This window comes from Salmo salar, chromosome ssa10 (genome assembly GCF_905237065.1).
Source record: "Salmo salar chromosome ssa10, Ssal_v3.1, whole genome shotgun sequence".
Lineage (NCBI taxonomy): Eukaryota > Metazoa > Chordata > Actinopteri > Salmoniformes > Salmonidae > Salmo > Salmo salar.
This window is the reverse complement of record NC_059451.1, coordinates 124,845,639-124,989,817: the sequence shown is the minus strand read 5'-3', so window position 1 is coordinate 124,989,817 and position 144,179 is coordinate 124,845,639. Positions and strand designations below refer to the sequence as shown.

The following is a 144,179-nucleotide window of genomic DNA, read 5'->3' as shown; positions in this document are numbered from 1 at the left end:
TGTGTTTGTCTAAAGGTTAGTGTTGCCTAGGAAGTCAGTCCACACCATTTCCCTCCCCTCCAACACAGTAACAGCAACAGTCAGTTAGCCAAGGTAAATACTGTTCGTCCACACCATGTTCTCTACTGTGAGGCAGAGCCCCTCCCATGATTATAGCTCTCACAGTGCTTTTGAAAGTATTCCTACCCATTCACTTATTCCTTATTTAGTTGTGTTACATCCTGAATTCAAAATCGATGACATTATTTTTTTTCCCCTCAGCTATCTACACACAATACCCCATAATCAACAATGGAAAACATGTTCTAAGAAATGATTGCACATTTATTGAAAATTAAATACAGAAATATTTAATTTACATACGTTTTGACACACCTGAGTCAATACTTTGCAGAATCACCTTTGGCAATGATTACAGCTGTGAGTCTTGCTGGTTAAGTCTCTAAGAGTTTTCAGCACCTGGTATGTGCAACACTTGCCTATAATTCTTTTAAAAAATCTTCAAGCTCTGATAAATTGGTTGTTGGTCATTACCTTACATTTTCAGGTCTTGCAATAGATTTTCAACACGATTTAAGTCAAAAGTGTAACTAGGACACTCAGAAACAATCAATGTCATATTTGGTTTGATTTTCAATACATTTCAGTTAAAACTCAGAAACATGATGCAGCAACCACTATGGAGAGTGGTACTCAGTAATGTGTTGTACTGGAGAGTGGTACTCAGTAATGTGTTGTATTGGAGAGTGGTACTCAGTAATGTGTTGTATTGGAGAGTGGTACTCAGTAATGTGTTGGACTGGAGAGTGGTACTCAGTAATGTGTTGTATTGGAGAGTGGTACTCAGTAATGTGTTGTATTGGAGAGTGGTACTCAGTAATGTGTTGGATTGGAGAGTGGTACTCAGTAATGTGTTGTATTGGACTGGAGAGAGGTACTCAGTAATGTGTTGGATTGGAGAGTGGTACTCAGTAATGTGTTGTATTGGAGAGTGGTACTCAGTAATGTGTTGTATTGGTGAGTGGTACTCAGTGATGTGTTGTATTGGAGAGTGGTACTCAGTAATGGGTTGTATTGGAGAGTGGTACTCAGTAATGTGTTGTATTGGAGAGTGGTACTCAGTAATGTGTTGTATTGGAGAGTGGTACTCAGTAATGTGTTGGATTGGAGAGTGGTACTCAGTAATGTGTTGGATTGGATTGGAGAGTGGTACTCAGTAATGTGTTGTATTGGAGAGTGGTACTCAGTAATGTGTTGGATTGGAGAGTGGTACTCAGTAATGTGTTGGATTGGAGAGTGGTACTCAGTAATGTGTTGGATTGGATTGGAGAGTGGTACTCAGTAATGTGTTGTATTGGAGAGTGGTACTCAGTAATGTGTTGTATTGGAGAGTGGTACTCAGTAATGTGTTGGATTGGAGAGTGGTACTCAATAATGTGTTGTATTGGAGAGTGGTACTCAGTAATGTGTTGTATTGGAGAGTGGTACTCAGTAATGTGTTGGATTGGAGAGTGGTACTCAGTAATGTGTTGGATTGGAGAGTGGTACTCAGTAATGTGTTGTATTGGAGAGTGGTACTCAGTAATGTGTTGTATTGGAGAGTGGTACTCAGTAATGTGTTGGACTGGAGAGTGGTACTCTGTAATGTGCTGGATTGGAGAGTGGTACTCAGTAATGTGTTGTATTGGAGAGTGGTACTCAGTAATGTGTTGGATTGGAGAGTGGTACTCAGTAATGTGTTGTATTGGAGAGTGGTACTCAGTAATGTGTTGTATTGGAGAGTGGTACTCAGTAATGTGTTGTATTGGAGAGTGGTACTCAGTAATGTGTTGTATTGGAGAGTGGTACTCAGTAATGTGTTGTAGTGGAGAGTGGTACTCAGTAATGTGTTGGATTGGAGAGTGGTACTCAGTAATGTGTTGTATTGGAGAGTGGTACTCAGTAATGTGTTGTATTGAGAGTGGTACTCAGTAATGTGTTGTATTGGAGAGTGGTACTCAGTAATGTGTTGGACTGGAGAGTGGTACTCAGTAATGTGTTGTATTGGAGAGTGGTACTCAGTAATGTGTTGTATTGGAGAGTGGTACTCAGTAATGTGTTGTATTGGAGAGTGGTACTCAGTAATGTGTTGTATTGGAGAGTGGTACTCAGTAATGTGTTGTATTGGAGAGTGGTACTCAGTAATCTGTCGTATTGGAGAGTGGTACTCAGTAATGTGTTGGACTGGAGAGTGGTACTCAGTAATGTGTTGTATTGGAGAGTGGTACTCAGTAATGTGTTGTATTGGAGAGTGGTACTCAGTAATGTGTTGTAGTGGAGAGTGGTACTCAGTAATGTGTTGTATTGGATTGGAGAGTGGTACTCAGTAATGTGTTGGATTGGAGAGTGGTACTCAGTAATGTGTTGGATTGGAGAGTGGTACTCAGTAATGTGTTGTATTGGATTGGAGAGTGGTACTCAGTAATGTGTTGGATTGGAGAGTGGTACTCAGTAATGTGTTGTATTGGAGAGTGGTACTCAGTAATGTGTTGTATTGGAGAGTGGTACTCAGTAATGTGTTGTATTGGAGAGTGGTACTCAGTAATGTGTTGGACTGGAGAGTGGTACTCAGTAATGTGTTGTATTGGAGAGTGGTACTCAGTAATGTGTTGTATTGGAGAGTGGTACTCAGTAATGTGTTGTATTGGAGAGTGGTACTCAGTAATGTATTGGACTGGAGAGTGGTACTCAGTAATGTGTTGTATTGGAGAGTGGTACTCAGTAATGTGTTGTATTGGAGAGTGGTACTCAGTAATGTGTTGTATTGGAGAGTGGTACTCAGTAATGTATTGGACTGGAGAGTGGTACTCAGTAATGTGTTGTATTGGAGAGTGGTACTCAGTAATGTATTGGACTGGAGAGTGGTACTCAGTAATGTGTTGTATTGGAGAGTGGTACTCAGTAATGTGTTGTATTGGAGAGTGGTACTCAGTAATGTGTACATTAATGACCTGCCTCCTGTCTGTACTGGGGCCCCTCCTGTTCAGCCTGTACATTAATGACCTGCCTCCTGTCTGTACTGGGGCCCCTCCTGTTCAGCCTGTACATTAATGACCTGCCTCCTGTCTGTACTGGGGCCCCTCCTGTTCAGCCTGTACATTAATGACCTGCCTCCTGTCTGTACTGGGGCCCCTCCTGTTCAGCCTGTACATTAATGACCTGCCGTCTGTCTGTACTGGGGCCCCTCCTGTTCAGCCTGTACATTAATGACCTGCCTCCTGTCTGTACTGGGGCCCCTCCTGTTCAGCCTGTACATTAATGACCTGCCTCCTGTCTGTACTGGGTCTGAGGTTCAGATGTTTTCAGATGATACAGTGATCTATGTGCATGCAAAGAGCAAACAACAAGCTGCACAATAACTCACTACTGTAATGGTCCAGGTTATAAAGTGGCTCAGTGACTCACTACTGTAATGGTCCAGGTTACAAAGTGACTCAGTGACTCACTACTGTAATGGTCCAGGTTACAAAGTGGCTCAGTGACTCAGTACTGTAATGGTCCAGGTTACAAAGTGACTCAGTGACTCACTACTGTAATGGTCCAGGTTACAAAGTGACTCAGTGACTCACTACTGTAATGGTCCAGGTTACAAAGTGACTCAGTGACTCACTACTATAATGGTCCAGGTTACAAAGTGGCTCAGTGACTCACTACTGTAATGGTCCAGGTTACAAAGTGACTCAGTGACTCGTATTTGCATCTCAATGTGAAAAAAAACTGTCTGCATGTTCTTCACAAAGAGGACAACAGATGCTACTGAACCAGATGTCTGTGTATCAGGGGAGAAGCTCCAGGTGGTATCTGATGCTACTGAACCAGATGTCTGTGTATCAGGGGAGAAGCTCCAGGTGGTATCTGATGCTACTGAACCAGATGTCTGTGTATCAGGGGAGAAGCTCCAGGTGGTATCTGATGCTACTGAACCAGATGTCTGTGTATCAGGGGAGAAGCTCCAGGTGGTATCTGATGCTACTGAACCAGATGTCTGTGTATCAGGGGAGAAGCTCCAGGTGGTATCTGATGCTACTGAACCAGATGTCTGTGTATCAGGGGAGAAGCTCCAGGTGGTATCTGATGCTACTGAACCAGATGTCTGTGTATCAGGGGAGAAGCTCCAGGTGGTATCTGATGCTACTGAACCAGATGTCTGTGTATCAGGGGAGAAGCTCCAGGTGGTATCTGATGCTACTGAACCAGATGTCTGTGTATCAGGGGAGAAGCTCCAGGTGGTATCTGATGCTACTGAACCAGATGTCTGTGTATCAGGGGAGAAGCTCCAGGTGGTATCTGATGCTACTGAACCAGATGTCTGTGTATCAGGGGAGAAGCTCCAGGTGGTATCTGATGCTACTGAACCAGATGTCTGTGTATCAGGGGAGAAGCTCCAGGTGGTATCTGATTTTAAGTACCTTGGCATCATAATTTATTCCAATCTCTCTTTTAAAAAGCAGGTGAAAAAGGTAATTCTAATAACCCAATTCAACCTCGCTAATTTCCGATTTATACCAAATTGTTTGACTACAGAGGTTGCAAAACTGTACTTCAAATCTATGATAGTCCCTCACTTAACATACTGCTTGTCTAGTTGGGCCCAAGCTTGCTGTACAACATTAAAACCTATTCAGTCTGTCTACAAACAGGCTCTCAAAGTGCTTGATAGGAAGCCCAATATCCATCATCTCTGTTACATCCTCAGAAAGCATGAGCTCCTGAGTTGGGGAAATCTTGTGCAATACACCGACGCATGTCTTGTATTCCAGATCCTAAATGGCCTGGCTCCCCCTCCACTCAGTATTTTAGTTAAACAGAAAACCCAAACATATGGCAACAGATCCACAAGGTCTGCCATGAGAGGTGACTGTATAGTTCCCTTAAGGAAAAGCACCTTTAGTAAATCCACTTTCTCTGTGAGAGCTTCCCATGTCTGGAATACACTGCCATCAGACACACATACCTGCACCACCTATCACACTTTCACAAAAACCATGAAGACATGGCTAAAGGTCAATCAGATTTGTGAACATAATCCCTAGCTGTGTATTGCTGCTTTCCATGTTGTCTGTTGTCTGTAGCTTGTGAGGTGTGGAAACACTTGATTGCTTTTATGGATTTAAGCTTGTTGCTTTTTGTCCTATGTTGCTCTGTCTGTATGCTACATCTTGCTTGTCCTATGTTTCTCTGTCTGTATGCTACAGCTTGCTTATCCTATGTTACTCTGTCTGTATGCTACATCTTGCTTGTTCTATGTTGCTCTGTCTGTATGCTATGTCTTGCTTGTCCTATGTTGCTCTGCGTGTGCTCACTGCTCATTGATTGTCTGTATTGTAATTGTTTTTAATAACCTGCCCAGGGACTGCGGTTGAAAATTAGCCGGCTGGCTAAAACAGGCACTTTTACTGAAACGTTGATTAATGTGCACTGTCCCTGTAAAAATAAAATAAACTCAAACTCAATGTGTTGGATTGGAGAGTGGTACTCAGTAATGTATTGGACTGGAGAGTGGTACTCAGTAATGTGTTGTATTGGAGAGTGGTACTCAGTAATGTGTTGTATTGGAGAGTGGTACTCAGTAATGTGTTGTATTGGAGAGTGGTACTCAGTAATGTGTTGTATTGGAGAGTGGTACTCAGTAATGTGTTGTATTGGAGAGTGGTACTCAGTAATGTGTTGTATTGGAGAGTGGTACTCAGTAATGTGTTGTATTGGAGAGTGGTACTCAGTAATGTGTTGTATTGGAGAGTGGTACTCAGTAATGTGTTGTATTGGAGAGTGGTCTCAGTAATGTGTTGTATTGGAGAGTGGTACTCAGTAATGTGTTGGATTGGAGAGTGGTACTCAGTAATGTGTTGTATTGGAGAGTGGTACTCAGTAATGTGTTGTATTGGAGAGTGGTACTCAGTAATGTGTTGTATTGGAGAGTGGTACTCAGTAATGTGTTGTATTGGAGAGTGGTACTCAGTAATGTGTTGGATTGGAGAGTGGTACTCAGTAATGTGTTGTATTGGAGAGTGGTACTCAGTAATGTGTTGTATTGGAGAGTGGTACTCAGTAATGTGTTGTATTGGAGAGTGGTACTCAGTAATGTGTTGTATTGGAGAGTGGTACTCAGTAATGTGTTGTATTGGATTGGAGAGTGGTACTCAGTAATGTGTTGGATTGGAGAGTGGTACTCAGTAATGTGTTGTATTGGAGAGTGGTACTCAGTAATGTGTTGTATTGGAGAGTGGTACTCAGTAATGTGTTGTATTGGAGAGTGGTACTCAGTAATGTGTTGTATTGGAGAGTGGTACTCAGTAATGTGTTGTATTGGAGAGTGGTACTCAGTAATGTGTTGGACTGGAGAGTGGTATTCAGTAATGTGTTGTATTGGAGAGTGGTACTCAGTAATGTGTTGTATTGGAGAGTGGTACTCAGTAATGTGTTGGATTGGAGAGTGGTACTCAGTAATGTGTTGGATTGGAGAGTGGTACTCAGTAATGTGTTGTATTGGAGAGTGGTACTCAGTAATGTGTTGTATTGGAGAGTGGTACTCAGTAATGTGTTGTATTGGAGAGTGGTACTCAGTAATGTATTGGATTGGAGAGTGGTACTCAGTAACGTGTTGTATTGGAGAGTGGTACTCATTAATGTATTGTATTGGATTGGAGAGTGGTACTCAGTAACGTGTTGTACTGGATTTGCCCCAAACATAACACTTTGTATTCAGGACAAAAAGTGAATTGCTTTGCCACATTTTTTGTGCCTTGTTACAAACAAGATGCATGTTTTATTTTATTTATTTAAACTTTATTTAACTAGGCAAGTCAGTTAAGAACAAATTCTTATTTACAATGACAGCCTACCAAAAGGCAAAAGGAGTCCTGCGGGGACGGGGGCTGGGATAAAAAATTAAAATAAATTAAATAAAAATATAGGATTAAACACACATCACGACAAGAGAGACAACACAACACTATATAAAGAGAGACAACACTACATAAAGAGAAGCTCTCAACCTATCACTGGGCAACTCGCGGCTGGGCTTCCCTTTGTAGTCCGTAATAGTTTGCAAGCCCTACCACATCCGATGAGCGTCGGAGCCGGTGTAGTATGATTCAGTCTTAGTCCTGTATTGATGCTTTGCCTGTTTGATGGTTCGTCGCAGGTCATAGCGGGATTTCTTGTAAGCTTCTGGGTTAGAGTCCCGCACCTTGAAAGCGGCAGCTCTACCCTTTAGCTCAGTGTAGATCTTGCCTGTAATCCATGGCTTCTGGTTGGGGTATGTACGTATGGTCACTGTGGGGACGACGTCATCAAGGCACTTATTCTCATCGAAGGGACTGCAGTGGAGCAGGTTGAGAGCTTCAAGTTACTTGGTGTCCACATCACCAACAAACTAACATGGTCCAAGCACACCAAGACAGTCATGAAGAAGGCACGACAAAACCTATTCCCCCTCAGGAGACTGAAAAGATTTGCCATGGGTCTTCAGATCCTCAAAAGGTTCTACAGCTGCACCATCGAGAGCATCCTGACTGGTTGCATCACTGCCTGGTATGGCAACTGCTCGGCCTCCGACCGCAAGGCACTACAGAGGGTAGTGCGAATGGCCCAGTACATCACTGGGACCAAGCTTCCTGCCATCCAGGACCTCTATACCAGGCGGTGTCAGAGGAAGGCCCTAAAAATTGTCAAAGATTCCAGCTACCCTAGTCATAGACTGTTCTCTCTGCTATCGCACGGCAAGAGGTACCGGAGCACCAAGTCTAGGTCCAAGAGGCTTCTAAACAGCTTCTACCCCCAAGCCATAAGACTCCTGAACATCTAATCAAATGGTTACCCAGACTATTTGCATTCACGTCCGACTCGTTAAAGAAAAAATCTTCGTCCAGTACAAGGTGAGTAGTCACTGTTCTGATATCTAGAAGCTCTTTTCGGTTATAAGAGACGGTAGAATCAACATTATGTACAAAATAAGTTACAAACACGAAAAACACACAATAACATAATTGGTTAGGATCCCGTAATCCCGGCGCCATTGTGCGTAAGAAACAGAGCAGAGTCTCATGCCTTTCATGCGACCTTTTCAAATCATCAGAATCTCATCATGCAGCCTTAGAATGTATTAAACATCAAAACATATAGCCCAACGTTTGTAGAACAACTAAAGTTACATTAATAACTATAAATTAAGCATATAGGAATACTTATTTCTTTGTTAACCGCTTAGCACAGAATAGCCGCATGTGCTCACTCCCTCGGAAATCGTTTGGGAAAAATATTATTTATGTTTTATTCAGCTTTGTTCAATTCTATTCTTGTTACTATAAAATCATATAAAATAATGCCACAGGAATTCTAAGCAAATCTAGTCTGCTAAATGAACTAGTGTAACCCCACAGCCATATGGAATAGCCAGATCAGGACCGAACGAAAGGAAAACTCAGAATATGCAATTCTGTTCTTCTGAAATAGACTACATTTTCTTCATATCATAATGCTTCTTTAGACCTGTCTAAAATAAATAATGGATTTATTGTGAAGGTGTAGGCTATATTACATGGATTTATTCGACTTTTAATGTCCGCATCAGTGGCTACGCGTGGAAGCCGGGAGATGTTAAACGTGTTTATGTTCATTAACGGCAATTACCGGGAGACAGGCAGTTATTCGCATGACAATCACCGGCTGACGAAATGGCACGACCGCAACAGCTCTAGTTGTGTTCGTTTTAAGATAGTTACCTAGGCTGGATGTGGCTGGCTGACAGCATGGCATCACTCTGTCATGTCTGAGTTCTTTCTGACAAAGGACCAACTCACACTCCTTCTAATCAGGGTGGAATGGACTGTTTGAGGTTGAGTCCTAATCAGAGTGGAATGGACTGTTTGGGATTGATTCCTAATCAGGGTGGGATAGACTACATGGCATAGTGCAGAACACAGTGTGTGTGACAATAATGATTACACTGGCTCATCTACCCATCATCGGATGGGGCCACAGTGTCTTCTGATCCCTCCTGTCTCAGCCTCCAGTATTTATGCTGCAGTAGTTTATGTGTCGGGGGGCTAGGGTCAGTCTGTTACATCTGGAGTATTTCTCTTGTCTTATCCGGTGTCCTGTGTGAATTTAAATATGCTCTCTCTAATTCTCTCTTTCTCTCTTTCTGTCTTTCTCTCGGAGGACCTGAGCCCTAGGACCATGCCTCAGGACTACCTGGTATGATGACTCCTTGCTGTCCCCAGTCCACCTGGCCGTGCTGCTGCTCCAGTTTCAACTGTTCTGCCTGCGGCTATGGAACCCTGACCTGTTCACCGGACGTGCTTGTTGCACCCTCGACAACTACTATGATTATTATTATTTGACCATGCTGGTCATTTATGAACATTTTAACATTTTAACATCTTGACCATGTTCTGTTATAATATCCACCCTGCACAGCCAGAAGAGGACTGGCCACCCCTCATAGCCTGGTTCCTCTCTAGGTTTCTTCCTAGGTTTTTGGCCTTTCTAGGGAGTTTTTCCTAGGGAGTTTTTCCTAGCCACCGTGCTTCTTTCACATGCATTGCTTGCTGTTTGGGGTTTTAGGCTGGGTTTCTGTACAGCACTTTGAGATATCAGCTGATGTACGAAGGGCTTTTATAAATACATTTGATTTGATTTGATTTGATTTAGAAGACTAAAACCAACCAACCAGGGCTCAGGCCCAGGACTAAAACCAACCAACCAGGGCTCAGGCCCAGGACTAACACCAACCAACCAGGGCTCAGGCCCAGGACTAACACCAACCAACCAGGGCTCAGGCCCAGGACTAAAACCAACCAACCAGGGCTCAGGCCCAAGACTAAAACCAACCAACCAGGGCTCAGGCCCAGGACTAACACCAACCAACCAGGGCTCAGGCCCAGGACTAAAACCAACCAACCAGGGCTCAGGCCCAAGACTAACACCAACCAACCAGGGCTCAGGGCCAAGACTAATACCAACCAACCAGGGCTCAGGGCCAAGACTAATGCTCTGTCTTTATTTGTGTTTGGTATCTTGACGTCATGATAATTGCCTAGTAAAATAAAGGATAAATAAATACAATAAAAATACCAAACACACATCACAGATTTTATAGGGCCCCACTTAGATTTGTTCATTAACCATTATTTTACCAGGTATATTAACAGAAAACATGACTTTCTCTCGTACACTAAGGACCCGGGGAAGAGCAGAATAATACGCCAAAATAAACATTGTAGCTCGCTATGTTAATTCACTATTAAATATCTCATGCTAGAACAGGTTGGAGACCCTTGGCCTTGGGAGTGTCTAATATAGCATAACTTTAGCATAACTCAGTAGGCTGGGTTGCTAGGGAGTGTCTAATATAGCATAACTATAGCATAACTCAGTAGGTTGGGTTGCTAGGGAGTGTCTAGTATAGCATAACTCAGTAGGTTGGGTTGCTAGGGAGTGTCTAGTATAGCATAACTCAGTAGGTTGGGTTGCTAGGGAGTGTCTAATATAGCATAACTCAGTAGGTTGGGTTGCTAGGGAGTGTCTAATATAGCATAACTATAGCATAACTCAGTAGGTTGGGTTGCTAGGGAGTGTCTAGTATAGCATAACTCAGTAGGTTGGGTTGCTAGGGAGTGTCTAATATAGCATAACTATAGCATAACTCAGTAGGTTGGGTTGCTAGGGAGTGTCTAATATAGCATAACTCAGTAGGTTGGGTTGCTAGGGAGTGTCTAATATAGCATAACTCAGTAGGCTGGGTTGCTAGGGAGTGTCTAATATAGCATAACTCAGTAGGTTGGGTTGCTAGGGAGTGTCTAATATAGCATAACTATAGCATAACTCAGTAGGCTGGGTTGTTAGGGAGTGTCTAGTATAGCATAACTCAGTAGGTTGGGTTGCTAGGGAGTGTCTAGTATAGCATAACTCAGTAGGTTGGGTTGCTAGGGAGTGTCTAATATAGCATAACTCAGTAGGTTGGGTTGCTAGGGAGTGTCTAGTATAGCATAACTCAGTAGGTTGGGTTGCTAGGGAGTGTCTAGTAACTCAGTAGGTTGGGTTGCTAGGGAGTGTCTAGTAACTCAGTAGGTTGGGTTGCTAGGGAGTGTCTAGTATAGCATAACTCAGTAGGCTGGGTTGTTAGGGAGTGTCTAGTATAGCATAACTCAGTAGGTTGGGTTGCTAGGGAGTGTCTAGTAACTCAGTAGGTTGGGTTGCTAGGGAGTGTCTAGTATAGCATAACTCAGTAGGCTGGGTTGTTAGGGAGTGTCTAGTATAGCATAACTCAGTAGGTTGGGTTGCTAGGGAGTGTCTAGTATAGCATAACTCAGTAGGCTGGGTTGCTAGGGAGTGTCTAGTATAGCATAACTCAGTAGGCTGGGTTGCTAGGGGGTGTCTGTTTAATGTGTCTGTTTTATGGATATTTAAAGGAATGCAGTGAGTTTGGCATAGAGAATGGCTACTCAGGGATATTCAAGGTAACTATCAGACCTGTGTGTGTAACAGTACTATTAGGCTACATTGTAGCACAGTGTGTAACAGTACTATTAGGCTACATTGTAGCACAGTGTGTAACAGTACTATAAGGCTACATTGTAGCACAGTGTGTAACAGTACTATTAGGCTACATTGTAGCACAGTGTGTAACAGTACTATTAGGCTACATTGTAGCACAGTGTGTAACAGTACTATTAGGCTACATTGTAGCACAGTGTGTAACAGTACTATTAGGCTACATTGTACCACAGTGTGTAACAGTACTATTAGGCTACATTGTAGCACAGTGTGTAACAGTACTATTAGGCTACATTGTAGCACATTGTGTAGCAGTACTATTAGGCTACATTGTAGCACAGTGTGTAACAGTACTATTAGGCTACATTGTAGCACAGTGTGTAACAGTACTATTAGGCTACATTATAGCACATTGTGTAACAGTACTATTAGGCTACATTGTACCACATTGTGTAACAGTCTATTATTGACTATGACCTGTAAAACAGTGTCAGTGATAACACCAGGGTGGGTCCCTAACACATTCCCGAGCTACAGATAACATGAAACTCTCTCAGAGCTCTAGACATCAGATAACATCGAGCAGCACAGAAAAGTTCAACTCTGTGAGGCTGAAACATTAGTTGGCTGATCTCTCTCTCACTCCATCTGTGGCTCATTCTTTAGTTAGACCCATAAATGGCTGTAGTCGTGGCAACGGAGCAACGTAAACAACCAAACAGTCATGTGAGAGCAGTGAGTCACCACCAAGGTATTCCACTCGAGGAGGAGGAGGAGGAGGAGGAGGAGAATGATTAAAAACCTTTAGCTAAAACATTCAGTATTTTCTATTCATTCTGTGCCTCTGGCAGGTCTTGCTTAGTTTTGCGATTTGACTGGAGTCGACTGTTCACGGACATCTTACCTGTATAGGAGACAGTGCTGAAGTGTAGCAGTATAGTGGTGTGGTAGGATAGTAGTGTATTGTAGTAGTATAGCAGCTTAGTAATATAGTATTGTGGTAGTATAGTAGGGTAGTAGGGTAGTGGTAAAGTAGTATAGTATAGCAGTATATTAGTGTAGTAGTATAGAATTGTAGTAATATAGTAGTATGGTAGTGTACTGTTGTAGTATAGTAGTGTAGTGGTATAGTAGTGTAGTAATGGTAGTATAGTAGTGTAGTGGTATAGTAGTATAGTGTAGTAGTTTAGTGGTATAGCAGTGTAGTAATAGTAGTATAGTAGTGTAGTGTTATAGTGGTGTAGTAGTAGTAGTATAGTAGTATAGTGTAGTAGTGTAGTGGTATAGCAATGTAGTAATAGTAGTATAGTAGTGTTGTGGTATAGTGGTGTAGTAGTAGTAGTATAGTAGTATAGTGTAGTAGTGTAGTGTAGTGGTGTAGTAGTAGTAGTAGTATAGTAGTATAGTGTAGTAGTGTAGTGGTATAGCAATGTAGTAATAGTAGTATAGTAGTGTTGTGGTATAGTGGTGTAGTAGTAGTAGTATAGTGGTATAGTGTAGTAGTGTAGTGTAGTGGTGTAGTAGTAGTAGTAGTATAGTAGTATAGTGTAGTAGTGTAGTGGTATAGCAGTGTAATAATAGTAGTATAGTAGCGTTGTGATATAGTAGTGTAGTATAGTAGTATAGTAGTGTAGTTGTGTAGTAGTGTAGTGTAGTGGTATAGTAGTATAGTGTAGTAGTATTGTAGTATAGTGGTGTAGTGGTATACTAGTATGGTATATTAGTATTGTAGTATAGTGGTGTAGTGGTAAAATAGTATAGTATATTAGTATTGTAGTATAGTAGTGTAGTGGTATAATAGTATAGTATATTAGTATTGTAGTATAGTAGTGTAGTGGTATAATAGTATAGTATATTAGTATTGTAGTATAGTTGTGCAGTGGTATAGTAGTGTAGTAATAGTGGTATAGTAGTGTAGTGGTATAATAGTGTAGTATAGTGTAGTAGTGTAGTGGTATAGTAGTGTGGTAATAGTAGTATAGTAGTGTAGTGGTATAGTAGTGTAGTGGTATAGTAGTGTAGTGGTATAATAGTGTAGTATAGTAGCGTAGTGGTACAGTAGTGTAGTAATAGTAGTATAGTAGTGTAGTTGTATAATAGTGTAGTATAGTAGTGTAGTGGTATAATAGTATAGTAGTATTGTACTATAGTAGTGTAGTGGTATAGTAGTGTAGTAGTCTAGTGGTATAGTAGTATAGTGTAGTAGAGGCATAGCAGTGTAGTAATAGTAGTATAGTAGTGTAGTTTTATAGTAGTATAGTGTAGTAGTGAAGTGTAGTGTAGTGGTGTAGTAGTAGTAGTATAGTAGTATAGTGTAGTAGTGTAGTGGTATAGCAGTGTAATAATAGTAGTATAGTAGCGTTGTGATATAGTAGTGTAGTAATAGTATTATAGTAGTGTAGTTGTGTAGTAGTGTAGTGTAGTGGTATAGTAGTATAGTGTAGTAGTATAGTAGTATAGTGGTGTAGTGGTATACTAGTATGGTATATTAGTATTGTAGTATAGTGGTGTAGTGGTAAAATAGTATAGTATATTAGTATTGTAGTATAGTAGTGTAGTGTATAATAGTATAGTATATTAGTATTGTAGTATAGTAGTGTAGTGGTATAATAGTATAGTATATTAGTATTGTAGTATAGTTGTGCAGTGGTATAGTGGTATAGTAGTGTAGTGGTATAATAGTGTAGTATAGTGTAGTAGTGTAGTGGTATAGTAGTGTGGTAATAGTAGAGTAGTGGTATAGTAGTGTAGTAATAGTAGTATAGAAGTGTAGTGGTACAGTAGTGTAGTGGTATAATAGTGTAGTATAGTATCGTAGTGGTACAGTAGTGTAGTAATAGTAGTATAGTAGTGTAGTGGTATAATAGTGTAGTATAGTAGTGTAGTGGTATAATAGTATAGTAGTATTGTACTATAGTAGTGTAGTGGTATAGTAGTGTAGTAGTGTAGTGGTATAGTAGTATAGTGTAGTAGAGGTATAGCAGTGTAGTAATAGTAGTATAGTAGTGTAGTGGTATAGTGTAGTAGTGTAGTAATGGTAGTATAGTAGTGTAGTGGTATAGTAGTATAGTGTAGTAGTGTAGTAATGGTAGTGTAGTAGTGTAGTGGTATAGTAGTATAGTGTAGTAGTAGTGGTATAGTAGTATAGTGTAGTAGTAGTGGTATAGTAGTATAGTGGTGTAGTGGTATAGTAGTGTAGTAATGGTAGTATAGTAGTGTAGTGGTATAGTAGTATAGTGTAGTGATATAATAGTGTAGTATAGTAGTGTAGTGGTATAGTAGTATAGTGTAGTGATATAATAGTATAGTATGTTAGTGTAGTGGTATAGTAGTATAGTGTAGTGATATAATAGTGTAGTATAGTAGTGTAGTGGTATAGTAGTGTAGTGGTATAGTAGTATAGTATGTTAGTATTGTAGTATAGTGGTGTAGTGGTATAGTAGTGTAGTAACAGTAGTATAGTAGTGTAGTGGTATAGTAGTATAGTAGTGTAGTGGTATAATAGTGTAGTATATTAGTGTAGTGGTATAGTAGTGTAGTAACAGTAGTATAGTAGTGTAGTGGTATAGTAGTGTAGTGGTATAGTAGTATAGTAGTGTAGTGGTATAGTAGTATAGTATATTAGTATTGTAGTATAGTAGTGTAGTGGTATAGTAGTATAGTGTAGTATAGTAGTGTAGTGGTATAGTAGTGTAGTAATAGTAGTATAGTAGTGTAGTGGTATAGTAGTGTAGTAATAGTAGTATATTAGTGTAGTGGTATAGTAGTGTAGTAACAGTAGTATAGTAGTGTAGTGGTATAATAGTATAGTAGTATAGTGGTATAGTAATGTAGTGGTATAGTAGTATAGTAGTGTAGTGGTATAGTAGTATAGTGGTATAATAGTATAGTAGTGTAGTGGTATAATAGTATAGTGTAGTGATATAATAGTGTAGTATAGTAGTGTAGTGGTATAGTAGTGTAGTAGTGTAGTGGTATAGTAGTATAGTGGTATAACAGTATAGTAGTGTAGTGGTATAATAGTATAGTGTAGTGATATAATAGTGTAGTATAGTAGTGTAGTGGTATAGTAGTGTAGTGCTATAGTAGTATAGTATGTTAGTATTGTAGTATAGTGGTGTAGTGGTATAGTAGTGTAGTAACAGTAGTATAGTAGTGTAGTGGTATAGTAGTATAGTAGTGTAGTGGTATAATAGTGTAGTAACAGTAGTATAGTAGTGTAGTGGTATAGTAGTGTAGTAATAGTAGTATATTAGTGTAGTGGTATAGTAGTATAGTGTAGTATAGTAGTGTAGTGGTATATTAGTGTAGTAATAGTAGTATATTAGTGTAGTGGTAAAGTAGTGTAGTAATAGTAGTATATTAGTGTAGTAATAGTAGTATAGTAGTGTAGTGGTATAGTAGTGTAGTAATAGTAGTATATTAGTGTAGTGGTATAGTAGTGTAGTAATAGTAGTATATTAGTGTAGTGGTATAGTAGTGTAGTAACAGTAGTATAGTAGTGTAGTGGTATAGTAGTGTAGTAACAGTAGTGTAGTAGTGTAGTGGTATAGTAGTGTAGTAACAGTAGTGTAGTAGTGTAGTGGTATAGTAGTATAGTGGTATAAATGTATAGTATATTAGTATAGTAGTGTGGAGACAGTGCTGGAGTGTAGAGGTATAGTAGTGTAGTAATGGTAGTATAGTAGTGTAGTGGTATAGTAGTGTAGTAATAGTAGTATAGTGGTATAAATGTATAGTATATTAGTATAGTAATGTGGAGTGTACTAGTGTCTCGGCCCACAGCAGACAGTCTCAGTAAGACTCTCCACTCCATAACTCAGCTGGTACTCCATCTTGAACAGGACATGAACAGGAAACACCTGCCGGATACAAACACAGGAAGCTTTACTTACTTCACTGTTATATCGTCTCTTGGTTTACTAAAGGATTATTAAAATGTTTACTCAACATTTACTAATGTTTTCCTAAAGTCAGTTGCACGTATTTATGGTTGCCAAGGGAAGCCAGGCTTCCCCCCAAAAAATGTGACCCAGCGTCTCTCTACTGCTCCAAACGGGTATGACATTGTTGCCGTAGCATTGAATGGAATGCAAGGGAAGCCAGCAAAAAAAAAAAGGTATAAGAAATTAGCCAATCAGCATTGAGCTAAACTTGAGCAAGCTCAACTGTGAATGGTCCTGGCACACCAACAACAACAACAAAAAAAACGTTTCAAGGGAAGCCATTTTGGATTTTGGCGTCACTCCAATCAAATCGCATTGAGAGCATACGTCATTGAAAGAAACAACTTGAATTGTTGCATCTTGCTGTGTTGTTGTCCTCTGGTGGCTAGCTAGCCAGCTAGCTAAAGTTGTCCCTTTCCTAAATTAGCCATGGATGGAGATAGGGATTAGGACTCGTGTTTTTACTGAATTCTCCTTACTAGTCAATGATTATAACTGCGATTCTGAACCAACCGGTCAAATGTTTGGACACACCTACTCATTCAAGGGTTTTTCATTTATTCATTTTTTTTCTAGATTTCTAATCAATACAAAATGTAATTAAAATGACTGAATTAGGTTGGCTAAATGAGAAGGAGTAGGCTACAATGATCCAATCAACAGGTAAAATATCCTCAATTAGCCTTGCTACATCAGCTAGCTAGATGGCTAGGCTAACTTAGCTGGCTAATGTAGCTAGCTAGCTTCTTTACAAGGATGTGATGCAGTCAAGACAGGCACTACCAGGTGGTATGATAGATAACCTATGGCAGCGACAAGTTTGACTTTAACAGCGCAAGTCGGTCTGCAGACTTTCACACACACACACACACACACACACACACACACACACACACACACACACACACACACATACATATACTATTACACAAGCATTTCGCTACACTCCCAATCACATCTGCTAACCATGTGTATGTGACCAATCACATCTGCTAACCATGTGTTTGTGACCAATCACATCTGCTAACCATGTGTTTGTGACCAATCACATCTGCTAACCATGTGTATGTGACCAATCACATCTGCTAACCATGTGTATGTGACCAATCACATTTGATTTGACATACTCCGGCTTCTGCTCCTCTCTCGACCACCGACAGCACAAATTAAACTTGAGCGCTTTCAATTGTGACTTTGAGCGGGCATCATTGTCACAGATCACAGAGAAACAGTACATCTAGAAGTAAAAGATTCCTGCCGTTGGCCAGTCCGGTGTTGTGTTCGGCTATTATGAGCCGTCTGTTTGCGATGCACTGCAGAGCAGCGCCGAACGTTTTGGGAAACATTGCAAAAGATTGCAGTTTTGAAACTGCAGTAAAAGTGCATTAAATGCAGTCGACTGTTTTATTTTGGACGCAATAGTTTCAGCATCCTGCAGTTATACTGCACTCTAACTGCACTCTTTTTCCGTAAGGGCCAGCAGCTTGAAATAAATTCTAACAGGTATACTAGACCTTGTGTTGAGTGGAATCTACTTGCTAAATTTAGCTAGCTTGTTAGCCGGCATAATGGAAAGCAGAGTCAGCTCTAGCAAAGACCATCAAAGGAGCCACTAATTGCAGGCAGGACCCAATATTTAGGGGATAGAGCCCAAAGAAGAACACACAGAGCGCATGGGGGATTTTTGATTATATACTGAACATATAAAAACACAACATGCAACAATTGACTTTTTTTTTTTTTTTTTTACTAAGTTACAGTTCATATAAGAAAATCAGTCAATTGAAATAAATTCATTAGGCCCTATTCTATGGATTTCACATGACTGGGCAGGGACACAGCCATGCATAGGCCCACCCACTGGGGAGCCAGGCCCAGACAGCCATAATGAGTTTTTCCCCCACAAAAGGGCTTTATTACAGACAGAAATACTCCGTTTCATCGGCTGTCCGGGTGGCTGGTCTCAGACGATCCTGCAGGTGAAGAAGCCGGATGTGGAGGTTGTGGTCTGCGGTTGTGAGGCCGGTTGGACGTACTGCCAAATTCTCTAAAATGACGGAGGCGGCTTATGGTAGAAAAATGAACATTCAATTCTCTGCCAACAGCTCTGGTGGAGACAATGGTGTAAAGTACTTAAGTAGATTTTTTGGGGGTATCTGTACTTTACTATTTGTATTTAATGTACTTTTTACTCCATACATCTTTCCTTACACCCAAAAGTACTTGTTACATTTTGAATTCTTAGCAGGACAGGAAAATTGTCTAATTCACACACTTCACGAGAACATCCATGGTCATCCCTACTGCCTGATTTAGAGGACTCACTGAACACATGGTTTGTTTGTAAATGATGTCTGAGTGTTGGAGTGTGTCCCTGGCAATCTGTAAATGATGTCTGAGTGCTGGAGTGTTCCCCTGGCTATCTGTAAATGATGTCTGAGTGTTGGAGTGTTCCCCTGGCTATCTGTAAATGATGTCTGAGTGTTGTAGTGTTCCCCTGGCAATCTGTAAATGATGTCTGAGTGTTGGAGTGTTCCCCTGGCTATCTGTAAATGATGTCTGAGTGTTGGAGTGTGCCCCTGGCTATCTGTAAATGATGTCTGAGTGTTGGAGTGTTCCCCTGGCAATCTGTAAATGATGTCTGAGTGTTGGAGTGTTCCCCTGGCTATCTGTAAATGATGTCTGAGTGTTGGAGTGTGCCCCTGGCTATCTGTAATGATGTCTGAGTGTTGGAGTGTTCCCCTGGCTATCTGTTAATGATGTCTGAGTGTTGGAGTGTGCCCCTGGCTATCTGTAATGATGTCTGAGTGTTGGAGTGTTCCCCTGGCTATCTATAAATGATGTCTGAGTATTGGAGTGTTCCCCTGGCTATCTGTAAATGATGTCTGAGTGTTGGAGTGTGCCCCTGGCTATCTGTAAATGATGTCTGAGTGTTGTAGTGTGCCCCTGGCTATCTGTAAATTATGTCTGAGTGTTGGAGTGTGTCCCTGGCTATCTGTAAATGATGTCTGAATGTTGGAGAGAGCCCCTGGCTATCTGTAAATGATGTCTGAGTGTTGGAGTGAGCCCCTGGCTATCTGTAAATAAAAAGAAAATGGTGTCGTCTGGTTTTCTTTATAAAAAGGAATTTTAAAAGATGTATACTTTTACTTTTGATACTTCAGTATATTTAAAACCAAATACTTTTAGACAAGTAGTATTTTACTGGGTGACTTTCACTTGAGTCATTTTCTATTGAGGTATGTTTACTTTTACTCAAGTATGACAAATGGGTACTTTTTCCACCACTGGGTGGACATCCCTGCAGTCAGCATGCCAATTACACACTCTCTCAAATCTGTGGCATTGTGTTGTCACAGAAAACCTCACATTGTAGAGTGGCCATTTATTGTCCCCAGCATAAGGTGCACCTGTGTAATGATCACTGTTTTATCAGCTTCTTCATATGCCACACCTGTCAGGTGGATGGATTATTTTGGCAAAGGAGAAACGCTCACTTTGTGCACAAATTTTTGAGAAATAAGCTTTTTGTGCGAATGGAACATTTCTGAGAACTTTTATTTCAGCTCATGAAATCAACACTTTACATGTTGCGTTTATGTTTTTGTTCAGTGTATGAAGACACAAAGGAGAGAATCTTCTACCTGCTACCGTTCATCCAGTACATAACCATTCCCAAATAATTCAAATGTAAACTTATGAGAAACCAGCTCAACATGTCAGAATCAGATTCATTCATCAAATACATTTACAGGAATTTGACTGAAATGGTAAACAATAAACAGAATATATAGAAAATAAAATATATTGATGCAGAATTTCCACAGAGCCACATGCAGTGCATTTGGAAAGTATTCACACCCCTTTAACTTTTTCCACATTTTGTTGCATTACAGCCTTATTCTAATATGGATTAAATTTGATGAATTACACCAAGTCTGTTAGTGAGGGCCATGGCGCGGGTGAACAAACTGTTCAGGTGGTCGGAGGTTTTGGTTGCGATTCCCCTCTGGCAAACAGTTCAGGTCAATCTGCGGAAGAGAGAGGGTGTGGAAGGGGTCGAGTGATGATCTTTCCTGCACGTTTCCTCGTCGGACCTCGGTGGAGGGCAGGTGGCAGCCAATAATCCTTTTAGGGGGTTTTGCCATCTACTATAAGTGGTGTATATTCTCATTTTTTGGGGGCAAATTTAACTTGCAACAACATGGCCTAACAGTTTTTAATGAAGCCAGTAAGCCAGTAAAACAGTAAGCCAGTAACACAGTAAGCCAGTAACACAGTAAGCCAGAATACGCTTTGAACGGTCATCCAACTTGGAAATCCAAGTCGGGACTCGGGCCTCTTTCTGGAGCGCTGACCTGAAGATCACTGACGTCATGATTCATCCTTGTTTCTTTCAGAGTTCCCAGTTGTCCTGAAAGCCACATAAATCCAAAGAATGACAGACTGATGACTAAATTTGCCCTCAAGAAGGACCGCCGCTCCACCTTCCTGTTCAAATGAGCACAAGGTGAGTCCAAAAATGTATTGTATGCTGCTGTATAAATGATGTAATATTCCAGGGAGATATGTATACTGCAGCTAAGAAAGTAATACTAAGTGTGTGTTGTGTAGTAAGATGTTAGTAGCCCATGTGCCTCACCCTAATAATTTGGTCTATTTACCCCTCTTAATTCCACCTACTGGTGGTGCACATGCAACCTATAACCTGTTTTAGAGAAATGTAATCATCGAATATTGTAACAGCTTTCATTGTCTACTTATATGCCCCCTTTATTTATCCTACGGTTCTGACTTGGTGTACAGGGAGACCACTGTAAGAACGGCCCATGTTCTGAATTCTGTTGCTGTACATTTCAAAAGTGCTGAAAAATAGTTATATTGACTACGTCCGTTGTCGCTCGCTCATTAATGTCTAAATCGAAATTACGGATTGCCACTTATTCGCTCGCCGTCCCCTTATGCCAGTTTGTACATCTCAATTGTCAGTAGAAATCACATTTGTTTAAGCAAGTCAACCATATCAGCGTTTTTTTTTTTTTTTTAAAGGCATTAAATGAGGCTGAATGAACTGTTTTGCTGCCAGACAAGGCTCTGCTGGTAGCCAGGTGTAGCAGTGGTAAGGTGTTGGGACTGCTGTTGAGACAGCTTTATGTAGAGGCCCTAACAGCTTTATGTAGAGGCCCTAACAGCTTTATGTAGAGGCCCTAACAGCTTTATGTAGAGGCCCTAACAGCTTTATGTAGAGGCCCTAACAGCTTTATGTAGAGGCCCTAACAGCTTTATGTAGAGGCCCTAACAGCGTTATGTAGAGGCCCTAACAGCTTTATGTAGAGGCCCTAACAGCTTTATGTAGAGGCCCTAACAGCTTTATGTAGAGGCCCTAACAGCTTTATGTAGAGGCCCTAACAGCTTTATGTAGAGGCCCTAACAGCTTTATGTAGAGGCCCTAACAGCTTTATGTAGAGGCCCTAACAGCTTTATGTAGAGACCCTAACAGCTTTATGTAGAGGCCCTAACAGCTTTATGTAGAGGCCCTAACAGCTTTATGTAGAGGCCCTAACAGCTTTATGTAGAGGCCCTAACAGCTTTATGTAGAGGCCCTAACAGCTTTATGTAGAGGCCCTAACAGCTTTATGTAGAGGCCCTAACAGCTTTATGTAGAGGCCCTAACAGCTTTATGTAGAGGCCCTAACAGCTTTATGTAGAGGCCCTAACAGCTTTATGTAGAGGCCCTAACAGCTTTATGTAGAGGCCCTAACAGCTTTATGTAGAGGCCCTAACAGCTTTATGTAGAGGCCCTAACAGCTTTATGTAGAGGCCCTAACAGCTTTATGTAGAGGCCCTAACAGCGTTATGTAGAGGCCCTAACAGCTTTATGTAGAGGCCCTAACAGCTTTATGTAGAGGCCCTAACAGCTTTATGTAGAGGCCCTAACAGCTTTATGTAGAGGCCCTAACAGCTTTATGTAGAGGCCCTAACAGCTTTATGTAGAGGCCCTAACAGCTTTATGTAGAGGCCCTAACAGCTTTATGTAGAGGCCCTAACAGCTTTATGTAGAGGCCCTAACAGCTTTATGTAGAGGCCCTAACAGCTTTATGTAGAGGCCCTAACAGCTTTATGTAGAGGCCCTAACAGCTTTATGTAGAGGCCCTAACAGCGTTATGTAGAGGCCCTAACAGCTTTATGTAGAGGCCCTAACAGCTTTATGTAGAGGCCCTAACAGCTTTATGTAGAGGCCCTAACAGCTTTATGTAGAGGCCCTAACAGCTTTATGTAGAGGCCCTAACAGCTTTATGTAGAGGCCCTAACAGCTTTATGTAGAGGCCCTAACAGCTTTATGTAGAGGCCCTAACAGCTTTATGTAGAGGCCCTAACAGCTTTATGTAGAGGCCCTAACAGCTTTATGTAGAGGCCCTAACAGCTTTATGTAGAGGCCCTAACAGCTTTATGTAGAGGCCCTAACAGCTTTATGTAGAGGCCCTAACAGCTTTATGTAGAGGCCCTAACAGCTTGTGGGCACCATTTGTCACCGTTATAGTGCTATTAAAATGTATTGTTTAGTGTTGTGGCTTTGCTGGCATGCATCTAAAATCATTTGGGGGAGAAAGCCAACCAAAATGTACATGGTAAAATAGCCATTCAGGTCGTCATATATCAGAGCTATTATTACACTGGCAGAAGGGCACTCGAGAACTCACCTTGAGGCTGATGGCAGGTCTTCGGTGATGTCATGTCTTTGTAATAGGGTATAAAGTTCAACTCTTTACTGGCATACCTTGGTATGATCCATCAACATAACTGCATAGTTGGATAAGGGCTTGTCAGTCAGCATTTCACTGTAAGGTCTACTACACCTGTTGTAGTTGGCGCATGTGACAACATTTGAGTTGATAGACATGGCATCTTTGAATGTTAAGAAAAGAGCAACAAGAAAATAATAGTAACGAGGCTATATACACAGGGTATTACGGTACAGAGTCAATGTGGAGGCTATACACAGGGTATTACGGTACAGAGTCAATGTGGAGGCTATATACAGGGTATTACGGTACAGAGTCAATGTGGAGGCTATACACAGGGTATTACGGTACAGAGTCAATGTGGAGGCTATATACAGGGGGTACCGGTACAGAGTCAATGTGGAGGCTATATACAGGGTATTACGGTACAGAGTCAATGTGGAGGCTATACACAGGGTATTACGGTACAGAGTCAATGTGGAGGCTATATACAGGGTATTACGGTACAGAGTCAATGTGGAGGCTATACACAGGGTATTACGGTACAGAGTCAATGTGGAGGCTATACACAGGGTATTACGGTACAGAGTCAATGTGGAGGCTATACACAGGGTATTACGCTACAGAGTCAATGTGGAGGCTATACACAGGGTATTACGGTACAGAGTCAATGTGGAGGCTATACACAGGGTATTACGGTACAGAGTCAATGTGGAGGCTATACACAGGGTATTACGGTACAGAGTCAATGTGGAGACTATATACAGGGTATTACGGTACAGAGTCAATGTGGAGACTATATACAGGGTATTACGGTACAGAGTCAATGTGGAGGCTATATACAGGGGGTACCGGTACAGAGTCAATGTGGAGGCTATATACAGGGTATTACGGTACAGAGTCAATGTGGAGGCTATATACAGGGTATTACGGTACAGAGTCAATGTGGAGGCTATATACAGGGTGTTACGGTACAGAGTCAATGTGGAGGCTATATACAGGGGGTACCGGTACAGAGTTAACGTGGAGGCTATATACAGGGGTACCGGTACAGAGTCAATGTGGAGGCTATATACAGGGGGTACCGGTAAAGAGTCAATGTGGAGGCTATATACAGGGTATTACGGTACAGAGTCAATGTGGAGGCTATATACAGGGGGTACCGGTACAGAGTCAACGTGGAGGCTATATACAGGGGGTACCGGTACAGAGTTAACGTGGAGGCTATATACAGGGGTACCGGTACAGAGTCAATGTGGAGGCTATATACAGGGGCTACTGGTACAGAGTCAATGTGGAGGCTATATACAGGGGCTACTGGTACAGAGTCAATGTGGAGGCTATATACAGGGGGTACCGGTACAGAGTCAATGTAGAGGCTATATACAGGGGGGTACCGGTACAGAGTCAATGTGGAGGCTACATACAGGGGGTACCGGTACAGAGTCAATGTGGAGGCTATATACAGGGGGTTACAGTACCGAGTCAATGTGGAGGCTATATACAGGGGGTTACAGTACCGAGTCAGTGTGCGGGGTACAGGTTAGTCAAGGTAATATGTACATGTAGGTAGCTTTATTAAAGTGACTATGCATAGATAAAACAGAGTAGCAGCAGCGTAGAAAAAGGGGGTGGGGGCTAATGCTAATAGCCTGGGAAAACCATTTGATTAGATGTTCAGGAGTCTTATGGCTTGGGGGGTAGAAGCTTTTAAGAAGCCTTTTGGACCTAGACTTGGCGCTCCGGTACTGCTTGCCGTGCAGTAGCAGAGAGAACAGTCTAAGAATAGGGTGGCTGGAAACTTTGACAATTTTTAGGGCCTTCCTCTGACACCACCTGGTGTAGAGGTCCTGAATAGCAGGAAGCTTGGCCCCAGTGATGCACTGGGCTGTACCCTCTGTAGATGATATGAGCCATGACCAGCCTTTCAAAGCGCTTCATGGCTACAGACGTGAGTGCTACGGGTCGGTAGTCATTTAGACAGGTTACCTTGGGCACAGGGACTATGGTGGTCTTCTTGAAACATGTTGGTATTACAGACTCGGTCACAGGTTAAACATTTCAGTTTAGACACTTGCCATTTGGTCAGCGCATGCTGAGTACACATCCTGGTAATCCGTCTGGCTCTGTGGCCTTGTGAATGTTGCCCTGTTTAAGGGTCTTACATCACCTACAGAGAGCATGATTACAAAGTCAGGAACAGCTGATGCTCTAATGCATGCTTCAGTGTTGCTTGTCTCGAAGCGCACATATAAGTCATTTAGCTCGTCTGGTAGGCTCGTGTCACTGGGCAGCTCGCGGCTGGGCTTCCCTTTGTAGTCTGTAATAGTTTGCAAGCCCTGCCACATCCGACGAGCGTCAGAGCCGGTGTAGTACAATTCAATCTTAGTTCTGTATTGACACTTTGCCTGTTTGATGGTTCATCTGAGGGCATAGAGGGATTTCTTATAAGCGTCCGGGTTAGAGTCCCGCTCCTTGAAAGCGGCAGCTCTAGCCTTTAGCTCAGAGCGGATGTTGCCTGTAATCCATGGCTTCTGGTTGGGATATGTACGTACAGTCACTGTGGGGACGACGTCCTCAATGCATTTATTGATAAAGCCAGTAACTGATGTGGTATACTCCTCAATGCCATTGGATGAATCCCGGAACATATTCCAGTCTGTGCTAGCAAAACAGTCCTGTAGCTTAGCATCTGCTTCATCTGACCACTTCCGTATTGACTGAGTCACTGGTACTTCCTGCTTTAGTTTTTCCCTTGTAAGCAGGAATCAGGAGGATATAATTATGGTCAGATTTGCCAAATGGGGGGTGAGGGAGAGCTTTGTACGCTTCTCTGTGTGTGGAGTAAAGGTGGTCTAGCGTTTTTCCCCCTCTGGTTACACATGTGACATGCTGGTAGAAAATAGGTATAAAGGGATTTAAGTTTCCCGACATTAAAGTCCCTGGCCACTAGGAGCGCCGCCTCTGGATGTGCGTTTTCGTGTTTGCTTATGGTAAATAGAGCACTATGAAAAACAGATGGAAATTCTCTTGGTAAATTTTGGATGTTTACATACGGCTTTACTGGGTTCTATTCTACTGTATAATAGTCAATGCCACTCCAACATTGCTTGTCCAAATATTCATGTGTGTGTATTGTTAGGTATTACTGCACTGTTGGAGCTAGAAACACAAGCATTTCACTACACCCACAATAACATCTGCTAAACATGTTGTTATTTTACCTTTATTTAACCAGGCAAGTCAGTTAAGAACAAATTCTTATTTTCAATGACGGCCTAGGAACAGTGGGTTAACTGCCTTGTTCAGGGGGCAGAACGACAGATTTGTACCTTGTCAGCTCGGGGATTTGAACTTGCAACCTTTGGGTTAGTAGTCCAACGCTCTAACCACTAGGCTACCTGCCTCCTCTAACCACTAGGCTACCTGCCTCCTCTAACCACTAGGCTACCTGTCTCCTCTAACCACTAGGCTACCCGCCTCCTCTAACCACTAGGCTACCTGCCTCCTCTAACCACTAGGCTACCCGCCTCCTCTAACCACTAGGCTACCCGCCTCCTCTAACCACTAGGCTACCTGCCTCCTCTAACCACTAGGCTACCTGCCTCCTCTAACCACTAGGCTACCTGCCTCCTCTAACCACTAGGCTACCCTGCCACCCATGTGTATGTGATTGATCTGCAGATTTGATCTTCCTTAATAGATTTTGCGTAGCAGCTGTTACTGACAAATAGACACACCACCACCCCTCGTCTTACTGTAGGCAGCTGTATGTCCTCTCTCGCCGAGGACAGAAAACCCAGCCAGCAGCTGTATGTCCTCTCTCGCCGAGGACAGAAAACCCAGCCAGCAGCTGTATGTCCTCTCTCGCCGAGGACAGAAAACCCAGCCAGCAGCTGTATGTCCTCTCTCGCCGAGGACAGAAAACCCAGCCAGCAGCTGTATGTCCTCTCTCGCCGAGGACAGAAAACCCAGCCAGCAGCTGTATGTCCTCTCTCGCCGAGGACAGAAAACCCAGCCAGCAGCTGTATGTTATCCGTGTCGTTGTTCAGCCGCGACTCGGTGAAACATAAGATATTACAGTTATTAATGTCTCGTTGGTAGGATAGTGTTGATCGGAGCTCATCCAGTTCATTTTGAGTATGAGGAGAAAAATGGTAGATGTTCAGACTACATGTAGCTCGAGGCAGGGGCAGGAGAGAGGAGAGGATAGGAGGCAGGGTTTGTAAGGAGAGAAGGCTCTACAGCTAGCCTAAGCCAATGGTATTACAACTTTGTTATTTTAGAGAGCTGCAGGCTGGGAGGTTTCGCTTGTGGTGATGGGGAAGTTGTTGTTTTTAAACATCGCCCCAATCTCTTTTCCCTCCAGAGCATTCTTAGTTCAGGAAGAGAACAGCTGATCCTCTACAGTAAATTACAGTCAGTCCTTTAATAATATCCAGTCCAGCCATCTACTGTTCGGTCAATGTAATTTACACTTTTTACATTTTAGTCACTTAAGATGCTCTTATCCAGAAGGACTTTAGAATTGTGTACCATAAAACATCTGACAATCTAAATTAAACACTTCACATGCAAAACTCATTCCATATAAAAATAAAAAACACAAAAGTTGTTTTGAAAGGAATTTAATTCCTAAACTACTTTTACAATGAAAGCTGTGCAGATCAGTTTAGTTCAACCCAGAATAAAATATCTTTACAAAACGAGCAGAGAAATATGTCAAATATAATATACCAGCTGATTCCATACTAAAAGTGAACATGAAGGCTTGAACCTAGCTTCAAAACAGACAGAAAAACAGCAGAGGAAATATATTTCACTGAACAAAATGTATCCCAACATTAGCCTGGTCCCAGATCTGTGTGTGTGCTCTAGTCAACTCCTATGCTCATTGTCACACCACAATAACTATAGTATTTAACAACACAGCACAAACAGATCTGGAACCACGCTCCTCTTCACTGACTTGCCTCCATGTGCCACGTAACAAAATACAACTGTCCTAAAAAAAAAAAAAATCACAGAAAAAAAAACACAAGTAAATCTGAAAACATTGAACTCTTCTTATATTGTCAACAGGCCCAGTTAGTTATGAACCACAACAAGTCCATCTTTGGCTGAATCATGATGCATTCAGTTAATACTGGCTTTATATGTGATCACACCACACACCAAAATCTCTAAAATATTTTACAAAATACGGTTTGATGATGTATATATACACACTACCGTTCAAAAGTTAGGGGGTCACTTAAAAATGTCATTGTTTAAAAAAATAAAAATAAATCAGAAATACAGTGTAGACATTGTTAATGTTGTAAATGACTATTGTAGATGGAAACGGCTGATTTTTAATGGAATATCTACATAGGCGCACAGAGGCCCGTTATCAGCAACCATCACTCCTGTGTTCCAATAGCACGTTGTGTTAGCTAATCCAAGTTTATCATTTTAAAAGGCTAATTAATCATTAGAAAACCCTTTTGCAATTATGTTAGCACAGCTGAAAACTGTTGTTCTGATTAAAGAAGCAATAAAACTAGCCTTCTTTAGACTAGTTGAGTATCTGGAGCATCAGCATTTGTGGGTTTGATTACAGGCTCAAAATGGCCAGAAACAAAGAATTTTATTCTGAAACTCGTCAGTCTATTCTTGTTTTGAGAAATGAAGGCTATTCCATGCGAGAAAGATTTCGTACAATGCTGTGTACTACTCCCTTCACAGAACAGTGCAAACTGGTTCTAACCAGAATAGAAAGAGGAGTGGGAGGCCCCGGTGCACAACTGAGCAAGAGGACAAGAACATTAGTGTGTCTAGTGAGAGAAACAGACGCCTCACAAGTCCTCAACTGGCAGCTTCATTAAATAGTACCCACAAAACACCAGTCTCAACGTCAACAGTGAAGTGGCGACTCCGGGATGCCGGCCTTCTAGGCAGAGCTGCTCTGTCCAGTGTCTGTTCTTTTGCTCATCTTAATCTTTTATTTTTATTGGCCAGTCTGAGAAATTGCTTTTTCTTTGCAACTCTGCAGGTACTATTTAATGAAGCTGCCAGTTGAGAACTTGTGAGGCGTCTGTTTCTGGTTAGAACCAGTTTGCTCTGTTCTGTGAAGTTAGTAATACACATTTTAAAATGGACATCTTTTTGCTTTTCTTTAAAAAATAAGGACATTTCTAAGTGACCCCAAACTTTTAACGGTAGTGTTCATACACAGTTTTTCATATATATAAAAAAGCAAATGGGAAATGTTTAAATAGTTGTTACTAAGGCTAAAGATTAAAAAATAAAACGTTTCCAGAGTGTTAGCTATTGCACACCAGCCGCGTGGGGGTGAGGACAGAGAGGAGGGAGGGGGTAAGGAGGTTTGAGGACGGAGGGAGGGAGGGGCTAAGGAGGTTTGAGGACGGAGGGAGGGAGGGGGTAAGGAGGTTTGAGGACGGAGGGAGGGAGGGGCTAAGGAGGTTTGAGGACGGAGGGAGGGAGGGGGTAAGGAGGATTGAGGACGGAGGGAGGGAGGGGTAAGGAGGGTTGAGGAGGTGGGAGGGAGGGGGTAAGGAGGGTTGAGGACGGAGGGGAGGGGTGAGGAGGTGGGGTAAGGAGGTTTGAGGAGGGAGGGAGGGAGGGGGTAAGGAGGTTTGAGGAGGGAGGGAGGGGGGGTAAGGAGGTTTGAGGACGGAGGGAGGGAGGGGGTAAGGAGGTTTGAGGAGGGAGGGGGTAAGGAGGGTTGAGGAGGGAGGGAGGGGTAAGGAGGGTTGAGGAGGGAGGGAGGGGGTAAGGAGGTTTGAGGAGGGAGGGAGGGGGGGTAAGGAGGTTTGAGGAGGGAGGGAGGGGGGTAAGGAGGGTTGAGGAGGGAGGGAGGGGGGGGTAAGGAGGTTTGAGGAGGGAGGGAGGGTTGAGGAGGGAGGGAGGGAGGGGGTAAGGAGGGTTGAGGAGGGAGGGAGGGAGGGGGTAAGGAGGGTTGAGGAGGGAGGGAGGGGGTAAGGAGGTTTGAGGAGGGAGGGAGGGAGGGAGGGGGTAAGGAGGGTTGAGGACGGAGGGAGGGAGGGGGTAAGGAGGGTTGAGGACGGAGGGAGGGAGGGGGTAAGGAGGGTTGAGGACGGAGGGAGGGAGGGGGGTAAGGAGGGTTGAGGACGGAGGGAGGGAGGGGGTAAGGAGGGTTGAGGAGGGAGGGAGGGAGGGGGGTAAGGAGGTTTGAGGAGGGAGGGAGGGAGGGGGTAAGGAGGTTTGAGGAGGGAGGGAGGGGGGGTAAGGAGGGTTGAGGAGGTGGGGGAGGGGGTAAGGAGGTTTGAGGAGGGAGGGAGGGGGTAAGGAGGGTTGAGGAGGTGGGGAGGGGGTAAGGAGGGTTGAGGAGGTGGGGAGGGGGTAAGGAGGGTTGAGGAGGTGGGGTAAGGAGGTTTGAGGAGGAGGGAGGGAGGGGGTAAGGAGGTTTGAGGAGGGAGGGAGGGGGGGTAAGGAGGGTTGAGGAGGTGGGAGGGAGGGGGTAAGGAGGTTTGAGGACGGAGGGAGGGAGGGAGGGGGTAAGGAGGGTTGAGGACGGAGGGGAGGGGGTAAGGAGGTTTGAGGACGGAGGGAGGGAGGGGGTAAGGAGGGTTGAGGAGGTGGGGAGGGGGTAAGGAGGGTTGAGGAGGAGGGGGGGGTAAGGAGGTTTGAGGAGGGAGGGAGGGAGGGGGTAAGGAGGTTTGAGGAGGGAGGGAGGGGGTAAGGAGGGTTGAGGAGGTGGGGGGAGGGGGTAAGGAGGTTTGAGGACAGGAGGGAGGGGGTAAGGAGGGTTGAGGCGAGGTGGGGGAGGGGTAAGGAGGGTTGAGGAGGTGGGGGGGGGGGTAAGGAGGGTTGAGGAGAGGTGGGGGAGGGGGTGTATGGAGCAGCCCAGACAGGACCTTCAGGGCTTTCTGCGTCTAAAACACAAAAACAACACAACAGTTACTCACTTTAGAAACATCTACCTGATGCGCTGAACACACCAAACACGGGAACACACCAAACACGGGAACACACCAAACACGGGAACACACCAAACACGGGAACACACCAAACACGGGAACACACCAAACACGGGAACACACCAAACACGGGAACACACCAAACACGGGAACACACCAAACACGGGAACACACCAAACACGGGAACACACCAAACACGGGAACATCTGATATTGAGTTGCACCTCCCCTCCACTTTTCCCTTAGAACAGCCTCAATTTGTCGGAGCGTGGACTCTAAGGTTCCACTGGCCAATGTTGACTCCAATGCTTCCGGAGTGTACAAAACAGTTCCAACCCTTTTCCTCCTCAGAACAGCTTCATTTCGTCGTGTCATGGACTCTACAAGGCGTTGAAAGCGTTTCCACAGGGATGCTGGCCCATGTCGACCCCAATGCTTCCCACAGTTGTGTCAAGTTGGCTGGATGTCCTTTGTGTGGTGGACCAGTCTTGATACACACAGGAAACTGTTGAGCATGTAAAACCCAGCAGCGTTGCAGTTCTTTACACAAACCGGTGCACCTGGCACCTACTACCAAACCCTGTTCAAAGGCACTGAAATATCTTGTCTTGCCCATTCACCCTCTGAATGACACACACACACACAATCCATGTCTCCTCCCCTTCATCTACACTGATTGAAGAGGATTTAACAGGTGTCATCAATACGGGATCATAGTTTTCACCTGGTCAGTCGATGTCATGGAAAGAGCAGGTGTTCCTAATGTTTTGTACACTCCTGTGTATTAATTCAGAAACCGTGTACCCCGAAAGTTCACACATAGGCATTTGTCGAATAAAACCTATGGAAGACATCATACTTACTTCTGATGTCCATGGTGCTGGTAGGCTGGACCCAGGTTGGACCCAGCCCTCATCTCCACAGCCATAGAACACTGGAACACAGAACACACAATGTGGAAGCTTCTAGAATGGTTAACCACAGCTAACGGGTCAAAAATGTTTTAACATCAAGTGTCTTAAATAGGGGGCGTTGAGCCACCACGAGGCAGAACAGCTTCAATCCACCTTGGCATAGATTCCTACAAGTGTCTGAATCTCTGTTGGAGGGATGAGACAACATTCTTCCACATCATTTGGTGTTTTGTTGATGGTGGTATAAAAACTGGTCTCAGGAGCCGCTCCAGAATCTCCAATAAAGTCTTCTATTGAGTTGAGATCTGGTGACAGACTGCCATGGTATATATGGGTTTCAACACTCTTTTTATGCTCATTCAGCCATTCGGTGACCCCTCGTGCCCTGTGGATGGGGGAATAGTCATGCTATAGCCATGGGAGTCAAAATAATGGCCTCCCAGCATTTTATACACGACCCTAAGCATGATGGGATGTTAATTGCTTAACTCAGGAAACACACCTGTGTGGAAGCACCTGCTTTCGATATACTTTGTATCCCTATTTGACTCAAATTGTTTCGGCAGTTACCTGTACCTTACTGTGTTCCCTACAGTGATGGCAGCCTGGTACCAGATATGATTGTACGGTCTTGGTCATTGTCCTATGGTCATTCACAGGCCAAAGCGTGACAATGACTATAGTGGTATGTAGCAGGTAGTGGTGTTAGCACAGTTCCACACTCCATCCCCCAGGGGGCAGCAGAAACCTTGTCCAGTTGCTGAGCCTGGTTGATTTTATTTATTTATTTTTTATTTCACCTTTATTTAACCAGGTAGGCCAGTTGAGAACAAGTCCTTTATTTAACCAGGTCGGCTAGTTGAGAACAAGTCCTTTATTTAACCAGGTAGGCCAGTTGAGAACAAGTCCTTTATTTAACCAGGTAGGCAAGTTGAGAACAAGTCCTTTATTTAACCAGGTAGGCAAGTTGAGAACAAGTCCTTTATTTAACCAGGTCGGCTAGTTGAGAACAAGTCCTTTATTTAACCAGGTAGGCCAGTTGAGAACAAGTCCTTTATTTAACCAGGTAGGCAAGTTGAGAACAAGTCCTTTATTTAACCAGGTAGGCAAGTTGAGAACAAGTTCTCATTTACAACTGCGACCTGGCCAAGATAAAGCAAAGCAGTTCGACAACATACAAAAACACAGAGTTACACATGGAATAAAACAACATACAATCAATGATACAGTAGACAAAAATAAGTATATATACAATGTGAGCAAATGATGTGAGATAAGGGAGGTAAAGGCAAAAAAAGGCCATGGTGGCGAAGTAAATGAAGTATAGCAAGTAAAACACTAATGGTAGAATTATAATTTGAAGAAAGTTCAAAGTTAAAATATAAATATGGTGCAAAGGAGCAAAATAATAAATAAAATAAATAAATACAGTAGGGGAAGAGGTAATAGTTTGGGCTAAATTATAGATGGGCTATGTACAGGTGCAGTGATCTGGGAGCTGCTCTGACAGCTGGTGCTTAAAGCTAGTGAGGGAGATAAGTGTTTCCAGTTTCAGAGATTTTTGTAGTTCGTTCCAGTCATTGGCAGCAGAGAACTGGAAGGAGAGACGACCAAAGGAGGAGTTGGCTTTAGGGGTGACCAGAGATATACCTGCTGGAGCGCGTGCTACAGGTGGGTGCTGCTATGGTGACCAGCGAGCTGAGACAAGGGGAACTTTACCTAGCAGGGTCTTGTAGATGACCTGGAGCCAGTGGGTTTGGCGACGATTATGAAGCGAAGGCCAGCCAACGAGAGCGTACAGGTCGCAGTGGTGGGTAGTATATGGGGCTTTGGTGACAAAACGGATGGCACTGTGATAGACTGCATCCAGCTTGTTGAGTAGGGTATTGGAGGCTATTTTGTAGATGACATCGAAGAAGTTAAGGATTGGTAGGATAGTGAGTTTCACTAGGGTATGTTTGGCAGCATGAGTGAAGGATGCTTTGTTGCGAAATAGGAAGCCAATTCTAGATTAAACTTTGGATTGGAGATGATTGATGTGAGTCTGGAAGGAGAGTTTACAGTCTAACCAGACACCCAGGTATTTGTAGTTATCCACAAATTCTAAGTTAGAACCGTCCAGAGAAGTGATGCTGGATGGGCGGGCAGGTGCAGGCAGCGATCGGTTGAAGAGCATGCATTTAGTTTTACTTGTATTTAGGAGCAGTTGGAGACCACGGAAGGAGAGTTGAATGGCATTGAAGCTCGTCTGGAGGGTTGTTAACACAGTGTCCAAAGAAGGGCCAGAAGTATACAGAATGGTGTCGTCTGCGTAGAGGTGGATCAGAGATTCACCAGCAGCAAGAGCGACATCATTGATGTATACAGAGAAAAGAGTTGGCCCAAGAATTGAACCCTGTGGTACCCCCATAGAGACTGCAGGCCCTCCGATTTGACACACTGAACTCTATCAGAGAAGTAGTTGGTGAACCAGGCGACGCAATCGTTTGAGAAACCAAGGCTACTGAGTCTGCCGATGAGGATGTGGTGATTAACAGAGTCAAAAGCTTTGGCCAGGTCAATGAATACGGCAGCACAGTATTGTTTCTTGTCGATGGCGGTTACGATGTCGTTTAGGACCTTGAGCGTGGCTGAGGTGCACCCATGACCAGCTCTGAAACCAGATTGCATAGCGGAGAGGGTGCGGTGGGATTCGAAATGGTCGGTAATCTGTTTGTTGACTTGGCTTTCGAAAACCTTAGAAAGGCAGGGTAGGACGGATATAGGTCTGTAGCAATTTGGGTCAAGAGTGTCACCTCCTTTGAAGAGGGGGATGACAGCAGCTGCTTTCCAAACTATGGGAATCTCAGAAGACACGAAAGAGAGGTTGAACAGGCTAGTAATAGGGGTTGCAATAATTTCGGCAGATAATTTTAGGAAGAGAGGGCCCAGATTGTCAAGCCCGGCTGATTTGTAGGGGTCCAGATTTTGCAGCTCTTTCAGAACATCAGCTGTCTGGATTTGGGAGAAGGAGAAATGGGGGAGGCTTGGGCGAGTAGCTGTGGGGGGTGCAGTGCTGTTGAATGCAGTAGGGGTAGTTAGGTGGAAAGCATGGCCAGCCGTAGAAAAATGCTTATTGAAATTCTCAATTATAGTGGGCTTATCGGTGGTGACAGAGTTTCCTATCCTCAGTGCAGTGGGCAGTTGGGAGGAGGTGTTCTTATTCTCCATGGACTTTACAGTGTCCCAGAACTTTTTAGAGTTTGACTTGCAGGAAGCAAATTTCTGTTTGAAAAAGCTAGCCTTGGCGTTTCTAACTGCCTGTGTGTATTGGTTTCTAACTTCCCTAAAAAGTTGCATATCGCGGGGGCAGTTCAATGCTAATGCAGAACGCCACAGGAAATGTGTGTGTTGGTTAAGGGCAGTCAGGTCTGGGGAGAACCAAGGGCTATATCTGTTCCTGGTTCTAAACTTCTTGAAAGGGGCATGCTTATTTAAGATGGTGAGGAAGGCATTTTTGATAAGCACATCAGGTGCTGCCAATTAAGAGGATCAGAGGTCAGCGAGGCTGCTGGGTTGGTTTGGTGGCAGCGAGGCTGCTGGGTTGGGTTGGTGGCTGCTGGGTTGGGTTGGAGGCTGCTGGGTTGGGTTGGTGGCTGCTGGGTTGGGTTGGTGGCAGCTGGGTTGGGTTGGTGGCAGCTGGGTTGGGTTGGTGGCAGCTGGGTTGGGTTGGTGGCAGCGAGGCTGCTGGGTTGGGTTGGTGGCAGCGAGGCTGCTGGGTTGGGTTGGTGGCAGCGAGGCTGCTGGGTTGGTTTGGTGGCAGCTGGGTTGGGTTGGTGGCAGCTGGGTTGGGTTGGTGGCAGCTGGGTTGGGTTGGTGGCAGCTGGGTTGGGTTGGTGGCAGCGAGGCAGCTGGGTTGGGTTGGTGGCAGCGAGGCTGCTGGGTTGGGTTGGTGGCAGCGAGGCAGCTGGGTTGGGTTGGTGGCAGCGAGGCTGCTGGGTTGGGTTGGTGGCAGCGAGGCTGCTGGGTTGGGTTGGTGGCAGCGAGGCTGCTGGGTTGGGTTGGTGGCAGCTGGGTTGGTTTGGTGGCCGCGAGGCTGCTGGGTTGGGTTGGTGGCAGCGAGGCTGCTGGGTTGGGTTGGTGGCAGCGAGGCTGCTGGGTTGGGTTGGTGGCAGCGAGGCTGCTGGGTTGGTTTGGTGGCAGCGAGGCTGCTGGGTTGGTTTGGATGCCTTTGGAATTTTCCCTTTTCGTACGTGTGTCTCTTCGTCACCATATTTACAAATAATAATTTGCTTGGACGCCCAAGGCAATGTTGCCGTCGCCCTGGGCCAAGGCAATGTTGCCGTCGCCCTGGGCCAAGGCAATGTTGCCGTCGCCCTGGGCCAAGGCAATGTTGCCGTCGTAAATATATTCGACACCTAGGCGCATACACCGATTTCTCACAAATGCACACATTCATTCAGGTACCAGACCAGTCAACAAGGCCTAGGGCCCCCTAGCCATAATGATTCAGGTTCCAGACCAGTCAACAAGGCCTAGGGCCCCCTAGACATAATGATTCAGGTTCCAGACCAGTCAACAAGGCCTAGGGCCCCCTAGACATAATGATTCAGGTTCCAGACCAGTCAACAAGGCCTAGGGCCCCCTAGCCATAATGATTCAGGTTCCAGACCAGTCAACAAGGCCTAGGGCCCCCTAGACATAATGATTCAGGTTCCAGACCAGTCAACAAGGCCTAGGGCCCCCTAGACATAATGATTCAGGTTCCAGACCAGTCAACAAGGCCTAGGGCCCCCTAGACATAATGATTCAGGTTCCAGACCAGTCAACAAGGCCTAGGGCCCCCTAGACATAATGATTCAGGTTCCAGACCAGTCAACAAGGCCTAGGGCCCCCTAGACATAATGATTCAGGTTCCAGACCAGTCAACAAGGCCTAGGGCCCCCTAGCCATAATGATTCAGGTTCCAGACCAGTCAACAAGGCCTAGGGCCCCCTAGCCATAATGATTCAGGTTCCAGACCAGTCAACAAGGCCTAGGGCCCCCTAGCCATAATGATTCAGGTTCCAGACCAGTCAACAAGGCCTAGGGCCCCCTAGACATAATGATTCAGGTTCCAGACCAGTCAACAAGGCCTAGGGCCCCCTAGACATAATGATTCAGGTTCCAGACCAGTCAACAAGGCCTAGGGCCCCCTAGACATAATGATTCAGGTTCCAGACCAGTCAACAAGGCCTAGGGCCCCCTAGACATAATGATTCAGGTTCCAGACCAGTCAACAAGGCCTAGGGCCCCCTAGCCATAATGATTCAGGTTCCAGACCAGTCAACAAGGCCTAGGGCCCCCTAGCCATAATGATTCAGGTTCCAGACCAGTCAACAAGGCCTAGGGCCCCCTAGCCATAATGATTCAGGTTCCAGACCAGTCAACAAGGCCTAGGGCCCCCTAGCCATAATGATTCAGGTTCCAGACCAGTCAACAAGGCCTAGGGCCCCCTAGCCATAATGATTCAGGTTCCAGACCAGTCAACAAGGCCTAGGGCCCCCTAGCCATAATGATTCAGGTTCCAGACCAGTCAACAAGGCCTAGGGCCCCCTAGCCATAATGATTCAGGTTCCAGACCAGTCAACAAGGCCTAGGGCCCCTAGACATAATGATTCAGGTTCCAGACCAGTCAACAAGGCCTAGGGCCCCCTAGCCATAATGATTCAGGTTCCAGACCAGTCAACAAGGCCAAGGGCCCCCTAGACATAATGATTCAGGTTCCAGACCAGTCAACAAGGCCTAGGGCCCCCTAGACATAATGATTCAGGTTCCAGACCAGTCAACAAGGCCTAGGGCCCCCTAGACATAATGATTCAGGTTCCAGACCAGTCAACAAGGCCTAGGGCCCCCTAGCCATAATGATTCAGGTTCCAGACCAGTCAACAAGGCCTAGGGCCCCCTAGCCATAATGATTCAGGTTCCAGACCAGTCAACAAGGCCTAGGGCCCCCTAGACATAATGATTCAGGTTCCAGACCATTGAGTGCAGCAAAAATCAGTAGGCTTGTTATAGGTGTCGTAACACTAGGAGTTGTACGACACAAACTGACCTGGCACCACCAGACAAAAAAACAGTACAATAGCCAGTGTAGGGAGTGAATCCTGTCTCTTACCCTGGTCTCCACATCTGTCCAGTCTCCCTCCATGCGGTCGCCCCCCTGGGCAGTGTTGCCCTCTGATGACCTTCTCTTACGGCTGGAGGAACACAGTGAGTGTTTGACATCAACATCAGAATCACTGATCTTCACCCTTATCGTTCTGAGCTACGCGTCACAAAACTAGCATTATGTGACCCAAGATAAATTATATTTTTTTAGAAATGTTTTCACATTTATAAAAAATATATATATATAAAAAACTGAAATAAGACATTTACATAAGTATTCAGACCCTTTACTCAGTACTTTATTGAAGGACCTTTGGCAGCGATTACAGCCTCGTGTCTTCTTGGGTATGACGCTACAAGCTTGGCAACACCTGTATTTGGGGAGTTTCTCCCATTCTTCTCTGTAGATCCTCTCAAGCTCTGTCAGGTTGGATGGGGAGCGTCTGAATACTTATGTAAATGTAATTTCAGTTTATTTTTTATTTTGAATAAACCTGTTTTTCGCTTTGTCATGTGGTATTGTGTGTTAATTGATGAGGGGAAAACAAATTAATTCATTTCAGAATAAGGCTGCAACCTATCAAAAATGTGGAAAAAGTGAAGGGGTGTGAATACACTATGTATGCCTGAATGTACAATGAACAAAAATATAAAATGCAACAATTTAAAAGATTTGACTGAGTTAGTTCATGTAAAGAAAATCAGTTAATTCAATTCATTAGGCCCTAATCTATGGATTTCACATGAAACATGTGTTGATCACAGATAGCTTTAAAAGAAGAAAAGGTTGAGCATGAGAGAACCAGTCAGTATCTGGTGTGACCTCCGTTTGCCTCATGCAGCGCGACACGTCTCCTTCACATAGAGTGGATCAGGCTGTTGATTGTGTTAGTCTAATTGACATAATTTGTGTCAATTGGAGGTGTACCTGTAGATGTATTTCAAGGCCTACCATCAAACTCAGTGCCTCTTAGCTTGAAATCATGGGGAAATCAGCCAAGACCCCAGAAAACAAAATGGTAGACCTTCACAAGTCTGGTTCATCCTTGGGAGCAATTTCCAAATCATGAGAAAACCAGTCAGTATCTGGTGTGACCTCCATTTGTCTCATGCAGTCAACACATCTCCCTCACATAGAGTTTATCAGGCTGTTGATTGTGTCCTGTGGAATGTTGTCCCACTACTCTTCAATGGCTGTGCGAAGTATCTGGATATTGGCGGGAACTGGAACACCCTGTCGTACACGTCGATCCAGAGCATCCCAAACATGCTCAACGGGTGACATGCCTGGAGAGTATATGCAGGCCATGGAAGAACTTTAATGCATGGCCCCTGAGACATGAGGCCGTGCATTATCATGCTGAAACACGAGGCGGCGGCTGAATGGCACGACAATGGGCCTCAGGATCTCATCACGGTATCGCTGCGCATTCAAATCAATAAAATGCAATTGCATTCATTGTCCGTAGCTTACGCCTGCCCATAACATAACCCCACCATGGGGGACTCTGTTCACAATGTTGACATCAGCAAACCGCTTGCCCACATGACTGCCATACACCCTGTCTGCCATCTGCCCTGTACAGTTCAAACCGGGATTCATCCGTGAAGAGCAAGTCAAGACTCTGGTGAGGACGACGCACATACAGATGAGCTTCACTGAGACGGTTTCTGACAGTTTGTGCAGAAATTCTTTGGTTGTGCAAACCCACAGTTTCATCTGCTGTTCGAGTACCTGGTCTCAGACGATCCCGCAGGTGAAAAAGTCGGATGTGGAGGTCCTGGGTTGGCGTGGTTACACGTGGTCTGCGGTTGTGAGGCCGGTTGGACGTACTGACAAATTCTCTAAAATGACGTTGGAGGCGGCTTATGGTAGAGAAATTAACATAAAAGTATCTGGCAACAGCTCTGGTGGACATTCCTGCAGTCAGCATGCCAATTGCACTGCTCCCTCAAAGACACGTGGTATTGTGTTGTGTGACAACTGCACATTTTAGAGTGGCCTTCTATTGTCCCCAGCACAAGGTGCTGCTGTGTAATGATCATGCTGTTTAATCAGCTTCTTGATATGCCACACCTGTCAGGTGGATGGATTATTTTAGCAAAGGATAAATGCTCACTAACAGGGATGTAAACACATTTTTTGCACAAAATCTGAGAGAAATAAGCTTTTGTGCGTATGGAACATTTCTGGAGTATTTTAATTCAACTCATGAAACATGGGATGTATGAATGTATGGAGTAAGTTAGCAGTAAGTTAGCAGTAACAGTGGTACTAGTACTACTAGTAGCAGTCTAAGTTAGCAGTAGACAGGAAACCTACATTCTTCCAGTGGGGAGCTCCGGTCTCAGTCTCTATGTAGTCGTAAGTTAGCAGAAGCAGTAAGTTAGCAGCCATAAAATGGCAGTAGACAGGACACCTACCTTGGTCCAGTAGGCAGCTCCTGTCTCAGAGTTTCTATATCAGTGAACTGGACTGCCTGTCCTCCCCCTCGTGTCTTGAACACTTCACCCTAAAAAGTTCACAACACAGGCGTCAGAACACATTTACATTTTGTTAAATTTAGCAGACTCTCTTATCCAGAGCGACTTAAAGTAGTGAGTGCATACATTTTTCATACTGGTCCCCCGTGGGAATCGAACCCACAACCAGACGTTTCAAACGCAATGCTCTACCAACTGAGCCACACGGGAATACAGGCATGAGAACACAAGCATTAAAGATTGCGCTGTAGAGATGGATAGCTGGCACCTTTACGAGCTCCTGACCAATTCTGCATGTTAGTAGTAGCAGTATTAAGTTAGTAGTAAGTTAGTAGAAGCCATGGATTACAGGCAACATCCGCACCGAGCTAAAGGCTAGAGCTGCTGCTTTCAAGGAGCGGGACTCTAACCTGGAGACGAATCTGGAAATCCTGTTACGACATCCGACAAACCATCATGGATTACAAAGGGAAAGAGCCACGAGCTGCCCAGTGATGCGAGCCTACCAGATGATCTAAATTCCTTCTATGCTCGCTTCGAGGCAAGCAACACTGTACCATGCATGAGAGCAGCAGCTGTTCCGGACGACTGATCTCGCTCACCGTAGAGGATATAAGACCTTTAAAAACAGGTTAACATTCTGTAAAGGGATTTATATGTTTGAATGTAATGATTAAATAATTCTACCCTGAGACTTAACTATTAGGGAGATGGTCTATATAGCATGTAGAATGACTAACTAAAGGGTTTAAGCCTAAGTCTAACGAGGTTGGACTAGGATAAGAGAAGAATGTGTGTCTGTGTGTTTAAGTAAACATCAAGAACTGTTAAACTGTGGTTGACCTGCCCTAGCTTGAACTCTGAGGGTTTAAGATATGAGAGGGAGTTCCCCTCAAGGTTTCCCTAATCTCAGAGGAATGGAACTGTCGGCTGTGTAATGATCTATACTGTTAAGAGACCTGGGCCTTAATGTTTGTGTGTATGTGTGTGCGTAAATACGGAGCCTGGTATATAATGACGTCTCTGTACAATGGATTTCAGAGCGCCCTCGTGAATAAACATTTTTTTACTATTGTAAACTGGGACCCTGTCTGTTATTCAAACAGAATCTTACAAATTCAGGGTTGTAGACTGAGTATTTTAATTGAAACAAAATTCTCATAACGATTCACAAGGCCGCTGGGCCAGACAGATTACCAGGACTCATACTTAGAGCATGCACTGACCAGCTAACAAGGGTCTAAACTGACATCAACCTCCTCCTGACAGTCTAATACCTACATGTTTCAAGCAGACCACCATAGTCCCTGTGGCCAAGAACACCACGGTAACCTGTACATTATTACCACCCCGTAACACTTACATCTGTAGCCCTGAAATTCTTTCAAAGGATGACATGGCTCACATCAAATCCATCATCCCAGACACCCTCGGCCCACTCCAATTCATATACCGCCCCAACAGATCCACAGATGACACAATCTCTATTGCACTCCACACTGCTCTTTCCCACCTGGACAAAAGGAACACCTATGTGAGAATGTTATTCATTGACTACAGCTCAGCGTTCAACACCATAGTGCCCTCAAAGCTCATCACTAAGCTAAGGACCCTGGGACTAAACACCTCCCTCTGCAACTGGATTCTGGACTTCCTGACGGGCCGCCCCCCAGGTGGTAAGGGTAGGCAACAACACATCCTCCACACTGATCCTCAACACGGGGGCCCCTCAGGGGTGCGTGCTCAGTCCCCTTCTGTACTCCCTGTTCACCCACAACTACGTGGCCGTGCACGACACCATCATTAAGTTTACTGGCCTGATCGATGACGAGACAGCCTATAGGGAGGTCGTCAGACACCTGGCAGTGTGGTGCCAGGACAACAACTTTTTCCTCAACGTCAGCAAGACCAAGGAGCTGATCGTGGACTACAGGAAAAGGAGGGCCGAGCACGCCCCCATCCACATCGAACGGGGCTATAGTGGGTGCGGGTTGAGAGCTTCAAGTTCACTGCCCATATCACTTAGGAATTATCATGGTACACGCACCAAGAAAAGATTTGGCACGGGCCCTCAGATCCTCAAAAAGTTATACAGCTGCACCATTGAGAGCATCTTGACTGGCTGCATCACCGCTTGGTATGGCAACTGCTTGGCATCCAACTGCAAGGCGCCATATACCTCTATTCCGGGCGTTGTCAGAGGATGGCCCTAAAAAAATTGCCATAAACTCCAGCCACCCAAGTCATAGACAGTTCTCTCTGCTACCGCACGGCAAGCGGTACCGATGCACCAAGTCTGGAGCCAACAGGACCCTGAACAGCTTCTACCATCAAGTCTGGAGCCAACAGGACCCTGAACAGCTTCTACCACCAAGTCTGGAGCCAACAGGACCCTGAACAGCTTCTACCACCAAGCCATCAGACTGATGAATAGTTAGTCCGGGTTTCTGTTGTTGAACTAATTTGCATTGACCATGAAGGCCATCGTAATGTAACAGTGTAGGTTCCGTCCCTCTCTTCGCCCCAACCTGGGCTCGAACCAGGGACCCTCTGCACACATCAACAACTGACACCCCACGAAGCATCGTTACCCATCGCGCCACAAAAGCCGCGGCCCTTGCAACGCAAGGGGAAACCCTACTTCAAGTCTCAGAGCGAGTGACGTCACTGATTGAAACACTATTAGCGCGCACCACCGCTAACTAACTAGCCATTTCACACCGGTTACACCACCGCTAACTAGCTAGCCATTTCACACCGGTTACACCACCGCTAACTAGCTAGCCATTTCACACGGTTACACCGCTAACTAGCTAGCCATTTCACACCGGTTACACCACCGCTAACTAGCTAGCCATTTCACACCGGTTACACCACCGCTAACTAGCTAGCCATTTCACACCGGTTACACCACCGCTAACTAGCTAGCCATTTCACACCGGTTACACCACCGCTAACTAGCTAGCCATTTCACACCGGTTACACCACCGCTAATAGCTAGCCATTTCACACGGTTACACCACCGCTAACTAGCTAGCCATTTCACACCGGTTACACCACCGCTAACTAGCTAGCCATTTCACACCGGTTACACCACCGCTAACTAGCTAGCCATTTCACACCGGTTACACCACCGCTAACTAACTAGCCATTTCACACCGGTTACACCACCGCTAACTAGCTAGCCATTTCACATCGGTTACACCACCGCTAACTAACTAGCCATTTCACATCGGTTACATAAAGAACATTTTGACTCATCACATATGCTGCTGTTACGGTTTTATCTTGTTGCCTAGTCACTTTATCCCTACCTATATATGTACATATCTACCTCATTTACGTCATAGCCCAGCACATCCACTCAGTACTGGTACTCCCTGTATTAGCCTAGTAATCGTTACTTATTGTGTATTTATTCTACTATTTCTCTGTTAGTTTACACCTGTTGTTTACCAAGCATGTGACAAATAACATTTGATTTGAATTGATTAGGCCACAGGCGTTAATTATCCATTCCACAGAACCTCAAAAAGTCTTCCCTTGATTACCTGTGTCCTCTCTTTCTTATTATCAGATGTCGAAGGTCAATTCCACAGACCTTCTCTTCCAATAAATTTTAACAAGGAGGCGCAGAGAGGACATGAGGAATCATGGGCTAGGTGACCGTAAAACGTCAATTAAAACAGTCTCAAATAGTATTTTAAAACCTGTTATGGCTAGGGGGCAGTATTTTCACGGCCGGATTAAAAAACGTACCCGATTTAATCTGATTATTACTCCTGCCCAGAAACTAGAATATGCATATAATTATTAGCTTTGGATAGAAAACACTCCAAAGTTTCTAAAACTGTTTGAATGGTGTCTGTGAGTATAACAGAACTCATTTGGCAGGCCAAAACCTGAGAAGATTCCATGCAGGAAGTGCCCTGTCTGAATTTCTTGGCCTTCTTGATTATCTCTATCCAATACAGGGGATCTCTGCTGTTACGTGACACTTCCTACGGCTCCCATGGGCTCTCAGAAGGCGGCAAAAAGCTGAATCGTGGCTTTGCAAGCCCTGGTTGAAAAACATTAGCGCGTTTGGATAGTGGCCGGTCACAGTACTATGAGACTCAGGCTCGTGCACGAGTCGACTCTATTATTTCGTCTTTGAACGAAAACCACCACTCCCGGTCGGAATATTATCGCTTTTTTACGAGAAAAATGGCATAAAAATTGATTTTAAACAGCGGTTGACATGCTTCGAAGTACGGTAATGGAATATTTAGAATTTTTTTGTCACGAAATGCGTCGTGCGCGTGACCCTTATTTACACTTCGGATAGTGTCTTGAACGCACGAACAAAACGCCGCTATTTGGATACAACTATGGATTATTTTGAACCAAACCAACATTTGTTATTGAAGTAGCAGTCCTGGGAGTGCATTCTGACGAAGACAGCAAAGGTAATAAAACGTTTCTAATAGTAAATCCGAGTTTGGTCAGGGCTAAACTTGGTTTGTGTCAAAATAGCTAGCCGTGATGGCTGGGCTATCTACTCAGAATATTGCAAAATGTGCTTTCACCGAAAAGCTATTTTAAAATCGGACACCTCGATTGCACAAAGGAGTTCTGTATCTATAATTCTTAAAATAATTATGTTTTTTGTGAATGTTTATCGTGAGTAATTTAGTAAATTCACCGGAAGTGTTCGGTGGGAATGCTAGTTCTGAACGTCACATGCTAATGTAAAAAGCTGGTTTTTGACATAAATATTAACTTGATTGAACAAAACATGCATGTATTGTATAACATAATGTCCTAGGGTTGTCATCTGATGAAGATCAAAGGTTAGTGCTGCATTTAGCTGTGGTTTGGGTTTTTGTGTCATTATATGCTAGCTTGAAAAATGGATGTCTGATTATTTCTGGCTGGGTACTCTGCTGACATAATCTAATGTTTTGCTTTCGCTGTAAAGCCTTTTTGAAATCGGACAGTGTGGTTAGATAAAGGAGAGTCTTGTCTTTAAAATGCTGTAAAATAGTCATATGTTTGAAAAATTGAAGTTTTTGTATTTTTGAGGAATTTGTAATTCGCGCCACGCCCATCATTGGATATTGGAGCAGGTGTTCCGCTAGCGGAACGTCTAGATGTAAGAGGTTAATAGCAAGTGTCATAACTCTCCTGCTCTACAGCGTCCTCTCTCTCCAACAGAGGTGGATCGACCGCTTTATGGCTGTCGTAACATACTCTGTAGTATCAAGATTAGAATGTGGAACAGAGAGACACTTGGACATCAAAAGGTTGAATAATTGCACTGTATTTCTGTATTCGAAACAGCTGGATTGGTCCGTGGACACCTAAGGAACAGTCATGTCGAGTTTGTTTCATTTGGTGACCTCATGAAGGACAGGAAACACATTACTGTTTCTTTGTTTGTATACACTTCTCAATGATGGGGTTTGCATCGTAATGTGGGATAAAATAAATTATCTTTCCAAAAGTCTATGTAATGTTAGTCTTCTAAATGAGAATTGCTTTTCATAGTAACTTAGGATCAGTCAGTCAGTGGCCACGCCCCCGTGAGCCCCAGACATTCCACGGAACGCCCCCCCCCCGTGAGCCCCAGACATTCCACGGAACGCCCCCCCCGTGAGCCCCAGACATTCCACGGAACGCCCCCGTGAGCCCCAGACATTCCACGGAACGCCCCCGTGAGCCCCAGACATTCCACGGAACGCCCCCCGTGAGCCCCAGACATTCCACGGAACGCCCCCCGTGAGCCCCAGACATTCCACGGAACGCCCCCCACCCCCCGTGAGCCCCAGACATTCCACGGAACGCCCCCCCGTGAGCCCCAGACATTCCACGGAACGCCCCCCGTGAGCCCCAGACATTCCACGGAACGCCCCCCGTGAGCCCCAGACATTCCACGGAACGCCCCCCGTGAGCCCCAGACATTCCACGGAACGCCCCCCGTGAGCCCCAGACATTCCACGGAACGCCCCCCGTGAGCCCCAGACATTCCACGGAACGCCCCCCCGTGAGCCCCAGACATTCCACGGAACGCCCCCCGTGAGCCCCAGACATTACACGGTGTCATGGAACACCCCCCTTTTCTACTAAAAGTATAAAACACACTTCCGACAAAATGTACATTAGACCAGAAAACATGAAAGCTGTCACTACATGTTGAAATGGTTGGCAACTCTACCAGAGAACGTGGAGATCACTCCCACGTTAAAAATGGCTAAGAAATCTACAAACTAAATAATTATTCAGACTGCAGCTGTTTAAATACTTCAGTCTGCTAAACGCAACCAGTCGAACGACCGAATGGTACTCTGACGTATCCATTATAACAAGCTACAACTCCGAAAGACTGATCTCTGGTGGACAAAACAGAGACTTTCTGTCGACAATCTATCCAGCAGACGGACCGGTGAGCTTAGAGAGCAACAACAAAGGCATACACTCGTAAATATGTATATTGCCATTTCTTTTCGAATGAGCGGTTGTTCAAAGTACAAGCATTTCCATGAGTGTAGAGTATGTACGGGGGTCCACTGAGTTTCCCACTTTTGAGCTGGCCCCACCCCTTTCCTTTGTCTACCAACCCGTCATATCGGCTTAGCCCACTAAGGGACTTTTCAGTGTATCATGTCAGTAACCAATGATTAACTATTGTGTGTGTTTATGTAATTGATTAAGATAGTTAGTTAATAATTAACTAAGCCAATTTGTATATTGCTGATCTGTGTTAGGGTTCGTGCAGATATCCAAGGGTTTGCGACATTCAGAATATGACTGATGCGGTAATAATACATTGATAAGATATGAAAATAGAGTTAATTCGGGAAATATAGTCTATAAACATTTTCCCGTGGTGCCCTAACTTCCTAGTCAATTAAAGTTACATGATTAGTAAGGAATAATTACACAGAATTGATTTGATAATATAAAAGTCTTCACAATTAATGACAGCAAACACTACGACACCAGGCATCGGCACACATTTCAGCAAATAAACACTGTCAAATAAATGGCGGGTCTAAATGAACTGATTTCAAGGTTAAAATGGACAACTCTGATATTCCCACGGTCATTAAGAAATATTCTGTCATCGTTGCCAGCCACGGTGCCACCTAAAAGAAAATGACATCAAATTCAAGCTAGCAGTGATCAAATTGGCAGAATAGAATTTGTGTGAGGCAACAGCCAGGCAATCTGGGATCGATCCAAAACGAGTGAGAGAACGGCCAAGTCAAAAAGTGGAAAATCAGAAGAGGGCGATACTGGAAGGTGGGGTGGGGGGGAGGTTTAGTAAGGAAATGGACACCTGGCTCAAATAGAAGCCCGTCTCTAATAAGTGCTGGTTGTGTTCAGTGATTAAAGCAAATAAAACGGCCAGGCTATTAATTGAAATTTGACAGTAAATAAATTCAGAGAGCTTTCTGCAAGTCTGGCTGATACATACCTTAATGAGTTTGGTCTGTATCTCTCCATCAGAGGCCAGGTCTTGGTGAGTGAGCATGTACTTGTCACACTTGGCTAGGGCCTTCTCGCTGGGGGCCGAGACCTTAATGGCGTTGGATCCCAGGATGGGCTGCATCACCGTGTCCAGCTCTACATTAGACGACGGCTTGTGGTCCACCCACCTCTCTCCGCCCGCAGAGTTGGAGCGCCTGTGGACCACACGCACCGGGGGACCCGTCTGGTCGTCGACGGAAACGAAGCAGAGGGGGGAAAGTCAGAGCCTGAGAATCATGGGTTGCTAACAATAAAAATTAAAATTAAATATTCAATTGCTGGAGTTAGTGACAGTAATAGAACATCAACTCTACAGGAAGTACAATCTAGCCAACCAAACAAAACAACTCAATCTGATCCAATCAGGGATCAGTCACATGCTTCATAAAGTCATCATGGTGGTAGGAAACGACTGAAACACGGTTTGGTAGTGGACATGTTGTTCTTACATCGTCATTTGATGTTTTAGGAGGAACAACGGATCCTATTACATTAGAATATCATTTTATTTCGGTCTAAAAGTGTAAACAAGAACATAGTACCAGTTATATAGAAACATTACCACAACAAACCTAAAAAGGTCAGCTGATGAGCTGGTTAGAGTAATCTACTTTAACTGCAGCTCTGCTACCTACCAGATGACCTTACCACCTTAGTCTTGAGACTCACTGACCATGTAAGCTCCTTCCTGTTCCTCTAGGTCTAGATCACAGGTCTGGTCAGGAACCTCTCTCTCTTCCTCTCTTTCTCTGGCCCTCTCCCAACACCTGCCTCTCCTCCTGCTAAGGCTGCTGGGTAAACCCTGTGTCCGAGCTTGGGTTCTATTCTTAAGGGCCCGGTACTGGGCCGGGTTAGCAATAGCATGTCTGTCCTGAGGGACTCTCTGCTCCCACTCTGAGATGCAGGAGGTCACAGAGAGGGAACTGGTGCCGGTGCTAGCGGTCTGAGGAGGGGAGGTGGGATGTGAGCCTGACCCTGGCCACTGCCTGACCTGCTGGGGATGGGAAGGGGCGTACACTGGGTCTAGGGCCTGGCTGGACCTGGAGTGGACGGGCTGCAGGGCAGAGTACAGAGTATGGTGGTGGTGCAGATAGACAAGTCAACCCGCTAGTTGGGATACATCGCATCCATCCATCCCATACCATCCATCCATTACATACCATACCATCCCATCCATGGCTGGCTACACACACTAACAAACATACACAGGCTACATGCACACCAGATGGACAACATACAATTACATAAATGTTACATTCAATCAAAGTATGACAAAGTATGGGATAGAACAGTGGATTTCAGTTAAACCTTCCACAAAAAGTCAGGGTCAGTAACTTCAAGACATTAAGTCCACATTATAATGCGTAAAATAACAGTCAGATGTGTTTTCACTTCCTGATTAACAGGCCTGCCAGTCAGCAGAGACTGGTCAACCTGTTAGCAGTAAAGGGGAAACAGTTTGTTTTGGAAAGGGGATTCATTTTGCTTCCTTTGATTAGGAAAGGAAAACACATTAGTAAGGTATATTAGCTAGACGAGTCAGTGCTCTAGAAGGGCACGTTGTGGTAACGTACGGGAATGGGCGACGGCGAGGCAGATCTCTTGGCGGGGACGCGGTCCCTCTCCCGGGAGGGGCGCTGGGGCTTGTCGGGGGCGGGGCGCTGGTCTGAGGGGGTCTTGCTCTCCGTCACGATGGCCTTCAGCTGCTTCAGCTTCTCGTCTTTCACCCACAGCTTGTTCTGCATCTCCAGCTGCTTGGCGCACACACGCCGCTCCTGGAAACACAAACCAGAACCAGCCAGGGTTAACACAACTACTGCAGACGATTGGTGTATCAGTTAACACGTGCCCCGAGTTGTTGGTTTTTAAATGCGAGAGCTTAACGGGGTAAGTTAACGAGTAGGAAAACAGATGTATAGATGAAGCACCCTGATCATGTCTGCTCAACGTTACTTGTGCTCTTCAAAGTGCTTGCCACCAGTTGTGTTAGCCAGCTGCTCTGACCAACTAGAGTGAAGTCTAACACAGCATTTCAATTTTGTTTCTTTTGAATTAAATTGGAGCCACCCTGCTTCATGTTTTAGAAAACTCACGTCGCGGTTAGCCTTCGTGCTGGGACAGTATTTCCAGAGCCGAGTGCACAGCATCTGTGCATGTACACGCTAGCTGTGACTGAAGATGGTAGCCAGTTACTCTACAAAAGCCATGAAATGTGACAACTCTAAATTATGTTTGTTTTAGTGTAAAAGAAGGACTCTCGCCACCTTCCTTTGTGAAAAATGTAAAAGACATTTGTGACTTAAAAAGGGTGGGATGATTTGGCCTCACTTGGAGAACAAGGAGCTTCAGGAACGACCGGCCTTACTGAAGGATGCTACCCAATAGCAGGAGGCATTTGAGAGCGCCACCCTGAACGACCAGGCCAAGCACCAATCAGACGGGGTTCCTCAGCTACAGTGGCAGGGGAGGGAGTGCTCAGGATCCATTCTGACCAATTCTCCCCGCTAAAACAAAATCAATGGGGCCTTCACACGCCTCACAGGCTGCCTGCGCTACCCCTCATCCAGCGGAGCACCGTTGGAGGAAGGCGCCCACGGTTACTCGCAGCGGTAACTCCCAGCGGTAACTCCCAGCGGTAACTCGTGATTTCATCAGACCCGGCTCTGCGGCTGTTTAACCGCTTCCAGCCCCCCCACATCTCCATCTCCTTTGACAACTCCCACCATCATCGTGGGAAGCTCCATGGTGAGGGAATTACATATACCGTTGGAAGTATGTGGGCCCACTAAAGTCCACTGTCACCCCGGTGCCCGAGTCCGGAACATGTGATAGGGTTGAGAGAAGCTTTGGTCTCCCGGGGCCTGATTTGTACTCAGTTAGCACAGTATGTATTCATTAATCTGATCTCATTCTAGAACTAGTGAAGTCCTCTACCCTGACAGTATGTACAGCTGAAGTCAGAAGTTAACATACACCTTAGCCAAATGAGATATTTAGTCCAAAATTGTGCAACCCTACATCACATCTCAGCTACAGGCCCTAAACAATCTCAGACTTGGCCTATTGAATATTAGATCTCAGTCCTAAAGCTGCACTTCTAAACGAACGCATCACTGACAGTATATCTAACACACAGTGCAATCGGAAAGGAAATCAGACCCCTTCCCTTTTTCCACAATTAGTTACAGCTTTATTCTAAAATGTATTAAATAATTCCCCCCCTTCAATCTACACTCACTAACCCATAATGACTAAGGCAAAACAGGTTTAGAAATGTTTGCAAATGCATATTATAGATAGATAGATACACACACACAAAAGTAACTTATTTACATAAGTATTCAGACCCTTCAGTCACTGGCCGGCTATCCTCCGGTACTGCTGCCCTACGTAGATGGTCATGGAACACTGGTCACAACCGTCTACAGACTAAGCCCCGTCTACGCTGGGGGAGGGGTCTCCATATATAAGCCAATCCTGCGTTTTCTTGGCTGTGTGCTTAGGGTCCTGTTATCCTGTTGAAAGGTGAAACTTCGCCCCAGTCTAAGGACCTGAGCAAGTTTTCATTAAGGATCTCTGTACTTTGGTCCGTTCATCTTTCCCCCAAATCCTGACTAGTCTCGCAGCCGCTGCAAAACATTCCCACAGCACGATGCCGCCACCACCATGCTTCACCGTAGGGATGGTGCCAGGTTTCCTCCAGACGTGACGCTTGCCATTCAGGCCAAAGAGTTCAGTCTTGGTTTCATCAGACCAGAGAATCTTGTTTCTCATGGTCTGAGAGTCCTTTAGGTGCCTTTTGGCAAACTCCAAGCGGGCTGTCATGTACCTTTTACTGAGGAGTGGATTCAGTCTGGCCACTCTACCGTAAAGGCCTGATTGGTGGAGTGCTGCAGAGATGGTTGTCCTTATGGAAGGTTCTCCCATCTCCACAAAGGAACTTTGGATCTTGGTCACCTCCTTGAACAAGATCTTCTCCCCCGATTGCTCAGTCTGGATGGGCGGCCAGCTGTAGGAAGAGTCTTGGTGGTTCCAAACTTCTTCCATTTAAGAATGATTGAGGCCACTGTGTTCTTGGGGACCTTCAATGCTGCATAAATGTTTTGGTACCTTTCCCCAGATCTGTGCCTAGACACAATCCTGTCTCGGAGCTCTATGGACAATTCCTTCAACCTCATGGCGTTGGTTTTTGTTCTGACATGCTCTGTCAACTGTGGGACCAGTTGAGTGCCTTTCCAAATCATTACCACAGGTGGACTCCAATGAAGTTGTAGAAACATCAAGGATGATCAATGGAAACAGGATGCACCTGATCTCAATTTCAAATCTCATAGCAAAGGGTCTGAATACTTATGTAAGTAAGGTATTTGTTTTTTTTATATTTTAAATTCAGTTCTGCCCACACATTTTCTATACGATTGAGGTCAGGGCTTTGTGATGACCACTCCAGTACCTTGACTTTGTTGTCCTTGAGCCATTTTGCCACAACTTTGGAAGTGTGCTTGGGGTCATTGTCCATTTGGAAGACCCATTCGTGACCAATCTTTAACTTCCTGACTGATGTCTTTAGATGTTGCTTCAATAGATCCAAATAATTTTCCTCCCTCATGATGGCATCTATTTTGTGAAGTGGACCAGTCCCTCCTGCAGCAAAGCACCCCCACAACATGATGCTGCCACCCCCGTGCTTCACGGTTGGGATGGTGTTCTTCAGCTTGCAAGCCTCCCCCCTTTTCCTCCAAACATAATGATGGTCATTATGGCCAAACAGTTCTATTTCTGTTTCATCAGACCAGAGGACGTTTCTCCAAAAAGTACAATCTTTGTCCCCATGTGCAGTTGCAAACTGTAGTCTGGCTTTTTTATGGCGGTTTTGGAGCAGTGGCTTCTTCCTTGCTGAACGACCTTTCAGGTTATGTCGATATAGGACTCGTTTTACTGTGGATATAGGTACTTTTCTACCCGTTTCCTCCAGAATCTTCACACGGTCCTTTGCTGTTCTGGAATTGATTTGCACTTTTTGCACCAAAGAACGTTCATCTCTAGGAGACAGAACGCGTCTCCTTCCTGAGCGGTATGACGGCTGCCTGGTCCCATGGTGTTTATACTTGCGTACTATTGATTGATAAGGGAAATGTTTTATTTAATCCATTTTAGAATTATGGCGGTAACGTAACAAAATGTGGAAAAAGTCAAGGGGCCTGAATACTTCCCGAATGCACTATATGCAGGAATCCCTTTGCCGATTTAAAACTTGAGCTTAATTTGGGCAAAACTAAATACATTGTTTTTAAAGTCTGGTAAGAATGTTCCAGATTAACCGCATGTTGAGTCATTAGATGGTTCTCCAACGGAACGTGTTCCTGCAGATAAATACTGACGCATTTGGATTGATGTTTATAAAACATATAGATGAGCTGGTTAAGAAACTAAGATTTGAAGTTGTCTATTTCTACCGAAACAGATCATGTCTTTCTCTTAGCAGTAGGAAGCAGATTATTCAGTCAACCTTTTTTATCTGTTCTTGATTATGGTGATATTATTAATCAAAGTGCAGCTGCTACTGTACTACTCTTAAACCTTTGGATGCCATCTCCCATAGTGCCCTTCATTTTGTTACAGGCCACAGTTTCGATACTCATCACTGTATCCTGTCTGAAAAGTTTGGCTGGACTTCACTATAGACACGTAGATCTCTACATTACTCCCGTCTTGGAGGGCCAGTACGAGGCACTCTTTCCTCTAGTCTAAAAAAAAAAAAAATATCCCAAAGCCCCAGGGCAGAGATCCTCCCCTCCTGCTGCAGCACAGAGAGAGATCCTCCTCCTCTAGTCTACTCACACACTCCTTCTCCCACTTGTGCTTGGTGTCCTGGACCATGCCCTGCATGCGTAGCTCCATACGTCTCTTCTCCGTCTGCTCTCTCTGCAGACGCTGCTCTCTGCTCTCCAGCTCCTGCTCCAACGTACGCTTGTCATCCTCATAGATGTTGGTGGTCTTCTGCAGGATCTCAATCTGACGGAGAGAGAGAGACAGAGAAAGACAGAGAGAGAGCGCGAGAGAGCGCGAGCGAGAGAGAAAGAGAGAAAAAGACAGAGAGAGAAAGACAGAGAGAGAGACAGAGAGAGACAGGGAGAGAGAGAGAGAGAGAGAGGAGAGAGAGCGAGAGGTTAAGTGACAGTACATGGCCCTACAGACCAGGAAATACCTGACTGGTACACCAGGGCTGACCCCATTTAGTCGACTGGTCGATTGTTTGGTCGACAAAGATTTTAACTGCATTGTGTGAATTGTTTGAGTGTGTCTATCAATTCTCCATTACATATAATCACCAGCAGCACATTTTCTGTTAACTATCATTGACCATGTTTATTTGGTTATGGTCATTTCTGTTAATGCATTCAATATAATTATTATTATTATTATTATTATTCCAGCCTTACACGGAACCCAAACCGGCTGCACCATCGTGCATAAATGTATTTTGTCCCCCCCACACCAAACGGGATCACGACACGCAGGTTAAAATATCAAAACAAACTCTGAACCAATGACATTAATTTGGGGACAGGTCGAAAAGCATTAAACATTTATGGCAATTTAGCTAGTTAGCTTGCACTTGCTAGCTAATTTGTCCTATTTAGCTAGCTTGCTGTTGCTAGCTAATTTGTCCAGGGATATAAACATTGAGTTGTTATTTTACCTGAAATGCACAAGGTCCTCTATTCCGACAATTAATCCACACATAAAAACGGCCAACCGAATCATTTCTAGTCATCCCTCTTCCTTCCAGGCTTTTTCATCTTTGAACTTATATGGTGATCGGCATCTACACTTTCATAGTATTACCACGACGACCGACAAAACAGTTGGTCTTTCAATCACCCACGTGGGTATAACCAATGAGGAGATGGCACGTGGGTACCTGCTTCTATAAACCAATGAGGAGATGGGAGAGGCAGGACTTGCAGCGTGATCTGCATCAGAAATATAACTTCTATTTTAACCCTTGGCAACGCAGACGCTCGTTGGCGCGTGAGCAGTGTGGGTGCAATAATCGAATAACAGATTCCTAAATGTATTTTGCGATGCTAGCGCACGCGACGTGTCCAGTCAGCATGTTACTGTTCTCATTGTCAGAGTGGACATGTTGTTTGCAGAGCGCAAAACCTAAGCTACACTTGTGAGAAACAAGTTTGTTTATTTCATTCCATTTACAAGTTGTCAATTTAGTCATGGTCTTTGGAGAGCTCTTGTCAATGTTGAGTAAGGATGTGCACCCGATTAGGCACAGAAGCTAGCCTACAGGCTACCCGATTAGGCACAGAAGCTAGCCTACAGGCTACCCGATTAGGCACAGAAGCTAGCCTACAGGCTACCTGAACTGCGTGTAAATGTGGGCATATCAATGTGCCCATTTGGGGATCTGATAGTACTTCTGATTGGCTTAACGCACCACCACCATCTCAAAGTAATGTTTTCTTCACCTCAAAACAGCAAGTAAACAAAGTCTGTTTACATCTACTGAAAACGACAATAGTTCTTCAATGTATTAGACAAATTTTTCCATCCCTCTTCCTTTCAATAACCACTCAATGTGAAAGGGAAACCATGTCATGCTCTGATCCAGGGGAACTTCATGAAATGGGCCTTCCTACCTCATTCCACCTCGTGAAATGGGCCTGCCTACCTCATCCCATCTCATGAAATGGGCCTGCCTGCCACCTACCTCATTCCACCTCGTGAAATGGGCCTGCCTACCTCATCCCATCTCATGAAATGGGCCCGCCTACCTCGTGAAATGGACCCGCCTACCTCGTGAAATGGACCCGCCTACCTCGTGAAATGGACCCGCCTACCTCAATCCACCTCGTGAAATGGGCCTGCCTGCCACCTACCTCATTCCACCTCGTGAAATGGGCCCGCCTACCTCATTCCACCTCATGAAATGGGCCTGCCTACCTCATTACATCTTTGTCCTTGCACAAATAGCCTTTCAGCTGTGTGTCCCGAGCTGCAGTGGTGGGGGAAACTCAGTCTATCATGGCAAAAAGTGCCCCAGCCTCTGCCTGTCACCTACCTGACTGGTACACTCAATATGGCCGCCTGTCACCTACCTGACTGGTACACTCAATATGGCCGCCTGTCACCTACCTGACTGGTACACTCAATATGGCCGCCTGTCACCTACCTGACTGGTACACTCAATATGGCCGCCTGTCACCTACCTGACTGGTACACTCAATATGGCCGCCTGTCACCTACCTGACTGGTACACTCAATATGGCCGCCTGTCACCTACCTGACTGGTACACTCAATATGGCCGCCTGTCACCTACCTGACTGGTACACTCAATATGGCCGTCTGTCACCTACCTGACTTGAGCATGTTCTTTGTCATACCTTGTAGTGAATGGTGAAGTCTGCGGTATATTAGAAACTATTTCATTGTGTTTACCTTGTAGTGAATGGTGAAGTCTGCAGTATATTAGAAACTATTTCATTGTGTTTACCTTGTAGTGAATGGTGAAGTCTGCAGTATATTAGAAACTATTTCATTGTGTTTACCTTGTAGTGAATGGTGAAGTCTGCAGTATATTAGGTACTATTTCATTGTGTTTACCTTGTACTCCAGCATCTTGGACTTCTTCTCCAGACGGTCTATCTCAGTCTTCTGGCTATGGAGGGCCTTGTCCTTCTCCCCCAGTTGACCTCTCTGGTCCTGGATGAAGTTCTCCTTGGAGACCAGGCTACTGTCCAGCTCCTGGAGCATGGACTTCAACATGTCGGCTGGATGGGGAAAGAGAAGGGGAGGAAAGAGAAGGAATACAAATTAAGACGTGATCAAAAAGCCCTGTCGTACTCCTGGGTCACCATCCTACCAGCCCTGTTGTACTCCTGGGTCACCATCTTACCAGCCCTGTTGTACTCCTGGGTCACCATCTTACCAGCCCTGTCGTACTCCCGGGTCACCATCTTACCAGCCCTGTCGTACTCCCGGGTCACCATCCTACCAGCCCTGTCGTACTCCCGGGTCACCATCTTACCAGCCCTGTCGTACTCCTGGGTCACCATCTTACCAGCCCTGTTGTACTCCTGGGTCACCATCTTACCAGCCCTGTTGTACTCCTGGGTCATCATCTGCCTGATCTTGTGTCTCTTCTCCAGCACCTCTATGAGGCGGGGCAGAGTGACGTCATCATGGGGGTCAGTGATCTCGCTGGCAGGCAGAGAGGGAAGGTTCTGGAGCAGCTGGTGCATCACTGACTGGGTGGATTCTAGACCCAGAGGGGAAAACCGGCCACAAAACCAGAACACAGTTCATAACTAAAAAACCCATTGGATAAGACCGTGGCGCCAGCGCCCCATCAGTTACCCCACGATCAGATGACATACTCCTACTAGAAACAAAAATGTAGTGTCTTCAGAAAGTATTCACACCTGGACTTTGTTGGAGTCGACATTTTGAACATTGAGATATTAAAGACATGATAGATCAGATGCATAGTATTTGTGCTATGCATACATGCATAGCACAACAACACTCTTGGCATTCTCTCAACCAGTTTCATGAGGTAGTCACCTGGAATGTATTTCAATCAACAGGTGTGCGGAATTTATTTCCTTAACGGTTAGTAAAAGAGTCTGGGTCTCTGTAGAAAGACGGATAGCTGTGGAATGCGTTGGGTGGACAAGAGCAGAGCAATGTGTTGATACAGGGGAGACGGATGGACATCTGTGGATTAGGTGAAGGAGGGGTTGAGGTTAGGAGGTGAGGACAGATTCTCTTGAGAGTAATAAAGGTTTGGTATCCTGTTACCCTCTTTATTCTCTTCCTGTGAAACCATAAGATGTAGCCATTGGAGAGAAGGAGGAGGGTCTTAAGTGAGTATATATATATATATATATATCTATCTCCGAGTGGGACAAATGTTGGGTTGTCTGAATACAGCTGTACAGAACCTTTAGGAAGAATTAAACTTGGTTAAAGCTTCTCTAGTGTCCGTGAGTTATTTACTCTGGAAAAATAAGAACCTAACAACTTCTTACACATTGTTGTTACAGCCTGATTTTAAAACAGTCACTGGCCTACACACACACACAGAATACTCCATAATGTCAAAGAGGAATCATGTTTTCCCCCAATAATTATGTCTTGAGTCAATAAGTATTCAACCCCTTTTGTTATGGCGAGCCTAAAGTTCAGGAGTAAACATGTACTTAACAACTCACACAAGTGTCATGGACTCACTCTGTGTCCAATAATAGTGTTGAACATGATTTCTGAATGACTACCTCATCTCTGTACCCCACACATACAGATAATTGTACGGTCCCTCGAGAAGAAGGAACACTTGGGGATTTTACCATGAAACCAATGGTGACTTGAAAACAGTTACAGAGTTTAATGGCTGTGATAGAGAACTGAGGATGGATCAACAACATTGTAGATACTCCACAATACGAACATAAATAACAGAGTGAAAAGAAGGAAGCCTGAACGTAATACAAATATTCTAAAACATGCATCCTGTTTGCAACAAGGTACTAAACTAAAACTGCAAAACATGTGGCAAAGCAATTCACTTTATGTCCTGAATACATAGTGTTATGTTTGGGGCAAATCCAACACAACACATTACTGAGTACCACTCTCCATATTTTCAAGCATAGTGGTGGCTGCATCATGTTATGGGTATGCTTGTAATAATTAAGGACTGGGGAGTTTTTCAGGATAAAAAATAAACGGTATCAAGCTAAGCACAGGCAAAATCCTAGAGGAAAACCTGGTTCAGTCTGCTTTCCACCAGACACTGGGAGATGAATTCACCTTTCAGGAGGACAATAACCTAAAACACAAGGCCACATCTACACTGGAGATGCTTACCAAGAAGACATTGAATGTTCCTGAGTGGCCGAGTTGAGACTTGAAAATGGTTATCTAGCAATGATCAACAACCAATTTAACAGAGTTGCAATAATTTTGAAAAGAATAAAAATGGACAAATGTGGTACAATCCAGGTGTGCAAAGCTCTTTGAGCCTTACCCAGAAAGACACAAATCGCTGCCAAAGGTGATTCTAACATGTGTTGACTCGGAGGTGTGAATACTTATGTAAATTAGATATCTGTATTTTATTTTCAATACATTTGTAAACATTTCGAAAACATGTTGTTTTCACTTTGTCATTATGGGGTAGTGTGTGTGTAGACAGGTGAGAAAAACAATTAAATCCATGTTGAATTCAGGCTGTAACAAAACGTGGAATAAGGGGTATGAATACTTTCTGAAGACGCTGTATACCGTCACTGTACCGTGAGTGACTTTGAATAAAAGCATCAGGCAAGCGGCATGATCTATATTATTACTCAAAGTGCAGCAGCCACCCTCTCTACCTGCGTCGACAGGACCTCCTCGTTCCTCCAGACGTCGCGACAGCTCGTCTTTGAAGGCTTGGTTTTTCTGCCGGCGCCCAGCAGCGAAGCCACAGATGGGCCTGTCCACGGGCCTGGCTACCTCTACTTCCTGGGTCATCTCAGCAAAACGCATCACCAGCTGCAGAAACAAACGGGGTATCAGACAGATCACACATGGACCGGTGTGGCTCAGTAAGTAAAAGCATGGAGCTCACAAAGCCAAGATTGTGGGTTCAATCAAAAGCAGTCATTTTGTCGCCATAGAAGAATGTAAGGCACAAAGACGCATACATTCCTAAAAACAGAACCTAAACAGCGGGAGAATTATTCCATGTAGGGGATAATGGACTCACCATGGTTTCTTCATAGTCGTCGGCTTTAGGATTGACACATACAACCATCCGTACTTTACCCTCCCCGTCAAAGTAGTTCTTGAACAAGTGAGTCACCTTGGAGTCCCGGTATGGAACCATCTGTGTGTGGAGGAGAGAAACCTTTACATTAGGCCTGTTCACGGTGCCTTGTTCTCAGCCCCAGGCTAGACTGGCCTCTGGGCTGGACTAGCATGTGTTCACACCAGCCGTTGTTAACCCCGGGCTAAACTTTAGTCCTAAGGATTCACACAGACCAACAACAGGAGACCAACATTCTCTCCGACATGCGACCAATGTTTTTATAAGCAATACGACATGCTTCTTCTAGCCTAGCATTTGATTTTCAATAGTTATGGTTTGTATAAACCTTGCTGTACGCCTGACCTCGGAAAACAATGTTTAACTTTTGAAATTGAATCTGGCCTGCACAGAGAAAGCTGTGAAATTGAAGCTGGCCTGCACAGAGAACGCTGTGAAATTGAAGCTGGCCTGCACAGAGAAAGCTGTGAAATTGAAGCTGGCCTGCACAGAGAAAGCTGTGAAATTGACGCTGGCCTGCACAGAGAAAGCTGTGTTCGTTTCCTGATCCAGGGGAAATCATACCACAACATTATCATGGATATATCAAAGTAAATAAAAAGCCATGAAACTAGACAAATGGAGAGTTTGCTCATAAAGATCCTATTAAATTACTAGCCTAATTTCTAATTCTGTTCATTTGCTGCCCTTCCAACTGTAGACTTTTGTAGCTTCAGACATTAGCCAGCCTGCATAGCAACCATTTTTGTTAGGCCCAAAACCTGCACAGCAACCATATGATGACCCTATGATGCAGCATGGCCTGTCTACTCTGCCAAATACAGACCCTATGATACAGCATGGCCTGTCTACTCTGCCAAATACAGACCCTATGATACAGCATGGCCTGTCTACTCTGCCAAATACAGACCCTATGATACAGCATGGCCTGTCTACTCTGCCAAATGATAGACCCTATGATACAGCATGGCCTGTCTACTCTGCCAAATACAGACCCTATGATACAGCATGGCCTGTCTACTCTGCCAAATACAGACCCTATGATACAGCATGGCCTGTCTACTCTGCCAAATGATGAACCTATGATACAGCATGGCCTGTCTACTCTGCCAAATACAGACCCTATGATACAGCATGGCCTGTCTACTCTGCCAAATACAGACCCTATGATACAGCATGGCCCGTCTACTCTGCCAAATACAGACCCTATGATACAGCATGGCCTGTCTACTCTGCCAAATACAGACCCTATGATACAGCATGGCCTGTCTACTCTGCCAAATACAGACCCTATGATACAGCATGGCCTGTCTACTCTGCCAAATACAGACCCTATGATACAGCATGGCCTGTCTACTCTGCCAAATACAGACCCTATGATACAGCATGGCCTGTCTACTCTGCCAAATACAGACCCTATGATACAGCATGGCCTGTCTACTCTGCCAAATACAGACCCTATGATGCAGCATGGCCCGTCTACTCTGCCAAATACAGACCCTATGATACAGCATGGCCTGTCTACTCTGCCAAATACAGACCCTATGATACAGCATGGCCTGTCTACTCTGCCAAATACAGACCCTATGATACAGCATGGCCTGTCTACTCTGCCAAATACAGACCCTATGATACAGCATGGCCTGTCTACTCTGCCAAATACAGACCCTATGATGCAGCATGGCCTGTCTACTCTGCCAAATACAGACCCTATGATACAGCATGGCCTGTCTACTCTGCCAAATACAGACCCTATGATACAGCATGGCCTGTCTACTCTGCCAAATGATGAACCCTATGATACAGGATGGCCTGTCTACTCTGCCAAATGATGAACCCTATGATACAGCATGGCCTGTCTACTCCGCCAAATACAGAGCAGTACAGTATACTGCCAGATAAAGATAATGTGGTGTAGTAAAGATAAATATCCCCAAAGGTACATAGTTTGTTCCACTGCCTACAGCATCATATACAGAACACAAGGGTAGTATGGAGTACATAAATGGTCCAGAATGTATTACATGCAATCCGAACCTTGTTTGTGCCACACATTTGATTCTCCCGAAGCACTTCGATACACGTCCTCAAAGTCATGAGCGACTGGTTGATGTTACCTGAAAATATACAGAAATATACATTTCAACTTACAAGTAGAAAAGGCATATTTCCTGAAGATAAATGTCAGCTTTCTTCAGCTGTCCAAGTAAAAACCGATGTTTCCTGGTAGTGGATAAGATTTATACTCAGGGTTCCCCAAAGACAGCCCTTTGTTTAATAATAACATTTAACCTCAGGGTTCCCCCCAAAGACTGCCCTTTGTTTAATAATAACATTTAACCTCAGGGTTCCCCCCAAAGACTGCCCTTTGTTTAATAATAACATTTAACCTCAGGGTCTCCCCAAAGACTGCCCTTTGTTTAATAATAACATTTAACCTCAGGGTTCCCCAAAGACTGCCCTTTGTTTAATAATAACATTTAACCTCAGGGTTCCCCAAAGACTGCCCTTTGTTTAATAATAACATTTAACCTCAGGGTTCTCCCCAAAGACTGCCCTTTGTTTAATAATAACATTTAACCTCAGGGTTCCCCAAAGACTGCCCTTTGTTTAATAATAACATTTAACCTCAGGGTTCTCCCCAAAGACTGCCCTTTGTTTAATAATAACATTTAACCTCAGGGTTCCCCAAAGACTGCCCTTTGTTTAATAATAACATTTAACCTCAGGGTTCTCCCCAAAGACTGCCCTTTGTTTAATAATAACATTTAACCTCAGGGTTCTCCCCAAAGACTGCCCTTTGTTTAATAATAACATTTAACCTCAGGGTTCCCCAAAGACTGCCCTTTGTTTAATAATAACATTTAACCTCAGGGTTCCCCAAAGACTGCCCTTTGTTTAATAATAACATTTAACCTCAGGGTTCCCCAAAGACTGCCCTTTGTTTAATAATAACATTTAACCTCAGGGTTCTCCCCAAAGACTGCCCTTTGTTTAATAATAATAACATTTAACCTCAGGGTTCTCCCCAAAGATTGCCCTTTGTTTAATAATAACATTTAACCTCAGGGTTCTCCAAAGACTGCCCTTTGTTTAATAATAACATTTAACCTCAGGGTTCTCCCCAAAGACTGCCCTTTGTTTAATAATAACATTTAACCTCAGGGTCTCCCCAAAGACTGCCCTTTGTTTAATAATAACATTTAACCTCAGGGTTCCCCAAAGACTGCCCTTTGTTTAATAATAACATTTAACCTCAGGGTTCCCCAAAGACTGCCCTTTGTTTAATAATAACATTTATACTCAGGGTTCCCCAAAGACTGCCCTTTGTTTAATACCATTACCTAGATGGCAGTTTCAGGTGTTCAAAAGGCCCTCCCTCCCACCGTACTCAGAAGCCCCACCTTGTTAAAACATCCTGGGAAGAACCCTGACATTGTTGAATGGGAAGTGACTAGAACCCACCTGCTTCTCTGAGGCGGTTGCCCTCGGCCCGAGTCCTGCTTGTGCGCTCACTCCCCGCCAAGTCAACCAGGCACAGCTGGCTGACGCTCACCTGGTTCTTATCCTGAGCACACAAAGTAAAAACATTTATACATATTTACTCTTCAACTAGACAAAGTTATTTTTACCCCCCCTATAGTCCATGTCCACACCCCCACAGAAAACAAAATGATCTTAATAATACAACCCCCATATAAAGTCATCTGTTTAGGCTAGAGATATGTCGATGCCAGTCTTTCACATCTGCGGTGGAAGGTGGCAAAGCTACAACAGTGTTTGGCAGACCAGGAGACATCCCGAAAAATCGCTCTTCTCACGGAAACGTGACGCGACTCGTTACCACCCATCTGCCAACTTCCAGATAGGATCATTTAGCTATGTAGGATCATCTTTTAAAAAATAAAATCCATAGGTTAGCTTAGCACGCATGCATGGGAAATACAAAAACATTCTGCAGATGAGTGATCGAGTCAGAGGAAATAATTCTTACCCTCTTCCCTTGGCTGTGCATGTTTCTAACAGAAAAGAGCACCAGTGTCCCACACAAGTTATGAATGCTCACCTCTAACGCTGGAAAGAGCCCTTTGGGACCTACTTCCCAATCCGTTTGGCTCAGTTGACATGCCAGTGAGTGAAATCCAACAGCTGATCGAGCTGTCATGTGACCGAATGCTGCAGACAACACATTCCCGGGTCACTACGGAGGGGTTTTGGGTCCTGACTCAAAGGGAACACCCCTGCCGTCTTCCCTCTGAGCATTAGTGCTGCGTTCAAAACAAGAGGGGAACCCAGACCTGGGAAATCTTAGACTTCCAACTCCATTAAACTCATGGTACACGACGCCAGCTCATATCTGTGTGAAGCTGGATTCAGTGCTCTCGTCTGAATTAAAACCAAATATCCATCCAGGCTGGCACTGTCGACCACGCCCCCTGACTTTGAGAAGCTCTGACGCGACATGCATCAAGCCACACCCATCTCATTAGTGGTGGTGAGGATAAGATACATAATGTAAGACTAGTTTGAAATTGACTATCATCATAGCCACACATTAAACAGTATCTGATGGTGAGTTGAGAAGACAATCAGAAATACTGTTCATGTTTTTCAATTGGCTGCTGTAGCCTCCAAATAAAAAAGTCAACATTGACTGCTGCTAACAATTTTTTTCACATGGTTGGGGTCACAGAATTTCCCCGATATCAAAATGGGGTCACAGAATTTCCCCCGATATCAAAATGGGGTCATGGGACAAAAAAAAGTTTGTGAATGCCTGATGTAAACATTATTAAAAAGTGACCAGTGTCCAATGACTATGTACATAGCACAGTTTCCATTAGCCGGTAATAGCTGGCTTTTGGATGTTATTTACTTTTGCCGATAAATAAAATTGGCGACGGCCAATTGTTCGGGTCCAAGGGGGAGAAAAAATCCCATTGCGAAATAATGAATTTTAGCCTCTTCATTGATTGAAATGCCAGCGGATGTAGAGCTGAAAACCGCCGCCGCCACGGCTCAAAACCACCGCCGCCACGGCTCAAAACAGCCGTTTCTTGCTGCTGGAGTGAAACATGCTTTCATATTGTGCAACAATTCTAAAGGCAATCGTGTGTAAATAAAAAAAAACAATGGCAACGATAAAAAAAATAGCTAGAAATTCTCTCGTAGCCTACTGCTTTATGCACATTGCTGCATTTATAATGTGAAGAAATAATAAGTTCATCAACATTTTATGCTAAACGATCTGATCTGTTGCTTGAGCCAGAATGCTTTTAACGTTTTGGGATCTACCGCTCCACAACGGTCCGAGAGTCAGTTTGGAATAGGCCATTTCTTTCTTGCAAGGAACGACGAGCTGACCAATAATAAAAACAGGTCAACTTTTGTACTATGGGGGATAGTAGATTGACATAGGTTAGTGATTTAGCTGTTCATTACTCGTCTAGTTGGCTGAGGAAAAGTAAATTAGGACAGGTATTTTAAACAAAGGCGACGAGTGGGTTTCAAGTTTGGGGAAGCAAATGTTCACCATAAAAATTCCCCTTTATAATAAAAGTGTCCATGCATCCACGCATTTTCAGAATTATGCAAGTTAGCCTACTATTCCTAATGTGATTATTAGGTTGGTGTCATAATTTAGGCTGATAATATAATTCAATCACTGGTTTGCAGAACATTTCATCTATTTTCTTTGCACAGGAACATGTTGACCTTTTATAAAACACGTTTCATGCGATTCTACATGGCTGGAAACATTAGCAGAGTATTTTTTAATAGAACAAATGACAGGCTAGTCTACTCTGCTGACACTGACAACGTTGTCTGATCTATATAAAAAAATATATATATAAAAATTATTTTTTTAAATAAAATATATAACTTTTATTTTTATAAATTTTTTATTTTTTTGTTTTAAATCGCCCTACAAAAAGTGGAGATAAATACAATACAAAATACATCTAACCTGGAGGAGGAAATGAATGTCCAAAAACAAAACAAAAAGTGGAACTAGCCCAATGATAATGACAGTGAATATTGCACACTCACAGGGGATATGGCCCATGTTCTCCTCTGGTGCCAATAAGATACAATACTTTTTCGCTCAATTAAGTGGAGAATTTGTATAACAAAAAAGTTTTTCCCGCGATTGTATTTTCCAAACATTGCGATACGCCTGGCTTGGTCGGTTTGCTTTTCACTGACAGTCGCAACTCAACAATCAATAGGCTGATTTAGTATTCGCCCCGGGCTCTGCCCTAATTGGAGGGGTCCTTAAAACAATCCATCGGTTTTAAAATTTGACAAGCTACTGATCCTCTGTGGCCAAATCATGCTTTCAGGTGTCGAAGCCTATTTTAAATGAACAACAGCGCTTGTAAACTAAACAATGTTAAACTAAACAATGTAAATAGCCAAGAGATTAGCAGCTATGAAACAAAACCGCAGAAATACTTTGAAAACAGCTACTGCGGCATTATACAATAAAAATGGCAACTCACTCATACTTGAGTATTTTTGTTTGCGAATGTAATGCCCTGTAGAGCCCTACAAACTCACCACCTAGCAACGCCATTGGTGAAATAGACATTCTTACACGCCAATACCGAACAAGCTCCCTCACGACGCCAGGACAGCGGAGTCAATCACCACCTTCCGGAGACACCTGAAACCCCACCTCTTCAAGGAATACCTGGGATAGGATAAAGTAATCCTTCTAACCCCCCCTTAAAAGATTTAGATGCACTATTGTAAAGTGGTTGTTCCACTGGATATCATAAGGTGAATGCACCAATTTGTAAGTCGCTCTGGATAAGAGCGTCTGCTAAATGACGTAAATGTAAATTGGCAGGTGTTCATTTTATGCCTGGTACAGGGTTGAGTACAGGGTGGTAGTTGGCTAGTAACACTGACTAAAGTTCAGGGCTGGCTAGTAACACTGACTAAAGTTCAGGGCTGGCTAGTAACACTGACTAAAGTTCAGGGCTGGCTAGTAACACTGACTAAAGTTCAGGGCTGGCTAGTAACACTGACTAAAGTTCAGGGCTGGCTAGTTACACTGACTAAAGTTCAGGGCTGGCTAGTTACACTGACTAAAGTTCAGGGCTGGCTAGTTACACTGACTAAAGTTCAGGGCTGGCTAGTAACACTGACTAAAGTTCAGGGCTGGCTAGTTACACTGACTAAAGTTCAGGGCTGGCTAGTTACACTGACTAAAGTTCAGGGCTGGGTACTGGGCAGGGGCTGGCTAGTGGTGACTATATAACAGTCTGATGGCCGTGGATCCCTCTGCTGTGTCCTGAAGTCCACGATCAACTCCTTCGTTTTGTTTGACGTTGAGGGAGACATTATATTTCCTGCCACCACTCCACCAGGGCCTTCACCTCCTCTCCTCCCACAACATCCTCTATCCACTTCCTGATGAACCCAGTCACAGTGGGAACAACATCCTCTATCCACTTCCTGATGAACCCAGTCACAGTGGGAACAACATCCTCTATCCACTTCCTGATGAACCCAGTCACAGTGGGAACAACATCCTCTATCCACTTCCTGATGAACCCAGTCACAGTAGGAACAACATCCTCCATCCACTTCCTGATGAACCCAGTCACAGTGGGAACAACATCCTCTATCCACTTCCTGATGAACCCAGTCACAGTGGGAACAACATCCTCTATCCACTTCCTGATGAACCCAGTCACAGTGGGAACAACATCCTCTATCCACTTCCTGATGAACCCAGTCACAGTGGGAACAACATCCTCTATCCACTTCCTGATGAACCCAGTCACAGTGGGAACAACATCCTCTATCCACTTCCTGATGAACCCAGTCACAGTGGGAACAACATCCTCTATCCACTTCCTGATGAACCCAGTCACAGTGGGAACAACATCCTCTATCCACTTCCTGATGAACCCAGTCACAGTGGGAACAACATCCTCTATCCACTTCCTGATGAACCCAGTCACAGTGGGAACAACATCCTCTATCCACTTCCTGATGAACCCAGTCACAGTGGGAACAACATCCTCTATCCACTTCCTGATGAACCCAGTCACAGTAGGAACAACATCCTCTATCCACTTCCTGATGAACCCAGTCACAGTGGGAACAACATCCTCTATCCACTTACTGATGAACCCAGTCACAGTAGGAACAACATCCTCTATCCACTTCCTGATGAACCCAGTCACAGTGGGAACAACATCCTCTATCCACTTCCTGATGAACCCAGTCACAGTGGGAACAACATCCTCTATCCACTTCCTGATGAACCCAGTCACAGTGGGAACAACATCCTCTATCCACTTCCTGATGAACCCAGTCACAGTAGGAACAACATCCTCTATCCACTTCCTGATGAACCCAGTCACAGTGGGAACAACATCCTCTATCCACTTCCTGATGAACCCAGTCACAGTAGGAACAACATCCTCCATGTACTTCCTGATGAACCCAGTCACAGTGGGAACAACATCCTCTATCCACTTCCTGATGAACCCAGTCACAGTAGGAACAACATCCTCTATCCACTTCCTGATGAACCCAGTCACAGTAGGAACAACATCCTATATCCACTTCCTGATGAACCCAGTCACAGTGGGAACAACATCCTCTATCCACTTCCTGATGAACCCAGTCACAGTGGGAACAACATCCTCTATCCACTTCCTGATGAACCCAGTCACAGTGGGAACAACATCCTCTATCCACTTCCTGATGAACCCAGTCACAGTGGGAACAACATCCTCTATCCACTTCCTGATGAACCCAGTCACAGTGGGAACAACATCCTCTATCCACTTCCTGATGAACCCAGTCACAGTAGGAACAACATCCTCCATGTACTTCCTGATGAACCCGTCACTGACATTGTATACGTCAATGCTATTCTCAGGAGGTGACCCGGAACATTTCCCAGTCCACGTGATCAAAACAATCTTGAAACATGGATTCCGATTGGTCAGACCAACAGAGTCGTTAAGGAGTGGGATTCTTGTCTGATTCCATTGACGAGAAAGAGATGAGATAAAAGGGCCATATATATATATATATGATATTACCTGTAAGATGTTGTCCCCATCTGCATCTAGAGGGGCCTGGGCCAGTTTGATGATGAAGACACTGTGGGAGCGACTAGACTCTCTGTTGAGCTGAGTGTTGGCGATACGCCTCTTCTTCTGTCCTGTAACATAACCAGACACAGTCAACCTACCATCTATACAACGTCACACTGTGGGAGAGACTGGACCCTCTGTTGAGCTGAGTGTTGGCGATACGCCTCTTCTTCCAACTTATAAACAAGGAAACGGGAGATGAAGTTCGACCAAAATCACCCAACCAACCTCAATTACCTACTCAAGAACATGATAGGGCCCATGTCAAACACAGAATGGATGGGTTGTGATAGTATACAAATGTTACTTGGTCTCTGGGTGGCTAGGATGAGTAAAGCACTTTAAGAAAACAGTATTGCTGTAAAAAAGGGCTTTAACCTCTCTAGGGATAGGGGGCGGTATTTTCACGTCTGGATGAAAAGCATACCCAAAGTAAACTGCCTGCTACTCAGGCCCAGAAGCTAGGATATGCATATTATTAGTAGATTTGGATAGAAAACACTCTGAAGTTTAAAACTGTTTGAATGATGTCTGTGTATAACAGAACTTATTTGGCAGGAAACTCCGAGGACAAACCAACCAGGATTTTCTTTTTTTGAGGTCACTCTCTTTTCAATGGGTTTTCTATGGGGATCTAGATTTCTAAGGCACTTGCTTGCAGTTCCTATCGCTTCCACTGGATGTCAACAGTCTTTAGAAATTGGTTGATGTTTTTCCTTTGTGAAATGAAGAAGTAAGGCAGTTCAGAACGAGGGTCGAGGGAAGTGTACTGTTTGATAGAGGCGCGTGATCTGAAAGCACTCTCCATTTTGTTTTCCTCCGATATTGAACGCAGTTTATCCAGTCTTAAATGTTATCGATTATTTACGTTAAAAAATACCTAAAGTTGTATTAGGAAAGTTGTTTGAAATGTTTGGACAAAGTTTACAGGTAAATTTGATATTTTGTCGTCATGTTGTGTGAGTTGGAACCGGTGTTTTTCCTGAATCAAACGCGCCAAATAAATAGACATTTTGGAGATATAACGACGGAATTAAATCGAACAAAAGGACCATTTTGTGATGTTTATGGGACATATTGGAGTGCCAACAAAAGAAGCTCTTCAAAGGTAAGGCATGAATTATATCGTTATTTCTGAGTTTTATGTCGCGCCTGGCGGGATGAAATATGATGGTCTGTGTTTGTTTGATGGGGTGCTGTCCTCAGATAATCGCATGGTTTGCTTTCGCCGTAAAGCCTTTTTGAAATCTGACACAGCGGCTGGATTAACAAGAAGTTGATCTTTAATCCCATGAACAACACGTGTATCTTTCATCGATGTTGATGAGTATTTCTGTCATTTGGCTCTGCAATTTCACCGGATGTTATTTGAGACAATGCATTACTGATCATAATTTAAAACTGAGGTTTTTGGACATAAAGAGGGACTTTATTGAACAAAACAAACATTTATTGTGTAACATGGAGTCCTGGGAGTGCCACCAGATGAAGATCAAAGGTTAGTGATTAATTTAAATCGCTATTTCTGACTTTTGTGAGCCCTCTCCTTGGCTGGAAAATGTCTATGGTTTTTTGTGGCTAGGCGCTGTCCTAACATAATCGCACAGTGTGCTTTCGCTGTAAAGCCTTTTTGAAATCAGACACTGTGGTTGGATTAACAAGAAGTTTATCTTTAAAATGGTGTATAATACTTGTATGTTGGAGGAATTTTCATTATGAGATTTGTTTGAATTTGGCGCCCTGCAATTTCACTGGCTGTTGTCGAGGTGGGACGCTAGCATCCCACAAATCCCAGAGAGGTTAATGGCTGCATATACAGACAGACCAATCCCTCCCCCCCCCAATAATTGTGCAAAATGGTCAGAATCGGGCTGCGCCCTTGAATAAAATGTAATTGATTACATGTTTAGTGAAGGTTTGAGACGATCTTACCTCTCCAGAACACCTCAAAGGCCTCTTCTGTAGACTTAACTTCTACCTCGGTGCACCCGGCCACGTACATGTTGTGGTTCTGGTCTTCTCTTAGGAGCTTAGACTGGGGCGGTCTACAGAGAGACAGACAGAGTGTCAACTGACTGATATTGCTGAGCTAGCCTGGTCCCAGATCTGTTTGTGTCATCTGGCCAACAACTATGGTCATTCGTAACAGAACAAACAGATCTGGGACCAGACTAATGCAGTGTATTATGACAGCCACAGAAAGCATTAGGACAGGCAAGACTAAAGCAACATAGAAAGACAAGCAACATACCCAAACAAAGCAACAGAGCATTCAACATGATTAAATGAAGCAGTTCTACTACTACTACTACTACTACAAAGCACAAGGAGCACAACAGACAATTCCATACAACTAAATGAACACTTCCAGGTTGCAACATTCAAGCTTCTGTATTAGGGTATATATTAGACATGTAGCTAAATGAGAATGCTCTATATATGTGACATACATGAACTCTTGGTTGGGCTGCCTCTGAGGAGTACCTCCACCATTCCACCTAACAAAGTAAGGAACACAGGAACATTTTCATCTGACTGCAATAACTACTCTGATTGGAAACTATACCTTACAGTAGCCAGTAGGACCGGGAAATAGCTACTACTCTGATAGGAAACTATACCTTACAGTAGCCAGTAGGAGAAAAGATACTTGAAGGAAACTATACCTTACAGTAGCCAGTAGGACCAGGAAATAGCTACTACTCTGATAGGAAACTATACCTTACAGTAGCCAGTAGGACCAGGAAATAGCTACTACTCTAGTAGGAAACTATACCTTACAGTAAGTAGCTACTGGGACCGGGAGACAGCTCCTCCTCTACTAGGACCGGGAGACAGCTCCTCCTCTACTAGGACCGGGAGACAGCTCCTCCTCTACTAGGACCGGGAGACAGCTACTACTCTAATATGAAACTATACCTTACAGTAGCCAGTAGGACTGGGAAACAGCTACTACTCTAATATGAAACTATACCTTACAGTAGCCAGTAGGACCAGGAACTAGCTACTACTCTGATTTGAAGCAATATCATACAGTGCCTTCTGAAATTATTCATACCCCTTGACTTATTCCACATTGTTGTGCTACAGCCTGAATTCCAAGTGGATGAAATAATTGTTCTCTCTCTCACCTATCTACACACAATACCCCATAATGACAAAGTGAAAACAAGTTTTTAGTAATGTTTGCATTTTTCTTAAATAAATGAAATACAGAAATCTAATTTGCATAAGTATTCACACCCCTGAGTCAGTACTTCTTAGAAGCACCTTTGGCAGGAATTACAGCCCTGAGTCGTCCTGGGTATGTCTGTATCAGCCCTGAGTCGTCCTGGGTATGTCTGTATCAGCCCTGAGTCGTCCTGGGTATGTCTGTATCAGCCCTGAGTCGTCCTGGGTATGTCTGTATCAGCTCTGAGTCGTCCTGGGTATGTCTGTATCAGCTCTGAGTCGTCCTGGGTATGTCTGTATCAGCTCTGAGTCGTCCTGGGTATGTCTGTATCAGCTCTGAGTCGTCCTGGGTATGTCTGTATCAGCTCTGAGTCGTCCTGGGTATGTCTGTATCAGCTCTGAGTCGTCCTGGGTATGTCTGTATCAGCTCTGAGTCGTCCTGGGTATGTCTGTATCAGCTCTGAGTCGTCCTGGGTATGTCTGTATCAGCTCTGAGTCGTCCTGGGTATGTCTGTACCAGCTCTGAGTCTTCCTGGGTATGTCTGTACCAGCTCTGAGTCGTCCTGGGTATGTCTGTATCAGCTCTGAGTCGTCCTGGGTATGTCTGTACCAGCTCTGAGTCGTCCTGGGTATGTCTGTACCAGCTCTGAGTCGTCCTGGGTATGTCTGTACCAGCTCTGAGTCGTCCTGGGTATGTCTGTACCAGCTCTGAGTCGTCCTGGGTATGTCTGTATCAGCTCTGAGTCGTCCTGGGTATGTCTGTATCAGCTTTGAGTCATCCTGGGTATGTCTGTATCAGCTCTGAGTCGTCCTGGGTATGTCTGTATCAGCTCTGAGTCGTCCTGGGTATGTCTGTATCAGCTTTGAGTCGTCCTGGGTATGTCTGTATCAGCTTTGAGTCGTCCTGGGTATGTCTGTATCAGCTTTGAGTCGTCTTGGGTATGTCTGTATCAGCTTTGCACATCTGGATTTGGGGATTTCCTCCCATTCTTCCTTGTAGATTTTCTCAAGCTCTGTTAAGTTAGATGGGGGGGGAGGCGGTGAACAGCAATCTTCAAGTCTTTCCATAGATTTTCAATGGGATTCAAGTCTCTGCTTCCGCTGGGCCACTCAGACTTTCCAATTCTTGTTCTGAAGCCATTCCAGCATTGGTTTGGCTGTATGCTTGGGGCCATTGTCCTGTTGGTGCGTAAATCTTCGCCCCCAGTCTAAGGTCGTTTGCACTCTGAAGCAGGTTCTCGTTAAGGATTTGCCTGCATTTGGCTCCATTGATTGCTCCCTCTATCCTCACCAGTCTCCCAGTCCCTGGTGTTAGATGGGTGATGAGCTGTGCTTGGTTCTTCCAAACATAGCACTTTGCAATCAGGCAAAATAAATCAAATTTGTCTCATCAGATCACAATCTTGTACCTTATGATCTCAGGCTTCCTCTTTCTCATGCGTTTTTTGTAAAGTCCAGGCGTGCTGTCATGTGCCTTTTCCCCCCCAGGAGTGGCTTCTGTCTGGTCACTCTCCTTAAAAAGCCCAGATTGGTGAAGTACTGTAGAGACTTGACCTTCTGGCAGGCTCTCCCATCTCAGCCAAGGAACTAGTTCTGTCAGAATGGTCACGGTTCTTGGTGTTTAGGTTCTAAATGTTTTCCAGAGTAAATAACTCACGGACACTAGAGAAGCTTTAACCAAGTTTAAATTCTTCCCAAAGGTTCTGTACAGCTGTATTCAGACAGCAAAACATTTCTCACCATCACAGGTATATATATATATATATATATATCCCACTTAAGACACACCTCCCTCGCTACAATCCTTACATCTTATGGTTCCACAGGAAGAGGATAGTAAAACCCTTATTACTCCCTTCATGGGATCTGACCTCAACCCCTCCTTCGCCTAATCCACAGATGTCCATCCGCTTCCCCTATAGAAATTCTGTGACCTCCTCCCGTCCACCCAACACATTCCAAAACCATCTGTCTTTCTACAGAGAACTATTACCTTCTGTCATAAAACCCTCTTTCACTTCTTTATATACACACACACACACACGGCTTCTGATCTATTATGTCTTTAGAATCTCAATGTTCAAAGTTTACCCCCGAATCCAACATTGATCACCTGCCTAACCAAGGTCCTTGCCCCGGTTGCTCAGTTTGGTCAGAAGGCCAGCACTAGGCAGTCTGGGTAGTTCAATTTTTTTTTCTATTTCTCAGTGAGGAAGAACACTGGTGCTCTTGAAAATGTTCAACACTGTAGAAATTGTATACAGTGGCCTTTCAGAAAGTATTCACACCCCCTTGACTTTTTCCACATTGTTGTTACAGCATGAATTTAAAATGGATTAAAAAAAATGGTCACTGGCCTACAACACAATAACCCCATAATGTCAAAGTGAAATTTGTACCAAAAAAGAATGGAAAGCCTAAATAAGTTCAGGAGTAAACATGAGCTTAACAAGTCACATAAGTTGCATGGACTCTGTGCGCAATAATAGTGTTTAACATGATTTCTGAATGACTACCTCATCTCTGTATCCAACAAATACAATTATCTGTAAGGTCCCTCAGTTGAGCAGTGATTTAACCATAAAGACCAATGAGGTTTTCCAATGCCTTGCAAAGAAGGGCACCTATTGGTAGATAAAATAAAAAGCTGACACTGAATATCGCTTTGAGCATGGTGAAGTTATTAATTACACTTTGGATGGTGTATCATTACAAAAGATTCCTTCCTAACTCAGTTGCTGGAGAGGAAGGAAATCGCTCAGGCATTACACCATAAGGCCAATGGTGACTTTAAAAACAGAGTTTAATGGCTGTGATAGTTTTCTCCTGAGGATGGATCAACAACATTGTAGTTACTCCACAAAACTAACCTAAAAGGACAGAGTGAAAAGATGGAAGACTATACAGAACAAAAATATTCCAAGACATGCATCCTGTTTGCAATAAGGCACTAAAGTAATACTGCAAAAATGTGGCAAATTAATTATTTTTTTCTCCTGAATTAAAAGTCCAATACAACCCATTACTGACTACTCCTCTCCATATTTTCAAGCATAGTGGTGACTCCATCATGTTATGGGTATGCTTGTAATCGTTAAGGACTGGGGAGTTTCAGGATAAAAAATAAATATTTTTATCCTGAAAAACTTCACCATGCTCAAAGGGATATTCAGTGTCTGCTTTTTATTTTATCTACCAATGGGTGCCCTTCTTTGCGAGGCATTGGAAAAACTCCCTTTGTGGTTGAATCCGTTTAAAATTCACTGCTCAACTGAGGGACCTTACAGATAATTGTATGTGTGGTGGTACAGAGATGAGCTCAGCACAGGCAAAACCTGGTTCAGTCTGCTTTCCACCAGACACTGGGAAATGAATTCACCTTTCAGCAGGACAATAACCTAAAACACAAGGCCACATCTACACTGGAGTTGCTTACCAAGAAGACAGCGAATGTTCGAGTGGCCGAGTTAGATTTAAGTCAATACTACGCCAAGACCTGAAAATGGTTGTCTAGCAATGATCCACAACCAATTTATCAGAGCTTGAAGAATTTTGTAAAGAATAATTAGCAAATGTTGCACAATCCAGGTGTGGAAAGCTCTTAGATACTTAACCAGCAAGACCCACTGCTGTAATCACTGGTGCTTTTACAAAGTACTGAGTTGGGTTTGCGAATACTTATGTAAATGAGATTACTGTATTTAATTTTAAAATATATTTGATAAAAATGTCAAAATACATGTTTTCAATTTGTCATTATGAGGTATTGTGTGTAGATGGGTGAGAAAAAAAAACAAATGTAATCCATTTTGAATTCAGGATGTAACAACAAAATGTGGAATAGGTCAAGGTGTGTGAGTAGCATCTTAAGGCTCTGTATATACAGTAGCTGGTAGGTCCAGAAATAACTGCCTTTCAACTCTGCTCAGAGATCGCTAGTATGAGCATCATACAGTGTACTCAGAAAGTTTCCAGACGCCTTTCAATTTTCCCCACATTGTTACTTTAAAAGACTTATTCTAAAATGGATTCAATAATCCCCCCCATCAATCTACACACAATACAACATTTTTTTTGCAAACGTATTAAATAAAAAACAGAAATACCTTATTTACATAAGTATTCAGACCCTTTGCTATGAGACTCGAAATTGAGCTCAGGTGCATCCTGTTTCTATTGATCATCTTTGAGATGTTTCCACAACTTGGAGTCCACCTGTGGTAAATTCAATTGATTGAACATGATTTGGAAAGGCTCACACCTGTCTATATAAGGCCCCTCAGTTGACAGGGCATGTCAGAGCAAAAACCAAAGCCATGAGATCGAAGGAATTGTCCGTAGAGTTCAGAGACAGGATTGTGTTGAGGCACAGATCTGGGGAAGGATACCAAAACAAGAAGCTGATGGTCTCTGACAGAGCTCCTCTGTGGAGATGGGAGAACCTTCCAGAAGGACAACCACCTCTGCAGCACTCCACCAATCAGGCCTTTATGGTAGAGTGGCCAGATGGAAGCCACTCCTCAGTAAAAAGGCACATGACAGCCCTCTTGGAGTTTGCCAAAAGGCACCTAAAGGACTCAGACCATGAGAAACAAGATTCTCTGGTCTGATGAAACCAATATTGAACTCTTTGGCCTGAATGCCAAGCGTCACGTCTGGAGGAAACCTGGCACCATCCCTACGGTGAAGCATGTTGGTGGCAGCATCATGCTGTGCTGATGTTTTTCAGTGGCAGGGACTGGGAGACTAGTCAGGATCGAAGGAAAGATGAACAAAGCAAAGTACAGAGAGATCCTTAATGAAAACATGCTCCAGAGCTCAGGTCCTCAGACTGGGGCGAACGTTCACCTTCCAACAGGACAACAACCCTAAGCACACAGCCAAGACAATGCCGAAGTGGCTTCGGGACAAGTCTCTGAATGTCCTTGAGTGGCCCAGCCAGAGCCTGGACTTGAACCCGATCTAACATCTCTGGAGAGACCTGAAAATAGCTGTGCAGAGAAGAAATGGGAGAAACTCCCCAAATACAGGTGTGCCAAGCTTGTAGGGTCATACCCAAGAAGACTCGAGGCTGTAATTGTTTCCAAAGGTGCTTCAACAAAGTACTGAGTAACGGGTCTGAATTACTGATGTAAATGTGATAGCTGTTTTTTTATTTAATAAATTAGCAAACATTTCTAAACTTGTTTTTGCTTTGTCATTATGGGGGTATTGTGTGTAGATTGAGGATTTTTTTAAATCCATTTTAGAAGGCTGTAACATTAATGTGGAAAAGGTCAAGGTGTCTGAATACCTTCTGAATGCACTGTATTTTAGGAATTAGCCTCATCTAGGGTTATGCTGAGAAAAATTATATTGCTGGGGTAGGATTTTAATCCATAATTTCACTAGTTATGCTTGCCATATCTACAGACTGACTGAAACATGAAAAATAATAAACGATATCCATTTCCATCTTTCTTACTTGGGTTTGATGGGGTCGTAGGGGGCTTCCTCCAGCAGATCATAGATATAGTTGTTGTATATCTCGATGTAGGACACAAACACACTGTAGCTACTGTCCTCGTCCACGCCGTCCGCCCTGCAGGCCTCCTCCGGGTTGATCATGTCTGCAAACTCTGGGTCCAGCCTCTGCCTGGAGAGCAGGGATTAGAACCAACATTTTTAATTTGAATCGTTCCGTTCTGAACAGAACCATAATTATTTTTTGTTCAACCGTTCCCGACCCACAAAATAAAAGTTCTGAACCGGATTGAACACACAAAAAGTACCAGTTGATATTGTCCCTTTCTGTTCCATTTTAAACCTCCGAAAGAATCCTTTTAAACCTCAGCTGAACATTAAATGACTTCACCAATCAGTGAAGATAGAGCAGCTTGCTGTGGCGCGTGCAAGCTATATTTGTTTACATGACATTTTGCAGGGGTGGGGAAAGAGAAAGTGAGGGTAGCGGAGGAGGCTTGAAGCACTGGGGGGGCACCTTGTTATGACATCATTATCTGAATTAAATCCACAGAATTAGACCTAAGAGGAGCGGCTTCTATGGAGGAACATTGAATGTCTGAACTTCCTAGAGTTTACTTCACGATGGACCAGAGCTAGCTAGCAGAGCGGCACCAGGATTAAAAAACACATCTTAACCTTTTTGTAGTTCATACATCCAACGTGAAACATGATCACGATAATATCCTTAAATAGCATTGAAGAAGTTATTCCATTCTTCTCTAATAAATTGTTTTCCACTCATTTCTGAACCAGGCTTGTAACGTCAGTACAGTAGGCCGCGCGCCCGAGGGGGAGGGGCCACAGTAGGCACAGACACATTCAGTTTACCATACAGTATTACACAGTGGATATCTCTGGATCCATCCAGCCTCTTCCTGGAAACACCAGACGGACGCATTCAGTTTAACATACAGTATTACCAGCCACTGATATATTTAACCAGTCAAATCCACCAGCCACTGACATATTTAACCAGTCAAATCCACCAACCACTGATATATTTAACCAGTCAAATCCACCAACCACTGATATATTTAACCAGTCAAATCCACCAGCCACTGATATATTTAACCAGCCACTGACATATTTAACCAGTCAAATCCACCAACCACTGATATATTTAACCAGTCAAATCCACCAGCCACTGATATATTTAACCAGCCACTGACATATTTAACCAGTCAAATCCTACCAACCACTGATATATTTAACCAGTCAAATCCACCAGCCACTGATATATTTAACCAGTCAAATCCACCAACCACTGACATATTTAACCAGTCAAATCCACCAACCACTGATATATTTAACCAGTCAAATCCACCAACCACTGATATATTTAACCAGTCAAATCCACCAGCCACTGATATATTTAACCAGTCAAATCCACCAGCCACTGATATATTTAACCAGTCAAATCCACCAACCACTGACATATTTAACCAGTCAAATCCACCAGCCACTGACATATTTAACCAGTCAAATCCACCAACCACTGATATATTTAACCAGTCAAATCCACCAACCACTGATATATTTAACCAGTCAAATCCACCAACCACTGATATATTTAACCAGTCAAATCCACCAACCACTGATATATTTAACCAGTCAAATCCACCAACCACTGATATATTTAACCAGTCAAATCCACCAACCACTGATATATTTAACCAGTCAAATCCACCAACCACTGATATATTTAACCAGTCAAATCCACCAACCACTGATATATTTAACCAGTCAAATCCACCAACCACTGATATATTTAACCAGTCAAATCCACCAACCACTGATATATTTAACCAGTCAAATCCACCAACCACTGATATATTTAACCAGTCAAATCCACCAACCACTGACATATTTAACCAGTCAAATCCACCAACCACTGATATATTTAACCAGTCAAATCCACCAACCACTGATATATTTAACCAGTCAAATCCACCAACCACTGACATATTTAACCAGTCAAATCCACCAACCACTGATATATTTAACCAGTCAAATCCTACCAACCACTGATATATTTAACCAGTCAAATCCACCAACCACTGACATATTTAACCAGTCAAATCCACCAACCACTGATATATTTAACCAGTCAAATCCACCAACCACTGATATATTTAACCAGTCAAATCCACCAACCACTGATATATTTAACCAGTCAAATCCACCAACCACTGATATATTTAACCAGTCAAATCCACCAACCACTGATATATTTAACCAGTCAAATCCACCAACCACTGATATATTTAACCAGTCAAATCCACCAACCACTGATATATTTAACCAGTCAAATCCACCAACCACTGATATATTTAACCAGTCAAATCCACCAACCACTGATATATTTAACCAGTCAAATCCACCAGCCACTGATATATTTAACCAGTCAAATCCACCAGCCACTGACATATTTAACCAGTCAAATCCACCAGCCGCTGACATATTTAACCAGTCAAATCCACCAACCACTGATATATTTAACCAGTCAAATCCACCAACCACTGATATATTTAACCAGTCAAATCCACCAACCACTGATATATTTAACCAGTCAAATCCACCAGCCACTGCAACATTTTTTTTTGCCATAATTTCATTTTTTTTTTAAATGACTATGCATTGTAGTGTTTCTAAAACAAAATGTATTAGTTAAGCAATAAGGCCCGAAGAGCTGTGGTATATTGGACATTTACCACAAACCAGAGGAGCCTTACTGCTGTTATAAACTGGTTACCTACGCAATTAGAGCAGTGAAAATTAACGTTTTGGCATACCCGTGGTAGAGTCTGATATACCATGGCTGTCAGCCAATCAGCATTCACGGCTTGAATTACCCAGTTTATAATATGAAAATGGAATGCTTAATGTTGGGATCCCGAGTGGCGCAGCGGTCTAAGGCAATGCATCTCAGTGCAAGAGGCGTCACTACAGTCCCTTGGTTCGAATCCAGGCTGTATCACATCCGGCCATGATAGCGAGTACCATAGGACGGCGCACAATTGGCCCAGCGTCGTCCGGGTTTGGCCGTCATTGTGAATAAAGATCTGTTAAACTGACTTGCCTAGTTAAATAAACATTTTACACAAATGCTCACACTGTAGAGCCCTGCAAATTGACCAGCCAATTTTGCGTGGCTGGTGAAATAGACATTCTTACCTGCCAATACCTAAATCTACCCACATTTGGCAGGTGGTCATTTGAAGCCGTTAGTATTACATAGGGCTGGGAGTTGATCTCACCATACGACATTATCACCATACGACATTATCACCATACGACATTATCACCATACGACATTATCACAGTTGCACCCCTTCTGAAAAAACCTACACTCGATCCCTCCGATGTCAACAACTACAGACCAGTATCCCTTCTTTCTTTTCTCTCCAAAACTCTTGAACGTGCCGTCCTTGGCCAGCTCTCCTGCTATCTCTCTCAGAATGACCTTCTTGATCCTAATCAGTCAGGTTGCAAGACTGGGCATTCAACTGAGACTGCTCTTCTCTGTGTCACGGAGGCTCTCCGCACTGCTAAAGCTAACTCTCTCTCCTCTGCTCTCATCCTTCTAGACCTATCTGCTGCCTTTGATACCGTGAACCATCAGATCCTCCTCTCCACCCTCTCCGAGTTGGGCATCTCCGGCGCGGCCCACGCTTGGATTGCGTCCTACCTGACAGGTCGCTCCTACCAGGCGGCGTGGCGAGAATCTGTCTCCGCACCATGCGCTCTCACCACTGGTGTCCCCCAGGGCTCAGTTCTAGGCCCTCTCCTATTCTCGCTATACACCAAGTCACTTGGCTCTGTCATATCCTCACATGGTCTCTCCTATCATTGCTATGCAGACGACACACAATTAATCTTCTCCTTTCCCCCTTCTGATAACCAGGCGGCGAATCGCATCTCTGCATGTCTGTCAGACATATCAGTGTGGATGACGGATCACCAGCTCAAGCTGAACCTCGGCAAGACGGAGCTGCTCTTCCTCCCGGGGAAGGACTGCCCCTTCCATGATCTCGCCATCACGGTTGACAACTCCCTTGTGTCCTCCTCCCAGAGTGCTAAGAACCTTGGCGTGATCCTGGACAACACACTGTCGTTCTCCACTAACATCAAGGCGGTGATCCTGTAGGTTCATGCTCTACAACATTCGCAGAGTACGACCCTGCCTCACACAGGAAGCGGCGCAGGTCCTAATCCAGGCACTTGTCATCTCCCGTCTGGATTACTGCAACTCGCTGTTGGCTGGGCTCCCTGCCTGTGCCATTAAACCCCTACAACTCATCCAGAACGCCGCAGCCCGTCTGGTGTTCAACCTTCCCAAGTTCTCTCACGTCACCCCGCTCCTCCGCTCTCTCCACTGGCTTCCTGTTGAAGCTCACATCCGCTACAAGACCATGGTGCTTGCCTACAGAGCTGTGAGGGGAACGGCACCTCCGTACCTTCAGGCTCTGATCAGGCCCTACACCCAAACAAGGGCACTGCGTTCATCCACCTCTGGCCTGCTCGCCTCCCTACCTCTGAGGAAGCACAGTTCCCGCTCAGCCCAGTCAAAACTGTTCGCTGCTCTGGCACCCCAATGGTGGAACAAGCTCCCTCACGACGCCAGGACAGCGGAGTCAATCACCACCTTCCGGAGACACCTGAAACCCCACCTCTTTAAGGAATACCTGGGATAGGATAAAGTAATCCTTCTAACCCCCCCCCCTTAAAAGATTTAGATGCACTATTGTAAAGTGGTTGTTCCACTGGATATCATAAGGTGAATGCACCAATTTGTAAGTCGCTCTGGATAAGAGCGTCTGCTAAATGACTTAAATGTAATGTAATGTATCACCATACGACATTATCACCATACGACATTATCACCATACTTAGGTGCAGGTACGATATGCAAGTATTGCGATTCTATATGATTGAATTGCAATTCCTATGTTTCCCACTGTTTTCTTTAGGTTTTCATTAGCAAAAATCACATGTGTTTGGGAAAAGCTTTTCCCCATCTACCAGAAGACTTTTCATTAGCGTGATTTACTAACAACTACATAGTTGCAGAAAAAAAACAAATCACTGATGCATTCTATTCATGTCTTATGATAAACTTGGGAAAATTGATTCATTTTCAATACATTTAGTTGCTTCCTACCAAGTTCAATAGATTTGAATATTTTTTTTTTATTCTGTTTTAATGTCTTGATTCTGTCCACATTCTCCGCATCGCTAAATAAAACACATTCCATTGACATACAGTATAACAATCACACAGGGACAATATGTTTGAGGATCATTGATATAAAAGACAGACTTGCATTTCAGGCTTCCTCCTCATAAAAACAAACCTCACCTGGAAGGTGTTTTAGGGACAACAGCTGGTTGGTTCTCCCTCTTCTGGCGTTCCAACAGAGCATCCACCCGATTCTGGACCTCCATGCCATTCTTATCATCCGTCTTTAACACCTGCACATCACAGGGGAATTAAACAGTCTGTCCCATTCAATACGGATCAAAACTGGGAGATTTATCTAACCAAGTCTCAAGTAAGCTCATTATAACACACGGTATTGTATTATGGACTCAGCTTGACTTTAGACCAGCTTTGAAGACCAAAACATAAATAAAAACTAAAAAGTTTCTAATTTCTCTTACGAATCGCTTGGCCTGGTAAGGGCCGATGCTGTTGAAGATCATGTCTAGGGAGCGGGGCAGGAGACCTCCCTGTCCTGGAGACCCAGTCATAGTGAAGGTCTTCCCACTGCCTGTCACCCCATAGGTAAACAGCAGACCTGGAGAAGGGACAGAATAGACATCCTGATTAACAGACATGCAACACGAGATGGCAAGACATTCCAGGGTCGTACATACATTAACGCACACCGTAGCAAAACATTTTGCAATGGAAAACAAGTTATTAATGAACAACTTCAGGTAGTCCTTCCAAGTTACATCCTGTTTAGTTCCAAGTGTATAGAAAGGTTAGCTGACAACGTCACAAAAACAACGCGCACGCTTTAAAAATGGGGCAGAAGTCAGTGTGTTGTTGTGGTTCTGGATGGTTCTGGATGGTCAGACAGCTAGCAACAATGACAACAAGCTGCCATGTGTTGTTGTGGTTCTGGATGGTCAGACAGCTAGCAACAATGACAACAAGCAGCCATGTGTTGTTATGGTTCTGGATGGTCAGACAGCTAGCAACAATGACAACAAGCTGCCATGTGTTGTTGTGGTTCTGGATGGTCAGACAGCTAGCAACAATGACAACAAGCTGCCATGTGTTGTTGTGGTTCTGGATGGTTCTGGATGGTCAGACAGCTAGCAACAATGACAACAAGCTGCCATGTGTTGTTGTGGTTCTGGATGGTTCTGGATAGTCAGACAGCTAGCAACAATGACAACAAGCTGCCATGTGTTGTTATGGTTCTGGATGGTCAGACAGCTAGCAACAATGACAACAAGCTGCCATGTGTTGTTGTGGTTCTGGATGGTCAGACAGCTAGCAACAATGACAACAAGCTGCCATGTGTTGTTGTGGTTCTGGATGGCCAGACAGCTAGCAACAATGACAACAAGCTGCCATGTGTTGTTGTGGTTCTGGATGGTTCTGGATGGTCAGACAGCTAGCAACAATGACAACAAGCTGCCATGTGTTGTTGTGGTTCTGGATGGTTCTGGATAGTCAGACAGCTAGCAACAATGACAACAAGCTGCCATGTGTTGTTATGGTTCTGGATGGTCAGACAGCTAGCAACAATGACAACAAGCTGCCATGTGTTGTTGTGGTTCTGGATGGTCAGACAGCTAGCAACAATGACAACAAGCTGCCATGTGTTGTTGTGGTTCTGGATGGTTCTGGATGGTCAGACAGCTAGCAACAATGACAACAAGCTGCCATGTGTTGTTGTGGTTCTGGATGGTCAGACAGCTAGCAACAATGACAACAAGCTGCCATGTGTTGTTGTGGTTCTGGATGGTTCTGGATGGTCAGACAGCTAGCAACAATGACAACAAGCTGCCATGTGTTGTTATGGTTCTGGATGGTCAGACAGCTAGCAACAATGACAACAAGCTGCCATGTGTTGTTGTGGTTCTGGATGGTTCTGGATGGTCAGACAGCTAGCAACAATGACAACAAGCTGCCATGTTGCGAATCCTAGGCGGCTCATTTCATCTCATTGTTGATACCATGTCTTGTTTTGAGGTGTTGACTGATGTCATGTCCATGCTAATTATGGCTAAAATTAGCCATCTAGGTAACCAACAACTATAACGATGTATTGAGACAAGTGCTCATTGCGCAAATGTATTCCTTTTCAATAAAACATTGGAGACAAATTATAGTTCACATGTTGTCAACAATCTCAGCCAACCCAGTTTTTTTTTTACCATAGTTGAGCATGCATAGGTTTTGTTGCTAAGCAACCCGTCTAGATCTCGTGTATGCAGTTGACCTCCATTAAAAACATACCAATACAGGGTACAAGTCAGGAAAGAGAGATGGATACAGACACACTTGAATGTACCCATTGGTTTTATTGACCCCTGACCTTGTTATAACATTCCAGTGTATAAAACTACAGGGGCCTGTTAATCTTCCTGTCAAACAGCAGCTGATCACAGATGACCAGCTGTTGGCAACAGAACAGAAGATGAAAGGGATTTATGAAGCGATTTTTTTCCCCCCCCTTACCATTTTTACTGTGAATGAGGTCATCGACGAGGGGCTTGGCAACATCCTGAAACAATTCCATCTGGGACGTCTTAATGCAGAACACCTTCTTGAAGGAGTACTGCGTCTGTCAAAGCAAAAAGTGGCTGTTAGCCCAAATCTCTATGGTCTTCTGTCTGCTCCTACTACACATACAGCACCATGTTTAGCTTTAATGACAGACATGAAAAACAGGGTATGTCTGCAGAAAGTATTCAAACCCCTTGACTTATTCCATATTTTGTTGTGTTACAGCCTGAATTCATACTGGACTAAATATATATAATTTTTTCCACACAAAACTCCATGATGACAAAGTGAAACATGTTTTGAGAAAAATTTGCAAATACATTGAAAATTAAATACAGAAATCTAATTTTCATAAGTATTCACACACCTGAGTCAATACATGCTTGAATCACCTTTGGCAGCGATTAGAGCAGTGAGTCTTTCTGGGTAAATCTCAAAGAGCTTTGCACACTTGGATTGTACAATATATGCAATCCAGGTGTGCAAAAATCTTCAAGTTGGTTGTTGATCATTGAAATGCATAACCATGGTAGTACCTGGTTAGTGTGCACAGTTCCTAAGTCATTTCGATGCACCTTTATGACTCAAAGAAGAGTCTTCAACTTCTCTCTCCTAGCCGTGCCGGTGAGGAAACAGAAAACTTGTAGTTGTGTTTACCTCCACCATCACCATTTAAACAATTTGTTTTTACACAATTTAAAAACGGTCCATTATAAAAATGCAATCTGGGCATCATTTGAAAGCTTATTATATAGCCAATATGGCTAGCTAAATGATGAAATATGATCTTACAGTGTCGTCTTTCACAAAGCAATTCAGGGAAAGCGATAATTGCGGTGTGCATAGAAAGGAGTCCTTCAGTGTGTGGACCGCGGCGACCGTTTGACATCAAAGCAGTATTTAGTATATTCCTCAACGTCTCATCTTTCAAAATACATAAAGTCCTATTCATTTCCCAGCATTTCCCTCAGAAAACCTTTTTTTCTTTTTGCAAAAGTTGCCAAATTAGCCGAGGGATGGGACAGCTGTCAGACAAAACACATACAAAATCTAATTATTCTGTCACATACACATTTGTAGTAGATGTTATTGCGGGTGTAGTGAAATGCTTGTGTTCCTAGCTCCAACAGTGCAGTAAAATCTAACAATTCACACACATCTAGAAGTAAAATGGAATTAAGAAATATATGAATATTTGGACGAGCAATGTTAGAGTGGCATTGACTAAAATACAGTAGAATAGAATACAGTATATACATATGAGATGAGTAAAGCAGCATGTAAACATTATTAAAGTGACAGCGACCTGAAGCGCAGAACCAGAGCTCTGTCATCATGTATAGCATTTTACTGTACAGCCACTGCATTCCAATTTAAGCATTAATCAGTGCCCAAATATGCCACGTACAACCCGTATATGGGTACGGGGTGTAAAGGGTTAATCAGCACTCCTCCTTAGGGTGTCTGTCAACTCATGCGTTTCAGTTTCTTCTTCAGCAGCAGCGGAGGAAATAGCTAAGGTTACACAATTACATGTCACACAGAGGTTTCAGACAGACAGACATACATACCTCCTTGAACTCGCCATTCCTGTTGGCTTTGAGTCCGTCGGGAGCGTGTAGCTGTATGGTGGTGTTGCTGATCACCTCAATACAACACTCCTCATCCTCCACTCCAAGAGGTCTCACACGACAGTAAACCTGAGAGAGAGACAGCACCAAAACAATAACTACAGCTAAAACAATGTTCCTCAGAGTAGTCCTGTAGGAGTGGCCCGAGGTCCCCCAACTCTTTCTCTAGTAGTGCATAAAGTCTAACTTCCAAATAGCAACATATTTCCTATTTAGTGCACTAATTTTTACCTATATAGTACACTAATTTTCACCAGGGAACATAGGGCTCTGGTCAAAAGGAGTGTACTACGTAGGGAATTTGGGACACACTTTATCAAACACTTACAGACATGGTTTTCATTGGCTTAAGGTGGCTGGATCATATAGCTAGCCAATTAACTAATTAGATTAATTCCATGGACACAATTTTAATGTGATGAAGCTCGACCAGGACCCCAACCCCAGAATTGTGGAAATCATGAACCCGATCAAAGTAATCAACTCAAGAGGCAGATACATTTTTTCAAAATGTGCTGACTAGTTAGCGAGGGATGTTCTGTCTTTTACTTACACCAACTGGATCTTTCTGGTTGCCGGATGTCTTCTTGGGAGCAGGTCTACGAGGAGTTTTAGGTTTCCTGAGCAACCAAATGAAAAACCAACAACAGGTAACCAAGTTAGCGACTAGCTAATTTAGCCTTAGTTGGCTAGCGTTAGCCTAGCTAACGACACATTTACGAAGTTAGATTACGAAAATATATGTCTAAAGTAAATGGTTATTTGCAAATAACTTTAATAATACATTTTTTTGTTATTTTAATTGAAATCGTAACATTTCTACTCACGTAGGTCGTAACATCGTGAATTGTTATCGTTTGATTTTCTTTCGACTCGTCCTCCAGTTCGAACGTTCCCTCCACTCACCTCGCGGACAAAACAGTTTAAATTTAACCAATCAGAGGAGACTGTTCCAACGGAAGTTCCTCCCAACTATTTCCGGAACTTTATACAACACTTCCGCCTACTGGGTAGAAGCTGTAACTCACAGACAAGTTATAAAACACGTGTGGCGTATGTATGGGAATTGCAATAAAAACGAAGAACAAGGAGTTTAAGAAATATGTTGAACTCGTGCATCGACTTGCACTAGTAATGTATTTTCAAGTCATTTGAAGAACATGCATTACATAGCCAGCCTGGCTGTCTGCCCTTGCCCCCTACCGTTGTCGTTTGTTCTTGTGCAAACATCTAGCTGCAGTAAATGTGAGTTTAATAAACTATGTCTGATCCGTGTTGTTGATTCCAAATTTGTTCCTGAATTAAAGTGATAGTTAGCAAAAAAGTGTGTATGTTTGTATTTGTGTTGAGATGAGCCCATTTCATTAGTCACAAATTAATTGGAAAAGTCTTAATTGTCAATGGTGTAAAGTACTTAAGTAAAAAAACTTTAAAGTATTACTTAAGTAGTTTTTCTCGGTATCTGTACTTTATTTTACTATTTATATTTTTGACAACTTTTACTTCACTACACACATCACCGACAACGATGAGACAGCCAAAAGGGAGGAGGTCAGAAAACTGGCAATGTGGTGCCAGGACAACAACCTCTCCCTCAATGTGAGCGAGACAATGGAGCTGATCGTGGACTACAGGACTAAAGGAGGACCGAACAGGCCCCCATTAACATCAACGGGGCTGTAGTGTCCACATCACCAACAAACTATCATGGTCCAAACACACCAAGACAGTCTTGAAGAGGGCACAACTAAACATTTTCCCCCTCAGGAGACTGAAAAGATTTGTCATGGGTCCCCAGATTCTCAAAAAGTTCTACAGCTGCATCATCGAGAGCATCCTGACCGGTTGCATCACCGCCTGGTATGGCAACTGCTCAGCATCTGACCGTAAGGCGCTACAGAGGGTAGTGCATACGACCCAGTACATCACTGGGGCCAAGCTTCCTGCCATCCAGGACCTCTATACCAGGCGGTGTCAGAGGAAGGCCATACAATTGTCAGAGACTCCAGTCACCCTAGTCATAGACTGTTTTCTCTGCTACCGCACGGCAAGCGGTACCGGAGCGCCAAGTCAAGGACCAAAAGGCTCCTTAACAGCTTCTTCCCCTAAGCCATAAGACTGCTGAACAATTAATCAAAAGGGCCACCGGGCTATTACATGAAACCACCCCACATTTGTTTTGTACACTGCTGCTACTCTCTATTTATTATCTACGCATAGTCACTTCACCCCTTCTACTTGTACAAATGACCTCTAACCTGTACCCCCACACACTGACTCGGTATATAGCCTCGTTATTGTATTAATTTTTATTATGTTTTACTTTAGTTTATTTGGTATTTTTTTTTTTAAACTCTTCTTGAACTGCACTGTTGGTTAAGGGCTTCTAAGTAAGCATTTCACGGTAAGGTCTACACCTGTTGTATTCAGCGCATGTGATCAATAAAGTTTGATTTGATATGAATTATTATATTTTAGTTGTTTGAACCATGTTTTTTTATTGAACATTTCCATTGACAACCAAAGCAAATGCTGGAATGGATATAAACATGGACAATCATGATTGACATCAAACATAGAAATAGAAATCCACAAATGTTTGAAATAAGTCTTACAGTGTTGATCAATGTTTCACAGTATTTCAAAGTATTGGTTGTGTTTCAGGTGTTTTGTTTCTGTTGCTGATGTGTCACGTTCGTTGGAATGATCGGACCAAAACGCAGCGTGAGTAGCGTTCCACATAATTTATTAATAGTGAAACTTAAGCAAAGACAAAACAAAGAAAGGAACCATGACGACAATGCAGTGCTAACAGGCAACTAAACATAAATAATATCCCATAACCCACAAGTGGAAAACAAGCTACTTAAGAATGATCCCCAATTAGAGACAACGATTACCAGCTGCCTCTAATTGGGAATCATACACAATCACCAACTTAGAAAAACAAACCTAGAACCCCACATAGAAATAATAAACTAGACTAGCCCCCCAGTCACGCCCTGACCTACTCTACCATAGAAAATAAAAGCTTTCTATGGTCAGGACGTGACAGGATGATAATTTGTTTAAACAAATAGATACAGTACTAGCCAAAAGTTTGGACACGCCTACTCATTCAAAGGTTTTTCTTTATTTTTTACTATTTTCTACATCGTAGAATAATAGTGAAGACATCAACACTATGAAATAACACATATGGAATCATGTAGTAACCAAAAAAGTGTTGATCAAATGAAAATCTTTTTATTTTTTATATTCTTCAAAGTAGCCACCCTTTGCCTTGATGACAGCTTTGCACACTCTTGGCATTCAACCAGCTTCATGAGGTAGTCACCTGGAATGCTTTTCCAACAGTCTTGAAGGAGTTCCCACATATGCTGAGCACTTGTTGCCTGCTTTTCCTTCACTCTGCGGTCCAACTCATCCCAAACCATCTCAATTGGGTTGAGGTTGGGTGATTGTGGAGGCCAGGTCATCTCATGCAGCACTCATTCCCTCTCCTTCTTGGTCAGATAGCCCTTACACAGCCTGGAGGTGTGTTTTGGGTCATTATCCTGTTAAAAAACAAATGATAGTCCCACTAAGTACAACACAGATGGGATGGCTTGAATTCTAAATAAATCACGGACAGGGTCACCAGCAAAGCACCCCCACACCATCACACCTCCTCCTCCATGCTTCACGGTGGAAACTGCACATGCGGAGATCATCCATTCAACTGCTCTGCGTCTCACAAAGACAGCGGTTGGAACCAAAAATCTCAAATTTGGACTCAAACCAAAGGTCAGACTTCCACTGGTCTAATGTCCATTGCTCATGTTTCTTGGCCCAAGCAAGTCTCTTCTTCTTATTGGTGTCCTTTAGTAGTGGTTTCTTTGCAGCAACTCGGCCATAAAGACCTGATTCACACAGTCTCCTCTGAACAGTTGATGTTGAGATGTGTCTGTTACTTGAGCTCTGTGAAGCATTTATTTGGGCTGCAATCTGAGGTGCAGTTAACTCTATTGAACTTGTACTCTGCAGCAGAGGTAACTCTGGGTCTTCCTTTCCTGTGGCGGTCCTCATGAGAGCCAGTTTCATCGTAGCGCTTGATGGTTTTTTGCGACTGCATTTGAAGAAACTTTCCAATTTCTTGAAATGTTCCGTGTTGACTGACCTTCATGTCTTAAAGTAATGATGGACTGTCGTTTCTCTTTGCTTATTTGAGCTGTTCTTGCCATAACATGGACTTGGTCTTTTACCAAATAGGGCTCTTCTTTATACCACCACTACCTTGTCACAACACAACTGATTGGCTCAAACGCATTAAAAAGGAAATAAATTCCACTAATGTACTTTTAACAAGGCACACCTGTTAATTGAAATGCATTCCAGGTGACTACTTCATGAAGCTGGTTGAGAGAATTCCAAGAGTGTGCAGAGCTGTCATCAAGGCAAACAGTGGCTACTTTGAAGAATTTCAAATATATTTTGATTTGTTTAACACTTTTTGGGGTTATTACATGATGTGTTATTTCATAGTGTTGATGTCTTCACTACTATTCTACAATGTAGAAAATAGTAAAAAAATTAAGAAAAACCCTTGAATGAGTGGGTGTGTCCAAACTTTTGACTGGTACTGTATATATCCTTTTGTATACTGTATTAAAAAAGATAATTACAAGCTTGGGACCAGGCTAATGAACATTGTATCCTAATCTAAGGGAATATTGTGATGGTCTCCTGTCTACGTAGCTCGTTGACTGTAATATTAGCCAGACGTATCAGCACCTCTCCCCATTTCTCCTGGTCCTTCTCTCTCTCCTGGAGCTTGACCTGGTGAGCAGAGTAGACCATGCCCAGGATGAGGCTCTCAAAGCGGGGTTGGGAGAGAGGGAGAGGCCCTCTCTTGTCCTCTAGGTCCTTCACCATCTGCTCCATAGAAGAGAACGTCTTGGGGATGTTGTCGTTGATGTGAGCCAGGAAAGCTCGTCCCTGCCTCATAGATGCCATCTCCATGTCCAGCAAGATGATGTTGTTGTCTTTGTCGATCTCTACTCCACCCAACAAGAACTGTATGGAGAGGTAAGAATCAAATGTGGGTAGATACTCTATATATACAAAAGTATGTGGACACCCCTTGAAATTAGTGGATTCGACTTTCTCAGCCACATCCGTTGCTGACAGGTGTATAGAATCGAGCACACAGCCATGCAATCTCCATAGACAAACATTGGTAGAACCTCAAGGTAGTAAAATGGCCCTTACTGAAGACTTCAGTGACTTTCAATGTGGCACCGTCATAGGATGCCACCTTTCCAACAAGTCAGTTTGCCAAATTTCTGGCCCTGCTAGAGCTGCCCTGGTCAACTGTAAGTGTTGTTATTGTGAAGTGGAAACGTCTAGGAGCAACAACGGCTCAGCCATGAAATGGTAGGCCACACAAACTCACACAACGGGAATGCTGAGTACTGAAGCGTGTAGTACATAAAAATGTGTGTAAAAAGCATCTGTCCTTGCAACACTCACTACCAAGTTCCAAACTGCCTCTGGAAGTAACGTCAGCACAATAACTGTTCGTCGGGAGCTTCATGAAATGGGTTTCCATGGCCGAGCAGCTGCACACAAGCCTAAGATCACCAATCGTCGGCAGTAGTGGTGTAAAGCTCACCACCATTGGAAACACATTCCCTGGAGTAATGAATCACGCTTCACCATCTGGCAGTCCAATGGACGAATCTGGGTTTGGTGGATGAACCCAGGGGAACACTCATTTTTATTTAACTAGACAAGTCAGTTAAGAACACATTTTAATTTCAATGACAGCCTAGGAACAGTGGGTTAACTGCCTTGTTCAGGGGCAGAATGACAGATTTTGTACTTTGTCAGCTCGGTGATTCGATCTTGCAACCTTTCAGTTACTAGTCCAAAGCTCTGACCACTAGGCTACCTGCCCCAATGCATAGTGCCAACAGTAAAGTTTGGTGGATGAGGAATAATGGTCTGGGGCTGTTTTTCATGGTTTGGGCCCCTTAGTTCCAGTGAAGGGAAATCTTAACTCTACAGCATATAGTTAGTTACATTCTAGACGGTTCTGTGCTTCCGACTTTGTGGCAACAGTTTGGGGAAGGCCCTTTCCTGTTTCAGCATGACAACGCCCCCGTGCACAAAGCGAGGTCCATACAAAAATGGTTTGTTGAGATCGGTGTGGAAGAACTTGACTGGCCTGCGCAGAGCCCTGACCTCAACCCCACTGAACACCTTTGGGATGAATTGGAACGTCGACTGCGAGCCAGGCCTAATCACCCAACATCAGTGCCCGACCTCACTAATACTCTTGTGGCTGAATGGAAGCAAGTCCCCGTAGCAATGTTCCAACATCTAGTGGAAAGCCTTCCCAGAAGAGTGGAGGCTGTTATAACAGCAAAGGGGGGGACCAACTCCATATTAATGCCCATGATTCTGGAATGAGATGTTCGACGAGGAGGTGTCCACATACTTTTGGTCATGTAGTGTAATAACATATCTACAAGAAAGAAGTTCAGGAAACAGATGGTGGGGCAAAACAGAAACTACTCAAGAGAAAATACAGCTCATGTACATGTAGCCTGGTGTCAGATCTTTTGTGTTTTCTTGCTGACTTTGATGGTAATTGTCAACAAGACCGCACTAACTGATCTGGGACCAGGCTAATAGAAGTGTAACTCCAACCTCAAACATCAGGTTTGCATCGCTGATGGATTGGCCCAAGCCCTGGGAAGGAAGACCGCCGTGTATGGCACCGGACACATCTGAGAGATAGAGAGAGAAAGTTGGTATTTTCATGATAAAAATGAATAATGTTACTCTGAGAAACATAAGATTTAATTTAACTCAACTTCCACTTAAGATCCTGTTGTGGTATTCAATTACATGTGAATGTAAATCTTAATATTCAATCCAATGAAACTTTAATGACTTCATCTACTCTTTTCTATCAATTTATGAATGCATTGCATTCAAAACACAACATATCTTTCATTCCAAGTTCGTTTTAAAAACAATTATAACTCACCTTCTAAAAGATCTTGACACCCCAAAGTCGCGACGATGACCCATATGAGAACTCTTATTCGGAGTTTTGCCCCTGTCTCTCTTTTATGACTGTATAACTCTGATTGCATGATTATTTCACTGTCTCCCTCTATCCTTTGCTACTCTTCAATAAAAAATAAAAAAAACTCAGTCCGATAGCCACGAGTCTAGGCTAGAATGCCATGCATTCCTCCACCTAGGAAAAAAGGCATGAGGGCCAGTTGGCTCATAAGTTTACAGCACTACGAGTATTGCTCCGTCCTGGTCCCAAAGGGGCCGACTGGGTGTCGAGGCTTATAATCCATCAAAGTTAGTAGACCTACACAGCCGATTCAACTATTCAACTACGGTCATCACTAAACCTATGACTGACTGTGTAGTAGTTAATAAACAAAGTATGGTATTTCCCCTGTGTGCCCCAGGACCAGGATTGGAGACCTGTGATTTACACACACACACACACAACACACACACACACACACACACACACACAACACACACACACACACACACACACACACACACACACACACACACACACACACACACACACACACACACACACACACACACACACACACACATAAAAATGTAGTAGACTGTTGTAACATATCTCCACCACACGGTGGCAGCACCTACCGCTGGCACCAGCACCAGCTGGCCAGAAAAAGGTTTGTTTACTTCCGCTCAATATTCCGCCGTCTTCCGTGTGATGAAATAGAATCAGATAGTGGAGGAAAGGTAGGCTGAAATGATTTACTAGCCAATAAATGATATGTTAAACCATAATGTGATAGTGATTTAAACTGTTAGTTAAACAACACGGTGTGATTGGTGTCAGCATAGAGGCGCTGTAAGGATTTGTACCGTTTGGTTGCTTAGCTAGCTAGCTAGCTACACTAACTCTTACTGACAGTCAATGAATGAGGATTATCTATTTTTCAGGTTTCATAAACCAAAAATAATACATAACGTTAGTCCAGTTAAAACCAGTGGGGGTATTTTGTTAAAATAATACATAACGTTAGTCCAGTTAAAACCAGTGTGACTTCAGTTCGCATAGAAACACGAACCAGCATGTTTTAAATCTCTGCAGATTCTCAAAGTCTATAGTCTGCTTTTATTTTTTTATTTTTTTTGTGTGTCTTAACCGGCAGTGTTTCTAACGATACACACTAACTGTTGTGTTTCTCGATGGTTCCTCATGTAGCCTAACCCTGCTAGCTGGTGAGATGGAGTCCAGTGAGGCCGGGGACAGGGCCAGGTTCGGGGGACAGAGAGTAGGAGCGGGCTCCTTGGTGGCAGAGGAGAACTACTTCCTAGGTTACACCTTTACAGACCGCTCTCACTCCAGCCGCGTGGTGCAGAGCATCATGGACCTATGTCTGCAGGTAAGAAATCTCAATTCAACTTTCTCTGATTCCTCGCATCCTATCTCCTCGTTTCCTCAACCTTATTAGAGGTGAAGGTTCCCTCCCCTCAGGCCCTTCATCTCCAATGGGGTTTGAAGAAGAGGCAAGGAGAGAGGATGCGAGAAATCAAGGAAAGATGAATTGAGAAAGGACCAAGGAATCATATACACTCCATTCATTTGAAGTCTGTCTCCCCCAGTGCAGCATTAGTTTTGGGAGGGAATAATGACATTGACGCTTCCTCCATCTTATATCCCTGTGTCTTCAGGACGGCCTGTTTGCTGACGTGACGGTGAAGGTGGACGGGAGGGATTTTAACCTGCACCGCCTGGTACTGTCAGCCCAGAGCAGCTTCTTTAGATCCATGTTCACGTCCGACCTGAGAGAGGCTCACACCCGTAGCATCCAACTGAAGGATGTCAGGTAGGGTTTGCTGGTCTCTAATCCCTGGTACCATCACCTGCCGTTGTGCCCTTGCACATGGCACTTGACCCATAAACTGCTCAATGAGCTGTTTCTCACCAATTGGGACAATAAAGTCTATTTTGTATTTTATTCAGCGCATCAGTCTTCCAGCTGCTGGTAGACTACATCTACCACGGGACGGTGAAGCTGACCGTGGAGGAGCTGCAGGACACCTATGAGATGGCTGACATGTACCAGCTGACTGCTCTGTTTGAAGAATGCTCCCGCTTCCTGTCACGCACCGTAGATGTCAAGAATTGCCTACAGGTGAGCTGATTGGCTGGGTTTCTATTTCCTGGACGTGATACAGCCAATCGTTGGTGTCTGAAGTAATGAGCAAATGTGTGTTCCCTTTTGTAAATAGGAAGGACTCGGATAGAAATGTGAATTGTATTAGTGAAGGTACTGGATCTGTGTGTAGCTGCTGTCAATCTGACCGTCTTTGTGCTTTTTGAATTACTGTCAGTTTGAATTCACTTCTTCCTTCTGTAGGTGATGTGGCTAGCAGACAGACACAGTGACCAGGAGTTGTATACTGCAGCCAAACATTGTGCTAAAATCCACCTGGTCCAACTTCAACAGACCGATGAGTTCCTCAACCTGCCACTGTGTCTCCTCATGGACATTATCAAAGGTAATGATTGATTTCTTGCTTGATTTGATTTACATAGTAATGGGGGGGGGGAACTTACCCCACCACCATATTTATTTACCCAGTTGGGTAATGCCACTGCGGCCATTTTGTCAAGCCCTTACCGTGTTGCCGTTCTCCAGATGGTGTTCCAACCTCTCAGAACCCCAAGGTAGCCATCCAGTCCTGGATCAACCACAACAAGGTGGAGAGAGAAGAGTTCTCCACTGTTCTCCAGGAGAACCTCAAGGTACAGTGTTCTCATTCTACAACCCTAAACTCCACTCTTTAATATTTTTATCAGACGGGTAGTTTTTTTCTCTCGATGTTTTACAGAGGTTATAGTTAAAACATGTTCACCTATACAAATGTTTTTTCCCCCCTACAGTTTTAGAATATATCATTGTAGTTATCCACGTAGTGACTATTGATTCCCTCACTGTGTCTTTGCAGGAGATTGGTGAGAAGGTGCACATCTACCTGATAGGTAAGGAGGAGACGAGGACCCATTCCCTGGCCATTTCCCTGCACTGTGACGAGGACGATGCCATCAGCGTCAGCGGCCAGAACAGCCTGTGTCACCAGATCACAGCAGCCTGTAAACACGGCCCTGACCTCTACGTGGTAGGGGGGTCCATCCCTCGCCGCATGTGGAAGTGTAACATGCAGACCATGGACTGGGAACGCTGTGCACCGCTGCCACGAGATCGTCTCAGCCACACCATGGTCTCGGTCTCGCTCCAGGACGCCGTCTATAGTCTGGGTGGTAAGACGCTCCAGGACACCCTGTCCAACGCTGTCATTTACTACACTGTGAAGGACAACGTGTGGACGGAGTCTAGCCAGCTGGATACGGCCGTGTCCGGGGCGGCGGGAGTTAACCTGGGAGGAACCATCTACATACTAGGGGGGGAAGAGAACGACATGGACTTCTTCACCAAGCCGTCACGACTCATCCAGTGCTTCGACACGCAGACTCAGAAGTGCCAGTTGAAACCTTACGTTCTGCCGTTGGCGGGGGTGATGCACGCCGCCGCCCACATGGATCTGCTGTTCATCGTAGCGGAGGGCGACTCGCTGGTGTGTTACAACCCGCTGTTGGAGAGCTTCACCAGGCTCCGCTTCCCCGAGGTCTGGAGCTGCGTGCCGTCCTTCTGGAAGGTGGCCAGCTGTAACGGTTCCATCTACGTCTTCAGAGAGAGGTGTACGAAAGGAGACGCTCACACGTTGAAGTTTAACCCGGCGACGTCGGCCGTGACTGTTATCAAGGGGATTAAGATTCTGCTGACCAACTGGCAGTTTGTCCTGGCTTAAACTTTAAACTCACTAAGGTGAGGAATATAAAATATTCAGACCCCTTTATGTTGACCACATTTTGTTACGTTACAGCCTTATTCTCTCAATCTACACACTATACCCCATAATGACAACGCAAAAGCAGGTTTTTAGATGTTTTTGCAAATTTATAGAAAACCCCCGCCCCAGAAATATCTTATTTATATAAGACCCTTCGCTATGAGACTAGAAATTGAGCTCAGGTGCATCCTGTTTCCATTGATTATCTTTGAGATGTTTCTACAACTTGATTGGAGTCCACCTGTGGTAAATTCAATTGATTGGACATGATTTGGAAAGGCCCACACCTGTCTGTATAAGGTCCCACAGTTGACAGTGCATGTCAGAGCAAAAACCAAGTCATGAGGGCGAAGGAATTGTCCGTAGAGCTCAGAGACAGGATTGTGTCAAGCTACAGATCTGGGGAAGGGTACTGAAACATTTCTGCAGCATTGAAGGTCCCCAAGAACACAGTGGCCTCCATCATTCTTAAATGGAAGAAGTTTGGAACCACCAAGACTCTTCCTTAGAGCTGGCCGCCCGGACAAACTGAGCAATCGTGGGAGAAGGGCCTTGGTCAGGGAGTTGACCAAGAACCTGATGGTTCCTCTGTGGAGATGGGAGAACCTTCCAGAAGGACAACCATCTCTGCAGCACTCCACCAATCAGGCCTTTATGGTAGAGTGGCCAGACGGAAGCCACTCCTCAGTAAAAGGCAAATGACAGCCCTCTTGGAGTTTGCCAAAAGGCACCTAAAGGACTCTCAGACCATGAGAAACAAGATTCTCTGGTCTGATGAAACCAAGATTGAACTATTTGGCCTGAATGCCAAGTGTCACGTCTGGAGGAAACCTGGCACCATCCCTACGGTGAAGCATGGTGGTGGCAGCATCGTGCTGTGGGGATGTTTTTCAGAGGCAGGGACTGGGAGACTAGTCAGGATCGAGGGAAAGATGAATGGAGCAAAGTACAGAGAGATCCTTGATGAAAACCTGCTCCAGAGCAGTCGGGACCTCAGACTGGGGTGAAGGTTCACCTTCCAACAGGACAACGACCCTAAGCATGCAGCCAAGACAACACAGGAGTGGCTTCGGGACAAGTCTCTGAATGTCCTGGAGTGGCCCAGCCAGAACCCGGACTTGAACCAGATCTAACATCTTTGGAGAGACCTGAAAATAGCTGTGCAGCGACGCTCCCCATCCAACCTGACAGAGCTTGAGAGGATCTGCAGAGAAGAATGGGAGAAACTCCCCAAATACAGGTGTGCCAAGCTTGTAGCGTCATACCCAAGAAGACTCGATGCTGTAATCGCTGAGAAAATATTGAGTGAAGAGTCTGAATACTTATGTAAATGTGATATTTCCGTTTGTATTATTTTTAATAAATTTGCAAAAAAGTCTAAACTTAATTTTTTTTTTGCTCTGTCATTATTGGGTGTGTAGATTGATGGGAATTTTTTTCCCCGTTTAAAAAATAATAAATTTTTTTTTTAGAATAAGGTTGTAATGTAACAAAATGGAAAAAGTCAAGGGGTCTGAATACTTTCTGAATACTCTGTAGGGTGTTACAGTACATAAGCTGATCTTAATGTTTCTTATGGTCACTGATGCAGCTCAAAGCTTTAAATCATGTACAGCAATAACTGATGGGATAAAACCACACGATTGGAGAATTCAGAGATATTATTTTCCTGCATATGTCACAAATACATCCCATGATCTGTAAATATATATTCAACATCGCTCACAAATAAAACTACAATTTGAACAAATGAAGAAAGATTTGTGAGCAAATGTTCAGACATCCCTAACATTTACATGTTGTGAATTTTAAAAAGTGGATGTGTAATTTGTGCTTAAAGAATTCTTAACAAGTTATACCTGTCGGAAGTATTACAGTTAGCGAATGTGATTTCAGATGAGTTGACTGTCTTCATTTGGGATTATCTTTGATGCGCGTAGAGTTATGAGATCACAGCATTCTCATTCGCCATTTCATTGGGAGAATAATACTTTCTAGCTCGATTTAAATAACAACTTCATGAAGTGTGAGTATAACGTTTTTTATTTATTCAACAAATGATGTTAAAATGTTTCACCATATGAATGTTAAATTCAATCGTTGGGGCATGCAGCGATCTCGTCAGCTGTTTAGACAACCAAAGTTAAATGAACTAGTTAATTCAGCAATGTGTCAATTATGAAGAAGCGCTCAGTTTTAAAATCATGAATTGTTGATCTGGCTAGCCAGCTAATCTTTTTCAATATGTGATATTTTTGCAGCACAAAGCACGCTGTTTTCTGTTCCATGTAGGATTACCTGCAAGCAACGCCTGGTTTTCAAACCATGCAACAGCTTGTTAGCATCTCCCAATGTTTTGGGCCTGTGTTTTGGGCCTGTGCTTTGCCTCTTGAGTGTTTTGACGTCAGAGAAATGGTTCACCATGTTATTGTCACGAGAACTCACTACTGGGGTGAACTAGATGGCAGTAACTAACCAACAACAACTAGAATGGCACATTAAGCCTTCAGCATCATTACAGTCAAGTAACAAAAAAACTCACAAATTGCTTCCTTAAGTCTGCTGAATACAACAGGTGTAGTAGACCTTACAGTGAAATGCTGAATACAACAGGTGTAGTAGACCTCACAGTGAAATGCTGAATACAACAGGTGTAGTAGACCTTACAGTGAAATGCTGAATACAACAGGTGTAGTAGACCTTACAGTGAAATGCTGAATACAACAGGTGTAGTAGACCTCACAGTGAAATGCTGAATACAACAGGTGTAGTAGACCTTACAGTGAAATGCTGAATACAACAGGTGTAGTAGACCTCACAGTGAAATGCTGAATACAACAGGTGTAGTAGACCTCACAGTGAAATGCTGAATACAACAGGTGTAGTAGACCTCACAGTGAAATGCTGAATACAACAGGTGTAGTAGACCTTACAGTGAAATGCTGAATACAACAGGTGTAGTAGACCTCACAGTGAAATGCTGAATACAACAGGTGTAGTAGACCTCACAGTGAAATGCTGAATACAACAGGTGTAGTAGACCTCACAGTGAAATGCTGAATACAACAGGTGTAGTAGACCTCACAGTGAAATGCTGAATACAACAGGTGTAGTAGAGCTCACAGTGAAATGCTGAATACAACAGGTGTAGTAGACCTTACAGTGAAATGCTGAATACAACAGGTGTAGTAGACCTCACAGTGAAATGCTGAATACAACAGGTGTAGTAGACCTCACAGTGAAATGCTGAATACAACAGGTGTAGTAGACCTCACAGTGAAATGCTGAATACAACAGGTGTAGTAGACCTCACAGTGAAATGCTGAATACAACAGGTGTAGTCGACCTCACAGTGAAATGCTGAATACAACAGGTGTAGTAGACCTCACAGTGAAATGCTGAATACAACAGGTGTAGTAGACCTCACAGTGAAATGCTGAATACAACAGGTGTAGTAGACCTCACAGTGAAATGCTGAATACAACAGGTGTAGTAGACCTCACAGTGAAATGCTGAATACAACAGGTGTAGTAGACCTCACAGTGAAATGCTGAATACAACAGGTGTAGTAGACCTCACAGTGAAATGCTGAATACAACAGGTGTAGTAGACCTTACAGTGAAATGCTGAATACAACAGGTGTAGTAGACCTCACAGTGAAATGCTGAATACAACAGGTGTAGTAGACCTCACAGTGAAATGCTGAATACAACAGGTGTAGTAGACCTCACAGTGAAATGCTGAATACAACAGGTGTAGTAGACCTCACAGTGAAATGCTGAATACAACAGGTGTAGACGACCTCACAGTGAAATGCTGAATACAACAGGTATAGTAGACCTCACAGTGAAATGCTGAATACAACAGGTGTAGTAGACCTCACAGTGAAATGCTGAATACAACAGGTGTAGTAGACCTCACAGTGAAATGCTGAATACAACAGGTGTAGTAGACCTCACAGTGAAATGCTGAATACAACAGGTGTAGTAGACCTCACAGTGAAATGCTGAATACAACAGGTGTAGTAGACCTCACAGTGAAATGCTTACTTATTTTAATTAACCATTAATGCAATTCAAGAAAGAGTTAAGAAAATATTTACTAAATAAACTAAAGTAAAAAAACAAAAAGTAATACAATAAAATAACAATAACAAGGCTATATACAGGGGGGTACAGGTTAGTCGAGGTAATTTGTACATGTAGGTAGGCTTAAAGTGGTACCGCTTGCCGTGCGGGAGCAGAGAGAACAGTCTATGACTGGGGGTGACTGGAGTCTTTTACCAGTCTTTAGGGCCTTCCTCTGACACCGCCTGGTATAGAGGTCCTGGATACAGGCAGCTTGGCCCCAGTGATGTACTGGGCCGTACGCACATACCAGGCGGTGATGCAACCGGTCAGAATGCTCTCGATGGTGCAGCTGTAGAACTTTTTTGAGAATCTGGGGACCCATGCCAAATCTTTTCAGTCTCCTATTGACTACTATTACAGACAAAACTGAAGGCTATAGCTAGTGTGCCATTATTGATGACGTGCCCATGTCTTTTCAGTGTTATCACAGCTTCCCTGTTGAAGTTGTCAGTGATATGGAGAATGTTCCAGTATCTTATGGAGAGCTGCCTCAGTATGTAGACTTCTATTGTATGTTGACAGTTTATAAACCTGTATGAGTCCTTTATTAAACCTGTATCAGTCCTTTATTAAACCTGTATCAGTCCTTTATTAAACCTGTATCAGTCCTTTATTAAACCTGTATCAGTCCTTTATTAAACCTGTATCAGTCCTTTATTAAACCTGTATCAGTCCTTTATTAAACCTGTATCAGTCCTTTATTAAACCTGTATCAGTCCTTTATTAAACCTGTTACCTTTATCAAACCTGTTACCTGTATCAGTCCTTTATTAAACCTGTTTCAGTCCTTTATTAAACCTGTTGCCTGTATCAGTCCTTTATTAAAGCTGTATCAGTCCTTTATTAAACCTGTATCATTCCTTTATTAAACCTGTATCAGTCCTTTATCAAACCTGTTACCTGTATCATTCCTTTATTAAACCTGTATCAGTCCTTTATCAAACCTGTTGCCTGTATCAGTCCTTTATTAAACCTGTTACCTGTATCAGTCCTTTATTAAACCTGTATCAGTCCTTTATTAAACCTGTTACCTGTATCAGTCCTTTATTAAACCTGTATCAGTCCTTTATCAAACCTGTTGCCTGTATCAGTCCTTTATTAAACCTGTTACCTGTATCAGTCCTTTATTAAACCTGTATCAGTCCTTTATTAAACCTGTTACCTTTATCAGTCCTTTATTAAACCTGTTACCTGTATCAGTCCTTTATTAAACCTGTTACCTGTATCAGTCCTTTATTAAACCTGTATCAGTCCTTTATTAAACCTGTATCAGTCCTTTATTAAACCTGTTACCTGTATCAGTCCTTTATTAAACCTGTATCAGTCCTTTATTAAACCTGTATCAGTCCTTTATTAAACCTGTTACCTGTATCAGTCCTTTATTAAACCTGTATCAGTCCTTTATTAAACCTGTATCAGTCCTTTATTAAACCTGTATCAGTCCTTTATTAAACCTGTTTCAGTCCTTTATTAAACCTGTATCAGTTTTTTATTAAACCTGTATCAGTCCTTTATTAAACCTGTTACCTTTATCAGTCCTTTATCAAACCTGTTACCTGTATCAGTCCTTTATTAAACCTGTTACCTGTATCAGTCCTTTATTAAACCTGTTACCTGTATCAGTCCTTTATTAAACCTGTATCAGTCCTTTATTAAACCTGTATCAGTCCTTTATTAAACCTGTATCAGTCCTTTATTAAACCTGTTACCTGTATCAGTCCTTTATTAAACCTGTATCAGTCCTTTATTAAACCTGTATCAGTCCTTTATTAAACCTGTATCAGTCCTTTATTAAACCTGTATCAGTCCTTTATTAAACCTGTATCAGTCCTTTATTAAACCTGTTTCAGTCCTTTATTAAACCTGTATCAGTCCTTTATTAAACCTGTATCAGTCCTTTATTAAACCTGTATCAGTCCTTTATTAAACCTGTTACCTGTATCAGTCCTTTATTAAACCTGTATCAGTCCTTTATTAAACCTGTATCAGTCTTTTATTAAACCTGTTACCTCTATCAGTCCTTTATTAAACCTGTTACCTGTATCAGTCCTTTATTAAACCTGTATCAGTCCTTTATTAAACCTGTATCAGTCCTTTATTAAACCTGTTTCAGTCCTTTATTAAACCTGTATCAGTCCTTTATTAAACCTGTATCAGTCCTTTATTAAACCTGTATCAGTCCTTTATTTAACCTGTTACCTGTATCAGTCCTTTATTAAACCTGTATCAGTCCTTTATTAAACCTGTTACCTGTATCAGTCCTTTATTAAACCTGTATCAGTCCTTTATTAAACCTGTATCAGTCCTTTATTAAACCTGTATCAGTCCTTTATTAAACCTGTATCAGTCCTTTATTAAACCTGTTACCTGTATCAGTCCTTTATCAAACCTGTTACCTTTATCAGTCCTTTATTAAACCTGTATCAGTCCTTTATTAAACCTGTATCAGTCCTTTATTAAACCTGTATCAGTCCTCTATTAAACCTGTTACCTGTATCAGTCCTTTATTAAACCTGTTACCTGTATCAGTCCTTTATTAAACCTGTATCAGTCCTTTATTAAACCTGTTACCTGTATCAGTCCTTTATTAAACCTGTATCAGTCCTTTATTAAACCTGTATCATTCCTTTATCAAACCTGTTACCTGTATCAGTACTTTATTAAACCTGTATCAGTCCTTTATTAAACCTGTATCATTCCTTTATCAAACCTGTTACCTGTATCAGTCCTTTATTAAACCTGTATCATTCCTTTATCAAACCTGTTACCTGTATCAGTCCTTTATTAAACCTGTATCAGTCCTTTATTAAACCTGTTACCTGTATCAGTCCTTTATTAAACCTGTTACCTGTATCAGTCCTTTATTAAACCTGTTACCTGTATCAGTGCTTTATTAAACCTGTATCAGTCCTTTATTAAACCTGTATCAGTCCTTTATTAAACCTGTATCAGTCCTTTATTAAACCTGTTACCTGTATCAGTCCTTTATCAAACCTGTTACCTGTATCAGTCCTTTATTAAACCTGTTTCAGTCCTTTATTAAACCTGTAACCTGTATCAGTCCTTTATTAAACCTGTATCAGTCCTTTATTAAACCTGTTACCTGTATCAGTCCTTTATTAAACCTGTTACCTGTATCAGTCCTTTATCAAACCTGTATCAGTCCTTTATTAAACCTGTATCAGTCCTTTATTAAACCTGTTACCTTTATCAGTCCTTTATTAAACCTGTTTCAGTCCTTTATTAAACCTGTTACCTGTATCAGTCCTTTATTAAACCTGTATCAGTCCTTTATTAAACCTGTTACCTGTATCAGTCATTTATTAAACCTGTTACCTTTATCAGTCCTTTATTAAACCTGTTACCTGTATCAGTCCTTTATTAAACCTGTTTCAGTCCTTTATTAAACCTGTTACCTGTATCAGTCCTTTATTAAACCTGTATCAGTCCTTTATTAAACCTGTTACCTGTATCAGTCATTTATTAAACCTGTTACCTTTATCAGTCCTTTATTAAACCTGTATCAGTCCTTTATTAAACCTGTTACCTGTATCAGTCCTTTATTAAACCTGTATCAGTCCTTTATTAAACCTGTTACCTGTATCAGTCCTTTATTAAACCTGTATCAGTCCTTTATTAAACCTGTATCATTCCTTTATTAAACCTGTTACCTGTATCAGTCCTTTATTAAACCTGTATCAGTCCTTTATTAAACCTGTATCATTCCTTTATTAAACCTGTTACCTGTATCAGTCCTTTATTAAACCTGTTACCTTTATCAGTCCTTTATTAAACCTGTGACCTGTATCAGTCCTTTATTAAACCTGTTACCTGTATCAGTCCTTTATTAAACCTGACCTTATCAGTCCTTTATTAAACCTGTATCAGTCCTTTATTAAACCTGTATCAGTCCTTTATTAAACCTGTATCAGTCCTTTATTAATACCTGTATCAGTCCTTTATTAAACCTGTTACCTGTATCAGTCCTTTATTAAACCTGTATCAGTCCTTTATTAAACCTGTTACCTGTATCAGTCCTTTATTAAACCTGTTACCTGTATCAGTCCTTTATTAAACCTGTATCAGTCCTTTATTAAACCTGTATCAGTCCTTTATTAAACCTGTATCAGTCCTTTATTAAACCTGTATCAGTCCTTTATTAAACCTGTATCAGTCCTTTATTAAACCTGTATCAGTCCTTTATTAAACCTGTTACCTGTATCAGTCCTTTATTAAACCTGTTACCTGTATCAGTCCTTTATTAAACCTGTTACCTGTATCAGTCCTTTATTAAACCTGTATCAGTCCTTTATTAAACCTGTATCAGTCCTTTATTAAACCTGTATCAGTCCTTTATTAAACCTGTATCAGTCCTTTATTAAACCTGACCTATCAGTCCTTTATTAAACCTGTATCAGTCCTTTATCAAACCTGTTACCTTTATCAGTCCTTTATTAAACCTGTATCAGTCCTTTATTAAACCTGTTACCTGTATCAGTCCTTTATTAAACCTGTTACCTTTATCAGTCCTTTATTAAACCTGTATCAGTCCTTTATTAAACCTGTTTCAGTCCTTTATTAAACCTGTATCAGTCCTTTATTAAACCTGTTACCTGTATCAGTCCTTTATCAAACCTGTATCAGTCCTTTATTAACTGTACCTGTATCAGTCCTTTATTAAACCTGTATCAGTCCTTTATTAAACCTGTATCAGTCCTTTATTAAACCTGTATCAGTCCTTTATTAAACCTGTATCAGTCCTTTATTAAACCTGTTACCTGTATCAGTCCTTTATCAAACCTGTATCAGTCCTTTATTAAACCTGCAACCTGTATCAGTCCTTTATTAAACCTGTTACCTGTATCAGTCCTTTATTAAACCTGTATCAGTCCTTTATTAAACCTGTTACCTGTATCAGTCCTTTATCAAACCTGTATCAGTCCTTTATTAAACCTGTTACCTTTATCAAACCTGTTACCTGTAGAAAAACAACCAATTTTGAACTCTTTGGCCTGAATGCCAAGCGTCACATCTGGAGGAAACCTGGCACCATCCCTACGGTGAAGCATGGTGGTGGCAGCATCAAGCTGTGGGGATGTTGTTCAGCGGCAGGGACTGGAAGACTAGACAGGATCGAGGGAAAGATGAATGGATTAAAGTACAGAGAGATCATTGATGAAAACATGCTCCAGAGCGCTCAGGACCTCAGACTGGGGCGAAGGTTCACCTTCCTACAGGACAACGACCCTAAGCACACAGCCAGGACAATGCAAGAGTGGCTTCAGGACACGTCTCTGAATGTCATTGAGTGGCCCAGCCAGAACCCGGACTTGAACCCAATCGAACATCTCTGGAGAGACCTGAAAATAGCTGTGCAGCAACGCTCCCCATCCAACCTGACAGAGCTTGAGAGGATCTACAGAGAAGAATGGGAGAAACTCCCCAAATACAGGTGTGCCAAGCTTTTAGTGTCATACCCAAGAAGTTTTGAAGCTGTAATCGCTGCCAAAGGTGCTTCAACAAAGTACTGAGTAAAGGGTCTGAATACTTATGTAAATATGATATTGAAGTATTTTTTAAAATAAATTAGCAAAAACTTCTAAAAAACTGTTTTTTGCGTAGTTATTGTGTGTAGATTGATGAGGGGGATAAATGATTTATTCCATTTTAGAATAAGGCTGTAACGTAACAAAATGTGGAAAAAGTCAAGGGGTCTGAATACTTTGTGTGTAGTTGATTTGAGGTATTTAAGTCATTGAAATTTGGAGCTATTGGAATTTTAACATTGTCCCATGTACATTGTGTAATTTACTAACTGTCCTTAACTGGCCCCATAGGGATATCCAAAGCGGACACAAATGTACCACAGACATTACAATCGAGTCGCTAGCAGCTGCACTCTGAATGCTGTGGGCAGGATTGAAATGAACTTAACTTTCCTTTATTTGGTGACGTACTCTGGTACAAAACTCTGTTCTGGATGAGACTGACTTTATGACCAAAATGATCCTATTTACACTTTGTAGTCCATTTTGGCAGAATAAATGTTTCTGACTCATATCGACGAGGCTGTTTTCTTAATGAGATTATGTTATTTTTTTTTAATGGGCAGTTGATCTTCAACATTATATTTCTGTCTCAACCTCTTCTGCTATTCCAGTTCCACATGACAGTAATCCGACGTAGGCTCGTAGTAACAACTTGCCACTTTGAGAACATTTTCATTACTCTCTCTCTCCCTCTTATTGAAGTGACCCATGAAAATAATTTGTTGTCCAAGCAGGACAATATCCCAGTGTGCATCTGGCTCCACCAGACACCCCCCCCCCTGTCTCCATGGTGATCAACCCCAGCTCCCTGAATGTGGTGGGCAGGTGCTCTTCCGCTGCCTCGCCAACTAGAAGAGTGTTTATCGACGACGGTGTAACGACGTTGATTTTGTTATTTATTTAGAATGTTTGGTTATTTATTTAGAATGTTTTGTTATTTAGAATGTTTTGTTATTTATTTGGAATGTTTTGTTATTTAGAATGTTTTGTTATTTATTTAGAATGTTTTGTTATTTATTTGGAATGTTTTGTTATTTAGAATGTTTTGTTATTTAGAATGTTTTGTTATTTATTTGGAATGTTTTGTTATTTAGAATGTTTTGTTATTTATTTAGAATGTTTTGTTATTTATTTAGAATGTTTTGTTATTTATTTAGAATGTTTTGTTGCTGTATTTTGTATTCTTGGAAAATAAAGAGCTACTGTGTTGCTGTGTGTGTGTGTGTGTGTGTCACGCCTAAGCGTTTCCATGTGTGTACTTTGTGCGTGTGAATTGGGTGGCGTTGAAGAGGGATGCTACTGTAACACCATCACGATCGATCTGCCTTGTTAGAATTGCGTCTACCTTTTGATTGTCAGCTGCTGGCCAACCTGTCGCTGCTCGTCACAGAAATTAGGTCTGCATTTCACATTGGAACAGCCATCTTTGCCCCGTATCCAATCAGAGCTCAGACGCTACCTACTGCAGTACACTCCAGTGTTTTTAGATTTTTGTTCAGTGTGTGTATATATATATATAAACATTTGTATGGTTAGAAAGATCAGAAATTGAAACAGATTATTATTACATTTTATGTGTTGACTAGGAAATGGAGAAAATTAAACAGTGAATAATTATTTCTTTAAAATGTTTCTTCGGAAGTGTTTTGTTCCACAAGCCAAGTCATCTGTAGGACATGCCCTGTGTCATTCAGCTGTCTTTGGCTATTCTTTGTGATAGTACATTTTGTATCATCTGATAAGACATCAATCTGCCATTTACCATCAGGAACACCTCATAGTTCCAGGTAGTTATCCATTATAGAGACAGGGATTGTGTCGAGAGTGTAAGGTTTATATCTGTAACACATGTTGAAGCTACAATATGTAACTTTTCGGGTGACCTGACCAAATTCACATAGAAATATGTTATAGATTTGTCATTCTTATTGAAAGCAGGTCTAAGGAGCAGTAGATCTCTTCTATGTGTGCTATTTCTATGCTTCCCTGTGAGTTTTGTTTTTGCATCTGTTACTGTTGGTTTTGTCCACAGCTACAAACAGCTGAAAATACTATATTTATAGTTATGTTAAATATATTTCACAGCGGTTTAGATGATTCTCTACACGATAACTGCCTGTTGAGTCACACTGACAGAGGGACTGTTAGCGTCTTAGCAACCAGGAAGTGGCAGAGTGATCTCTGCACAGTGCATATTTTTAATCAGTTCAGTCACAAACACATACAAGGCAACAGGAAGTGACACGATAATAGAGGTGATGGGAGGCATCTGCATGGCAACAGGAAGTGGCACGATAATAGGGGGGGGATGGGAGGCATCTGTATGGCAACAGGAAGTGGCACGATAATAGGGGGGGATGGGAGGCATCTGTATGGCAACAGGAAGTGGCACGATAATAGGGGGGGATGGGAGGCATCTGCATGGAAAAACAAACACACTTCTCCTCTATTTAGTTGTTCACTGTTGCAAAAGGAAGAGGATTGGTTCTCGCTGCACTGAGTCTTACATTTGATTCCAGCAGCCTCAGGAAGCCAGTGGAGGGGTGGTGTGACATAGGAGAACATGGTTTAACCTCAGATATGCTGCATTCTGGATCAAATGGAAGGAGCTGGACTAGTGGAGAGTTGTAGAGGGAGGGAGCTGGACTAGTGGAGAGTTGTAGAGGGAGGGAGCTGGACTAGTGGAGAGTTGTGGAGGGAGCTGGACTAGTGGGGAGTTGTAGAGGGAGGGAGCTGGACTAGTGGGGAGTTGTAGAGGGAGGGAGCTGGACTAGTGGAGAGTTGTAGAGGGAGGGAGCTGGACTAGCGGAGAGTTGTAGAGGGAGGGCGCTGGACTAGTGGGGAGTTGTAGAGGGAGGGAGCTGGACTAGTGGGGAGTTGTAGAGGGAGGGAGCTGGACTAGTGGGGAGTTGTAGAGGGAGGGAGCTGGACTAGTGGGGAGTTGTAGAGGGAGGGAGCTGGACTAGTGGGGAGTTGTAGAGGGAGGGAGCTGGACTAGTGGGGAGTTGTAGAGGGAGGGAGCTGGACTAGTGGGGAGTTGTAGAGGGAGGGAGCTGGACTAGTGGGGAGTTGTAGAGGGAGCTGGACTAGTGGGGAGTTGTAGAGGGAGCTGGACTAGTGGGGAGTTGTAGAGGGAGGGAGCTGGACTAGCGGGGAGTTGTAGAGGGAGGGAGCTGGAGTTGCAGTAGGGTCCAGAAGCAGTAAGGTTGACACCGATTGGACAGCTCTGTGGAAACGGTGGGAATAGAATGACAATATTGAGTTAGATTCAAAGATGAATGGGGTGTCAAGCTATGACATGACACCTTCCCTGGCCTTCCCTGTTTCTCAGTTGGTAGAGCATGGTGTTTGCAACGCCAGGGTTGTGGGTTCGATTCCCACGGGGGGCCAGTACGAACACAAAAAAAAGACATGAAATGTATGCAGTCACTACTGTAAGTCGCTCTGGATAAGAGCGTCTGCTAAATGACTAAACTGTAACCTTGATGGTTATTGAACTACATTAAGTGAAGTGGATTTACACTCTGTAACAGAATTACATCATGGGTCCCTAATCTGTACTACAAAGAAATGCATAATTATGGATATTATGGAAATCTCATGTTTCACAAGTTGACAGCGGAGCGCAGAACACAGTGAAGTAGAACACAGTAGAACACAGTAGAGTAGAACACGGTAGAACACAGTAGAACACAGTGAAGTAGAACACAATAGAACACAGTAGAACACAGTAAAGTAAAACCCAGTAGAGTACAATAGAACACAGTAGAGTACTGTAGAACAGAGTAAAATAGAACACAGTAGAGTACAGTAGGACACAGAACACAGTAGAGTACTGTAGAACACAGTACAGTAGAACACAGTAGGGTACAGGAGAACACAGTACAGTAGAACACAGTAGAACACAGTACAGTAGAACACAGTACAGTAGAACACAGTAGAACACAGTACCGTACAACACAGTACAGTAGAACACAGTAGGGTACAGTAGAACACAGTAAAGTAGAACACAGTAGAGTAGAACACAGTAGAGTAGAACACAGTAGAGCACAGTAGAGTAGAACACAGTTGAGTAGAACACAGTAGAGTACTGTAGAACATAGTACAGTAGAACACAGTACAGTAGAACACAGTAGAACACAGTAAAGTGGAACACAGTAAAGTAAAACACAGTTGAGTAGAACACAGTTGAGTAGAACACAGTTGAGTAGAACACAGTTGAGTAGAACACAGTAGAACACAATAGAGTACAGTAGAACACAGTAGAGTACAGTAGAACACAGTAAAGTAGAACACAGTAAAGTACAGTAGAACACAGTACATTAGAACACAGTAGAGTAGAACACAGTAAAGTATAACACAGTAGAACACAGTAGAGTACAGTAGAACACAGTACATTAGAACACAGTAAAGTAGAACACAGTAGAGTAGAAAACAGTAGAGTAGAAAACAGTAGAGTAGAAAACAGTAGAACACAGTAAAGTAGAGGATCATCAAAAGTCGTGCTATAAATTCTCGGACAACCCAAAGATTCCTAGATGCCCTTCCAGACTCCCTCCACCTACCCAAGGACGTCAGAGTACCAAAATTAGTCAACCACCTAACTGAGGAACTCAATTTAACCTTGCGTAATACCCTAGATGCAGCCTCACCCCTAAAAACAAAAAACATTTGTCATAAGAAACTAGCTCCCTGGTTTACAGAAAATACCCGAGCCATGAAGCAAGCTTCCAGAAAATTGGAACAGAAATGGCGCCACACCAAACTGGAAGTCTTCCGACTAGCTTGGAAAGACAGTACCGTGCAGTATCGAAGAGCCCTCACTGCTGCTCCATCATCCTATTTTTCCAACTTAATTGAGGAAAATAAGACCAATCCAACATTTATTTTTGATACTGTTGCAAAGCTAACTAAAAAGTAGCATTCCCCAAGAGAGGATGGCTATCACTTCAGCAGTGAAAAATTCATGAATTTCTTTGATGAAAAGATCATTAGAAAGCAAATTACGGACTCCTCTTTAAAGCTCAGTTGTCCTGAGTCTGCACAACACTGCCAGGACCTAGGATCAAGGGAGACACTCAAGTTTTTTAATACTATATCTCGACACATTGATAAAAATAGTCATGGCCTCTAAACCTTCAAGCTGCATGCTGGACCCTATTCCAACTAAACTACTGAAAGAGCTGCTTCCTGTGCCTGGCCCTCCTATGTTGAACATAATAAACGGCTCTCTATCCACCAGATGTGAACCAAACTCACTAAAAGTGGCAGTAATAAAGCCTCTCCTGAAAAAGCCAAACCTTGACCCAGAAAATATAAAAAACTATCGGCCTATATCGAATCTCTCATTCTTCTCAAAAATATAGAAAAAGCTGCCTTCCTGAAGACAAACAATGTATACGAAACGCTTCAGTCTGGTTCTAGACCCCATCATAGCACTGAGACTGCACTTGTGAAGGTGGTAAATTACCTTTTAATGGGGTCAGACTGAGGCTCTGCATCTGTCCTCGTGCTCCTAGACCTTAGTGCTGCTTTTGATACCATCGATCACCACATTCTTTTGGAGAGATTGGAAACCCAAATTGGTCTACACGGACAAGTTCTGGCCTGGTTTAGATCTTCTGTTGGAAAGATATCAGTTTGTCTCTGTGAATGGTTTGTCCTCTGACAAATCAATTGTACATTTTGGTGTTCCTCAAGGTTCCGTTTTAGGACCACTATTGTTTTCACTATATATTTTACCTCTTGGTGAAGTCATTCGGAATCATAATGTTAACTTTCACTGCTATGCGGACAATACACAGCTGTACATTTCGATGAAACATGGTGAAGCCCCAAAATTGCCCTCCCTGGAAGCCTGTGTTTCAGACATAAGGAAGTGGATGGCGGCAAATGTTTTACTTTTAAACCCGGACAAAACAGAGGTCCTAGTTCTAGGTCCCAAGAAACAAAGAGATCTTCTGTTGGATCTGACAATTCATCTTGATGGTTGTACAGCCTTCTGCTGTTTTCAAATCAGGATCTCAGCGATCACTGCCTCATTGCCTGCATCCGCTATAGGTCAAACGACCACCCATCATCACTGTCAAACGCTCCCTAAAACACTTCTGCGAGCAGGACTTTCTAATCGACCTGGCCCGGGTATCCTGGAAGGATATTGACCTCATCCCGTCAGTAGAGGATGCCTGGTCGTTCTTTAAAAGTAATTTCCTCACCATCTTAAATAAGCATGCCCCTTTCAGAAAATGTAGAACTAAGAACAGATATAGCCCTTGGTTCACTTCAGACCTGACTGCCCTTGACCAGCACAAAAACATCCTGTGGCGGACTGCAATAGCATCGAATAGTCCCCACGATATGCAACTTTTCAGGGAAGTCAGGAACCAATACACGCAGTCAGTCAGGAAAGCAAAGGCTAGCTTTTTCAAACAGACATTTCCATCCTGTAGCTCCAAAGCACCTCCAGAGCACCTCCTCCCAGCTGCCCTCTGCACTGAGGCAACACGGTCACCACCGATAAATCCACGATAATCGAGAATTTCAATAACCATTTCTCTACGGCTGGCCATGCTCCCCTCCTGGCTACCCAAACCCCGGCCTACAGCTCCGCCCCCCCCCCCCCCGCAGCTACTTGCCCAAGCCTCCCCAGCTTCTCCTTCACCCAAATCCAGATAGCAGATGTTCTGAAAAGAGCTGCAAAACCTGGACCCGTACAAATCAGCTTGGCTAGACAATCTGGACCCTCTCTTTCTAAAATTATCCGCCGCCAATGTTGCAACCCCTATTACCAGTCTGTTCAACCTCTCTTTCGTATCGTCTGAGATCCCTAAAGATTGGAAAGCTGCCGTGGTCATCCCCCTCTTCAAAGGGGGTGACACTTTACACCCAAACTGCTACAGACCTATATCTATCCTACCCTGCCTTTCGAAAGTCTTCGAAAGACAAGTTAATAAACAGATCACTGACCATTTTGATCCCACCGTACCTTCTCCGCTGTGCAATCTGGTTTCCGAGCTGGTCACGGGTGCACCTCAGCCATGCTCAAGGTCCTAAACGATATCATAACCGCCATCGATAAAAGACAGTACTGTGCAGCCGTCTTCATCAACCTGGCCAAGGCTTTCAACTCTGTCAATCTCCACATTCTTATTGGCAGACTCAACAGCCTTGGTTTCTCAAATGACTGCCTCGCCTGGTTTACCAACTACTTCTCTGATAGAGTTCAGTGTCAAATCGGAGGGCCTATTGTCCGGACCTCTGGCAGTCTCTATGGGGGTGCCACAGGGTTCAATTCTCGGGCCGACTATTTCACTGTATATTTCTATTCTTTGGACACTGTTAACTAACTTCCAAATGAGCTTCAATGCCATACAACACTCCTTCCGTGGCCTCCAACTGCTCTTAAACGCTAGTAAAACCAAATGCATGCTTTTCAACCAGTCGCTGCCCGCACCCGCCCGCCCGACTAGCATCACCACTCTGGACGATTCTGACTTAGAATATGTGGACAACTACAAATACCTAAGTGTCTGGTTAGACTGTAAACTCTCCTTCCAGACTCATATTAAACACCTCCAATCCACCTCCAATCGCAACAAAGCCTCCGTCACTCATGCTACCAAACATATCCTCGTAAAACTGACTATCTTACCAATCCTCGACTTCGGCGATGTCATTTACAAAATAGCTTCCAATACTCTACTCAGCAAACTGGATGCAGTCTATCACAGTGCCATCCGTTTTGTCACCAAAGCCCCGTATACTAGCCACCACTGCGACCAGAATGCTCTAGTCAGCTGGCCCTCGCTACATATTCATCGCCAGACCAACTGGCTCCAGGTCATCTATAAGTCTATGCTAGGTAAAGCTCCGCCTTATCTCAGCTCACTGGTGACGATAACACCCACCCGTAGCACGCGCTCCAGCAGGTATATTTCACTGGTCATCCCCAAAGCCAACACCTCCTTTGGCCACCTTTCCTTCCAGTTCTCTGCTGCCAATGACTGGAACGAACTGCAAAAAAAAATAAAAAATCACTGAAGTTGGAGACTTGTATCTCCCTCAATAAACATCAGCTATCTGAGCAGCTAATCGATCACTGCAGCTGTACATAGTCCATCTGTAAATAGCCCACCCAATCTACCTACCTCATCCCCATATTGTTTTTATTTACTTTTCTGCTCTTTTGCACACCAGTATTTCTACTTGCACATCATCATCTGCTCATCTATCACTCCAGTGTTAATTTGCTAAACTGTAATTACTTCACTACTATGGCCTATTTATTGCCATACCTCCTCACACCATTTGCACACACTGTATATAGACTTTCTTTTTTTTATATTGTGTTATTGACTAAATGTTTGTTTATTCCATGTGTAACTCTGTGTTGTTGTTTCTGTCGCACTGCTTTGCTTTATCTTGGCCAGGTCGCAGTTGTAAATGAGAACTTGTTCTCAACTAGCCTACCTAGTTAAATAAAGGACTTGTTCTCAACTGGCCTACCTGGTTAAATAAAGGACTTGTTCTCAACTGGCCTACCTGGTTAAATAAAGGTGAAATAAAATTTAAAAAAATAGTCTCCACCCAGCACAGCCAGAAGAGGACTGGCCACCCCTCAGAGCCTAGTTCCTCTCTAGGTTTCTTCCTAGGTTTTGGCCTTTCTGGGGAGTTTTTCCTAGCCACTGTGCTTCTACATCTACATTGCTTGCTGTTTGGGGTTTTAGGCTGGGTTTCTGTACAGCACTTTGAGATATCGGCTGATGTAAAAAGGGCTTTATAAATACATTTGATATGATTGATTGATTGAGTAGAGTAGAACACAGTACAGTAGAGTAGAACAGTACAGTAGAACACAATACAGTAGAACACAATACAGTAGAACACAATACAGTAGAACACAGAGTAGAAGACAGTAAAGTACAACACAGTACATTAGAGTAGAACACTAAAGTATAACAGTACAGTAGAGTAGAACACAGTAAAGTAGAGTAGAACACAGTAGATTAGAACACAGTAGAGTACAACACAGTACAGTAGAGTAAAACACAGTAGAGTAAAACAGAGTAGAGTAAAACAGAGTAGAGTAAAACAGAGAAGACAGTAAAGTAGAACACAATACAGTAGAGTAGAACACAGTACCGTAGAGTAAAACACCGTACAGTAGAACACCGTACAGTAGAACACCGTACAGTAGAACACCGTACAGTAGAACACCGTACAGTAGAACACCGTACAGTACAACAGTACATTAGAGTAGAACACACTAAAGTATAACAGTACAGTAGAGTAGAACACAGTAAAGTAGAACACAGTAAAGTAGAACACAGTAAAGTAGAGTAAAACACAGTAGAAGACAGTAAAGTAGAACACAATACAGTAGAGTAGAACACAGTACAGTAGAGTAAAACACAGTATAGTAGAACACAGTACAGTAGAACACAGAGCAGAACACAGTAGAGTAGAGTAGAGTAGAACACAGTAAAGTAGAGTAGAACACAGTAGATTAGAACACAGTACAGTGGAGTAGAACACAGTACAGCAGAACACAGTAGAGTAGAGTAGAACACAGTAGAGTAGAACACAGTACTGTAGAGTAGAACACAGTACAGTAGAGTACAGTATAGTAGAGTACAGTAGTTCAGTAGAGTACAGTAGAGTTCAGCAGAGTAGTTCCATTGAACTTGTCATACAAATCAACGCATTTTAATGAATTATATGAAGAGTGCCTTGACAAACGCTACTCCATTTTCACAAGTCTCCCCTTCTTCAAACATTGTGTTTGAATTAGAATCCGTAGCGAGTCATTGTTGTTCTAGCTATCTAGTTATATTTTCTGTTACTTTGCTGAAGCCATATGGTTGCTTTTGTCTGTCCTCAGGCCTGGAGGGAAGCCAAAGTAATTCTGCTACCCAACAGTGGTAAACCAGCCTTTACTGGTTCTAACAGCAGACCTATCAGCTTGCTGCCAGCTCTTAGCAAACTGTTGGGGAAAAAAAGTTGTTTAACCAAATACAATGCTATTTCTCTGTAAACAAATTAATAACAGACTTTCAGCATGCTTATAGAGAAGGGCACTCAACATGAACTGCACCGAGGATAAGTACATTAGAGTGTCTAGTTTGAGAAACAGACGCCTCACAAGTCCTCAACTGGCAGCTTCATTAAATAGTACCCACAAAACACCAGTCTCAACGTCAACAGTGAAGAGGCGACTCCGGGATGCTGGTCTTCTAGGCAGAGTTGCAAAGAAAAAGCCATATCTCAGACTGGCCAATAAAAAGAAAAGATTAAGATGGGCAAAAGAACACAGACACTGGACAGAGGAACTCTGCCTAGAAGGCCGGCATCCCGGAGTCGCCACTTCACTGTTGACGTTGAGACTGGTGTTTTGTGGGTACTATTTAATGAAGCTGCCAGTTGAGGACTTGTGAGGCGTCTGTTTCTCAAACTAGACACTCTAATGTACTTGTCCTCTTGCTCAGTTGTGCACCGGGGCCTCCCACTCCTCTTCTGGTTAGAGCCAGTTTGCTCTGTTCTGTGAAGGGAGTAGTACACAGCATTGTATGACATCTTCAGTTTGTTGGCAATTTCTCGCATGGAATAGCCTTCATTTCTCAGAACAAGAATAGACGGACGAGTTTCAAAATAAAATTATTAGTTTTTGGCCATTTTGAGCCTGTAATCGAACCCACAAATGCTGATGCTCCAGATACTCAACTAGTCTAAAGAAGGCCAGTTTTATTGCTTCTTTAATCAGAACAACAGTTTTCAGCTGTGCTAACATAATTGCAAAAGGGTTTTCTAATGATCAATTAGCCGTTTAAAATGATAAACTTGGATTAGCTAACACAACGTGCCATTGGAACACAGGAGTGATGGTTGCTGATAATGGACCTCTGTACGCCTATGTAGATATTCCATTAAAAATCAGCCGTTTCCAGCTACAATAGTCATTTACAACATTAACAATGTCTACACTGTATTTCTGGTCAATTTGATGTTATTTTAAATGGACAAAAAAAAGGAGCTTTTCTTTTAAAAACAAGGACATTTCTAAGTGACCCCAAACTGACCCCAAACTGTTGAACAGTAGATAATATATTACAGGCTACAGTAGGCTACTAAATACAATGTCCAGTGGCACACCGACTCAGTAATAACTCATCAATAGGCTACTACTTACAGTGCTGGCCGATGCGTCTTGGCAGTAGCTTGTCTAGGCAGAGCTACTTTGACAGTGATGGCCGATGCGTCTTGGCAGTAGCTTGTCTAGGCAGAGCTACTTTGACAGTGATGGCCGATGCGTCTTGGCAGTAGCTTGTCTAGGCAGAGCTACTTTGACAGTGATGGCCGATGCGTCTTGGCAGTAGCTTGTCTAGGCAGAGCTACTTTGACAGTGATGGCCGATGCGTCTTGGCAGTAGCTTGTCTAGGCAGAGCTACTTTGACAGTGATGGCCGATGCGTCTTGGCAGTAGCTTGTCTAGGCAGAGCTACTTTGACAGTGATGGCCGATGCGTCTTGGCAGTAGCTTGTCTAGGCAGAGCTACTTTGACAGTGATGGCCGATGCGTCTTGGCAGTAGCTTGTCTAGGCAGAGCTACTTTGACAGTGATGGCCGATGCGTCTTGGCAGTAGCTTGTCTAGGCAGAGCTACTTTGACAGTGATGGCCGATGCGTCTTGGCAGTAGCTTGTCTAGGCAGAGCTACTTTGACAGTGCTGGCCGATGCGTCTTGGCAGTAGCTTGTCTAGGCAGAGCTACTTTGACAGTGATGGCCGATGCGTCTTGGCAGTAGCTTGTCTAGGCAGAGCTACTTTGAAGAACAGTGCTGCTGTTGTTGAGAATAAATCGTTTCTATTGGTTCTACAGACAGATTGGTCTTCTCTTTTCAGCAGTAGGAATTTGCTTTCCAAACTGTACGTTTCTCCCACAGTTGTATTTAGACATTTGCAAAAGGCAAACTGACAGCCGCAGCCAACCATAGAAATATAACCCATAGATGTCAGTTCCTATTGAAGTCAAGACTGGCAGCCATAGAAATATAACCCATAGATGGCAGGTCCCATTCAAGTCAAGACTGGCAGCCATAGAAATATAACCCATAGATGGCAGGTCCCATTCAAGTCAAGACTGGCAGCCATAGAAATATAGTGTATCCATGAGTTTAAAAGTGAAATTACCAGGTTCCAAAGCTCTTCTATGGATTATATGTCTATGGCCATAACGCAACAAGGTGTATATTTGGCACGCATGCTGGGCCAACTGTAGGCAACAGGTAATCATGCTGGGCCAACTGTAGGCAACAGGTAATCATGCTGGGCCAACTGTAGGCAACAGGTAATCATGCTGGGCCAACTGTAGGCAACAGGTAATCATGCTGGGCCAACTGTAGGCAACAGGTAATCATGCTGGGCCAACTGTAGGCAACAGGTGTTCATGCTGGGCCAACTGTAGGCAACAGGTGTTCATGCTGGGCCAACTGTAGGCAACAGGTGTTCATGCTGGGCCAACTGTAGGCAACAGGTAATCATGCTGGGCCAACTGTAGGCAACAGGTAATCATGCTGGGCCAACTGTAGGCAACAGGTGTTCATGCTGGGCCAACTGTAGGCAACAGGTAATCATGCTGGGCCAACTGTAGGCAACAGGTAATCATGCTGGGCCAACTGTAGGCAACAGGTAATCATGCTGGGCCAACTGTAGGCAACAGGTAATCATGCTGGGCCAAATGTAGGCAACCGATAATCATGCTGGGCCAACTGTAGGCAACAGGTAATCATGCTGGGCCAACTGTAGGCAACAGGTAATCATGCTGGGCCAACTGTAGGCAACAGGTAATCATGCTGGGCCAACTGTAGGCAACAGGTAATCATGCTGGGCCAACTGTAGGCAACAGGTGTTCATGCTGGGCCAACTGTAGGCAACAGGTAATCATGCTGGGCCAACTGTAGGCAACAGGTAATCATGCTGGGCCAACTGTAGGCAACAGGTAATCATGCTGGGCCAACTGTAGGCAACAGGTAATCATGCTGGGCCAACTGTAGGCAACAGGTGTTCATGCTGGGCCAACTGTAGGCAACAGGTGTTCATGCTGGGCCAACTGTAGGCAACAGGTGTTCATGCTGGGCCAACCGGTAACTGCCAAAATAAAGTTAACAGTTGAGTAAATGAGGGCTACAAATAATATGTTATGGTCTGCGGTGTATTTTCAAACTAACCCTGATTCAGATGATCATCCTAGCCATGCTAGATTACGGAGACATCATTTATAGATCGGCAGGTAAGGGTGCTCTCGAGCGGATAGATGTTCTTTACCATTCGGCCATCAGATTAGCCACCAATGCTCCTTATAGGACACATCACTGCACTCTATACTCCTCTGTAAACTGGTCGTCTCTGTATACCCGTCGCAAGACCCACTGGTTGATGCTTATTTACAAAACCCTCTTAGGCCTCACTCCCCCCTATCTGAGATATCTACTGCAGCTACTACATAAACACGTTATCCTATCTGAGATATCTACTGCAGCCCTCATCCTCCACATACAACACCCGTTCACTCCCCCCTATCTGAGATATCTACTGCAGCCCTCATCCTCCACATACAACACCTGTTCTGCCAGTCACATTCTGTTAAAGGTCCCCAAAGCGAACACATCCCTGGGTCGCTCCTCTTTTCAGTCCGCTGCAGCCGGCGACTGGAACGAGCTGCAACAAACACTCAAACTGGACAGTTTTATCTCCATCTCTTCATTCAAAGACTCAATCATGGACACTCTTACTGACAGTTGTGGCTGCTTTGCGTGATGTATTGTTGTCTCTCTACCTTCTTGCCCTTAGTGCTGTTGTCTGTGCCCAATAATATTTGTACCATGTTTTGTGTTGCTACCATGTTGTTGTCATGTTGTGTTGCTACCATGCTGTGTTGTCATGTGTTGCTGCCTTGTTATGTTGTTGTCTTAAGAATTTGTTCTAATAACTGACTTGCCTCGTTAAATAAAGGTTAAATAATTTTTTTCTTTAAAAAAAAATCCTGGCATGGTTTATTTCCACTTGTAGAATCTATGTCAAGGAGTATTGAAGCTTGTCTGGCAGCTCATGGTGTCCCAACACCCTTGAAGACACTATGTTGGGTAATCCTTCATTTTGGCAGTTTCCTGTATGTGCTTGTGATCACATTTAATCCACAGTTATTTTTTGGAAACTATTGATCCTCTGTGGCTAAATTTTGCTCCGTGGTGTATTATGAACATTGAGAGCTGGCTCCTGTGGTTGCTCCCAGAATCCTCCTGTGGTTGCTCCCAGAATCCTCCTGTGGTTGCTCCCAGAATCATCCTGTGGTTGCTCCCAGAATCCTCCTGTGGTTGCTCCCAGAATCCTCCTGTGGTTGCTCCCAGAATCCTCCTGTGGTTGCCCCCAGAATCCTCCTGTGGTTGCCCCCAGAATCCTCCTGTGGTTGCCCCCAGAATCCTCCTGTAGTTGCCCCCAGAATCCTCCTGTAGTTGCCCCCAGAATCCTCCTGTGGTTGCCCCCAGAATCCTCCTGTAGTTGCCCCAGATCCTCCTGTAGTTGCCCACCCTCTGACTCACACAATTGACCAGTCACAGCCACATTTATTATGCATTTTATATATATATATATATATATATATATATATATATATATATATAATTTTTAAAATTTAATTTAATTAAATTTTTTAAGTTAATCAGTTAACCAATCAAGGCAGGACCCCCCAGTTGCCCCCAGAATCCTCCTGTGGTTGCTCCAAGAATCCTCCTGTGGTTGCTCCCAGAATCCTCCTGTGGTTGACAGTTGCTGTAAGAGGTTGAAAGTGAAACGATACGGGGAATTACCTTCATCTAAACGTGGAATAAACCCAGGCAGACAGTCCACTGGGCAGGCCAAGGCTCTGAGTGATCCCATCGATGTGTTTAAGGAGGCCGTTCAACTGAAACCCAAGGCCACTAACATGTCGGACTTTGGGAACTATTCTGAGCATCAGTGGGGGGGTTGTAGGGGCTGTATGAGTGTGTGTGTGTGCTGACACGAGGGTGAGGGTTAAAGTGGGGGGGTTGTGTGTGTGTGTGTGTGTGTGTGTGTGTGTGTGTGTGTGTGTGTGTGTGTGTGTGTGTGTGCTGACACCAGGGTGAGGGTTAAAGTGGGGTGGCTGTGTGTGTGTGTGTGTGTGTGTGTGTGTGTGTGTGTGTGTGTGTGTGTGTGTGTTGTGTGTGTGTGCTGAAAGGGGTAAAGTGGGGTGGCTGTGTGTGTGTGTGTGTGTGTGTGTGTGTGTGTGTGTGCTGACACCAGGGTGAGGGTTAAAGTGGGGTGGCTGTGTGTGTGTGTGTGTGTGTGTGTGTGTGTGTGTGTGTGTGTGTGTGTGTGTGTGTGTGTGTGTGTGTGCTGACACCAGGGTGAGGGTTAAAGTGGGGTGGGGCTGTGTGTGTGTGTGTGTCTCCAGTCCACTAGACCCACCCACAGGAATGAGTGACCAGCCAGCCACTAGGAGTAGTTTGTTTGACAAGCCGCACCTCCAATGTTGTGAAATAACTTTTCTTATAGCTGTTGCTCTCCTCTCCCAGGTCAGATCCATTTCTGAGTGTAACTCTATGTATTTTCTGACGGCTGGGTTGTAGTGGTAGCGTTTTAACTCAAGAGTTTTGTTGAAGGGTTGATTGAGGTCTTTCTGCGAGGAGGGTAGAGAGGATCTAGCGTCTCCTATCGGGACCTTGGATCTGTGAACAGAGGACAGAGCAGGATTCCTATAGTGACACATGGTCCAGAGTGACAGGGGCATCTGCTGCAGCGCCAGCCCAGGGACAGGGAGAGGGAAGGAGGGGGTACAGGGGGTAGGGGGACACTGGGGCGCTGGACATTCCTTTCACAGGGGTGTGGAGGGTGCAGATATTCTGGGATACTGCTGCCAGCACTTCGCAGGGAGACGTTTTTTCTGTAGCGTTTTTTTTTCTAAAGCAGAATTTCTTCGGGAGAACTGAAGTGTGAACTCTTAAAAAGTGTTACTGTTGGATTGAGGAAGTAGTGAGGGACATGTTTGGTTTTCCTTTCGTCTCTTCCTCAAAGTGATTAGGTATGAAGGTGCTACTTGGCTGGTTCTTTAAGGTGCTGGATCTAGTTTCCTCCCAGTCCTCCTGACCCCGTCGCCTGCCGGAGCTGAGAGAGTTGGATCAGAGAGAGAGAGAGAGAGATAGAGACCTACTGGATCAGAGAGAGAGAGGCCTAGTACCACAGAGAGGAACGTCAGAGAATCGTAGCTCGTTAGAGGATCCTCAGTCTCTACGACCAGATCTTTCTTAATGTAACTCACTGTACATGGGCAAGGATCTACTTTCTTAACATAACCCACTGTACATGGGCAAGGATCTACTTTCTTAACATAACCCACTGTACATGGGCAAGGATCTAATTTCTTAACATAACCCACTGTACATGGGCAAGGATCTACTTTCTTAACATAACCCACTGTACATGGGCAAGGATCTACTTTCTTAACATAACCCACTGTACATGGGCAAGGATCTACTTTCTTAACATAACCCCACTGTACATGGGCAAGGATCTACTTTCTTAACATAACCCCACTGTACATGGGCAAGGATCTACTTTCTTAACATAACCCACTGTACATGGGCAAGGATCTACTTTCTTGGTCCTCCACTGAAAGCCAAACAACACCTAAACGGATGAATATTTTTATGAGGCACCTCCTTGTAGCAGAGATGGGCCAGGACCAAACCAAGCAGCAGGTAGAGAAAGGCTTAAAGCTGTACCAGGCCAATCAGACTGACAAAGCCCTGCATGTCTGGATCAAGGTGCTGGAGAAGACCTCAGACCCCGGCGGGAAGTTCAGAGTGCTGGGCTGTCTCATCACCGCCCACTCTGAGATGGGGAAGTATAAAGAGATGCTCAAGGTAAAACACACAGAGAGAGAGAGAGAGAGAGAGAGAGAGAGAGAGAGAGAGAGAGAGAGAGAGAGAGAGAGAGAGAGAGAGAGAGAGAGAGAGAGAGAGAGAGAGTCCCTGTCAAGTTCACTAGCCATGTTGAAGTAGAATTTTTCTAATTTCTCATCAGTTCAACATACTGTTATTGAAGTGTTGAGAGATGTTAGCTATTTGGGTAGTATGTCACACAGTTGTAGACACATTCCACATCCTGATTGAACAGGTGATATTAGGCGTTAGTTGAGTTAGGCAAAAACGATTTCATAGGATAGACTTTGTAGTATGATCCTATGATTTCCTCCAAGTCCTGCATGTATTATATAATGGATATCTTGAAGTGTCCATCTTTTGGGATTATAACGCAGCACTATCAAGGGTTGGAACTGAAATTATTTTCCAATCGTTTTGTTCTGAACAACCCCTTAAAAAGTCTTTACGTTCCACTGTTCCAACCAACAAAATAATATTATGAACCGGTTCGAAAAAAAAAAAAGTACCGCTTTATATAGTTCCTTTCTGTTCCTTTTTTAAAACCTGTGAAATCAACAGTTGTTTACATTTATCTCATTAAATGACTTCACCATTCAGTGCAGATGGAGCCGGCCAGCTAGTTGTTTAGACCAATCAGTGCAGATGGAGCCGGCCAGCTAGTTGTTTAGACCAATCAGTGCAGATGGAGCCGGCCAGCTAGTTGTTTAGACCAATCAGTGCAGATGGAGCCGGAAAGCTAGTTGTTTAGACCAATCAGTGCAGATGGAGCCGGCCAGCTAGTTGTTTAGACCAATCAGTGCAGATGGAGCCGGCCAGCTAGTTGTTCAGACCATTCAGTGCAGATGGAGCCGGCCAGCTAGTTGTTTAGACCAATCAGTGCAGATGGAGCCGGCCAGCTAGTTGTTTAGACCAATCAGTGCAGATGGAGCCGGCCAGCTAGTTGTTTAGACCAATCAGTGCAGATGGAGCCGGCCAGCTAGTTGTTCAGACCAATCAGTGCAGATGGAGCCGGCCAGCTAGTTGTTCAGACCAATCAGTGCAGATGGAGCCGGCCAGCTAGTTGTTTAGACCAATCAGTGCAGATGGAGCCGGCCAGCTAGTTGTTTAGACCAATCAGTGCAGATGGAGCCGGAAAGCTAGTTGTTTAGACCAATCAGTGCAGATGGAGCCGGCCAGCTAGTTGTTTAGACCAATCAGTGCAGATGGAGCCGGCCAGCTAGTTGTTCAGACCAATCAGTGCAGATGGAGCCGGCCAGCTAGTTGTTTAGACCAATCAGTGCAGATGGAGCCGGCCAGCTAGTTGTTTAGACCAATCAGTGCAGATGGAGCCGGCCAGCTAGTTGTTTAGACCAATCAGTGCAGATGGAGCCGGCCAGCTAGTTGTTCAGACCAATCAGTGCAGATGGAGCCGGCCAGCTAGTTGTTCAGACCAATCAGTGCAGATGGAGCCGGCCAGCTAGTTGTTTAGACCAATCAGTGCAGATGGAGCCGGCCAGCTAGTTGTTTAGACCAATCAGTGCAGATGGAGCCGGCCAGCTAGTTGTTTAGACCAATCAGTGCAGATGGAGCCGGCCAGCTAGTTGTTTAGACCAATCAGTGCAGATGGAGCCGGCCAGCTAGTTGTTTAGACCAATCAGTGCAGATGGAGCCGGCCAGCTAGTTGTTTAGACCAATCAGTGCAGATGGAGCCGGCCAGCTAGTTGTTTAGACCAATCAGTGCAGATGGAGCCGGCCAGCTAGTTGTTTAGACCAATCAGTGCAGATGGTGCGGCCAGCTAGTTGTTTAGACCAATCAGTGCAGATGGAGCCGGCCAGCTAGTTGTTTAGACCAATCAGTGCAGATGGAGCCGGCCAGCTAGTTGTTTAGACCAATCAGTGCAGATGGAGCCGGCCAGCTAGTTGTTTAGATGCATGATGGACACACAAGTGTAGCCTATGGAGCAAGACGCAACTGAAATTTTGCGGATGAGGAGAGAGCAAGAAAGGGTTGAGGAGGAGACTTGTAGTGTTAAAGGATAGCTTCCGTCCCTCTCCTCGCCCCTACCTGGGCTCGAACCAGGGACCCTCTGCACACATCAACAACTACCTCCCACAACGAAGCATCGTTACCCATCGCTCCTCAAAAGCCGCGGCCCCTGCAGAGCAAGGGGAACAACTACTTCAAGGTCTCAGAGCGAGTGACGTCACCAATTGAAACGCTATTAGCGCGTACCACCGCTAACTAGCTAGCCATTTCACACCGGTTACAGTAGCACTGGGCATCTTGTTATGACATCATTATCTGAATTAGGTCCACAGAATTATGCCTATGAGGTGCGGCTTCTATGGAGGAACGTTGAATAGCGTTCAACGCAGAGCAGCACCAGACTTAAAAACACTTCTTACCTTTTTGTAGTTAATAAATCCAACATGAAACGTGATAACTAGGCCTATAGTATCCTTAACTAGCATTTGAAAAAGTGAATTCGTTCTTCTCTAGCTAATAAATAATCTCTCTTCCTATTTTCTGAATAATAATTGTAATGTCTGGTCAGTAGCCTGTGCTTCAGAGGGTGAGGGGCATGTAGCCTACACACACACTGGCAAAGATTTTCAGCTGACAGGCAGACACTGGAATAAGTTTCTGAGGGACAGAGTGAGGGCTTTGCATAGGTGCTTTTTTGCTTTTTTTTGCCTGGAATGTAAAAGACGGTTCTGTTCCGGAACAGTATGGATCACTTTCGTACCCGGTTCCATTTCTGTTCTTTTCCGGGTTTTCAGTTCTGTTCCCTGAACCGGTTCCAAGAATGCATGTGGTTTTAAACTGAAATGGCAGTAAATCTGTTGTGAGGTTGTGTGGAGAGATATGATGATGGATATGATGAGGGGGATGCTGTTGTTGTCATTAATTTAATGTGTCATCATGGTGGATGCCAGGAGGCAGAGTGATCGAGATCCAGCTCTTCCATTGCAGCATTTCAACAATGGTGAAAGAACATGGTGTTGTTTCAAACCTTTTTTTCCTCCTGGGATTATCCATAGAAATAGATTGGACTAGAATGGACAAAGCCCCTCAGACCATGGAAATCTGACTGTAGTACATTCTATTTCTATGGCGTTATCTAAACTGAATCCTGAGGTGCATCAGAGGGTTAATGTGTGGCTTCCACAGGATACAGGGGACTGGGGGGCACAGAGAGAGAGCCTTGCAACCAGAGCTTGGATGTGGGCCTTGTTGTTGACATAAAAACTCCCTACTCACTCCTATACCCACTGTTTAATGAATACATTTTTAACTTAGTTACCGGGCCCCAAAACGGGAGACTGTGACTTAAAACTTGAACAACTGAAACTTCTTAACCCTGATGTGTTAAAGGGTGACTAAATTGTTGTATATATTTAGGTACATGACATAATTTAATCAATAACAATATTCCATTACTTCTATCCTATCAAAAGGTTTTGTTTTGTGACTGCAAGGCCAGTCCCCCGGCTACAGATTAGGCCTCGTGATGGAATAAAAAGCACTTTCAATAGAGAACTGTCAAACTGGCATATAGTGTTACTTATCTACATTGTGTCCATAGTGTTAGTTATCTACATTGTGTCCATAGTGTTAGTTATCTACATTGTGTCTATAGTGTTAGTTATCTACATTGTGTCTATAGTGTTAGTTATCTACATTGTGTCCATAGTGTTATCTACATTGTGTCTATAGTGTTAGTTATCTACATTGTGTCTATAGTGTTAGTTATCTACATTGTGTCCATAGTGTTATCTACATTGTGTCTATAGTGTTAGTTATATACATTGTGTCTATAGTGTTAGTTATCTACATTGTGTCTATAGTGTTAGTTATCTACATTGTGTCCATAGTGTTATCTACATTGTGTCTATAGTGTTAGTTATCTACATTGTGTCTATAGTGTTAGTTATCTACATTGTGTCTATAGTGTTAGTTATCTACATTGTGTCCATAGTGTTATCTACATTGTGTCTATAGTGTTAGTTATCTACATTGTGTCTATAGTGTTAGTTATCTACATTGTGTCCATAGTGTTATCTACATTGTGTCCATAGTGTTATCTACATTGTGTCTATACTGTTAGTTATCTACATTGTGTCTATAGTGTTAGTTATCTACATTGTGTCTATAGTGTTAGTTATCTACATTGTGTCCATAGTGTTATCTACATTGTGTCTATAGTGTTAGTTATCTACATTGTGTCTATAGTGTTAGTTATCTACATTGTGTCCATAGTGTTATCTACATTGTGTCTATAGTGTTAGTTATCTACATTGTGTCCATAGTGTTATCTACATTGTGTCCATAGTGTTATCTACATTGTGTCCATAGTGTTAGTTATCCAGATTGTGTCCATAGTGTTAGTTATCTACATTGTGTCTATAGTGTTATCTACATTGTGTCTATAGTGTTAGTTATCTACATTGTGTCCATAGTGTTAGTTATCTACATTGTGTCCATAGTGTTAGTTATCTACATTGTGTCCATAGTGTTATCTACATTGTGTCCATAGTGTTAGCTATCTACATTGTGTCCATAGTGTTAGTTATCTACATTGTGTCCATAGTGTTACCTACATTGTGTCCATAGTGTTAGCTATCTACATTGTGTCCATAGTGTTAGTTATCTACATTGTGTCCATAGTGTTGTCTACATTGTGTCCATAGTGTTAGTTATCGACATTGTGTCTATAGTGTTATCTACATTGTGTCCATAGTGTTAGTTATCTACATTGTGTCCATAGTGTTATCTATATTGTGTCCATAGTGTTATCCACATTGTGTCCATAGTGTAAGTTATCTACATTGTGTCTATAGTGTTAGTTATCTACATTGTGTCCATAGTGTTATCTACATTGTGTCTATAGTGTTATCTACATTGTGTCCATAGTGTTAGTTATCTACATTGTGTCCATAGTGTTAGTTATCTACATTGTGTCCATAGTGTTATCTACATTGTCCATAGTGTTAGTTATCTACATTGTGTCCATAGTGTTAGTTATCTACATTGTGTCCATAGTGTTATCTACATTGTGTCCATAGTGTTAGTTATCTACATTGTGTCCATAGTGTTAGTTATCTACGTTGTTCCTACCTTTTTTGTCCATCTCGTGTCTCTCTCTCTCTCCCCCTCTCTCTCTCCCCCTCTCCCCCTCTCTCTCTTTCCCCCTCCCTCTCTCTCTCTCCCTCTCTCTCTCTCCCCCACTCTCTCTCCCCCCTCTCCCCCTCTCCCCCCCTCTCTCCCCCCCTCTCTCCCCCTCTCTCTCCCTCTTTCCCTCTCCCTCTCTCTCTCTCTCTCCCCCTCTCCCCCTCTCCCCCTCTCTCCCTCTCTCTCTCTCTCTCTCTCTCTCTCTTCCTCTCTCCCCCTCCCCCCTCTCTCTCTCTCTCTCTCTCTCTCTCTCTCTCTCTCTCTCTCTCTCCCCCTCTCCCCCTCTCCCCCCTCTTTCCCCCCCTCTCACCTCCTCTCTCTCTCCCTCCCTCCCTCCCTCCCTCAGTATGCCTTGGCCCAGATAGACACAGCCAGGGAGATGGAGGACCCAGACTACCTGACTGAGGGCTACCTGAACCTGGCTAGGAGCAACGAGAAGCTGTGTGACTTCCAGAAGACTGTGTCCTACTGTAAGACCTGCCTCAACATGCAGGGAACCACTGTCAGTCTGCAACTTAACGGACAGGTGGGTCTCAGCAATAATATACAATCATATTATAATACTGTAATATATGCTACTTCACCTTATTTCCTGTTGCCAGACAAAACACGCCACATACATAATGGTGGCAGAAAACAAAACAACAAAACAATAAACAACAAGTTCTTACAATAAGAGACAAAACAACAGGAAAATAAAGAGAAAGGGACCTCTGGACGTCTGGGACCTCTGGACGTCTGGGACCTCTGGATGTCTGGGACCTCTGGACGTCTGGGACCTCTGGACGTCTGGGACCTCTGGACGTCTGGGACCTCTGGGCGTCTGGGACCTCTGGACGTCTGGGACCTCTGGACGTCTGGGACCTCTGGACGTCTGGGACCTCTGGACGTCTGGGACCTCTGGGACCTCTGGACGTCTGGTACCTCTGGACGTCTGGGACCTCTGGACGTCTGGGACCCTCTGGATGTCTGGGACCTCTGGGACCTCTGGACGTCTGGGACCTCTGGACGTCTGGGACCTCTGGGACCTCTGGATGTCTGGGACCTCTGGATGTCTGGGACCTCTGGACGTCTGGACCTCTGGATGTCTGGCACCTCTGGACGTCTGGGACCTCTGGACGTCTGGACCTCTGGATGTCTGGACCTCTGGATGTCTGGACCTCTGGATGTCTGGGACCTCAATGTCTGGGACCTCTGGGACCTCTGGACGTCTGGGACCTCTGGATGTCTGCGTACATCTGAGTTTACTGAAAAAAATGCCAAAATGCAATGAATTCAAGTCCTTTACCACCTCTGCCTTTATGACCTCTGCCTCTACTTGTGTTGCCAGGTGTGTCTGAGCATGGGCAACGCGTTCCTGGGCGTCAGCGTGTTCCAGAAGGCTCTAGAGAGCTATGAGAAGGCCCTGCGATACGCCCACAACAATGATGACAAGATGCTGGAGTCTAGAGTCTGCTGCAGCCTGGGGAACTTCTACATCCAGCTCAAGGTAAAGTGACGACAGTATGTCTATTATGACGCTCTGAGAAAATGTCCTATATTTGTTAATTACATTGCTATTACTTTGTTACATCCTTGATTGAACATCTTGTCAAATGCATTTTGGTGCAGAGGCTGAGTGAGCCAAGAAGGCCCCGGTCAGAGGCCTGTTGTATTCTAGCCTGGTAGAGGCCTGTTGTATTCTAGCCTGGTAGAGGCCTGTTGTATTCTAGCCTGGTAGAGGCCTGTTGTATTCTAGCCTGGTAGAGGCCTGTTGTATTCTAGCCTGGTAGAGGCCTGTTGGATTCTAGACTGGTAGAGGCCTGTTGTATTCTAGCCTGGTAGAGGCCTGTTGTATTCTAGCCTATTAGAGGCCTGTTGTATTCTAGCCTGGTAGAGGCCTGTTGTATTCTAGCCTGGCAGAGGCCTGGTTGTATTCCAGTCTGGTAGAGGCCTATTGTATTGTAGCCTGGTAGAGGCCTGTTGTATTCTAGCCTGGTAGAGGCCTGTTGTATTCCAGTCTGGTAGAGGCCTGTTGTATTCTAGCCTGGTAGAGGCCTGTTGTATTCTAGCCTGGTAGAGGCCTGTTGTATTCCAGTCTGGTAGAGGCCTGTTGTATTCTAGACTGGTAGAGGCCTGTTGTATTCTAGACTGGTAGAGGCCTGTTTATTCTAGCCTGGTAGAGGCCTGTTTTATTCTAGCCTGGTAGAGTCCTGTTGTATTCCAGTCTGGTAGAGGCCTGTTGTATTCTAGCCTGGTAGAGGCCTGTTGTATTCTAGTTTGGTGGAGGCCTGCCTGTGTAATCATTTACATTACATTTACGTCATTTAGCAGACGCTCTTATCCAGAGCGACTTACAAATTGGTGCATTTACCTTATGATATCCAGTGGAACAACCACTTTACAATAGTACATCTATATCTTTTTTTTTTTGGGGGGGGGAGTAGAAGGATTACTTGATCCTATCCCAGGTATTCCTTAAAGAGGTGGGGTTTCAGGTGTCTCCGGAAGGTGGTGATTGACTCCGCTGTCCTGGCGTCGTGAGGGAGCTTGTTCCACCATTGGGGTGCCAGAGCAGCGAACAGTTTTGACTGGGCTGAGCGGGAACTGTGCTTCCGCAGAGGTAGGGAGGCGAGCAGGCCAGAGGTGGATGAACGCAGTGCCCTTCTTTGGGTGTAGGGCCTGATCAGAGCCTGAAGGTACGAAGGTGCCGTTCCCCTCACCGCTCCGTAGGCAAGCACCATGGTCTTGTAGCAGATGCGAGCTTCAACTGGAAGCCAGTGGAGAGAGCGGAGGAGCGGGGTGACGTGAGAGAACTTGGGAAGGTTGAACACCAGACGGGCTGCGGCGTTCTGGATGAGTTGTAGGGGTTTAATGGCACAGGCAGGGAGCCCCGCCAGCAGCGAGTTGCACTAATCCAGACGGGAGATGACAAGTGCTTGGATTAGGACCTGCACCGCTTCCTGTGTAAGGCAGGGTCGTACTCTGCGAATGTTGTAGAGCATGAACCTACAGGATCGGGTCACCGCCTTGATGTTAGTGGAGAACGACAGGGTGTTGTCCAGGGTCACGCCAAGGCTCTTAGCACTCTGGGAGGAGGACACAATGGAGTTGTCAACCGTGATGGTGAGATCATGGAACGGGCAGTCCTTCCCCGGGAGGAAGAGCAGCTCCGTCTTGCCGAGGTTCAGCTTGAGGTGGTGATCCGTCATCCACACTGATATGTCTGTCAGACATGCAGAGATGTGATTCGCCACCTGGTTATCAGAAGGGGGAAAGGAGAAGATTAATTGTGTGTCGTCTGCGTAGCAATGATAGGAGAGACCATGTGAGGATATGACAGAGCCAAGTGACTTGGTGTATAGCGAGAATAGGAGAGGGCCTAGAACTGAGCCCTGGGGGACACCAGTGGTGAGAGCACGTGGTGTGGAGACGGATTCTCGCCACACCACCTGGTAGGAGTGACCTGTCAGGTAGGACGCAATCCAAGAGTGAGCCGCGCTGGAGATGCCCAACTCGGAGAGGGTGGAGAGGAGGATCTGATGGTTCACAGTATCAAAGGCAGCAGATAGGTCTAGAAGGATGAGAGCAGAGGAGAGAGAGTTAGCTTTAGCAGTGTGGAGAGCCACAGAGAAGAGCGGTTTCAGTTGAAAGGCCAGTCTTGAAACCTGACTGATTTGGATCAAGAAGGTCATTCTGAGAGAGATAGCAGGAGAGCTGGCCAAGGACGGCACGTTCAAGAGTTTTGGAGAGAAAAGAAAGAAGGGATACTGGTCTGAAAGAGGTCAAAGCATAGGGTAGGGCAACGTGAGCAGGACCAGCGCTGTCGTTTGACTTAACAAACGAGGATCGAATGTCGTCAACCTTCTTTTCAAAATGGTTGACGAAGTCATCCGCAGAGAGGGAGGATGGGGGGGAGGGGGAGGAGGATTCAGGAGGGAGGAGAAGGTGGCAAAGAGCTTCCTAGGGTTAGAGGCAGATGCTTGGAATTTAGAGTGGTAGAAAGTGGCTTTAGCAGCAGAAACAGAGGAGGAAAATGTAGAGAGGAGGGAGTGAAAATATGCCAGGTCCGCAGGGAGGCTAGTTTTCCTCCATTTCCGCTCGGCTGCCCAGAGCCCTGTTCTGTGAGCTCCCATCAGGACTACGAGAAAGCCCTGTTCTTCCTGTGTAAATGATCTGTTATGTCCTCCCATCATGACTACGAGAAAGCCCTGTTCTTCCTGTGTAAATGATCTGTTATGTCCTCCCATCAGGACTACGAGAAAGCCCTGTTCTTCCTGTGTAAATTATCTGTTATGTCCTCCCATCAGAACTACGAGAAAGCCCTGTACTTCCTGTGTAAATTATCTGTTATGTCCTCCCATCATGACAACGAGAAAGCCCTGTTCTTCCTGTGTAAATGATCTATTATGTCCTCCCATCATGACTACGAGAAAGCCCTGTTCTTCCTGTGTAAATTATCTGTTATGTCCTCCCATCAGGACTACGAGAAAGCCCTGTTCTTCCTGTGTAAATTATCTGTTATGTCCTCCCATCAGGACTACGAGAAAGCCCTGTTCTTCCTGTGTAAATTATCTGTTATGTCCTCCCATCATGACAACGAGAAAGCCCTGTTCTTCCTGTGTAAATGATCTATTATGTCCTCCCATCATGACTACGAGAAAGCCCTGTTCTTCCTGTGAAAATTATCTGTTATGTCCTCCCATCAGGACTACGAGAAAGCCCTGTTCTTCCTGTGTAAATTATCTGTTATGTCCTCCCATCAGGACTACGAGAAAGCCCTGTTCTTCCTGTGTAAATGATCTGTTATGTCCTCCCATCATGACTACGAGAAAGCCCTGTTCTTCCTGTGTAAATGATCTGTTATGTCCTCCCATCAGGACTACGAGAAAGCCCTGTTCTTCCTGTGTAAATTATCTGTTAAGTCCTCCCATCAGGACTACGAGAAAGCCCTGTTCTTCCTGTGTAAATGATCTGTTATGTCCTCCCATCAGGACTACGAGAAAGCCCTGTTCTTCCTGTGTAAATGATCTGTTATGTCCTCCCATCAGAACTACGAGAAAGCCCTGTTCTTCCTGTGTAAATGATCTGTTATGTCCTCCCATCAGGACTACGAGAAAGCCCTGTTCTTCCTGTGTAAATGATCTGTTATGTCCTCCCATCAGGACTACGAGAAAGCCCTGTTCTTCCTGTGTAAATGATCTGTTATGTCCTCCCATCAGGACTACGAGAAAGCCCTGTTCTTCCTGTGTAATTGATCTGTTATGTCCTCCCATCAGAACTACGAGAAAGCCCTGTTCTTCCTGTGTAAATTATCTGTTATGTCCTCCCATCATGACAACGAGAAAGCCCTGTTCTTCCTGTGTAAATGATCTGTTATGTCCTCCCATCATGACTACGAGAAAGCCCTGTTCTTCCTGTGTAAATGATCTGTTATGTCCTCCCATCAGGACTACGAGAAAGCCCTGTTCTTCCTGTGTAAATGATCTGTTATGTCCTCCCATCAGGACTACGAGAAAGCCCTGTTCTTCCTGTGTAAATGATCTGTTATGTCCTCCCATCAGGACTACGAGAAAGCCCTGTTCTTCCCGTGTAAAGCGGCTGAGCTGGTGAATGACTACGGTAAAGGCTGGAGTCTGAAGTACAGGGCCATGAGCCAGTACCACATGTCTGTAGCCTACAGGAAGCTGGACCGTCTGCCTGATGCCATGGAGTGCTGTGAGGTAACGTTTATTAGTGTTGTTTAGTACTAGTGGCATTGTTTATTAATCCAGTGAGTTATTATTTATTACCTACATTCCCAGAGATGATATGAGACTAGATACTGCTGTAAAGAAGGCTTGGGGTCAACTCCATTTCAATTGCAAAATTACAAAAATCACTGAAGCTGGAGACTTATATTTGGTTCACTAACTTTAAACATCAGCTATCTGAACAGCTAACCGATCGCTGCAGCTGTACATAGTCCATCTGTAAACAGCCCACCCAATCTACCTACCTCATCCCCATACTGTTTTTATTTACTTTTCTGCTCTTTAGCACACCAGTATCTCTACATGCACACCATCATCTGCTCATCTATCACTCCAGTGTTCATTTGCTAAATTGTAATTACTTCACTACTATGGCCTATTTATTGCCTTACATCCTCACACCATTTGCACACACTGTATATAGATTTATCTATTGTGTTACTGACTGTACGTTTGTTTATGTGTAACTCTGTGTTGTTGTTTGTGTCACACTGCTTTGCTTTATCTTGGCCAGGTCGCAGTTGTAAATGAGAACTTGTTCTCAACTAGTCTACCTGGTTAAATAAAGGACTTGTTCTCAAATGGCCTACCTGGTTAAATAAAGGACTTGTTCTCAACTGGCCTACCTGGTTAAATAAAGGACTTGTTCTCAACTAGCCTACCTGGTTAAATAAAGGACTTGTTCTCAACTGGCCTAACCTGGTTAAATAAAGGACTTGTTCTCAACTAGCCTACCTGGTTAAATAAAGGACTTGTTCTCAACTGGCCTACCTGGTTAAATAAAGGACTTGTTCTCAACTAGTCTACCTGGTTAAATAAAGGACTTGTTCTCAACTGGCCTACCTGGTTAAATAAAGGACTTGTTCTCAACTGGCCGACCTGGTTAAATAAAAAATAAATAATTCAGAAGGTCAACGGAAAGTTAAATTCCAATGTTTGTTTACTTCCTGGATGGATGGGATTAAAGTAAAGGATGGATGGGATTAAAGTAAAGGATGGATGGGATTAAAGTAAAGGATGGATGGGATTAAAGTAAAGGATGGATGGGATTAAAGTAAAGGATGGATGGGATTAAAGTAAAGGATGGATGGGATTAAAGTAAAGGATGGATGGGATTAAAGTAAAGGATGGATGGGATTAAAGTAAAGGATGGATGGGATTAGTGTAAAGGATGGATGGGATTAAAGTAAAGGATGGATGGGATTAAAGTAAAGGATGGATGGGATTAAAGTAAAGGATGGATGGGATTAAAGTAAAGGATGGATGGGATTAAAGTAAAGGATGGATGGGATTAGTGTAAAGGATGGATGGGATTAAAGTAAAGGATGGATGGGATTAAAGTAAAGGATGGATGGGATTAAAGTAAAGGATGGATGGGATTAGTGTAAAGGATGGATGGGATTAAAGTAAAGGATGGATGGGATTAGTGTAAAGGATGGATGGGATTAAAGTAAAGGATGGATGGGATTAAAGTAAAGGATGGATGGGATTAAAGTAAAGGATGGATGGGATTAGTGTAAAGGATGGATGGGATTAAAGTAAAGGATGGATGGGATTAAAGTAAAGGATGGATGGGATTAAAGTAAAGGATGGATGGGATTAAAGTAAAGGTGACGGTATGGGTAGTTGAGTTCAGTAACCACCGTGATTTACTATGCTATTCTGTATCCTGTGCAACTCAATATTAGGAAAGTGCTCTTAATATTTTCTACACTCAGTTGTGTGTTTTTGTGTTAGAGAGTGACAGACCAACAGACTGTATTAGAGACAGGTGCAGCCAGCATTGCCAGGCAGTGTGTTTTTGTGTTGTACGGTCTTAGACCTCTGGGTAGAAATATGCTGCCTCTGGTTTAAAGTGTTCATTAACACAGAGGGTACAGAGTTAACTGTAATACTTTACTGGAGAGACAGAGAAATAGCTTGATGTCACTGCTAAGGACTGCAGGAGTGGTGGTGGTTGGGTAGTGGCAGAGCAGTGGGGAGGGTTGTCCCAAATAGCACCATATTTCCTGTATAGAGCCCTACATTTGACCAGAGCCCTGTAGGGCACTATACATGGAATAGGGTACCATTTGACCATAGCCCTGTAGGGCTCTATATAGGGAATAGGGTTCCATTTGACCAGAGCCCTGTAGGGCTCTATATAGGGAATAGGGTTCCATTTGACCATAGCCCTGTAGGGCTCTATATAGGGAATAGGGTTCCATTTGACCATAGCCCTGTAGGGCTCTATATAGGGAATAGGGTTCCATTTGACCATAGCCCTGTAGGGCTCTATATAGGGAATAGGGTTCCATTTGACCATAGCCCTGTAGGGCTCTATATAGGGAATAGGGTTCCATTTGACCATAGCCCTGTAGGGCTCTATATAGGGAATAGGGTTCCATTTGACCATAGCCCTGTAGGGCTCTATATAGGGAATAGTGTTCCATTTGACCATAGCCCTGTAGGGCACTATATATAGGGAATAGGGTTCCATTTGACCATAGCCCTGTAGGGCTCTATATAGGGAATAGGGTTCCATTTGACCATAGCCCTGTAGGGCTCTATATAGGGAATAGGGTTCCATTTGACCATAGCCCTGTAGGGCACTATATATAGGGAATAGGGTTCCATTTGACCATAGCCCTGTAGGGCTCTTGTGGTGGATGAATCAGAATTAGTTGGGTAACATAGATAATTAAGATGTTTTATTAGTATAATATGCTTATGTGAGATACTTGTCATTAGAAAGTGTCCTTTGGACTCTGGTGTCTTTCAGTTGCACGTTTCCCTCAGCTGGGGCTCAGACACTCGGGGCCCAGAGAGGGGAGAGGTCAGACTTGTCTTTTATATGTCTCTGTTGCTATGCAGAATATCAGCAAGAGAGGAGGACAGAATGAAACATTGTCTTCATATGTGAATGTGTCTTTACCTATTTCTTAAACCATGTGAAGGGATGGCGTGATTAATGGGGAACCAATTATTTGTCTCCACAATGTCTGTGCGCAGGTCACTCCCCTCAGTGAGCTTGTCCAGGAGTGGGAACAAGAGGTGTTTTACTGAGGATGGGCCTCTATGAGATAGCACTGACAGAGGAGATTTATGGTGTATTTTGATTAGAACGCATAAAAAGCATTCCAGAGGACATGAGCTAATAGTTCTGTTCTATACCGTACCAGGGAGGGACGGTTCTAGGGTGTAACGGCTGTCGGGAGAGAGAGTAGACCAAGGCGCAGCGGAGTTAGTGTTCATCATGATTTTAATTAACGTAAGAACACTATACAAAACTGAACAGAAACACCACAGCTAAACAGTCCTGTTAGGAAATAATCTAACAGAAACTATTACCCACAAAACCCCAACGGAAAAACAGGCTCCTTATGTGTGACTCCCAATCAGCAACAACCAACAACAGATGTGCCTGATTGGAAGCCACACACGGCCAAAATCAATGAAACAAACCAACATAGAAAAATGAACATAGAACGCCCACCCAATGTAAACACCCTGGCCTAACCAAAATAAAGAACAAAAAAAAAAACCTCTCTATGGCCAGGGCGTTACACAGGGAGACCAAATACCGGTCTATACAATGACTCTGTTGATATAGCAGTTGCTGTCTGCTATGGTTTATAGATATCCATTCATACAAAACTTAACCTTTGTGAACTGTTCACAAGATTTGTGGTTCGTCAATGTACGTTGAAGGGGTGGATTCATGGGTATAAAAATCTCTTTGTATAGAGACCTTCCTGGTTCATTCGAGAGAGTGCATTTTTGAAGGTCAAAGTACTTTTGCAAAAGTATCTTATTAATTATTAAATATGTAGTTTAACTCAGACTGGTGTGTTTGTAACTCTCCTCATTTGGTAATGCAGAAATTAGCCACCACACTCTATATAGGGAATAGGGTGCCATTTGACCATAGCCCTGTAGGGCTCTATATAGGAAATAAGGTGCCATTTGACCATAGCCCTGTAGGACACTATATAGGGAATAGGGTGCCATTTGACCATAGCCCTGTAGGGCACTATATAGGGAATAGGGTGCCATTTGACCATAGCTCTGTAGGGCACTATATAGGAAATAAAGTGCCATTTGACCATAGCCCTGTAGGGCTCTATATAGGGAATAGGGTTCCATTTGACCATAGCACTGTAGGGCACTATATAGGGAATAGGGTGCCATTTGACCATAGCCCTGTAGGACACTATATAGGGAATAGGGTGCCATTTGACCATAGCCCTGTAGGGCACTATATATAGGGAATAGGGTTCCATTGGGGACTGAGATGGGGAGTGTTGTTTCAGATTTATCACTGCTGTTCTGCTGAATAGATTTATCTCCAACACATTTCATTCATCCTGTCATAGTTAGAATACATCTGACCAAGGAAAGAATTCATCCTGGAGTAAAAACATTAGCAGCCCTCAGTTAGCAGCCCTCAGTTAGCAGGCCTCATTTAGCAGCCCTCAATTAGCAGCTCTCAGTTAGCAGTCCTCAGTTAGCAGTCCTCAGTTAGCAGCCCTCAGTTAGCAGGCCTCATTTAGCAGCCCTCAATTAGCAGCTCTCAGTTAGCAGCCCTCAGTTAGCAGCCCTCAGTTAGCAGGTCTCAGTTAGCAGTCCTCAGTTAGCAGCTCTCAGTTAGCAGTCCTCAGTTAGCATCCCTAGCAGCCCTCAGTTAGCAGCCCTCAGTTAGCAGCCCTCAGTTAGCAGCCCTCAGTTAGCAGCCCTCAGTTAGCAGCCTTCAGTTAGCAGCCCTAGCAGCCCTCATATAACTACTGTCTATACACACCATCCTATATAACTACTGTCTATACACACCATCCTATATAACTACTGTCTATACACAGTACAGTGTGTTGTTCAGAGGTTGTGTGTGTGTGTTGTTTAGAGGTTGTGTGTGTGTTGTTCAGAGGTTGTGTGTGTGTTGTTCAGAGGTTGTGTGTATGTTGTTTAGAGGTTGTGTGTGTTGTTTAGAGGTTGTGTGTGTGTTGTTCAGAGGTTGTGCGTGTGTTGTTTAGAGGTTGTGTGTGTGTTGTTCAGAGGTTGTGTGTTGTTCAGAGGTTGTGCGTGTGTTGTTCAGAGGTTGTGCGTGTGTTGTTTAGAGGTTGTGTGTGTGTTGTTCAGAGGTTGTGTGTTGTTCAGAGGTTGTGTGTGTGTTGTTCAGAGGTTGTGTGTGTGTTGTTCAGAGGTTGTGAGTGTGTTGTTTTAAGGTTGTGTGTGTGTTGTTCTAAGGGTGTGTGTGTTGTTCTAAGGTTGTGTGTTACACTAAAGTGGTTCCCATCCTCCAGGAGTCCATGAAGATAGCCCTGCAGCACGGGGACAGACCTCTCCAGGCGCTGTGCTTACTGAACTTCGCTGATATCCACCGCTGCCGGAATGACGTAGATGTAAGTTACCAAATACTGTCCGTACTACACTGTTGCAGATAAATGGACGTAATCTGAAGAGCAAAACATTACTTCAATATAGTCTGGGCTTGATTAATATTATTTTCTCTCCTCAAACCCTGTTCTCTCCTCCCCCTCTTCTCTCATTTCCGGTCCTGTCCTGTCCTGTCCTCTCCTCTCATTTCCTGTCCTGTCCTCTCCTCTCCTCTCATTTCCTGTCCTGTCCTGTCCTCTCCTCTCATTTCCTGTCCTGTCCTCTCCTCTCCTCTCCTCTCATTTCCTGTCCTCTCCTCTCCTCTCATTTCCTGTCCTGTCCTATCCTCTCCTCTCATTTCCTGTCCTGTCCTGTCCTCTCCTCTCATTTCCTGTCCTGTCCTCTCCTCTCCTCTCCTTCCTCTTTTCTCTCCTCTCAACTCTTTGTCTCTTCTCTCCTCTCCCTCTTCTCCTGTTCTCTCTCTCTCTCTCTCTTCTCTTCTTTCCTCTCCCTCCTCTCCTCTCCTCTCCTCCAGAAAGCATTGCCTCGTTACGAGTCCTCCATGTGTATAATGACAGAGATCGGGAACCGTCTTGGGCAGACCCAGGTGTACCTGGGGGTAGGGAAGTGCTGGCTCCAGCAGAAAGAGCTAGATAAGGCTCTGGATGCTCTGCAGCGAGCGCAGGAGTTGTCAGAGGCTTTAGGAACCAAGGTACAGCGCACATAGTTCTGAATAAATACCATGAAAATATGCTGCCTTTTTACTGTAACAAAACATACTGTGCAATTTAAAACAATCATGCAACAGTCAGATGCACTGTCACACTTTAGCTTGGGCTAAATTCCAGTTCCTGTCCCATAGCTGTGCATTCTGAATGAGGGAATCGACTGCAGTATGTCAGCTATGTTCAGTCTGTGTGTTGATTCTAACCCTATATACACCTCTCTCTCTCTCTCTCTCTCTCTCTGTTAGCTGTGTAGTCTAAAGGTGCACTGTCTCAGTGAGGGGATCTACCGCAGTAAGGAGAGTCAGGAGGAGCTGAGGGAGCAGGTTGTGAAGTTCCTGCAGTGTGTGGAGGAGCTGGAGCTGTACTGTGGAATGTGTGGCGAGTCCATAGGAGAGAAGAACCAACAGCTGCAGGCTCTGCCCTGCTCTCACATCTTCCACCTCCAGTAGGTGACCCATCTACATGTTATATAGTCTACATATTATTACTACATATGGCTCTGTCCTGCTCTCACATCTTCCACCTCCAGTAGGTGCTCTAACGATGACCCATCTACATGTTATATAGTCTACATATTATTACTACATATGGCTCTGCCCTGCTCTCACATCTTCCACCTCCAGTAGGTGACCCATCTACATGTTATATAGTCTACATATTATTACTACATATGGCTCTGTCCTGCTCTCACATCTTCCACCTCCAGTAGGTGACCCATCTACATGTTATATAGTCTACATATTATTACTACATATGGCTCTGTCCTGCTCTCACATCTTCCACCTCCAGTAGGTGACCCATCTACATGTTATATAGTCTACATATTATTACTACATATGGCTCTGTCCTGCTCTCACATCTTCCACCTCCAGTAGGTGCTCTAACGATGACCCATCTACATGTTATATAGTCTACATATTATTACTACATATGGCTCTGTCCTGCTCTCACATCTTCCACCTCCAGTAGGTGCTCTAACGATGACCCATCTACATGTTATATAGTCTACATATTATTACTACATATGGCTCTGTCCTGCTCTCACATCTTCCACCTCCAGTAGGTGACCCATCTACATGTTATATAGTCTACATATTATTACTACATATGGCTCTGCCCTGCTCTCACATCTTCCACCTCCAGTAGGTGACCCATCTACATGTTATATAGTCTACATATTATTACTACATATGGCTCTGTCCTGCTCTCACATCTTCCACCTCCAGTAGGTGACCCATCTACATGTTATATAGTCTACATATTATTACTACATATGGCTCTGTCCTGCTCTCACATCTTCCACCTCCAGTAGGTGCTCTAACGATGACCCATCTACATGTTATATAGTCTACATATTATTACTACATATGGCTCTGTCCTGCTCTCACATCTTCCACCTCCAGTAGGTGACCCATCTACATGTTATATAGTCTACATATTATTACTACATATGGCTCTGTCCTGCTCTCACATCTTCCACCTCCAGTAGGTGACCCATCTACATGTTATATAGTCTACATATTATTACTACATATGGCTCTGTCCTGCTCTCACATCTTCCACCTCCAGTAGGTGCTCTAACGATGACCCATCTACATGTTATATAGTCTACATATTATTACTACATATGGCTCTGCCCTGCTCTCACATCTTCCACCTCCAGTAGGTGCTCTAACGATGACCCATCTACATGTTATATAGTCTACATATTATTACTACATATGGCTCTGCCCTGCTCTCACATCTTCCACCTCCAGTAGGTGACCCATCTACATGTTATATAGTCTACATATTATTACTACATATGGCTCTGTCCTGCTCTCACATCTTCCACCTCCAGTAGGTGACCCATCTACATGTTATATAGTCTACATATTATTACTACATATGGCTCTGTCCTGCTCTCACATCTTCCACCTCCAGTAGGTGCTCTAACGATGACCCATCTACATGTTATATAGTCTACATATTATTACTACATATGGCTCTGTCCTGCTCTCACATCTTCCACCTCCAGTAGGTGCTCTAACGATGACCCATCTACATGTTATATAGTCTACATATTATTACTACATATGGCTCTGTCCTGCTCTCACATCTTCCACCTCCAGTAGGTGCTCTAACGATGACCCATCTACATGTTATATAGTCTACATATTATTACTACATATGGCTCTGTCCTGCTCTCACATCTTCCACCTCCAGTAGGTGCTCTAACGATGACCATTTACATGTTATATAGTCTACATATTATTACTACATATGGCTCTGTCCTGCTCTCACATCTTCCACCTCCAGTAGGGACTTTTGCCTTGATTAAAAACCTCTACGGGATCGGTGTCCCCCCTGCGGGACCGCTGAGCTAACGTGCGCTAATGCGATTAGCATGAGGTTGTAAGTAACAAGAACATTTCCCAGGACATAGACATATCTGATATTAGCAGAAAACTG

General features: G+C 43.8%; 4 protein-coding genes across 10 annotated transcripts in view; 2 read left to right on the top strand and 2 right to left on the bottom strand.

The window, feature by feature from the left end:
- Nucleotides 1-31,069: 31,069 nt before the first annotated feature.
- On the bottom strand, nt 31,070-88,140 carry kif23 (kinesin family member 23). 4 transcript variants are annotated; one of them, XM_045688590.1, is made up of 24 exons: nt 88,046-88,140; nt 87,772-87,838; nt 87,159-87,287; nt 85,540-85,645; nt 83,502-83,638; nt 83,200-83,312; nt 77,800-77,970; nt 71,615-71,662; nt 71,097-71,209; nt 69,111-69,232; nt 63,505-63,607; nt 62,077-62,156; nt 59,980-60,099; nt 59,606-59,765; nt 57,322-57,486; nt 56,832-56,998; nt 54,050-54,223; nt 49,783-49,983; nt 48,882-49,262; nt 48,156-48,392; nt 40,637-40,725; nt 38,220-38,301; nt 32,033-32,103; nt 31,070-31,125 (listed from the first exon to the last, which is right to left on the bottom strand). In XM_045688590.1, the coding sequence occupies exons 1-24, from the start codon at nt 88,057-88,059 to the stop codon at nt 31,110-31,112; spliced, it is 3,066 nt and encodes a 1,021-aa protein (XP_045544546.1). In that variant the 5' UTR covers nt 88,060-88,140; the 3' UTR covers nt 31,070-31,109. The 4 variants fall into 4 exon arrangements, with proteins under 4 accessions (XP_045544546.1, XP_045544548.1, XP_045544547.1 ...); XM_045688592.1 differs by lacking the exon at nt 48,882-49,262 and having other exon boundaries at nt 88,046-88,132; XM_045688591.1 differs by lacking the exon at nt 71,615-71,662 and having other exon boundaries at nt 88,046-88,132.
- A 3,590-nt stretch (nt 88,141-91,730) lies between these two features.
- Nucleotides 91,731-94,719, bottom strand: LOC106561844 (protein FAM180A). Its single transcript, XM_014126109.2, has 3 exons — nt 94,255-94,719; nt 93,912-93,991; nt 91,731-92,273 (listed from the first exon to the last, which is right to left on the bottom strand). The coding sequence occupies exons 1-3, from the start codon at nt 94,361-94,363 to the stop codon at nt 91,920-91,922; spliced, it is 543 nt and encodes a 180-aa protein (XP_013981584.1). The 5' UTR covers nt 94,364-94,719; the 3' UTR covers nt 91,731-91,919.
- Nucleotides 94,720-94,949: 230 nt separating this feature from the next.
- kbtbd4 (kelch repeat and BTB (POZ) domain containing 4) lies at nt 94,950-98,298 on the top strand. Of its 2 annotated transcripts, none has more exons than XM_045688588.1 (7): nt 94,950-95,015; nt 95,485-95,665; nt 95,955-96,109; nt 96,247-96,418; nt 96,644-96,785; nt 96,926-97,032; nt 97,236-98,296. In XM_045688588.1, exons 2-7 carry the CDS (start codon nt 95,507-95,509, stop codon nt 98,094-98,096), a joined length of 1,596 nt encoding a protein of 531 aa, XP_045544544.1. In that variant the 5' UTR covers nt 94,950-95,015; nt 95,485-95,506; the 3' UTR covers nt 98,097-98,296. The 2 variants fall into 2 exon arrangements, with proteins under 2 accessions (XP_045544544.1, XP_045544545.1); XM_045688589.1 differs by lacking the exon at nt 94,950-95,015 and adding an exon at nt 95,021-95,127 and having other exon boundaries at nt 97,236-98,298.
- Nucleotides 98,299-123,363: 25,065 nt separating this feature from the next.
- Nucleotides 123,364-144,179, top strand: part of rapsn (receptor-associated protein of the synapse, 43kD) — a 22,814-nt gene continuing 1,998 nt past the window's right edge. The window contains exons 1-8 of one of the 3 annotated variants that reach the window (XM_045688587.1): nt 123,364-124,407; nt 124,448-124,746; nt 130,266-130,445; nt 131,250-131,408; nt 135,463-135,621; nt 140,928-141,026; nt 141,536-141,712; nt 141,974-142,173. In XM_045688587.1, coding sequence (XP_045544543.1) covers nt 124,462-124,746; nt 130,266-130,445; nt 131,250-131,408; nt 135,463-135,621; nt 140,928-141,026; nt 141,536-141,712; nt 141,974-142,173 — 1,259 coding nt within the window. In that variant the 5' untranslated portion in view covers nt 123,364-124,407; nt 124,448-124,461. Of the gene's footprint in view, nt 124,747-130,265; nt 130,446-131,249; nt 131,409-135,462; nt 135,622-140,927; nt 141,027-141,535; nt 141,713-141,973; nt 143,485-144,179 lie in introns of all 3 variants that reach the window. The other 2 variants (XR_006757112.1, XM_045688586.1) reach the window with 2 other exon arrangements.

Coding starts and splice junctions, on each gene's coding strand:
- kif23 (XM_045688590.1), bottom strand. Junction 87,288..87,771: donor ACCAGAAAGATCCAGTTGGT/GTAAGTAAAAGA, acceptor TCTCTCTCTCAG/GTTTACTGTCGTGTGAGACC. Junction 32,104..38,219: donor GGACAGATGTGGAGACCAGG/GTAAGAGACAGG, acceptor TCTGTGTTCCAG/TGTTCTATGGCTGTGGAGAT.
- LOC106561844 (XM_014126109.2), bottom strand. CDS start 94,363: ATGCAATCAGAGTTATACAGTCATAAAAGAGAGACAGGGGCAAAACTC. Junction 93,992..94,254: donor GTGTCAAGATCTTTTAGAAG/GTGAGTTATAAT, acceptor TCTATCTCTCAG/ATGTGTCCGGTGCCATACAC. Junction 92,274..93,911: donor ATGCAAACCTGATGTTTGAG/GTTGGAGTTACA, acceptor CTCTCCATACAG/TTCTTGTTGGGTGGAGTAGA.
- kbtbd4 (XM_045688589.1), top strand. CDS start 95,507: ATGGAGTCCAGTGAGGCCGGGGACAGGGCCAGGTTCGGGGGACAGAGA. Junction 96,419..96,643: donor ATGTCAAGAATTGCCTACAG/GTGAGCTGATTG, acceptor TTCCTTCTGTAG/GTGATGTGGCTAGCAGACAG. Junction 96,786..96,925: donor CCTCATGGACATTATCAAAG/GTAATGATTGAT, acceptor GCCGTTCTCCAG/ATGGTGTTCCAACCTCTCAG.